At 39.4% G+C, this 125,185-nt stretch overlaps 2 protein-coding genes across 4 annotated transcripts in view; one reads left to right on the top strand and one right to left on the bottom strand.

Moving 5' to 3' along the window:
* The first annotated feature begins 8,909 nt into the window (after positions 1 to 8,909).
* PRIMA1 (proline rich membrane anchor 1) lies at positions 8,910 to 56,027 on the top strand. Its single transcript, XM_042813669.1, has 4 exons — positions 8,910 to 9,171; positions 14,956 to 15,106; positions 34,294 to 34,423; positions 51,624 to 56,027. The coding sequence occupies exons 1-4, from the start codon at positions 9,079 to 9,081 to the stop codon at positions 51,721 to 51,723; spliced, it is 474 nt and encodes a 157-aa protein (XP_042669603.1). The 5' UTR covers positions 8,910 to 9,078; the 3' UTR covers positions 51,724 to 56,027.
* Positions 56,028 to 80,443: 24,416 nt separating this feature from the next.
* The window catches only part of UNC79 (unc-79 homolog, NALCN channel complex subunit), a 96,437-nt gene continuing 51,695 nt past the window's right edge, over positions 80,444 to 125,185 (bottom strand). For all 3 annotated transcript variants that reach the window (XM_042814807.1, XM_042814808.1, XM_042814809.1), the window contains 20 exons: positions 124,536 to 124,643; positions 120,433 to 120,549; positions 118,386 to 118,469; positions 116,007 to 116,109; positions 113,967 to 114,107; positions 111,284 to 111,322; positions 110,279 to 110,391; positions 110,107 to 110,192; positions 108,973 to 109,146; positions 107,409 to 107,477; positions 106,700 to 106,810; positions 101,346 to 101,450; positions 97,597 to 97,674; positions 95,359 to 95,448; positions 92,375 to 92,550; positions 90,558 to 90,744; positions 88,760 to 88,957; positions 86,595 to 86,672; positions 82,714 to 82,755; positions 80,444 to 82,160 (listed from right to left, as the gene is read on the bottom strand). In XM_042814807.1, the coding sequence (XP_042670741.1) occupies positions 81,960 to 82,160; positions 82,714 to 82,755; positions 86,595 to 86,672; positions 88,760 to 88,957; positions 90,558 to 90,744; positions 92,375 to 92,550; positions 95,359 to 95,448; positions 97,597 to 97,674; positions 101,346 to 101,450; positions 106,700 to 106,810; positions 107,409 to 107,477; positions 108,973 to 109,146; positions 110,107 to 110,192; positions 110,279 to 110,391; positions 111,284 to 111,322; positions 113,967 to 114,107; positions 116,007 to 116,109; positions 118,386 to 118,469; positions 120,433 to 120,549; positions 124,536 to 124,643 (2,300 nt within the window). In that variant the 3' untranslated portion in view covers positions 80,444 to 81,959. The remainder of the gene's footprint in view (positions 82,161 to 82,713; positions 82,756 to 86,594; positions 86,673 to 88,759; positions 88,958 to 90,557; positions 90,745 to 92,374; positions 92,551 to 95,358; positions 95,449 to 97,596; positions 97,675 to 101,345; positions 101,451 to 106,699; positions 106,811 to 107,408; positions 107,478 to 108,972; positions 109,147 to 110,106; positions 110,193 to 110,278; positions 110,392 to 111,283; positions 111,323 to 113,966; positions 114,108 to 116,006; positions 116,110 to 118,385; positions 118,470 to 120,432; positions 120,550 to 124,535; positions 124,644 to 125,185) is intronic.

The raw sequence follows: 125,185 nt of genomic DNA, 5'->3' as shown, positions 1-125,185 counted from the left end.
GCACCATATGTCAGTGTGTTTGATTATATCACAGTGCCTACAAGAAAATATCAAGCAAATATGTTGCAAACAGTAAAACACTGCAGAATTTCCTCATTAGGCAAATATCATTAGTGTCAGTGAAAACATCATGGGTCTTGTAATCGTAAGACAAAAGTCTCTCTCCAAAAAGTGCACAGTAATCTTACAGCATTTTAATTTATGCCTTTTGACATAGGCTGCACAAAGATGATGGGAAGCTATGACTCCTGAAGGTAAAAGTGACTAGACCTTTATTGGACATAAGCCATCTCTGGAGTTAGAGCAAGAAAGAGCACATGCAAGCATGCATGGAGTGCTGACACCAGTGTTAGGAGATTTGGCAACAGATGCCTTACCCACCATCTTCCTGAGACATCCTGAGAGCTCTCACAGTTTGGTGAGCCACAACAGTCCACAAGCAGGCTCTAGAGTGGATGCTCTCCAGCTGAAATAGCTACAGACTACCAGACCCCAGAGAGCTTTTATCTTCTACCTAAGACACACATGATTTGACTTAGATTCTATCAGAGCAATAAATTGGAGTTATATTGATACCTGTTATGCAAAAGAACTTACAGGCACTGTAATTTGTGTTCAGCTTTATGAAGACAGCCACAACAGGGGCTAAAGATCAAGTATTTCAAAACATATTTCTTTTTCTTAGAGTTGCTATTTTCTAAAGGCCTTTTTCTTTATGTCAAGATAAGGCCCTTCCTTTATGTCAAGATAAGAAAATTATTTGAAATATTTATGCCACCAGACCTACTGTAATGGTATAATATGGTGAAAAATGTAGCAATGACAGCAGGGTGGCAGAGTCCCAGGTTGCAGCAAGAAAAGATAAGCCCAAGTATAGCAGCCACAGAAGAAGAAACAAGCAAGCAAAAAACTGCTTACCTTCAAAACAGTCCAGGTAGACAGAGAGCTCCAGTGAGATATCCTCACTTCCTCTGCCAACCTTTAAATGAAGTCTGGGAGAGGGTGGATCCTGACTCTACCCCTTCTGGTCACTCAGATGCATTGCGTGCACCTGAGCTCCCCTGTGTTGGCCCTGCCTTCCCACCAAGTGCTCAATTACTGGTTCAAGCCATGACTCAGCATTTCTGCTACACCTGCAGCTGTAGTGGGCCTTGCTCCCAGGAAAATGTCTTCTCATCCTAGAAAATAGTCAGAGTGGGCAATGGTAACCCACTGGCCACTGTCTGCTTTAGCAACATAAACATGGTTGATGCTGAGGAAAGTAAAATGCTTTGTACTACCTTAGTTCCTAAAACTTTTATAACATAAGCTGATGAACTTCCACAGTAATTTTCATCTGTGGTCTTCAAAGGCCAAGCAAGGATTGCTACAGTAGACAGTTCTGAAAGACCTGTATGTTCGGCTCTCTGCTGCACAGGAAAGTGGCAAGGTCTTTCAGGCAGTGTGTATGTCTAGCTTTTTGATAGCCAGTCCAGGTCCCAAAGAGCCATGCCCCCAGGCAATTCAGGCCAGCCCAGTCAAAGCATCTCATCAGGCATGCAGGTAATCTATCCCTGTGGACATCACAGATTTCAGTATATTTTCTGCATTCCGGAATGCACAGGCACCTGCTCAGGTATCTTTTGTCTCACAGCAGTGGCCAAACGTGCAGTCCTCATGGTGACTTCAGATTCAAGATGTGAAAGACGTGCAGTGGCTTACACCCGTAAAAGCTTAGAAACCACTCACAAACTGATGCATCTTCCTCCCCAGATGCAGAAAAAGCAGTTATTTTTCAGGAGAGTACAGATGTACTGGTTTTGAAATAATACCCGTACAAAGACTGGTATTACACACTAAACAGAGACTGGGTGGGAGAAGTGGGAGCTGTTACCACTGCTGCCACTGTGACCTGCCAGTTTTTGTCCAAGGGCAGAGGTTTATTCTCAGCATGCAGATGCTGGAGAGAAACTCTCCTGTTAGCCCTAGTGCTATCCAGCTGCAGCAGGTCTCAGTGGTGAGTTCTGATGCCAGTATTGTCTTTGTGATAGCCCGCTACCAGCTATGACTAATAACCAGATCAATAGCCATTGTTGTGAGACAGATGGGCCCATTACAATCAGAGACATTCAGATTCTGGCTTTTAACTCCTAACCTTGGTCAGTATAAAATATTCACCAAAATTCTGTGTTAGACATTGGCACAACCCTGTTTTTCTTTCCCTGACATTAACAAATGTCAGGCTGCAGGACTGTACACCACATCAATCTCACAACAATAGATGCCACATTTGCTGGATGTATTACTAAAGGAACTGCATAATTGATCTTTACAAAAATCCACTGTGGAGCTGATGGGTAAGTGAAGAAAAACAAAAATAATGGGATGTGTTTCTATCAGTGTTTTGCTCCTGCCCATGTCCATCCACAGGCCATTGCTCTTAGACCCCCCTGCACTACCAGTTAATTTGCAGGTAAGAGAATTTTCTAGCACAACTGGCATTGGATTCTCACAGTCAGTCTCCTCTCTGACAAGATATGAGCCTGGTGTGCAGTGGCAGGAGAACTCTGGGAGGCAAAGCACCAAGAAAAATTTCCATCCTTTCCTTTACACAGCAACCTGTTGCTCAGCTCCCCACTGAATGCATTTGGTCCCTCCCTCCATCTCCTCATATTAACTGCTTCCTGGTGAAGTCATCTGCTTGGCTTCCCGTAGTAGATTTCTGTTCTTTCCACTCCCTTGTGAAAGAAGTAGAAATTGTCTGACAGTGAATGAATCCCTCATATCCATGTCTCCCTATACAAATACAAGGAGAGATGCTAAATCAAAATGGAGGGACCAATCCCACCAACGAAAATAATAAGCAGAAAGAAAACAATGTTGAGAAACTATTTACAAATGCATTTTTCAGTTGAGTGTTGCTGATGACTTTTATGAATTATTGAATAACGTCATGCATTATTCAAGCTTTTTTGTGCAGTTTATATTATCATGCAGACCCCTTAGGGCCTGGAATCAGCCAGCTAGCACGTTGTGCCCTTGCTTTCTGTGCGAGCAGTATGCTTATAAATAGAGAGAACTGCTGGGCTCCAGGGCTTTACTCTGTTGACTGCTACCTCGTGTCTGGAGCAATCCTGCCCAAGAAGCTCTCCTTGGACTATTTCCAGTTGCACTCCAGATCTCACACAGCAGCACAATTAAGGCACAGCTGGTAGGAACCAGCTCTCCTCAACTGTCTTGCACCTCTTCTGCTCTGAGGATTTTGCACTGTGTTCCTCAGCCTCTCACCTGAGTGCTCAGATCAAGGCATCCTCGTAGTTTGGTATCCAGACATGAATCCGGATGGTTTGAGTGGCCACAGCCACGAAGGCTGGAAGAACCACATCTGAGATGTGAAAGCTCTTCAGAATCTGGTTTGCAATTCTTCAGACTGAGTATCATGTTTGTTAGAAATAGAGTTAAGAGGTGAGAGAGTCGGGGCAGAAGAAAAAACAGTGCTCTGGGAAGTGGAACACCTTTCAAGCACTTTTAGATGAAACATCTCCAGTGTACATACAGATAATAATTTTAGTTACCAGAGCAATTCAACCATTCTTCTCTACCAAACAGATGGTAGATAAAAACCCTTGGACTTGTAGTTTTGGGGAAGATTGGGGGTTCACTCAGACTGTCAAAATAAGTCAAAATGACACTTCGGTTTTGTTTTAATTTAGTCAGTCAGAAATAATAATTAGACAACAATAAAATGATTAGAATGAAAGGTGTGCAGATTTCTACTTACAGGGGCAATTAAAAAAAAAAACAGAAAGAATCTGAGTGAATTGGTAGGGATTTTTCCTTAAAAACTGTGATTCGCTGGCTTGATCTTCAGCTGAAACTACTTATATTTTTGTATGCTCTCTCAGTCTCATCCTTGTTCCCCATGCATTTTCACAACAGTCTGTGCCATGATGGTGCTCTTTTTATTTCATTCTTTATCCATAACTACCTCATGGATAGTTGAGAAACACATCTGTTGTACTAGCATGGAGTCAACAAAGAGGTGTTTTGCCACGGGTTAGTAAGGTTTTATGACATTTAGCATCCAGCCAGGCATTTTCTAGAGGAGCAGCTACAGACCACAATGTATTAGGCAGCTACACTGGATTTCTGCAGTATAGTGGATGAGGAATTCCTCCTGGAAATGTCTAACAAATGCTGCCATTTACATTGGATCCACAAAGGAACCAAATGGAGTCCAAAGCTAGATGGGAAGGCAGAGCTTTCATGCTAGCTTTTACACATTCAAATAACGAGTATTTAATCTTCTGAAAAAATAGATGAAACCTAAGCTGCAATGAATATTAAGTGTAAATCCGAAATAGCACTTAAATGATTTCTGCAACCTGCAGTTCACTCAGGATGTAGAGATTTCATTATAATAGCCACAATGGACTAATAATGTAATATCAGTAATAAGAAGTAATGGGACTGATATAGCTGGAAAAAGAACCAGACATGTTTGGGAGCGCACAAGCTCTTCCTCAATCTGAGATTTCCCAGGACACTTCTAATAACTTTTCGCACACATTTTACCTTTACATTTATTAACAAAGAACATCTATTCTGCTAAGCACATCTTTTGCTGAAGAGAATAAATTGTGACCAGCTACCAAAAGCGAGGAAGCAAGAGGCTTGTTTAACACCGAATGCAGCACTTCAGAGCTAGAAAACTGAAAAAAGCAAGCTCTTGTAGTATATATATACTTATATATATAGTCATAGCAGGGGGTTTTTTGGTCATGGACGCAGCTCTGTGGTACCCTATAATTTAAGGTCTTACAGCACAAGTTGAAGACTACTTGATGCTGTTTTCCATATTGGTCTTATTCATCCCTCACTTAAACTGACATGGATCCATTGATTTTGTTGAAGATATTCCTGTACTATACCAACCTGTATTTTTCTAGGAAAAAAAAAGCATGACTTGAAAGTCTGTTACCTTTAACTTTTAAAAACCACTTCTAGTATTTCGTTAACTTTTAATTATATACACCAAAAAAAATCTTAAAAATTGACTCTAGATGTGCTCAAATTTGGAAATTCATTCTCACAAATAGGAATTGTTGAACAACTGAAATATTTTCTGAAAATCAATTCTGTTATTTGTATGTGTAAATGAAACTAGAGGGCTTCTAATGACTTTGTTTTTTTCCTGCATTCTTTAAAATAATTGAGATCATTAGGAACAATCCCCTCTGCTCCCAAAAAGTTGATGGCAGTGCCTGGAGAACTGTGAATCCCTCCACTGTTTTCACTCTTGTGACCTTTCTTAATATGTCAACTCCTAAAAACTTTTCAATTGGTCTGGATTTCTATTTCAAGACTTCAAATCCACAAACAACACATTTGTTTTCCACTGCTAAAAGCACTGCTTTAGATATACCCAGCAATAAAAATTTTCTTAAAAGGAATAGAAACAAAAACATTTTTATTATGATATAGCATTCAAAATCTATTGATGCTGTGCATTTAGTGTCCTGCTCATGGTATTCAAGACTCAAAACTAAGAATTAGTCAGAGAGAGACAGTGCTTTCAGGTAGCAGGAGACCTTGAGATACCAGTGCTGAGATGTTTTCTGGTTATGTTCTTGCTAGTGTTTCCCCAGGTCTGAAACTCTTCTTGAGTACATTGATCTGCATCCAGAAATGTCATTAGCAAACAAAACAAAATTAAAACATAAAAGAATTCTTCTCAGCCTGACTGATCACAAAGCCCTGTCTTGAGAAGTGGTCACCTTCACTTCTTCTGCCTCTGGCTCCAGCAAAAATCCATCCCAGTGTGTCTGAAGGCATAGGAACAAGTCCTACCAGAACTCAGATAGGTAAATGTCTGTTGATTTTGATGAAGTTTTGATGAGTCAAAAGAGCCTTGTCCTGTGCCCTCTGAACACATGAATACATGTTGTAAACTGAATCTGTACTGACAAAATAAACAGCCTCTTAGCGTCAATTATAACCATTACGGCTACTTAGATGAAAGGAGTGCTATAATGTGTTTGTACAGCTAATCAGTGTTGCAGCCCTTACTAATGTTTCCTGAGTAGCTACCATATTGCAGTGCTAATCATGATTGTTCTGATGATCAGGAATTGTTCTTAAAAAAAAATAATAATAATAAAGCAAGCAGGAGAAATACTTTGTTCTAATAATCAAACCAAAGCTGAAAGGACAAAGCATAATGGCAATCATAGTGCCAACTGTTAATGTTTTCCTGAATTTTTTGAGAGATTGCTTGAATCTGTCTGTATGGTCTTTTTTCCTGAAAACAAAATAATATATCTCAAACAGCTGAAATCTGCATTTTGAGCCATGACTCTTATAAGGTACTTTTCATCTCTTAGACCTGTGCTGATCCCACCAGCAAAGACCTGGCCTTGTTCTTGGTTTCTGTGCTCTGCACATCCATCTTCCTTGGAAGATGGCATCCCATTCCTGGCTTAGCCAGCAAACACACCTCTGCCTCCATCCAGCTGGATTTGGACATGCTGCTAAGGTAGGCAGGGAACCTGGTGTAGATAATACTAAAAATATGTTCAAGGTATCAGCAGTCATGGCTAGCAGTAGGATCACAACTCAAGAAATGCAGGTTTTGGCTCTGAGTTTGTACCCACAGCCAATACCCATCTCCACACTAGAGCAGTGTGGCTGCTGCAGGCCAGTCACTATATTTTTCCTTGCACCACACCCAGTGACACAAAACACTTGTTTATTAAGGAAAATATATTTCAAGCCTGTTGTTGATCCAAAGCCTGCAGTCTTACAAGCACTATGTCATTTATATTCCTTCTAAGTGGGAAAAAATCCTGGATGGTATTTTTTCTCCATAGAAACTACAGAAAGGAACTAAATGAAATTAATAAAAAGCCCTAGTACAAGTGAGCAAGAACAAGGCACATACTCAGCTCTTTCTTCAGGCATTCAGTCTAATGGGAAATATGCCATGTGGTGATTGCATGATGGGAGCCAAAGCTTGAACTTCACCTAAAGCAGACCAATAGTTCTGATTAAAGAGCTGTTAACTGCTAGCACAAAGGGGAAAGATGCTGAGTACTTGGGCCAGAATTTTTTTGTGTGGGAACAACCTCTGTGGCAACATCCACTTCTGTGCAAATGAGGACAGAGCACGGCCCCATGTCCTCAGTCCCCAGAGCTGTCTGTGGGCAGAAGGAACACTTAAGGATGGGCACTTGGGCAATTGCTAATGGCAGGAAAATCCACAGTTCTCTGACATTAAGGCATTGTAAACACTGAAAGAAAAGAAATCTGTGTTGTGTTTTTTTTTTTGGCATACAACGCCTAAAGCCTTATCTCTCATTCTGTCAAGAACCAAGGAGTATGTATACAGATGGTGCAATTTATTATGTTCTGTACTGTGACCAAGTGCTGAAATACCTTCAGGAAATCACCAGAAAGCCTGAAAAGCTTTGCTGCCTCTTGTGACTCCAGCTCAGTAAGACTATAATTGAATGAGCACAGTATATTAAGCACTCCATGTTACACAGTAGACTTACAGAAAAAGGATGCCATCTTTTTTCAGAATCATTACAGAAAACATATTTGCCGCACAGTTACTGCATGCACCCAATATCATGATGTCAGTCTGGCCATACTTGGCCCTTACAAACATATGAGAAGGGGATTTTCAAATAACTGGCCAGCCACGATGGACTGAGTTCAAGTCAGGTATCACTCTGTTGAATTTCATTGTGTTTTTGTCATTTGTAGGATGTTGCTGAGCCCTGGCATTGAAACCGGTGTCTTTTGGGATTGAAATGAATGGGGATTTGCTGGCATGGAGAGACTTTTACCCATATATTAGCATATTTTCATTCTTGCTTTACTGAGCAGATTTTAATGAAATAGTTTATGAAACTCTGACCAGTGGGTGCAAGAAATAGAGGGGAAAAAATAAAGTCCAAATCCTAAAGCCCATTCATCTCCAAGTGTGAAACATAAACCTTGAGCTCAACACTTTATTTGAGCCCACTTGTTTTAGCTCATTCCACCGAAAACAGGACTGTGCCACCAACCCAACAGCAGACATTTATGAACATCTTGGTGCACGCCAAGCCCAACCAGCTGCCACAGCCATCAATCACTGAGGTTTTAATTGCTTCAGTGCAAGCAAAACCTTCTTCATCTTTGATTATGTGGCCTGCTTCCTCCCTGCAGAGCCATGATATCGGGGGGCTCCTTACCCACATCCTCACAAGCGCTGTTATTTCCGCGCGCTGCATTATCAGATAGAAACACCGGCACTGGAAAGCGTCCTCCTTGTGACATCCCACGGACACCAGGCTGGGGGCACCAAGCTGAAACAGGACAATCCCTAGCATCGCTCTAGGACAATAAAGAAATAAAATGAGAAATAAAGAAAAAAAGAAAAGAAAAAAAACCATATGATAATTATTTAAATTTTTTTATTAAAAGAAAGAGAGAGGAAAATAAATAGATTAAAAAACCCCACCACACACGGGTGCAGCTGGGTCCGTGGCAGCCCGGGTGCATCCGCTCGCAGACCCGCGGAGCCGCGCGGAGCGGAGCCCGGCCGCCGACGGGAGGAGCGTTGGCGCGGAACAGCGCGGCAGGAGCCGGGCGCACAGGGACCGTTCCGTGGGATTGAAAAATCGCTGCAGCAGCAGCGCCGACGGGCAGGGGGTCGGTGCCATCCCCGCGCCGCCCCGCTCCCCCGCCTCTCTCCGCAGTCTCCGGCCCCTCCGCCCTGCAAACTTTTTCCTCCCAAGCGGCGGCCACGGAGCGCCCCGGTGGGGGGAGCGGAGGGGCGGGCACGGAGCGGCGGGCGGGGCGGGCGGAGGCCGGGGGGAGCCGCGTCGGGCAGGGCGCCGGGCTTTCCCGACCACCCCTTCCTCTCCCCACCCGCCCACCTCCTGCCTCCCTCCCTCCTTTTCTCCCTCCCTCTTTCCCTCCCTCTCCTCCAGAATTAAAGTTGGGACAGTCGCGCTCCGGGGATGGGTGCGAGCCAACGCCTGTGCCGCCGGCTCGCTCTGCTCCGTCCCCAGAACGCCCGGAGCCCGCGCCTCCGCCCGCCCAGGAGGGATGCTGCTCCGGGAGCTGCTGGGACTGCTCCGCTGCTGCTGGCCCTCCCTGCTGCTGCACTGTGCCCTCCACCCGCTCTGGGGCTCCGTCCAGGTAGGGCCTCGCTCAGGGGGCCGGGTGCGATGGGCAGAGTTCCGGGCGGCGCCGCGGAGGCTGCGGGCGACGGTCCCCGGGCTGGGGAATCCGCGGCTCTGCTGGGCACGGCACGGCTCGGGCTGCGGGACCGAGAGGGTGAGGGAGCTGCTGGGCCCGCCTCGAGCCCCGGGAGCGCCCAACTTGCTGCGGCCGGAGCGAGGCGGAGAGGAGTTTCTTGAGCGAGAGCGTTTCGGTGGCGACATGCACGGAAGATGCGGTGCTCCGGCGGGCTTATTTTTGGGGGTGTTCCGCCGTGACATTTTGGTGTTGGTTGCGATCTGAAGGCTGTTTGCTTAAACCTCAAAACGGGGTTTTCCAACTCCTCGCCGGGTGTCGGTGGGTGACCTTGGTGGTGGTGTGGGGTGAGCTGGAAGGTGCCCAATGAACAGGAGTGTGTCGGGAGGGAGAGTGCCCGTCCAGCTTGGGGAGGGGAGCAGCAGCACAGCTTGACTCAAATGCGTCACTTGGGTATTTTAAAGTTTATTTATAATATATGTCTTCAGCCGAGTGACTGATGAGGCAGCTGAGTGCTGTTCAAGAACAGCACAATTGCAGTTTCTTGGAGAAAACACGGTGGAGACTCCGCATCTTTCACTCCTTGTTCTAAACTTAGTGACTCCCAAGAGATTAAACAGAGATGTTTCAGCATCTCGTGTCTGCCTGTGAGTGACAAAGAAGATCAGTGCATCTTACAGATTAAAATGAGCAGAAACAACGGCAAAACCAACATCTTTCAAACTAATTCCTTCGTCATAAAAATCTCAGCCAGCACTACCCTGCTGCTGTCCTGCTCAGGTGTGCAGATGCTGGCTGTAAGGCAAATCTGTAGGGAAATGCAATTGTGTGAGAAGAGATGCCTCCCAAAATCCCTCTCCTGTAATCAGTCTATCAGTCAAGCAGACAAAAATAAATAAATAAATAAAATACCTTGCATAAACATCTTAATGGTAAACTGCTTAAGTGACCTAGGGCAATCTTTCAATAGTAGTTACATTTATAACAATTGAAACAGTCTCTGAGAACTGCAAAAACCGAGGGCTCCAGACTTCCCTTGCAAAGCTTTGTTGTTACATTCTTCATCTATGTTTGTGCTATTGCCTGCTGCTCTGTGTAAGGGCAGTCAATAATACTTTTGCTTTTTGCCCAAATGCACATGCAACCCAGGACACCCTGGCAGGTACCAGAGGGAAGGATGGTGCAGAATGCTCACCAATGCACCAACATGCTGGGATTGGAGCTCACTCCTCTTTGAATCTCTCCCATGGCTCCCTTCTCCATGTCAAGTTGTAACCATTGCTCATATCATCAAAGTCTTCCTCTGAGGATGACTGACCCAGGGGTCCCATTGTATCCCTACTGTATCTACAGCAGCCATTGCAGTTTCTCACTTCTCCCAGTCCTTCTCTACCTATTAGCCATGCTCTGACCTGTGTGTGGCATGGCCTCCTTCGCCACATCTTGGTGCTGCTTCCTTGAGCCTTGCCTTGAGACACTTAATGAAATCAGTCAGATACAAATCAGAGGAGCAGCATTATTCAAATACTTATGTATGCATATATATGTTTTTCTTAGCCTAGTAGCCAACACAACAGGAAGGAAGGCATGATTCTGTCTAAAGTTTTTGACATAATTTAAAAAATGTATCAGTATGTGCAGTGATAAATGGTAGTGTCACGTCTTTTCTGGTTTTATAAACATAGATTTGGATTAACTGTGATGTGAATTATGCAGAGCAGCTCTGGGATTTACATGGCGTTGTTGAGATCTCATTTCTGTAGACTGGTTCCAAGAGGCAAAGCTCTCACCAACTCAGCAGGATCTTAGAGGTCTCAGTGGCACTTCTCTTATCAAGCTTTCCTCCCTTTGCCTGGTTTGCAGTCACCAGAGGGCCATGGTCAGGAGACTGCACCGATCCACTCTTTCCATCCCACTCTAGAGCATGTCCATGGACTGCTGCAGCCCTGCAGGACTCTACTGGAGTACTGAGCTCCACTGGCCACACAGATTGGTTTTCCCATCCTGCACAAAGCGGAACCGGGCCTACTGCTTCTGCAGAAAGTCTTGGATTAAGCAGAAATGTGACAGATATGGACCTCTACTGAGAAACTTCAAAAAGAAACCAATGTTTTCTACTTTTTGCTTGCTTTTCCCTGGGCATTTGTGGATCAGATTTTCATTGCCATGAATATTTAAAAACATTTGCCTTTTTGCAAAGCATATTCATATCAAAGGTACACAAGCTCTCTCCTTATTTTCAGAGCAGGAAAAAAAATTGTACCCCCTTGAAGGCCAGGCAGCACATGCACCCAAGCTGACAAATGGCCAGACAAGCAGCCAGGTGCCAAGGAGACATGTCCATAGTGCTTATAGCACCAGGGCTGGAGAGCGTGGCAAGAGAGCAGGGAGTGTGCCCAGGGTCCAGAACCAACCCCTCTTCAGGGCTCTGAGTGGGCACTTATTAGCAGGGCAGGCCAGAGTGGGATGGGGTTCTCTCAGCAGATCTGTTTTTCTCCTGCCAGCTCCTGTAAAAGCAGCTTACCTTGAATTACAGACAAAAAGAAATGGAGTAATTTATTTCATCGTCCTCCAGGAGGATGGAATTTTTCCCCAAAGCATAATTCCCAGTGATTTGTTCTGCTTATGTTTACAAGATATAAGTAATATTCTTCATTCCTTTCATAAGAAGGCTAATAGACATCAATACCATGGGTTGTTTTTTTTCTTGAAAACAAGCCAAATGTCTTCTTTTTTTTCTCAAATCTATCTTGCTACCATTAGTTAATCTTCTTGCAGCAATCCTTGACCTCTTCTCTGCTCCTCAAGGCTACAGCCTCAATTTATGTCTTTCCTTTTCCTGATGGATTTCAGCTAACTTACAATATCCTTGTTCTTTACCAACCCTTGAAGGCAAAATCTATGTTCCTGTAGATATCTTCCGTCAACTGGACATTGTATCAAGTGAAAAGAGAAGAGAACCAAATAAGCGTCAAAGCCAACGCTCTCAAAATTCAGTTATTTCCCAAGCATTCAGAATCACTGTGAGGAATCTCAGTATATGATTCAGAGTGAGATATGTGGAGATATGTGGATATTTCTTTCTTTCAGAAATGTTATCAGAAAAGTATACAGAGAGCAGTTGGACATGCATAGGGTTAATCTTGTCTGCAAAGTAATTGAGAAAAATACACACTAGTTTCTGAGGACACTCTATTATCAGTCTAAGGTAGAAAAGCCTCCAGGGATTTAAAAGCAATCAATAGTCTAAAAAAAGATCGAGCAAGTCTTTTGGTTCTGGTTGATATTAAGCTAGAGCAATAATTCAGTGTATCATACCACACCAGCACTATGTTCAGGCTCATATACACAAAGCTACTTCTGGTCTGCGTATGAGGTTGGCTCCAAGACTGCTGAATGGTATTCTACCCTGGCTCTGTTTTCTCCCACTTTACTGGCTCCCGCAAGACTGTAGGGAGCCATAGGGTTTATCAATCAGAGAATCAAGAAGGGAGTGATCATTAAAGCTGGGGGTTGATATTGCTGCCTGATCAGCAGTTGATGCTGGCAGAGTAATGCTGCCCCACCTGCTGTGTGAGTGGTGCAGGTGCTGCACCATGGGTCCCACCTCAGAGTGCCCCGTCTGCCATTCCTCTGGGTGAGCTGCTGGCACCCTGGCCCAGTGCACAGACAGCCCCATGGGAACCAAAGTGGTACAGAGGGAATATTCTGCTTCCTGTGATCACTTATGGTGTTAAAAATAAATGCACCTACTTAGCAGACAGATTTATTACCAGCTCTGAGGGATTATGAAGCCAAGTCGCTTTGATTCATTAGAGTGTTCAGAGAGTTTGTGTAAGTTCCTGGAAGCTGTCTGGGATGGTCTCTAACCAGCCTCGTACTGTTACCTGGCTGTGAAGGGAAAGTTGGAAAGCACTCGTGCTGAATTTGTCTCTCCCTATGTTTGGTAATAGATGTTGACGTGCTGTTTAAACAACTGATCCTCCTGACTTGTGCCTCAGCTACGCGTAGCTCTTTCTATTCTTTCCTCCCTCTCAACAGAGACCTACCTCTATTTCCCCGAGGCCAGAGCAATGCATCTTTCTGCATTTAGAAACCTCCTACACATGTGAACATGTCCTTGGTGCAGTGATGTTGTTTTAATTGCCCATCTTTCTTTTTTTTTTTCCAGAAATACATGCAGAGCCTGTGTGCTTCCTGCAGTGGAGAGTAGATGGGCTCTGTCCCAAAGCTGTCTGAGAAAGGGAGGCGAAGCCTGGGTGGGAGGGAGTAGTAGGCAAGCTGGGGAGGGAAGGGGGGTTGGAAGGAGATAATTGCTAAAGGTCTCTTCCAACCCAAATTGTTATGTGGTTCTGTGAGCCCCAAGTGACCGTGGAGACAGGCAACAGGGCAGAAGGGGCTATCTGAAACAGGCCAGAGGGGCTGGAGTGAGACATTCCCTGCATGATGACCATTATGCCATGGAAGAGAGCTGAGTAAGGAGGATGATATTAGAGAAAAACTATTAGGATTATAACCCTCCCAAGACCAAGTTTACAAGGCAACAGCTGAATGTTCCTGTGATTTTCTTTAGCTTCAGTGAGTATCCCATATTTCAGGTTGCCCAAGGAGATTGCGGATTCCTCATCACTAGAGGCATTCAAGACCAGGCTGGATGTAGCTCTGGACAGCCTGGTCTTCTGGTTGGTGACCTTGCACGTAGCAGGGGGGGTTGAAACTTGATGATCAATGTGGTCCTTTTTAACTCAGTCCATTCTATGATTCTATGATTTTCTATTTCAGATCAAAGCCTTTCAAAAAAAGGTTAACTTAGAGACCGCTGATGGCTTTCCCCCTGAGTCTTAGGCTCTTCCAGTATTGCACAGATTCCCTTTTCATTATGAACATACTCCTTTTCATTAACATTACATTAGGAATTTTACAGTTACTGAATATCTTTATTTACATGTTCCTAGACATATAAATATTATTTCTGGTAAGAAAAATATGTATTAACATGTTCTTTGTCATGACTAGATTACAGTGCTGAATGTATGCATTCTGGCTAAATCATTGGCCAGTGCCAAGCCATGCCTACATGCCTTCAGCAGTGGTTACACTTGGGTTCTGCAGCGTCTCCTCTTCAGCTTCATTGATCACCAGCAGGAAGCTGCAAGGCACAAGCTGGGGCATTTCCATTTTGACCAGGTCTTCTATACAGTCTGCAGATGAGTAGGTGGGGCTGCACCTCGCCATGGTGGGAAGTGAAACATGTCTCCAAACATGAAAGGGAAGCTGGCAAAACAGGAAAGATCTCTGGCTCTTGGTTCTGCCATGAGGAAAATGAGAATAATCCTTATCCTAAATGTCTTGCAATTTTTATTAGCTCTCTTTGGCTTGCAGCAACAACCCTGTGAATAATGCATGCTATTAGACGGCTTTCCTAAGGAAAGAAGGCTTACGCAACCACATTGTCTGCCACTACCCGCCTGCACTCTACCCCATAATAATGCAGAAACCAGCCAGACACAGTCAGAAGTATCTTGAAGATACTATGTTAAGTAGAACATAAAGCTGAGACATCATAAGAAAGCGACCTTGTGTCCTCAGTGACGAACAGCAGTGGCAGGAGCTCAGTTCTCTCCAGGGGCTGAGGTGCCCATTGGGAACTCAAGTTCAAGCAGCATGCTCATGAAAAATCAGTTTTCCCTTTTTCTACTGCTCGTGCCATGACTTGTTTCTCCACAGATCACTCAGGGTGAACCCCAGAAGTCATGCTCCAAGCCTGTAGCAGATGAAATCCCGGAGAGCTGTCAGCAGATCTGCCAATGCAGACCTCCACCACCGCCACCACCCCCTCCTCCGCCCCCGCCGCCCCCCAGGCTGCTGGTGGTGCCAGGTAAGTGGGCAGAGGGACAGGGATGCCTGGGCAGATGGGAGAGGGAAGAATGTGGAAGAGGGCACAGCGAGCCCATCCGTCATTTTCCACTTAGCAAATGCATGAAAAAATGTTCTCAGTGGAGATGGAGATCTGGTTGCTGATCAATGAATGATACATGGCTTTTGGAGGAAAGCCAGAGAAATTCCCTCCTTTTATTGTATTATATATGATTCCCTGGCTTTAAATGATTCACTAATGTCCTAGCCCTGACAAATTCTTTCCTACGCAGACTAAGCACTGTACTTCTCCTGGATTTACATCACCTCATGTTTCACCACATATGCAGCCTGGAGGTCCGAGACCCATTAATTTACAAACAGGCAAAAATTCCAACATACTGTCCACCAATTTGGGTGGAAAGGGTGGCATGCACAAGTTGCCAAGCAGTGAGCTGACCCTCTGGCACTGCCTGTGTTGACTCAGTGCCAGGGCATAGTCTGAGCACTGCGCACACACCTTTAGGTGCTTGCTATGTCAGCAGAACTCCTTAGCACTGTGATATTTTTGCATATTTGTCTCTCCCTGAAAGGCTGTCTATTAATTCTTCTCCCTGCTTAGATAAAGTCCCTTGGGAACAGCGTTGCAAAGTATATCTATTATCCTTCTCAGCACTTCCCCTGAGGGAAAAGAAATCATTAGCAGCATCATTTGACTGTTTGTCTCTATCTCCATCCTCAGATGTGTGCAAGACATGAGGAGGGCTCACACATAGTTTTCAGCCTGGCAGAGAACAGGCAGAATTTTGCAGTTTTCTGCCAGCAGCAAGCTTCGTATCTGTGCCAGGCTGCAGAAATGTAAGGCGAAGGCAGAAAAAAAGCAGTAATTTGAAACATTTGGGAAAGGAAAAACAAAGACAGCTTGAAAAGCAGAGATGAATGTTTTTAATAGCAGGAGAAATCTTCAGTTTACAGAAAAAAATGTTGTGGACAGTAATAGTGAAAATTGCCTTTATCTTTGTCTTATAGTCAGAAAATAATGTGTTTTATCACTGTTTTCTTGCACCTGGGCTACTCATTGCCCTGAGGACACCACTCTTACCCATATGCAGATCAGTGTCAGCATTGGTCCTGGACACAGTGCTCAGTGGGAGGAGGTCTCTGCTCTGCTCTGCCTGGGAGGTAGCTGCTTTGCATGTATAGGAACTATCTGCTGTGAGTGGGAAGGAAATCATCCCAGAAAAAAAAATCAGTCTGTCACATGCTGTAAAAAGAGGAAACAGAAATCAAACGGGCCTGCGACTGGGATAGCCTCATGCTTACTCAGGCTGGATTGCCAGGTGCTAGCCCAGCTCTAAAAATGAGCTATATAAATCCAGATGACTAATATTTAAACAAGCTCTTTCATTTCAAATGCAATAAAAAAAAAAAGATAATGCATTCCTTTCACCAGTGAGCTTCAGAATAGCAATCAAGTGCCTCATCTTGAAAGAGGCTTTAATTGTTATCGGCTGTCTAGGCACTGTGATTTAGCTCATGTGTACAGCAAATCCCATTCTTGTGAGGATGAGTGAGCCTTGTGGTTAAATATTGATGTTACGGACACCACTTTTAAGCAGCATTCAGATAAAGCAGTAAAGGGACAAGACAAACCATTACTTGATGCTAGGTTTGCACTCTGCATTCTTTCAGTAATTCAGGTATTGAAAAGGCCTCAGAAAGATGAAGCAGTGGCCCAGGAGCCACAAGTCTGTTACTTTGTAAAAGTACAATGTCTGCACCCTGAGGTAGTTTGAGAAGATGCTGCCATTGCCCTTAGAGCTTTGTCAGCCACAAAAGGCTGCAGTATCCTAGGCACAGCCCTTAGCTGCTATTTTTTTTCAATTTCACTGAAAGTTGTTGGAGGTTTATATCATCTCTACATGTCGTGGTGTGAGTCTAATGGTGAAAGCCAGTAAGTATGTATCTCTCGCCCGTCCCCTTACTACACACATTGACAACCATCTCTGCTTGTTCTGGCTGGTCTCCACCTGTTGCGCTGAAAAGCACAGAGCACTCTTTCTGTATTCTCCATCAATCCCACTTCAGCAAACACTACTGAGATGTACAGGACAACACTGTATGTGAGCAGCTGAATCCATCCCTCAAAGGATTTTGCTGCGCTTGAGAAAAAATCAGGACTTTTGGGAACAATTACATTGCATTTAGTATATCTTTTTAGACATTTCAATATTGACTGGTCCATCCAGTGACAAGTTATCAACTCTACCTCCTCCAGATATATTTATACAAAGTTCATTAAATATTATGAATTCCAGAATTCATGTATAGTTGCTGATAAATTCTGTGTTTATTCTGATGTATAGTAAGCTAATTCCTTCCACAGAAAATAAACAGAATCAGATGTAACTCAGCAGTCAGTCTAAATAAATGAGAAGTGGCAGAAACATCAGCTTACTTGTATGAAATATATGAGTTGTGTTTCATTGCGCTCTGAGGAGACATATCACTCATGTAGCAATATGAGTATGGGAAATTAAATTAGATCATTTGGTCCATATATTTCCCAGCATGGATAACTGAATTACAGACTGCTGAATTCAGATAATGACTCTGCCACCCAGACTGCAGGTCCCAGGAAAGAAAACACAAACTGTTTTTGTCTTCTCTCAACCTCAATCAGGGGCTTCCTTTTCCTATGTTTCTAACTGCTTCATACAAGCCACTGACATCTCTGATGTCCCTTCCAAACCCTGTTCTTGCTTTCACTGTACCTGCACTGCAGCTCCCATGGGACATTCCCCATGCCCTGCAGCAGCTTATCCATGTTAAGCAAAAGAATCCTGGTCTGCTGCAGCGAATACTTCTGCTTTATAGTACTTAACTGAAGGCTGAGATTGGCCACACTTGTCTCTGTGGATGCTGGTTCTTTCAGTACCACTAGGCTGGGGTTTGGTATCTCTTTCCATATACTGGGACACATTGGTCTTCACCACGAGTCTTTAACTTTTGAGTTTCCTATGTTTCATCCCAGGTGCTGTTTATTGTGTCCCACTGAGATACTACTGCTTTGTTCAGTATATACAAGTGTTTCTTCCTGAGAGTTTTCAAGCTGAGGAGCCCTAGCCTGTATTAGAAGTAGCTAGGATGCTGGAGGCTTTGCGAAAAAAGTAAGGACTACTGGAGAGTTGAGCCAATTACAGTTCCTCCAAGCAGTCTGACATCCTTATGTTTCTGCAGTCTTTCTCCTTATGCAAGCAGCAGCCTGCTCTTTAACCCATACCCAAGTGAAGGAAAAGCTCATGTGGCTGTGAGGAGCCTAAGGACAACCAAGATTCTCAGAACCTGGCTTTAAATTAACTGTTTCTTATTTCTCCTCATCTGCTTTCTTCCTGGTTCCTGGCTTTCAGCCAAGGCTAAGGCAAGGTGGATGGAGTACTTGTTTAGGCAGAATTTCTAACCCAGCTTCACAGACCCATGAGATGAAGCTAGTTCAAATGAAGTTGACCCTTCAAAATCTAAAACATTGCAGATGTCAACCTTTAAATACTTTGTGAGCATGCGGGATTCTCCAGGGCCACTGCAAAGAAGAAAGGACTTCATTTGAAAGTAGAAGCCAGACTTTCAAAGGAAGAGAGGATTGACGGTAGACATCCAAGCAGAGACAAATACTGCAGTCAGTATAAGTTTTAGACTGTGTAAGTTTTGAGGAAAGAAACATTTCAGAAGTGATTTGTTAAAAATGAACCAAGGAAGGGAAAAGAAGTCCAGCACAAACACCACACTTGTTGGTTGGCAACATTTGCTGTGTCTGCCCATCTCCTTCTCTGGGTGGAGGCATCCGTGGTACTGCCATCTCCTCCTTGGGTGATAGGAATACCAGACCAAATATTGCTGCAGTTGAAATTTAGTGGAGGAAATGTGAGTAGAACTAGCACAACCAAATCTGGATATGAACCAGCCTTTGACTCACTGGACGTACAAATACATACACAGATCCTGAACTCAGTGAAAGTCCTAAGCTCTCAATTGAGATAAAGCATAATCAAGCTGCACTGCAAAGCCAAAGTGAATTATATCATTGCAGAGGACTCTAATCTCCAGGCTGTAACTGTACAATTTAGTTTTCAAGGTAAGATATTTCATCTTGAAGATAATGCATCTAATTAATTAATTATTTGGACTGTTAAAAATGCCAAAACAAAAATGACCAACTGTAGTCAGAAAGCAACCTTTTGGCAACTATACAAGCAGAAATGTGTAGCTCAATTTCAAAAAATATGCAGTGTCCCTTCAGGGCAAGTAGGAAAGCCAAAGACATTTGGATCATTAAGGGACAGATGATCGCAATGTGTGTAATGGGGAGAAATCTGGAGGACAGGAACACTCTGGAACTTCTCAAACTTTGAGTAGGTTTTAAAGCAACTAGTCTCGAAAGATTTCACTTGCTGACCACTAGCAACATGGCCTTTCACAGCAGGAACTTCTTATAAAAATGAAAATCATATGCTACTGGGACATAATAAATGGAATAAGAAATGGCTTTACCTTAGGCTTTTCTATGATCTAAGATTCTAAATTTTGGTGATGGAATGGGCAGAGTGGCCCACTGTGGGTCAAAAAAATGACTTTAAACCTCAAACTAAGCACTCTCTTCAAATGAGTGTTCAAAAAGGGTAGCATAGTCCTGGTTCTCACTACATTGGTTCTTATACTACATGAGCAGACACAGACAGGGTTGCCTATGCAATGCTGAAAGGACCTCTGGCTTTGTCAGACATCCGTGATTGTCCTCCAGGAGTTGAGGGGAAGTCATGATTGCAAAAGCTTCATTGAAATCCTTCTGGAGGCCATGTCATGGCTTAAAACATGAGGTGCCAAAGAATTTGCTCAGGTATTTGGGTGCAACTCTTGCATCCCAGAGAGCTCTGACTCGAGGTTTCCTTCTGTGTAAGCCTTTTGTCTCACAAGTGCTTTGCACTTTTGCAGAGAGCAGCTGTAAATATAATTGTGGCCAAAGAAATTTGTTTTCCTTACAAGAGAAAGATGCTTTCTTCTATAATTCATACAACATATATATTAGCAAAACTGAGCAATAATGGAAGAAAACTACAGTAACACCAAAAGTAGAGAGGTGCACAGACTCCTACATCAAAAAAATTGAAGCAATGATAGCTACTATGAGAGAACATTCTTCTAGTATAATTGGTCTAGATTGTGATTTTAAAATGCAAGCAGGATGCTGAAACAGGAAAGCCCTTTCAGTTTTGGTAACACAGCTGTTACACTGTGAATTACACTCCTGTGTGAGAGCTTTGCTTATAATTTACAGTGCAAAACCAAATTCAATTCTTGTCTTCTCCCAGATACACTTTCAGTTTTCTGAAGGGTTGTGATTCTAAGAACTTGCGGTAGGATTTTGAGGCTTTCAAATCTAAATTGACATCCAGTCATGCAACCTGAAGACACAGATGATGGCACATGTCAATTCAAGTCCAGGTTCATATCATCTTGACTTCACATTGCAGACTCTGCCTTCCCAAGAAGTGCAAACAAGTGCAAGAAGCGAGAACAAAATGATTAAGCTACTAAGGTGGAATTTAGTAGAATTCACACACCTAAACCAGAAATGTTGAGGTTTGACACTGTAAGCAACTCAGTACCACATAGCTATTTGCTCACTCCCTGCTCCCAATGGGATGTGAGAGAGAACTGAGGGAAAAAGGAAGGAAAAATAAACCATAGTAAAAATAATTATATTTATATACATATTTACAAAATAAGTCATGCACAATGCAGTTGCTTACCACTTGCTGGCCAGTGCCAAGCCAGTTTGTCCCCTCAGTTTTGTAGTTGATGCCATAAGGTATGAAATATTCCTTTGGCCAGTTTAGGTCAGCTGTGCTAGTTTTGTCCTCTCCCAGCTTCATATGTCTTGCCCTCAGCCCCTTGCTGGCAGGACAGTATGAGAAGCCAAAATGTCCTTGGCTCTGTGCAGCACTGCTCAGCAACAACTAAAACATCGGTGTGTCATCAACCTTATTTTTTTCCCAAAGCCAAAACATAATATCATACCACATACTGTGGAGAAAATCAACTCTGTCACAGCTGAAACCAGAACACCTGCTTAGCAGTGCAGGTATTGGTAATTAAAATACCGAAGACACAAAGATTTCAGGATCTTGGTATCTTTTTGCCTGTAGCTCAGTTATTTCTAGTGTAAAAATAAAGATAAAATAAATATAAAATAATAAAATAAAAGTCAGAAGTTGTATCCGAGTCAAAATGAGAAAAACTTTCAGGGTGAGCAAATTTCTTAAGCAGCACTGAAATATGATGTTTGAAATAGCATATATCCCAGATGCCCAGACTAAGTCTGAAGTGACTAGAAAGCAGGTAAGACTGGAAGAGTCGTGATAATAATTGATAGAATTCTGCTGTTAAGTGTGTACATAACATCTCATATTGGGCTGTTGTAAACTCTCTGTATCTCTTTATAAAATACTGGTTGGATCACACTGTTATTTCTAGCTTCTGTTGCCTTCCCAACTCAGAGTTTTTTCACCACAATAAATTCTGAAATGTTTTGTCAAGGCTAATTTTTATTTAGACAAGTGATGAATCTTCCTGCTGCTCTGAGACCTTGCAGATTTGTTTTGAATTTTTCATGCAGTAATAAATCCATGTTATGGAAAAATCCACTCTCTCAAAAACGTATTTGTTCATGCATTTTCCAGTATTTAAAACTAAAAGCTTCAGGCCAGATTTAGCAGTGCAGAAATCAGCGAGAGTTCTGTTATCTATAAGTTAGAAGCATTGTCTAATTTAGAAACAAGAAGGAGCAGATACTAAACTCATTCTGCAGAAGAGCAATCCGTTCTGCTTTGAGATGTGTACTCCAAAACCCTGATTTTATTTTATTTTTTAAGCAAAAGGACTTGGCAAAACTGAAGACGTTAATTCCTTGTGTGGATGGCAGCCCATTTGTACATGACCACCATTTCATTGATTAAGAAGATAACAAATCTTCAGTGAAGTTACTGATGAGTCAGAGGCTGTTGAGATACAAATAATTGTAAGTTCCCATGCCCGTGGCAGTCTGGAGTTGTGCCTCATCTTGACAAGCCAGAAGTAAACTCTTAATTGGCACAAGCTGTGCTGGCAACAAAGGCTAAGCAGCTGACCTTGGTAAAGCAGACCCACAGAAGAGTATGTTCTCATAATGTTTTCGTGCATTATCTTTGTTATCAATTTAGTAAATAAGTGTTGTACTGCTTATTAAGTCACAACTTACGAATAATTTTTAAGTCAGGATAGCAGATCAAGAAAACAGTGTTTGAGTTCTTATCCCGAATTGAGTACATAGTGCCCATTAATGTAATAAAAATGTCAGTTGATAACTGATACCACTACAAAAATTATCATTAATAATTAGGAGATTGTTTAACACTCGCACTCATAAATCATGTAAAATCATATAAATACTAGCAAATTGTGAATACCTAATTGTTATTAAAATGAATCATTTTTTCATTTTGAAGAATGCCTTTTAAACAGGGGTGATATTTCATCAGCTCATTATCCAAAAATATTTTATGCAAAGGTTTGTTCTTTAGTGAATCAAATTGGACTTGTTGAAGGTAGCCAGTGGGACAAATTCTATTGAGTCATCACTGGACATTTTCACTTCCTTCTGGACGCAGGATATAATCTTATTTCACAGCCAGTGTCAGAGGAAGTTACTGTCAGTGTAGAAAAGGAGGGGTTTGGTTTAACCCTCAGTTTGATTTAGCAACCTGCAGGTACTTTGTCTTCATTCTTCAGCACCAGCTGCCAAGTTCTACGTGCTTCATTTTGAAGTGATGGTCGATAACATCTCTGCAAGAGTTTGCCTGCTCATGCAGATCTAGATTTCTGTGTGAAAACAGAGGAAAGTGCAGGCAGTGACCAGTAACCAATTTGCTTACATTTGTTACTGTGAGAAAGGCTGTGCCTTGTCTTTTGGTTCTCAGAGAGTTACAAATGTGCTCCATGTGGTCACAAAGGCCTTCCTGTTGGGCATTTGGCATGGTGAAAGGACCAATCTGTTAACAAGCTGTAAATGCAATTTTTACTACTTTGAATTTTACAGATACTGAGTGAGATGATAAATGGAATTTTATCTTACTAAGATTAAGCTTACTTCTGGTTTGGAAAGCACTTTTAGTTCCATTTTGCTCTGATCAAGTAATCAGTTTTAGCTATATTTCCCTTAAGTGAAACGCAAACACACTTTGGATAAGGAATCCAAGTGCACTAGGTGTGGAAATAACTGGTCTCCTCAAAGAAAAATGCTAGGTGATAATTGTAATTATCAATTACAATTTCAGTAATAACCGAGCCACTGAAGTGATAAAAGGAATTAACTGTTATGTCTAATAGGAGGACTACGCTTGTATAAGTGGCGTACACAACAGAAGTATCTACTACATAGTCAACCAGCTGTTCTCTTAAACTCAGACATATGACTTGCAATGTCTTTCATTTTAAAATGAACTCTTTAAAGCCATCTGTAGTCATAAATCTAAAGTGTACGTCAAGTATAGCCACTCTCCATATAGTGTCTGAACACCCTACACACAACCCATTACTTTTTTTAGAGATAGATACAAACCAGTGCCTTATAAACTGCTGCTACTAATACACAAGGGAAATATCCTGAGCATTTCCAAGTCTTCAACAATCTGTGCTAGGAAATTCAGCCTGCAGATGGCTGAAGGTGGTTTTCTATTTGCCTTCCCTGAAGGCATAAATGTTGAGATCGCATCAGTTCCAAGCTATAAGGTTTGTCCAATCTTTGCTGCTGTCTGGGAATTCCTGAGCTCTTTAAAAAGACAGTATCTGTGAGATAATATCTTCATAACAGTGGTACTGAATTCTATTTGTATTTTATGGCCTTGGTGTCTTTGATGGCACCACTCAAGTGAATACTGCTTGGCTGAAGAATTTGTGCAGATCTTGTCCTTAATTTGATCTGTATGTATAGAAGATTACACAAAGAAAATCTATAATTTTCATGTGGGATTGAACCTGCCTGTCCTGAAGTACCTCCTTAATCATTCTCTGGCAAAAGGCTGGTCATCGATGCAAGGGGCTTAGACTTTTAAAGTCATGTTTCAGCTGTTTGGATTTCAGTGTACAGCATCCCTCCTTTGAAGGTCTGTTCACTGCAAGAACTGAAGGATGAAGACTTCAAGGTGATGTATTGTGATTCCTGCAAAAGAAGTGTCCTGCCTCCCTGCAGGAAACATCAACAAGAGAGTCCTGAGCACTGCTCTCCCTTCACCTCCAACCTGCTGGTTGGATCTCAGGAACCCATCAAACACTCAGAACTATCACTTGTGAAACTTCTGTAAACTTTGGATTTGAGATGGTTATCAAGCACTGAATATTATTATTTTTACATGTCTGTATGGCTGTTGAGCACTGATGTGGAAGTCTGCTAATACAGTTTCAGGTATCAGAGCACTTCAGCAGCAAAGGCAGACTCAGCATGAGGGTTAGGTGTTTTCAGGCCTCTTTCCTGAACGTAAGCGGATCACACAGTTTGCTTGGGCAAGCAGGTGTTCACAAGCATTGATTTTCCCTTCTGAAGCATAGCTCATGCTTTCTGCACATCACTTGCCACTGGAGAGCTGGGCTATGTGTTTGTGCAATGAAGTGGATGGTACAGCACTTGCTTATGTCTGTGCCTTTCAGCAGTGCCTCTGTTCTAAAGAACTGAGAATCACTGTCTTCAGGTCATGGCTGTGCCATTGTTGTTCTGCCCTAAACCACTGCTTCACTGCTGTTCTTGCTTGAATATGTGAAGAGATCGAGGAAACGCAGCTGGTTGAGGGAAGTATAGTACCTCTAAGGGTAAAATTATTTACCCCATTACAGAATTGGAAAAGGAATAACTGTGCAAACATACTATTTATTCCTACAACTTGGAACACTACAGAAAACTTAGACTACTGTGCCTGGAGGAGAATCAGAGGATGGGGTAAAGATCTTGCAAAAAATAAAAATTAAAAAAAAAAAAAAATAATCACTGAACAAGGAAAGAGCTGAGGCTGGGGTCCTTCTTTAGAGGGATTTCTGTTCCCATGGGGTAATACCTCAGAAAAGAGAGGTTGGCTCCTGTATAATAAAATGGAAAAGGTTAAACTGGAGCTTGCATATCTATATTCAGGCATCTAAGTTAAAGCATCTGAGTGCTCAGAACCTGCAGAAATCAGGTCACCTTCTGAAATAAATTTCCGAATACTAATTTAACAAAAAATGTTCAGGCATTTGTGACCTGTTTCTTGGAGGCAGTAGATACCCACTAATCTGATCAACTCCTGCATTTCAAAAAGCAGGCCATACAATACAGGAACATCTGCCTGAATGATGGCTGTTATGCACTAGGACTCTATAAATGTGTCATCCTGCTCTGTGCTACTCAGCCTGGTGCTGGTTCAGGTTACGGACAGCAGGGAAATAAGATGGTACACACAAGGCTTTCCAGAATAACTGTACTGTTGCAAGGAGACTGCCTTGCAAACCATAGGCTTCAATTCTAATTTGCTTAGGACAGAAACTGATAGTGTGATTTATCAGGCTGAAAACAATTCTGTCCATTCACTGGGGGAGAAGGAGAAACAGCATTTCATCAGGAGACTGCTGGTTAGAAAAACATGTGACAGAGGGCAGTAGCTGACGTGAGTGCCCATTGTAAAGATAAATGCCAGAGCAGAGCGTTAACACAGAAAGTAGCTATGATGTAATCGCCTTAAAAGCTTTTTTTCCACAAGGCCTTTAAATGCAACTGCTTCTCCAGATCATGCTTTAGAAAACAGACTCTTCTTCCACACTCACTAACCGTACTCTCCTCCAAAGGACCTTGGCATCTGAAACCATGTTCAGCTCCTATTTGTGGAGTCATGCCTCAGTTCTGGTGGGGCTCATCAGAGGTGGGGCTGAATAGGATAGCTGGCAGATCTGGTTCTCAGCTTGTTGGTTGCTTGGTGCACAGACTTTCACTCCTTAGTCTATTTTTTTTTTTTTTTTTTTAAACATTCTTCTGATTGCTCTGCACTCTGCATCATTGTATTTCCATAAGCATGTAGGACTCTAACCTGAAGAGCCATTCTTCCACTACAGTGATGTTAAAACCAATAGAAGCTTTCTACAGGATTAGCATGAGCCCTTCCTGAATAACCCACTGGATGCCTACAGGTCTCTGCCACACAGAAGTTCTGGGCATGGCATCAGTGTGGGGCAGAGATCTGACTGCTTCCACCATGGAAATGCAGTTATGACTAAATCCAATGTTTCCATGTGACTCCCAGGGAGGAGTCCAGAGTGTAGAACTGGCCAGGAGTCAAAAGACATTCTGTTTTCTGGCTTTTCCACTAAGCTGTAGCGACTCTGGACAAGCTGCTTCATCTCAGTGTGCTTCACTTATGCCTGAGCAACCAGTACATTCATCTCCTATTATTTTTATTCTAGTAAAAATGACAAGTTCATTTTTCAAAAGATTCTTAAATCTGCCAGAAAAAAAAAGCAGGAGAACGTGAGGTCACTGAAGACAGCATAGTACATGAGGCTTTAGTGAAATCTACTAGAAAACTCAAACGAACCCACATTCAATGACCTCTAAAGCTCAGGTATCAAGCACCACACTTGGAAGTCCAGTACAGTTCCTCTCTTTTTCCCTTTTTACACACTCAGCTTTTATCCACCCAAAGTTACAGTCCTACTTGCAATGAGCCATGTACCCCTCTATCACCCATGACCTCCATGAAGCTTCTGCAGAACTGCTCTTTTCTTCCATTTCTTCAAGTCTCATCCTCCAGATCTGAGCACAATACTCACATGATTCTTGTTTCAGATGGAAATTATTTTTAGAAAGGAGGAGAGAACTAAACAAAGAGGTGAACTGAGAGTGCATAGAAACTGCGTCTGCAGTGTGAAAGCTGCAGGGAAGGGAATTTCTCCAGCATTATCCCACACATGTTTTTATTATAGCAGAAGTTCCCACTGCACAGGGATAACAGTACCCCCTTTAAAACTGTAGTAGGGACATATGCACAGAGCAGCTGTGTGATATAAAGCTATCTGCAACATAATGTGATAAACAGAAGAATCATCTGCTCCAGGAATAGCTAATTTCCACCAGTGTTATTTAACCTACTTGAGGGAGGCAGTAAATCAAGACAGGCTTTCTGCTGAGCACACTACTATTGCCTAGTAGCAGTTGTTTACCTGACTGGCTCATAGCCCTCTGGAAATAGCCCTCAGTTTACAAGCAGCAGGAAAAGCACAGGACTACAAAGAACTGAAGAAGTAGGAAAAAAAAGATTTTGTGGCATTTTTGTGTACATCAAAATCTACTGCAAATTTAGGGGGCTCTTATTTTGTTTAAGCCAGTCTACTCATATTGTATATAGTTGCAGCCATAATCCAGGGATGAGGATGCTGGGGCAGGACACTGTTGGTGTAAAGGAGTTCTTCAGTCTTTCCTTACCGGGCAGCATCTCAGAAAACAGATACAACATAGCAGCTTCCTAAGTCAGTGCTCTTTGAGTACTGAAATAATCCAAATCCATTCTGTGATGTTTGGATTTACTGAAGATGAAGTTGTCCCAAGTTAACTTTGTTATTGAAGTTGTCATCCATTCCTGCTTCGTGTTCCTGTTGTGTTGGCCCAGTCTCTCAAATTAATGACGGCTGCTAAAGGATCTGGCTTTCTGCGCTGACGATCTTGCACAAAGTTTACCTCTCCAACCAGACAAAAGCACATCTCTCAACTTGAGGAGAAAAGACCTGAGAACTCATGTCTGGAAATTTTGTATTTTTGTGCATTTGCTGGATTTAATTTGCTGTTTTGGGTACTGATTTAAGTACTTTAGCGTAGTGCTCTTTTGGAGCTTGCTGTTTCTATCGAAGAGAATCAAGGGAGAAGCAGTGGCAGAGCTGGAGCCACATCTTGAATGTTGTGCCCATCAACATTCATGTTGGATGTTTAAGAGTCCATGTACCATCTTGTTCCCTTAAGGCAGTCTGCTTGCAGTATCTTCTCTGTGCCATTTCATTACACCTGTAGGATACCTGCTTTAGCAGAGGATTGGACTAGATGATCTCCAGAGGTCCCATCCAATCCTTATAATGCTGTGATTTCTCCAGGAGATTGTAGTGCCTTGGGGCACTGGGGTAGGAAGACAGTCCATGGCTAAAGCTCTTCAGCTACCAGCTAGACTGATTTGTTTACAAACATGAGGCAAAGGAGCAGCATTATGGCTGATGTGGCCAAATCCAGGTTGTCTTTCTGCTGAGCAGTCTGGAGGTAGAGGAGGCAAAGGTTGTTTTGCAGGCTGTCCCCAAGGCCACATCCAGCAAGCTGTGAAGGGCCTGACCCAGCCTGTAGACCTGCATTGATCCTAGCAGTGCCACTGGCCTGTGGTTTGATGTACTCCCTCACCTGCCCTCTGGCAACTCAGGCATTGCCTGTTAGCATTTGTAGGTAATAACTGTGAAGGGAGGTCAGTGAGATGATATCTGGACCTGCCAAGGAGACAGTGAAGTGCATCCATTCATATCTTACAGCTTCTGAATCTTCAAAATGAATCATTTCAGACACGTGGTTTGCTTTGACATGTTCAGATTGTGCAACAAATCTCAAGTGTAGGGCAGAGGGAATAGGAGTAACAGCAGAAGACCCACTGCAATGCACAAGTGCTTTTTGCTCTGAGGAGGGAGCACCAAGGCCCTCATCTTCTAGTCAGACTCATTTGTCTCATCTTCCTAGGAAGGGTTCTCCCTCAAATCCAGGAATTTCATTGGATAAAGCCCAAACAGGACAGAACTTACTCATGTTCCTGAAATCCATTTTAAGAATAACAGCTGAAGATCTATATTTGTATCAAAGTCTAATAGTACACAAATTTCATTAGATGGCTCTTTGTGAAAGACTTGCTGGCTGCCTTTCCCTCTTAGCAGCCCTGAGTGCACATAGTGTATTCCTATCATACAGGCTATCCAAACACATCTGTAACTGCTCCTACGTGACAAAATGCAGTAACCAAGCCAGAGACACTTGAGCTTACACTGACTCACAGATCTCTCCACATTGCCCTAGGCTAGGTAACAAACCCTTCATCCAGAGAACCCAGAGCTGCCAGAGATGCTCTGCATCCTAGTGCAATAATGGGTGTAGGAACTAGTAGCTTCTCCTTGTCTTATAAACGGAGATGCCAAAGCACAGATTAGTGAGTTTATCAAAATAAGAAGGCAAATAAAAGTGAAGTTGAGGCTAGAACTTAATCCTGACTAAGCTAGCAGATCGACAGGTCCCTAACATACGTGACATAACACATGGGTCAGCAGAAACACACTGCCTGCATCCTCAGTTCTTTTCAATTTCCAACTAAGATCGATAAAACATTTGAGACCCTTGGAACATGAGCCTGCTTTCAAAACACAATCCAGTGTGCTTCCAGGCCAGCAAAGTAGAAGAACACCGACTGATTCAGACAGCCTTGCAAGAATGAGAGAAATGCTGCAGGCATAAAGATGGCTAGGCTTAGCCTTTGATGAATATACAATATTAAAAGTGGGCAGGTGTCTCATAAAGATGATTGCACCAGCACTCTTGACCTTTCTGCAGGAACAGAAATAAAAAGCAGGAAGAAAAACAATAAGCAGTTTTGATTTATCTTGAAAGCACTCTTCCTTTTTTAGACATGAAGTCACTGTTGCTGTAGGGAGGTGAGGAGGTCACCGTCACTCTTCCACATCATGTCAGCATGCACTCACCAGCTGCCTGGGACTGAGCCTGTAGCAGGCTGACACAATCAGATGCCAGCCAGAGACACTTCTCTGGGACTGCACGTGGGAGATGGGTCACTGTTCCCTTGTCTATTTGTTGTCTCATCCCTGTTTTGTTCAGCTAACTGGCAGTGATGGCCAGGGTAGGAGGAATGACTGCTGCCTCCCTCCTCTCACTCACTGGTTCTGTGGAGGGCTGAAGCGCAGCATGGTCCCTGTAGTCAAAAGGACCCCTTATTTTGTTTTAAGCAGATGAGGACAATTTTGAGAGTGACCGACTCTAAGATTTGCCAAGAAAAACCCAGATATTTCTTCATAATTTCATGGAAGTTTTATTTCCATTTTCCTCCCACTATTTTTTGTGCTTGGACATTCAGAGAAGCCCTGTGAAGCTGAGCTAATCCTTCCTAGTGCAATGCTATAACAGGACAGAAAGGACCACAATAAGAGCAGAACGGCAAAGCCTCTGGCTACAGCAAAAGAGAACAAGCCCACACACAGCATACGAAGAAATGAAGGAAAAGAGCTGCTTACCTGTAAAAGACCTCAAGTAGGCAGGGATCTCCAGCAACAGACACCCTCACCTCCACTGCCAACCCTTAAATGACATCTGGGAAGAGGAGGATTCTACTTCATCCATTCCAGTCACTCAGCTGCATTGCATGCACCTGAGCTCCCCTGGGTCGGCCCTGCCTTCCCACCAGGTGCCTAATCACTGTTTCAGGCTGTGACTTAGCATTTCCACTACACCTGGTATGCCTATTGCTAGCTAGACCTCTATGCATACAAATTCTTGCTATCTTAGCATTAGAGTTGAAGCTGCCATAATGCTGAGACTTGGAAACAAATTTAGTCAAAGAAAGTTATCATGTGAGATTTTCTGGTGCTTGAAGGGTTTGCAGGATGCCTTTACTCTCAGTGTACATTTTCATTAGTTTGTTATCTCAGAGTTGGTTCCAGCCACCCATAGTTGGTCTGAAATGGGTCTGTTGATTCATTGCGTTGATGCTGTCTTTATTTAGTCTTTGGTGCTGTTTGGAATAAGGGAAAGCACTGTCCCTCTAAAAGTAAACCTAACTGAAATTTGTACTTCCTGACTTTTAAGGTCAGAAGGAAAAAAGGCATTGTGCTCTTGAGGGCTTCCCAGTTAAATCTCTGATTGTTATTGAACAAATCTCTGCAGCTGGATTTGGACTTCTTTTAGGAGAAATGAACAGTCTACCTTAAACTAAATTTTTCAGTGAAATATTTCACCAGAGTTGATAGAGTTTTGAGCAGATAATTACCCCTAATGATAATAATTATCCTGTTTCTAATCTAAATATGCTTATCTCCATTTGTAGTGGAGTACATTCCTGAATGATTTACAAACTGTACCAGTGTCTATTCCTATATTTTGGGGATAAAAAAAAAAGAGTTGCTAAAAAACAAATTATCTCAGTAGCATAATACAGTTAGATTTTGGGGCATACCAGACCCCTGGCTTTTAGCTTAATTCATATGTTCCAAGCATGCTGTATAGCTTTATAGTTTCATAGCCTCAACATCAAATGTCATTCCAAAGTCTAAGGTTATCATACCAGCTGTAATACATGTATTTACCAAAACAGTACTCTCCTCAGAAAATATCTGGCTAGTTTGACAGTACGTGTTTTCTTAAATCTTTGCTGTTTAGCATCAGTGACTTATTTTAGTACTTCATTAATTGAATGAAATGTTCAATGTTTTAACAAGACTTCTGGCAGGATGACAGCCTGCAATTGCTTTGCTCAGGTTGCTTATCTTCAGAATGTCACAACTTTCCAACTACTTTCTACCCAGTGGTTTGTTCAGGGTGCAGAACAGCACCTTAGGGCCTAGGAGAAAACGAACATTTTCCTCAAGTTGCTTTGAAAATCACTTTCTCTGTTCAGCTGATCTTGAGACCAATGAAGAGCAGACAGGAATTAGTCAAATCAGGAGGTTGTTGTGCTCTGAGCAGCTGAAGCCAATCATGTGAGACCAGCACTGGATGCCAAGGAAGCAGATGTCAGCTCTTGGTAACCCCATAGTGATGATGCAGGAACTACCTTCACCCAGGGATGTCCTCCTTTCCTGAAACAGTACTGTGAATGACAGCAGCACATAGTTCATTGTTTCTTTATCAGATAAGGGAAAAGGTACGATTTAGTTCTGGAACAATATGCCTTTTCTGTTTTATAATAGATTTAGAAGAGGATGCACAAAGATGGAGGCCATGAGGGAGCAGTTCAGAGCTATGCACTCAGTGATGGAGACATCAGTGTCTTCCTAACACTGACAGCTGAGTGTGGGCCTCTCCAAGGGGCACTTCTCTGTGCCTCATACCTGATATATGGGGCATCCAGGTGGGCCAAGCTCTGGTTTCCCATACGTTCAAGAGGGTTAAAGCAGTTCTGCTCTTCCTCAGAGGGTAATTATGGAAAGAAATGCATTAAAGATGAATGTATCACAGTAATGAGGGCAGTATAAATGCACACTGAGGAAGGTAAAAGCAACCACACAACCAGAAGCTTATTGGGAATAGTGGACATTTCTAAGGTTACTTAGCATTGCAATAATAAGCATAGAAATATAACATAATTTTTAAAGCTGTATAAAATCACCAGCAACTAATAAACAGGCTTTGATGACTTCCAGAGTTGTTTCTCATGTTTTTCTGAGTGCCTGGTCTGGACCAGTGAGGAAAGGAATGGAGCTGGGTGAATTAAGGGTCATCTCCACATTTGCAATTCTTATTTCCTGTCTTTAATAGCTACATTTAAGTTGTCAGGAGTTATTTTCACTATTCCATTCCAAATGTATCTGTTTATTCTCCATGTAAAAATACTGTGATAAAGCACCAAGGAGCACGTGCTACTCAAGCAGGTAACAGGTGTTGCTTTAGGCCCTTTCTTTGCCATTTGTTACTCTCATTTATCGTGCAGAAGAACAACCCAACCTGGTTTCACGATCTTGGTTTACTCTATGACTAGGTTGGTTAATCCTGCCTTGGAAGAAGAATAGGAACTAGGTACGAAGGACCCTACCAGTCCTATTCTGTATGATTGTATCATATGCATATACATTTCATTTGATTTCAGTGGAACCATTTCTGTTCCTTGGGTCAATATCAGAGGGGTAGAGTTGGCCCTGAGTATGTATACCCCTGTGTGCCAGCGTATTCTTATCTTTGAAATGCTCTCTGTTCTGGAATGTTAAAAAGATAACAATATTTAAATCGTTCATAAAATATCAGGTTATATCAGAATACAATACATAATTCCATCCCCCCCAGTGGAAACTAACTCTGCAGCATCACAGTAAGAAAGTAAAAATTTATTTGCTGAAATGGTTTGGAAGTAGACTGTCAGAAGTGGAACCAGGAGCCGTTAGTTCTACAACTTACTTGATTTCTCAGCTTCCTTTTGCTATATTTGGTTATTTCCTCTACTTAGCTGAAAATGCAGATTTAGTTATTCCCATTAACTGAATCATTTTTGAACTTCGTTTAGAAGGACTCAACATCTCATGATAGTTATGTGGTTGAGTATACTGAGGAAAGGGTCTCTTCCCCCTTTGCAATAACAAGTGTTGCTCATGGCATTGTCTACTGCTCACCATCCTTCAAGGAAAAGGTGTCCCAGAAAGTATGAGAAAAAGAGTTTGGCCCTGAGGAAAAAGATTTGAGCTAAGTGCCACCAGTAGTACTTCCGATTCAAAGTGTTGCTTGTCTTGAGTAGCATTAAACACGCAATTCTAGCCCTAAATTGAATAAGAAAAATGTAATAACAATTGCTTGCTTTCATGAGTTAGCATTTGTTATTGTAAACATTTCTTAACATTTGGGATGCATAACAGGGAAGAAGTTTGGCAGCCACAGTCCTCTATGAGCAATTAATAAATGCAATGAAATTCCTGTTTTTTTAAAACCTATTCCCCTTCCTTTCTCCAAGGTTACAATGATAGCAGCTGCGATACTGATTGGTACACACTGCTACTGCTCCCTTATAAACCTCCCCTAATGTGATTTGAAAGCCTGTCCTTATCAGCATGACGTCTGCTGCTGATGTACAGAAGATGACAATCTTGGAGGAGGGGAGAGGTTTCCTGCAGGTAGAGGTTTCTCCTCTGTGCTGAACACTGTGGATAGCAACGACACACAAGAACTTGGTCATCTGGAAACCATGACAGAAATATCTTGTACCAAACAGGGGGATTGACTGGGAGAAAAATATAAACTGTCCTAAATGTGAGGCAGCCTCTTTGTATGAATCTGTGGCCCTGGCATTGTGCTACTGTATGAGTAACTAAAATGGATCTGACTATATTCAGCTTATGCGAGAGAATTCATGTATTTTTCCACATTCTTTATTACAGCTCCCAAGTCTACTTTCTGCCCCACTGAAGAGACCTGGTGGCCAGGCCTGGTTATTATCATTGCAGTATGCTGTGCCACACTAGTGTTCCTCTTTGTAGTTGTCATCATTTGCTACAAAGCCATAAAAAGGTAAGGCTACAGATGCTTTTAATGTGCTTAGAGCAGTGTAATCCTACAAAAGCTGACCCAAGACTTGGCTTGGTTTTCTTCAAATGCATCCTAAGGGCAAAATGCAGACTGAGGTACTCTATGGTCAATGTGTGTTTTTATTGGAAAATTAATTTATGTACTGTCTGTGTAAAGGATGAAGTTCAATTCACAGCCATGGGCTTGAGAAGAGGAAAAGTTAGAAATGGGACAAAATCACAATGTTTGGGTTAATGTCAGCTTCCCCAAAGTTAAAATGCTGCAGGATGCTGAATAATGTCAATAAGCTTTCAATTCAAAATGTATATGTGGGATGTGAGATTTTTGGCCCAGACCCATTGCTAAGTGCAACATTTCAAATTGATACAAGCTCCTATAACCTAAACTATAGGGTAATTTGTGTAATTTTTCATTTGGAGACTCAACTTCTGACTTATTCTTGATTATTCTCTTTTTTTTTTTCTTGCTTCAATCTACATAATCAAAATCAAGATTTACTTCTTTTAATTTAAAAGCCCATGTGAAGCCTATGTACAATACTGTGTGTAGTAACCATCTCAGCTCCTCTGCCACTGGCTTTGTGACAGATGTGTGCTTGTTGAGACTCCAGGCAGTTAGATAGCTTTAACATCAGTTACACAGAAAAATGGGATGGGAGATCAACTCTTTAAAAAAAATTTCAACTTTCCAAAGTTGGAAAAAAGTCAAAACTTGAAAGTTTCTATATGAAAGCACTGACTGTGAGTCCAATACGTGGATTTAGAAAAGAAAGTGCCTTCTGGGAAACTGCATTCCCACAGTGGATGGAGTTTCTTTGAGGACGCCTCACGGTTGGGTTTTCATCGTGTCACTATTTCGTAATGTAGGTGTCTCAGGCAGGAACTGTACTGCAGCTGGGTCATTCGGCTCACCACAGAGAATACAATAATCATAACTCTCATGAGATGCTGCAGTGACATCTGAATCACAATTTGGAAAAGTGATGTTTTTTCCAGCTTTGGAATGTTTGAGGGATCTGTCTAAGGTGGGAAGAAAAAAAAAAAAAAAAAACAACAGGAAAAGAAAATAATTTTCATGAAAAAGTTATTTGTGTGCAAGGCAACTGCAAGACTTTTGATGAGCCCCAACAGGGATATCACAATGGTAGAGCATTGTGGGTACCTTCTGGTTGCCTGAAAAATTTATGCAGGATTTGGATGATGGTATATCCAAGAGTACCAAAAAGGGAGAATTCAGACAAGAAAACAGAAATCTGTATCTACTACCTTATTAAATTGATATATTTGCTATTCTAGTATAGCTTAAATGAATGGTTATTAGTTTTGAGGAGCTAGAAAGCTTTCACTCTGTCTACTGCACTTTAAAAAAAATCATCCGTGGAGGACTGAAACCAGAGTCCAGTTGGATGGGTAACCCAGGAAAATTTCTTGCTTGTAGTTCATAATCTATGTTGGTCTGTTCACAGGGGACAAATCCAACTCCCTATGGAAAGTTGTATTTTTTTCAACAGCTATTGCATTTGTCTGCTTAATGTCAAATTATGAATGATTTCTGTCAAGGCTGCAAAATATGCCAATGGAAGCAGTAACTCTCCAGGACAATGTGAGCTTAGCAAAAAAAATGCTCTTCAGATCTGCTCTCTGCTGCTGCTAGATGGAAAATATAGAAAAGAAATTTAATCAGACAAATTTAGAGCTGCCTGGAAAAGGCTATGGGAGTTCACATAAACAACTCTCTTGTGTCTCATGTCAGTGAAGGGTAATGCAGATGCTTGATGAAGACACCAGTTATTTGTCAGTTGTGAGAATATTAACATACAAGTCTGCAGCTTGAACTGGCATTAGGCTCAGAGAAAAGTGAAAATTCTTCTTTTATCTTATTGTTGACATTTACAGTGTTGACAAATGCTTAGCTGAAAACTGCTCAGCTGTGGGATGGATGGCTATAAAGAAAAATCTTATTAATTATATTTTTTACAGAGTAACTAGAGCATTGCTTTTCATCAATGAGTCCTTTCTTAAACAACTGTTAAACAGATGCCTTGAAGTGCCTGGCAGCGTCCCTCAGTAGCTCAAGTTCCTTGATCTATTGTAAAGGCTATCTATCGATAAGTCCTGAGAAATAAGATAAGTCACTACACAAGAGGAGCATCTCTGCCTTCAACACAGAGTATTATCACATATCGTTGAGCTGAATTGGTTTTACCTAGTGTGAGAAATCCTTCACTCTATTTTTTTGCTGGGAGGTAGAGCTGGCTAAGGAAGGAAGGAGGATATTAATCTGAGTGACACTGAAGCTGAATCCCTTCAGTGTGCTCCATCATGCTCTGTACCTGTGCTTTGCCCCATCCTTTCTTACAAGTCCATCACATCAGCTCTCACATTCAATCCCCCCAGACCCTTATTTCTTTGCAGTTCCAGGAAGTGCGATGTTTGTCATTGCAGTGTCTCTGGCAGATATGGCTCCCACTGCTCCCAGGGCAGCATGTTGTCTGGTTGCTTATCATACTCTCATCTCCTTCAAATGTGATCCCTTTCAGACTCTCCTCCTTCAACTGTATCTAGGTTGGGGTATAGGCATGACATGGCATAACCCTTTTTGTCCGAGGAAAGGCCCATATAGTTTCTCTCTATGTAGAAACAAGAAACCAGATGGAAGATCCCACCCTTGCCCATGCTGAATCTTTCTTAGCTCAGGATGAGGATAATACAGTGGGTCACCACTGAACAGCATCCCTTCCTTCTTTGTGCCACATCAGGCATGTCTGCAAGTTACGAAGTTGGCAAAGCTTCATTTCGCTGCCACCATTTAGCTGATGGTTGAGGTGGCAGCAAGGGGGACCAGGAGAATGGCAAAGCTTGCTAGGAAGGAACTATTTACAATGCCCATCATGAGCTGACTCTTGAGACCCTTTCCTGCTTAGTTTCCTCACTCTGAGACAGATATCAAACCATTTGCCTACATCTCACAGACGTCAGCTAGGTTCAACACCTGCTGTCTGACTATCAGTAAATGCAAAAGTGGCAAGGATTATTATCCAAATACATGCTCTGTAAAACATTGTGTATCGCCTTCCACAATTCTTAGACAGGAATTTTCTGCCTCTTCCTGGAAGAGCTGGGAAAGGTCCACATCTTCATGTTTGGAAACTCTCTCCGATGGGAGCCTAAGGTGCAGCAGAAACTGAAAGCACCAGTAAGCATGAAAACTGGCTTGCCAGCAAGCAGCAGATGGTTCAAAATCTTTTTTGGAGCCTACAGGAACTACATTTAAAATTCTCACAAGCTGATCAGCTAAAAAAGAAATAAACTGAAATAATAATACCAAGAAGAAACTGAACACAAGCTGCTTATAAGGTACATTTACCCGTGGGCAAAACTCATACTATCAGCCAATCTGAATTAAACTACAGTAAACATATATGGTGTGTATCTCTCAGTGACAAATCCTTAAGTATTATGTATTATGTACTGCAAGGAGCATAACCGAACTAACTTGATAGCTTGATTCCATATTTCTCTGCTTAATAGTCTTCCAAATGAAGTGGGATTTATTGCTTGGCCATCAACAATATCTGTATCCTACTTAGCCTAAAACATGAGGCTCATCTTAATTAGCAATATAAGCACTAAAGAGATGCTGAAGAGTGAAATAATAACAAGTATCTGATTGTAGGGTATAGCAACTGTTTAATGTCTTAGCAGAAGAGTACAGGCAGAGATTTATTTGCATGGAGCTTGATTCTGTTGTACTAATCCTTCACTTTCAGAAGAATCAAATTTAAAGTGGAAAGAAAAAGTAGAAAAATGCTATTGCACTGAAGTTAAAATCTACAGTTTCAAAGGGCCAGACCCAATCCAATTCTCTTGTATCTGCTTTTCTGCTACAAGAAGACAGGGAGTACCTGTTTGTAAGGTATCATAACTCAGCTCTACTTTTATTTGCTCTGTATAAAATATTTCACCTGAGTTTTCCTTTCAGTAGGCTAGAGTTTGGCTTATCAAAAGTTTTTGGCACTTAGCCATTTTTGTCATGAAATACAACCTAGTGAATTGTTGCTTATTTGTATGAAATAACTAGTGAAACCAAGCCAGCCTGTTGTTATCTCCATCCCCACATCTCTCTGGAAATATTAAATTCTCTCATATGAAATGCTCATAAGAAATGCTGAAATCCACTCGTTTGTTTTCTGGTGCACAAGGGAACTAATACCAAAATATTTAGATCAGCTTTAATACTCAGCACTGCCAGATATATTAAACTCTTGGGAAGATACCTATGGAGCAGTTCTAGATTTCTGCAGCTGCACAGATGACCTTTGTCAATCATTTGAAGAGACTGTATTGTGCTACTGTGTGGTTGTATGCTTGATGATGGCAAACCCAGTTTTGCAGTAGAGGAACAGCTATTCTCTTTGGTTACAATGACAGAAGGATATTTCCTCTTTAAAAAAAAAAAAAATCTGAATTTTCTCTTAAGAAACTTTCACAAAGAATATTAGAAAAGAATCTAAGGATTGGCTGGATCTGTTGCACTTTGTTCAGGCAGCCATCAGTGTCTGTGACACCTTTTGTCTGCAGATTTCTAGAATAGGCATAACCACAAGGCAGAACTCAGACTCATTTAGGTAGTAGGAATTCTCATTTCAGAGGGTAAAGATAGCACTCTCAAAGTCAGGGATTTCTGTAACACTTTGCATGTCTGAATGAGTAACCAAATATGTAGTTCCAAATCTGGACTACCTCCAGGTGTTTCTCCAGCATTTTATCCCTCTAAAAACCTGATGCCCTTTCCCTGGAGCATACTCACCAAGAAGTAAAACCAGGAGGTCCACAGACAATTAGCACAGGCTGGAGGGAGCAAGGCCATCTCAGTATTACATGGTTTCTTGACTGGTCTTGGGCAATGCACCATGAATACAAGCAGCTCTATCAAATCTTAATCTGGCTTAAATCAGTGCAGCTTCAAAAAACAATCAGTGGAGCTCTCTTTTCTCTTAATCAGCTCTGGAGGTGGCTGCCTCCTGAGCTTTTCTCAACATATCCTTACCATGTAAGTACCTGAAGCATGGTAAGACAGTAAGACTGAACTGAAGTGGGAAGTAAACACAGCAAAGAAGATTAATGAGAGAATTTTTGTAAATAAACAGCTGAAATGGAGGAGAAAGGGATCAGCATTTTGTAATCCTGTTTCTGCAGCTCAGTGGTGTGTCAATGCCTTACTATGAGGCATTTATATAAAAGGGGAAAACAAATCTCTGGTTGTCTATATAAAACTATGATACTGAGCCATCTCTCCAGTCTCAAAGCAAAGAGCAAAGCTGAGCACCCAGGTCTCTGTGCTAGCTGATGCATAGGCCTTGTAACCTGGCAGGAGATGTTTAGAATCTTTTTCAATACATGAAAAGCCTGTACTTAGTTTCCCCAGAACATCCATATCATCTGAGATGGCCTGTGAGCTTCTCAGTGTGCCTAGGGATATGACTCATTGGTTCTGCAGAATTCTAGGACAAATACCTCTGTGCTCACAGTACCACAGGTTTTGCTGACAAAGAGCCCTCTTGCTAAGTCAGCAAAGAGAACAGCCTGATGATAGCAAAGTCTAACATAATATACCTTCTACTCAATACTCGAACTTTGTCAAGCCTCAACAGGTTTGTACATGTCTTGTAGCCTGAGAGAATTGTACCATAAATGCCTACACATACAATTCTTTACATAGGTAGTGAGTTCACCTTCAAATAATAATTAAATAGGAGAAAACATTGTACTGAAATAAAATGACAGGTCATATTTACACTGTTTTAAAATTCATTGCTGAGGTGTTTTCTAGAGTACTCAGCATTGCCCTGTGATTTATGGACCCTGTGTACTGCAAGGTCTAGTTTCAGTAGTTGGAACAGGCTTCAGGAGGTTGACTTTTAACAAAATGAGGCAGGTGCTTGCAAAGGGAAAACACCAAGCAGAGGCAGGAGCTATAGTGAGCCACTGTGTGTGTCCTACTGGACAGATCACAGCCCTCTGTTTCTCAATTTGTACTGCTTGCACTCCCAAAAAGAAGGCGCTATATAGCCCCTTCTTCTATAGCCATATAGCTGTCTCTTATGAGAAGTACTGAGATAAACCAGTCTAGTCCAAAATCATTATTAATTGCAACAAAACAGTGTTTTTCAATATGACAAGACAGAAGAATGGTCTAATCTACATGGTTGCTATCAAGTGGATATCTACAGCATGACTGATGACCTGCCATTTTTCTGTTTTCTGCTGCAGATTAGGCTAGCACATCAAATGGGCAGAAATCCTGCACCAGGTGAAAGTATTTTACCATTACTGCCTCAGCACAACTCAGCTACATGTGGATTTCACCTGTGTGATGCTCATGTTAATCTAGTTGTACTAGCTGAAATATTGCCAAAATGTACCCAGCACAAGTCAAAGATACAGTCAGACACTGGAGGTCTAGAATGGAAGATTTGCCAATTTGAATGATTTTTAAATGATTTTTTATTACATGTCATTTTTCTTGAAGCTGCAGCTTCTGAAGTAATACGTATAAATATGAGATTAGGGTTTAAGATGGGATTTTCATCTCTTCACCCATTCTTTTCACCTATAATTCTTAAAATGGACTTTAAATTCAAGACTCCCTTATATTCAAAACTCCACAAGGCAAAGAAATAAATTTCTATTCCTTAGAAATTCATTTGATTTTTAAACTTCTGCAAGCTGACATGAGGGCTCTTGTGGTTGACCCTGCAGATGAAAAATCACAGCTGTGTCTGAGATGTGTCTGGTACAGTGTGCTGGTACACCTATGGAAAGTTTTTGTTTGGGTTATCTAGGGTACTTGTGGTTCTGTGTTTGTTACAGCCTGCAAAAACCCAGCAGTAGCACACTGGGATGCCCAGAACAATCTGTTTTATGAAGCAGAGGAAACTGTACCCCTGGCGCTAGGATAGGAATCAATTACTCCATCACTGTACCACACAGAAATTCCCTCTACACTCAGAGAATCCCCTGGAAACCTGCTGTGTGCATTTATCATTCCCTGTCCTTTTCCACAGAGGATTTGCAGTGCATCTGGAGTCAGAGCAGTGGAGCCTGATTTCTCCAGTGTAGGAACAGCTGCAGTTCCCTGTGGGCTCAGCAGACAGAGAGGATTTGCAGGACTTCTAAAACCCAATAATTTAGAAAGAGAAAGCCAGAGAAGTATGGGCCTGATTCATCACTGTCAGCCTGTGTTTCTTTCCAGCTATTTCTACTGAATTTCAAGTCATATCTAGTTGTCTCTAGCCAAATTCTTGGTTTTTGCCCTCACTGCTGGTACTCACCCTCTTGCCACAGCATGAAAAGAGCCAAAACAGCCAGGATTGAACCCAGTCACATGCATGAGTACCCTGCTTCCAGCAGTTCCTCTGCGAGTCCAGTGCTGTCCCTGGTAGGCTTTGTCTGGACCTGATTTGTTCTGCACTGGAGCTACCACATGCTAGTCCTGCCCATGGAGGAGGAAGGCACCAGTTCTTCCCATCACTTTCATCCAAGCTGTTGACTCCCGTAGGAGCATTAAGGCTTCACAGAAGGATCTTGACAAGTTACAGGCTGGGCAGTCACCAAGTGCATGAAGTCTAATCAACATAGAATTGCTTGGGCAATTGATGTTAAAGATCTTCAAGTCCAACCACAGCCTAACCATACTACCCTAACTCTAACAACTCTTTGCTAAATCATGTCCCTGAGCACCACATCTAAATGCTTTTTAAGCACATTCAGGGTCTCAACTCAATTACCACAACTACCACCCACCAGCCTACTCCAGTGCCTAACAACCCTTTCTGTAAAGAAGTTTTTCCTGATATCCAACCTAAATTTACCCTGCAACTTGAGGCCATACAAGAGGCCATACAACTTGAGGCATAGCAAGAGGCAGTGCCAGATTCTGCACCTAATCTGATTTCTGCTCAACTATCCTTTCTTCTCTGCACCCCAGTACTACATATTTATAAAGCTCCTGGGTTGCTAAGCAGCACTCAGCTCCCACTTTGAGAGAGCCTTGCTGAAAAGGCAAGATGTGCTGTAGGTCAGTGTGAGAGAAGATGACACTTGCTGGGTGGTCATGCTCAGCCACATGTTTGCCTCATTCCTCAATTGTTTCCTCAGTCAGCGGGTGTGTGATTATCCCCTTCAGTACCATCAGGCTGGAGAACATGCTTCCAGATTGTCTGGCTTTGAGAGTTGTTGGCTAAATATCTATGCTAGAAGGCATTTTTGAAGATGGCCTGTTCTAGGAGTATCCCTGCATCTCTTACCCTAACTAAAGCCGGGTAGTGAAGTGCAAACAGAGGAATGAAGGGTCTGGTCTCATCTGTTTACAAGTCAATAATAGGAAAATAAGGTGGTTCCTTTTCTTGCCTTTGCCTTAAAACATTCTTGCAAAGAGGCTCCAGATGGAGAAATTATGCAGTGCCTTCTCGAGTTCTTCTTTCTGAGGCTGTGGCACAAAACATTGTGAAAGACGTTAATACTCCCAAGCAGTGATAAGTGTGTGCTAATCTGGCTCTTCCCTTCAGTTGCTCTTAACTCTGAGAGCCCTGTGGTCTTCTGAACATGGAGACAGGCTGAATTGAATCCTTCCTTAGTTACAATTAGCTGAACCTACTTAGCTCCCAAACTACATAAATCCAAATCTTTGTGCCATACATCAAGGTGCACTGGACTTGCTGCTTGCTCTGCCTCCCTACAGACTTGCCCAGTTGCACACCTGGAGCATGGGAAAGATGGGACCACTGTGTAGAGTCAGCTCATGGCAGGTGTGCATTTTTCTTGCAAAGAGAAGGATCTGGCTTTGCAGAGTTTTCTCTGTGACTGGAGAAATTCAGGAGCAGCTGCTTGGAAATCAGTGGTTTTACTCTAACTGGTAACAGAGACAGATTGCCTCAAATGCAAAGTGATACAGAAAGCTGCAGGTCTGTTTATTTTACAAATTTTAGCTTTCTTCTCATCTCCTTGCATTTATTTGTCCTATAGTCTTCTGTTAGAGACATTTCTGTACTAGAAAATAAGCAGAGAATTTTGTTTCACCTGCACAGAATGCATCTGTTTAAATAATTATGTGAAACTCTACTCAAATTATTAGTTGATATAGCAGTGGCCTTGCTCTTCTGTCTGCTTGCTGCCTATCTTTTCAAGGGATCAAATAGCACGTAACTATATGCAGATAACCATCTGCATTCAGCAAAAAATCTGGGCACAAAGTAGCATGGATCAACTTTGTTTTGGGGGTGGAAAAGTCCAGTGCCTAGAATGGCAATATCTATAATTGCCTGGGTGGTGAGAGACATAATGTCCTTCAGAGATTGTGAGAGAGCAATGGAGAGTAGCGGTTGCTCCCTGTTCCACCTTACTATTCCAACCCCACATTTTTTCCCATATTTATAGTCCAATTGGCCTGGCGTACCAACTACCAGCCAGTTTGCAGACATGGGATGCAGTTCCTGCAGCTTTCCCTCCTCCATTTCCCATATAAATATCCTTTTTAATAAGGACAACTTCTACCTGGGAGCTCAGCTAAGTAATAGTTTAGAACTGATTTTACTGGCCAGCATAGCTGAGTAAATCGATTAAGCCATCCTCATGTTTTGTTCGACATATTTGTTTAGATGTCTATATAAAACAAGCTAGGTTTTAATCAGGATTGATACAGTGGGCATTTAAATAGCACATTTCTTCAGATTTTCTTAATGTTTGTTAAGCACTTCGAGGACTGAAAGTACACAATAGTGATCAATGTTGTTCAATCTGTACCAGAAGGACTGGAAAGCATTGGGGGACTAAAAGAAGATCTCAAGTTTAGGCTAGCACTCATGGTTCTGTATTACCAGCACGTAGCAGATGATCAGAGCAAGGTTTGCTGCTTCACATCCTCACCCTTGGGAATGTGCATGGCTTATTTTTGTGCACAAAGAGCTCTCACACACACAGAGAAATGAAGGACCAAACCTGTAAGGAGACATTGCATTGACAGCAGAGCATCAGTCAGCAGGCAGTTGTATTGTTAGCTGGGCGGTGGGTGGTAAGTTCATACATCATCACATTTTTTTCCATTTTACTTCTCTGTGTTAGTACTTTTTATCTTTAACCAGCAATTTCTGTTTTGTTTCCAATTCTGTTCCTGGGAGGGAGGGAGGGAGTGAATAGCTCTGTGGTGCTTAGCTGCCTGCTGTGTTAAACCATAACAAATTCCTACCATACACATATCAGCCTCCTTCTTGAACCTGTGTCACGTTCACTCATTCCTTGCTTCCTCCTCCAGCAGTCCCAATTCAAACCTCCATTCTTCTGAGGACAGCAAACTTATTCACATATCCATGTTAAATTTACCCCTCTCTCCTTCCTATTTCTCCTTTTAAACAGCTTTTTTCTGGTATTCCCTGAAATGATTCCCATCCCCTCTTTTTTTTTTTCATTAGATTAAATTGTTCAAGCATGTTTATTGTCTTCCGTAAGAGGTTAGGACAGAAATTTGAGCTGGCTTCTCTCTTTAATTATAGACTTGCTAGGGCAGATCCTGCCTAAAACAACAGTTACCTACAATCTCAGTTAGCAGGGCACTACATATGTACTGGCAATGCCAGACAATTTCTGTGTTGCTTGGTTGTGGCCTTGGCCATACTCCAGACGTTTTTTGGCTTTGTTAAAAGTAAGGTGCCTTTATTTCATGCTTTAAATGTCTCTTCCTTTTTTTTATTTTCTTTTTTTCCATTTAGTGGCTTTTTGCCAAGCTGAAAGGTCAGCCACATGAGCTCATTGTTTCACATTAGGCCCATTCATTTTATTTCCTTTTGTCATCAAAACACATCGATTATGTCTTTCACAGTGAGAACACCCAATGGATAACATCAGCTGTCATATCTCACTAGTCAATAAGACCCTTTTAAAGATCATTATAATGAGTGCAAAGAGTGGGGTGTAACATGAGGGGTCACTTTCATCAGTTACCTCAGTTAATAGTCCAGTAATAAAAATGCTTCTTAAGATAGGTTTTGTGTGAGTGATAAGTAAGGAACATTAATTCTGAAGTTGGTTTAACTGAAAGCTGAGTAGAAAAGGCAATTGCATCACCTTAGGCTCCCAAAGCCAGATCCTCCTTTGGTACATCAGAACAAATCCTGCTCAAGTCCACCAAAGCCTGTGGAATTACTCTTGACTTTGTCCTGGTGAAAATAAATGAAGGCTAAACTCCAGTTCTTAAATTTCATGTGTGGCTCGTCAATCTACTGCATTTACTTGTGGTCTGAAGAGGCCAAATTCTCCTACCAGATGCATTCCCTATGTCTCCAGTAGGCTGGGGTAGGTGCACTTCTGCAGCAGGAGCCCTGCCCACTGCATTTTGCTTTTTTGTCCAAGAGCTCAGGGGGCCTCTAAGTGCTGATGAATGGCTGCAGAGAGAGCTCCATATGGAAATATTTTTCGCTGAGAGAAGCAGTCAGCAAAGACTAGACATTCAATCTGTGCACAGCAAGGGGGATTTGACTGTCGCAGGGGAGTGTGAAACACCCCAAAGTGGAAATTGCCCACATGCCTGCAGATCTTGCTTAAATATACTCCAGACATCAGTCAGCTAAATGTGGCTGTGAGGGAGAGCCATAAATTACAGAATTGAAAATTCTCATATGAACACCCAGAAAAGAAGAAATTTTGCTTGGGAGACGGTATCTTAAGGCTAGATCAAAGCCTATTGATGCATCATGATTTGCATTGCTGTGAAAGAGACTTCCATTTTGCAAATGCACTTGCACAGATCTTCTCTCTGTCTCCGTGTAGGAGATTAACTGAGTAACTTGTCCAGATAGAGCTGTTCTTTATTATATTTGTAAATCATTTGCTTTGTGCATGGGAAGTAGTTGAGCCAGTAACCTCTTCCTACAAGTAACAGTGTGCTGTTTGTTTAGTGGACAGACTGATGGTCAATATACGACTAATTGAATTGAGAAAATCTAAAGTTTCAAATATTTTTCTTCTTTAGGAGTTCTTTGGTTTCTACCTTTACAATGTCAAATAAATAATATCCAGACTGAACTTTTCTGACCTCTCCAAGGCATCAGAGGAAGTTGGAATATGACTCCCTTTCTATGGGCTTAAAAACCATCTCAGAGAAGTGACCTTCCTTTTCAATTCAAAGCATGTGTGTCTGGTCCATTGCACCAGGCTGGCCAGCCCAGATTGGTTGTAAGGCAGGGCTCCTGGTGAGCAGCTGCGCACAAGCTTCTAGATTTGACATCTGTCTCTCATAAAGCAACTTCCTTCAGTGCACTGCGCCTCTCTAGCAGGGGTTCTGCTCATAAACCTGTCTTAGAAAGCAAGCTTGCTTCTCCCAGCAGTTGCTATTATGGGAACAAATTCATCTCTGGTGGCTGATGCCCAGCGTGAATCAAGCTGCTGTTTGATGAACACCTACAGTGGTGAGATGTAAACACCCTTCATTCACTTTCTTTGCATTCTTATAAAAATGCTGGCTATTGAGATGGTCCAGTAACTGAATAAAAAATTGTAAAATTTATTCTTCCACGTCCAGATCTGCTAAATGACAATGTTTCTGAAGAATGATGGTAGCCCACATCTTGTCTGGGCTTCCAGCAGCAAAGTCTAGCTGCCACAGGAGCCGCTAACAGTGCAGCATGGGAAGCTTGACTGTGTGAAAATACACATATTGGATATCTACCCTATTTCTTACAAAAGTTTGTAACCCAGAAGGTTGCTGCTGCCAATGGGTCACTGCATATACCTAGACAGCATGGGTATTTCCACTATACACATGAGGATAGACCAATCCTATAAAGCAAAAGAGTGTGTTGTATGATATTTAATTTTACAGAAAAACATTAATTTTTATGTGTTAATATCTAATGAAATATTCATTCTTGTGGATAGCAGCTTTGAATTTATTGCAAATACAAGCACAGGAAGGGCTCTGGAATCATTGTGGGGCTTGTGGTAGACCAGGTCTGCAGCTATTTATCTTTCCTTGTTGTACATTCTAAGTACAATTTACAATTTTGTACCACTGTTCAGGAAAGAACGGACTTGCACTGTGGTCATCTGGGCGTTGAGCATCTCTGCAAACAATGTACAGCTGGGAAGGCATAGTGCCTGACTGCATTTTTAAAGAGAAAATTCATTCTCTATTCCCATTTTGTAGGAAGCAGAATAGGCATTTCCTTCAGTAAATCTCAAATGAAGGCAGGTATCTCCTGGCAGTCCTGAGCTGAATATCAGAGTTCCAGCAGAAGGTGCATTTATCAATTTTTTAAAATCTATTAATCATATATTTTATCTTTTTAATGTTTAAGAATAAGAAAAATAAAGAGAAAACCTCCCATACTACTCTACCAGCAGTAGTGCATTACAAACATGGACTTACATCTATGCTAAATTTACCTCAGTAGTAAAAGCTGGCAGGAGGGTGTTGTTTGAACACACCAGCTGAGTTTTGTGATTAGACATGATCATGTGCCCAGAAGTGTTTTCCTATCCTGGTTTCAGCTGAGATAGATTTAATTTTCTTTATAAAGGCTGGTATGTTCTGGATTTGGTATGCTGTGTTTTGGATTTAGGATGAGAGTAATGTTGATAACACACCACCGTTTCAGTTGTTTCAGTTGTTTCAGTTGTGAGCATTGTTTACTCAAAGTGAAGGATATTTCAATTCCTCACAGAGCCCAGCCAGCAAAGGGGCTGGAAGAACACAAGAACTGGGACAGCTGACCCAAACTGGCCCTACGGATATTCCATGCTATATGGTAAAATGATGAACAATAAAACAGGGAGGAGATGACCATGGAGAGTTGGCTGCTGTTACTCAGGGACTGGCTGGGCATCAGTCAGCAGGTTGTGAGCAGTTGTGTTGTACATCACTTGTTCTGTATTTTGTTATTATTGCTGTTATCCTTTCCGTTTCTTTCCTACCAAACTGCATTTAACTTAGCCCACAATTTTTTACCTTTTTCCAATTCTCTCCCCAATCCACTGAGGGTGATCTTTTCTAAAGTCAGAACATACAAATCCTGTTTGAATGTTACATTGACCTTTACGCAGAACTCTGCTGAGTGCTGGCATAAGCCAATATGATTTTTTTTTTTCTTTTTTTGCAAACAAAGTTTATCATGTTATGTTACCAGAACCTCATCAGAAATTGAAGTCTAGCACGTGAAATGCTCTAGTAAATACCTGTTTGATGATATCTTGATTTTAGGACTCTTTCAAATTAATGCATACGTGGTGGAGAGGTCATTATGGACTCTGATGCATCATTTCAGGCGTGTATTGCAGAGTTGAAGTTATCTTTCATTCACGGTTGTTTTGCATGAAGAGTGCAACAATTTTCTTGCTAAAGCACAATGTGTAGCAAATCACTCTGCAAAGCACAGCAAAGCAAAGCACGTAGCAAACAGCCTGTTTCTCCTGCCACCAAGTGTGTAAGTCAGGTATGAATAGTTCCCTGCTTTTTCCCTTCACTAATTTGACTCATCCGTCCATACCAGTGAAGAGCAACCCTGGAATGGAAATGGAAAACTACGGGGCCACAGCATTTCAAATGAAGGGGAGCTTGAAGTGTTACATGTAGGAAGATCATGTACAGTTTTACTTATCAGGCAGAAAATAGGGTAATAGGGTTCTCCTTGGTGTGTAAAAGAACTTGTGTATTTGGATCAGTAAAACTTTAGGGGAAAAAGAAATAGTGACACAGAGTTAGACACAAAAAGAGCTAGTACCCTAATGTAAAAAGGCAGTTTAAAATTTGCAATATATATTAGAAAGTCTTTGGTTATCTAAATGCATGAGTCAATTTTAATCAATGTGATAAGTGCATAGAGTAGTGTCAAGGCCATGATTTAAATGGTATAACTGAGGCAAGTGGGACACCAAATCTATATCTATCATGCATTTGGAAATAAATTAAGGGAGTTAAGCAGAGCATTCTGCAAGCCTGAGCTTTGGTTCTGCCAAAAATAAGTAAGTGACTCAAATTGCCATTTCATTGAGCCCCAAGGTAGTTGCTGTGTTTCACTCACACCAATCCTGAGCAGCTGATAAGGCAGAGGAGGATGTGGGAGCTACAGAGAGCCAGCAGAACCCTGATAAAATCTCCATTCCACTGTTTTCACGATCTGAACAAATAATTTCCAGTGCATTCCATTGCAGGCAGTACAATATCAAGGGTAGCTTCTCCAGCAGGCTCCTCAGACAGGTCTTGCTGTCAGAGGGGAGTCTCTGAATCACTCAGCTCCATGCTGGGAAGTGAAAGAGCAAACAGCTGCTCCTGGACAAGAAAAACAAAGCTAGAAGAGGGTAGAAGGGGGAAAGGGCAATTTCAGGAGGACTGAAGAATTTGTTCCTGAAAGCACCTCTAGGAAAAAAAGAAAAAAAAAGAAAAAAAAAAAGAAAGAAAAATGGAGATAAACATGAGTGGAAGATAATTCCTGAAGGAAGAAATCTAGACAGGAAAAGCAAACAGAGCTGGAAAGTTGCAGAAACACTTAAGACAACAAAATAAAGAAAGAAGGCAACAGAGCTGATAGTGGCCAAAATGTCTTCATTGTTTGACTGTTCATAAAGCCAATTTTCATGTTTGGAAGGGGAAAATAAAAGAAATTTTGAAAACAAAAGAGAAGTTTAAAAAGAGCCACAACATTTTGCCTGCCCATGAGGAAATGAGGAAAGTGCTGCCATCAGATTCTCCATTTCTCTTCGGTGGGGTGGAATCTGCTTTGTAATGGAATGATAGGTAGAGCCATAGGAGGTGTTTCCAAAAGCAGGCAAGCACAGCATGTTAACAGTTGAAATGGAGTTCAACAAAATTCTTAGGTTCCTCTTCCCTTCCATTTTCACTCTCTAACAACTGGATTGACAGCTAATTTTAACAAGCCCTAACCCTCACCAGCTAAAGAGGGGAGTAAAACATTGCAGTCAAATATATTTTCTGCAAGATTACAAGAGAAACAAACTTCCTGTAATCATTCTCCATATACCTTTCACTAATGCTTTTATCTGCTAAAATTAAATATTGTTAACTTTTTTTTTTTTTATCAATTGTTGTTTGCTTTGTTAAATGATGTTAAGAATAATAGCAGGAAATGTATTTTATGTATTTATGTATCTGTCTTTTTGCCCTTACAAGCACTTTACACTCAAGGCGCAAATGTGTGCTGAGATATCTTTTTGGAAAGCACATGCTTTTGCCTCTTGCTGTGTGTGAGGCTTTGGCTTTGAATAAAGGTCACACCACTTCTAAGGAGAAAAATTGTAGGGGAAATATTTACATGAAGTAACATTGTTACTGGACTTCTGCTCTTCCCCTCCAGAGTCACTTTAAAATCCCAAAGATGCTTTTGCTCAGTGATTCACAGATTCTTGCTAGTTTTCTGCATTTGCTGGGCATTTTCTGAATTACAATCAGTTTTGTTGGACCTGGACTGTGTTACCAAAATGGTGCCAATGGCCAGTAGCTTCAACACCTACATGAAGTTCTCTGAACTAGTAAACTATGTTTCCTTCACAGGCAGTGCAGAGAAACAGGGATGCCTTGGGCACAAAGTATCTGGCTAATTTTAGACATCCACTGCAGCTGATCTTAATCTTGTTTTAAAATTACCTCTTTCTATTCACTGACAGTGAAGTAAGTCTGGGGTGATCACCACAGATGTATGTATCTACATCTACTCACAGGAGTCCTCTCCTGAACATGGAGTTTTTATTATGACTGTTGAGTAGCTGAACTGGCGAGTGATTTGGGTCCTCAGTGGACACGACTGGCCATCAGCATAGTTTGAATGGTGTAGCACTTCAAGGAGAAAGGCCTACGGCTGGCCAAATGCAGAGCCTCAGCCTGTGCCTCCATTCCAGGAATGATGATAGTGAAGAGCTGGGAGGTTGCCAGGGAGAGACAATCTGCCTGCATGCGGCTTAGGAGCAGACCCCTCACCTTCCAGGTGAATCATCAGGCTTGACAAAATTTAACTGCTGATTTGACCTCTGTTCAGAAAGGGAAAATAGAAAGGAAAAAGCCAGTTTTAACACACCTTTTAATGTCCTTGCTTTTTTGTATTGACAAATAAGATGTTTATCTCTGTCCTTTCTTTTTCTCTCACCCTACCTACACATCACCGAATCTGGGATCACATAAGGAAACCCATGAGAAAAGAAGAGAATGGAACCAGTCGGGCTGAGTATGCAATGACCTCTTCCCAAAACAACAAAACAGTTGATAACAATGCCGTCGTATAATCCCTGAGATCCTACTGACTCTCAGGAGGTGGTAAACTTTTAAAGCACAGCATGGAATGTGCAAGGTGGGTGGAAAAAAGCAACGAAAGGAGCTCTGTGGCCAAGGACTTCATTTCAGAAATAGCGCACTTATCAGTGATTCAGAAGAGAAAAGCAGACTGCTCTTCAGGCTTGCTGCTTCTCCAAGGGAGGATAATCCCCTTCTCCAAGGGATGTAGATCCAAGCTGCCCAGAGAAAAGGCATCACAAAGCATTGCATGCTGCATCTCGTGAAAGCAACATCATGATGCCTTCTGTTTCTTCTTCATGCAGTTCTTAGTCTGAGTAGAGTGCTCCCAAAAAGCTCCTTAAATAGGGTCTTCAGAGGAAAAAGTGACCTGCTGGAGTGGCAGCAGCTTACTGTAAATGAGTCTGAGGGTGGAGCTGTTACCTACATACTTCTCCAGACTGAGCAGTGTTTTCACCTAGGACCTCGCAGCTTTGTGTGCTTATACTTCATTCATTCTTATCATTCTTATTATTTCAATTAAAAAAAAAAAAAAAAAAAAAAAAGAAGAAGAAGAAAAAGGTAAAAAAATCTGTTAAGCCATCAAGGAACCAAAAACTGCATGAAATTGTGACTTATCCCAGGAAATTTGTCTGTGGTCTGGGGACTATGCAATTTCCATGGCTGAAGACTTTTCAGGCAAAAGAAAAAAACATTGATTTAGCCATTAGCTTTGCTAATGAAAGATATGATCAATAGGTGCTTTGAACATTATTACATTGTAGTCACCCTACTTTTTTGCATCATGTTTCATTTTTTTTACCTTTAAAAACTAACGTTTTGGTGAAAGTCCGCACATTTCTCTGTGTTTGCCTCATGCTGATTTGCCAGGGAAACCTCTACAGGAAAGTTTTTGTTTCCATCTTGGAGTATTTGTATTGAAAGGATGAGCAGCCTTTTGAAGTTCACTGACAAGTGTTGCTTCCTGAAAGTGTTGAGTATCATGAACTGATCCACTGAGGATCTAGCTTCGAGGACCATTTCTTAGGGGCTGTTAAGCTGGCTATGCTGACATTAATTCAGTCTCTGCCTCTCCTGGCACAGACTGCCAATTGTGCCAAATTCAGTGTAATAGCTTAGTGTTGCACTTTCCATGGCATGGATTGCTGACTATTTAAAGCAAAGCTGAATCCATCTAAACTCATTTCATGTAGGATCTCAGGTTAGATTCAGTAAGCAACACTTAAGATAAAGGCGATCGAGCTGCTGGTCTTTCCCCATCTCCCGAAAACTTTCCTTTGTGTCCCATCACCATACATGTGACTTCATTTACCTCTGTGCTGAAGGTATCAACACAGTGGTTCTACCCTGCTTCTTGTCTGGCCTCAAGCACCGAGTCCACTCGGTTTCCATGTGTGAGTAACTCCCAGGCATCAACTCAGTCTTGCTCTGGGACATGGCTGTTTCCCAGCTGTCGCTTCTGTTGTTAATGCAACACACTGATACTTTCAGTTCAACATAAAGATGTGCCTGAACTGGAGAAACCAGATTTTGATTTTGAACATGTTCCTGACTGCATTTGGTCTACCTCTAGGATGTAGAGTTTGGCCTAGACGAAGACAATGCCCTGTAGACCCTTCCTGAAAAACCTCCAGGATGTTCAAATCAGCATTTTCAGATCAGGCCCATCTCTAATATTCTATTACCTATTAACCAGTAGGGTATATGTAAATATAAGTATCTTTCTAATGATAAAATGAAATGCTGCTGTACACCAGTGAGAAATTTGTGGAGTTATTAGCTTTTTGGCCTGTCATCACAACATAGAAGTTTAGCTACATAAAATTATTTTTTAAAAGCTAGATTTTCTTGAGAAGTGAATGCAATTATAAAAGTTAAAGGGAATAAGTAACCCTTTGCCCAAAAGTACAATCACTACCTTCCATATTTACAGTGTGCTTGCACAAAATACACAGCGATATGTTCTTACAACCAAAGTGAGATTAAAATGACAGAATTTGCATTTTGAGTCTAGTATCCTAAATGCCCAAAGCACCTAGCCCCTAAATACTATAATAAAAATATTACAAGTATATTTCTAGAGTATTTTTAAGCTATAACATTTATTTTGGTGTAGTTACCGATGTTTGCCTTTTTTTACTCCAGTTCTTTCTGCCTAAATGTGACACAGTCTGAGACTGGTTGCAAGTTTAGCTGAGAGTATAAGTGTGAATGCAGATGAGTTTAGCATGATACAGGCTCAGGATTAGCACTTTCTCCTGAAGGTTCTTGATTTTATTTATTTCCTAATAAAGCTTTAAAGTCATGTTCTGTAAAGCCAAAATCACAAAAGGGATTTGTAACTTATTGTGTTCATCAAAATGTGTCTGTTTCTGCAAGAACAAGCCTAAAGAGATGATCAATGGATACTGTCTTATTTTCAGTGATGTCAGTGGTAAAATGGCCTTACTGACAGAAAATCCTGATATATGACATAACCCATGAGCAAACCTCATAGGTCCCAGAGGTTTCTCAGTGGAAGACATGTTCAATCCTAGTGTGGAGCAGGGAGCTAGCACATTTCAAGGAGCCACACATGGGACTGGCATCTATTTTCAACTCTGCCATTCACCTGCTGTTTACTAGCAAGTAATTTTGCCTCTCTGTGCCTCAATTTACCCATCTGTATAATTGAGATAAAATACTTAACAGCTCTGTGGCAGAATTTTGAGAGACATGAACATATCTTATTTGCACAGGCAGAGTTACAATGCTATTATATCCACATGCTGATATTAAATAAATGTATTTGGGAACGTCATTACATAACATTTGTTTTCTTAGTCTATCGGACACAGAAGAGCAGTAGCTGACAAGCTGGGAGCTGCTTCTCCCTGCTTCTCTAGTCATTTGCTCTCAGCATTTACGCAGCTGCGTGGCTGGGAGAAATAGGAAATTCCATATCGGGCAGTTTTGCCTGTAGAATCCTGGGCATCTAAATACAGTTGACTGCAGTGCACCAGAAGCTTAAGGTGATCTTCAGAAAGTCTCTTGGAAAAGTATGCTGGAAGCAGATTTAAGTCTTCAGAAAAGACAGACCAGAAAGTCAGTGTCTTTGGGGAATGATTTTTGAAGTTTTCTTATGAGGTTTAAGGGTTTGTCTAATGTTCTACGAAGTACTTGGAAAGCTTTTCTGAAATGGCTTTCTATTCTTCCCTATTGTACCATTATTAAGTACAAAAGGAAAGGAAAGGATGGATAAGGACTCCACTAAGCAGTGACCCTGGATCTGGGGAACTGGCAATTTAAAGTACAACTTCACAAGGACTACAAGTTTATTTTTAGATGCAGAAAGATCCTGCATAGCTCCATTCACAAAATAGCCAGACCCTCAACAGTTACAAAGGTGGCCTGTTTCTAGACAAAAATATAGTGCTCTACTCTGACCCCTCTGATCACCACCAGACAGCCTTGCAAAATAGAAAACCACTTTGTTCAGTCTGACGGTGAGCATTAACTCAACATTTCTTTGTAAGTACCAACACAAGCGCAGACTGCACTTTAAGGGCCTGAGCTACAAAGCATCAAGTTTCCTCAACACTCAGTAGGAAAGTGCAGCTGAGGTGTTCATGTCTTGCAGGAAGCCTCAGCCCTGAAGCCCTCCATGGCTCAGATCCACCACAGGGCTGTGACCAGGAGTGCGTCTCCACCTTGTATACATGTTTCAAAAACAGACATGGAAGGAAAGAGGAGAGTTCTACCAAGTTTAAGATATAAATATGTTGATATATATCTAGATAGAGACCTAATTGTCCAGTCTTGCATGCCATACGGTCATGCATAGCATGTGAAGCGAGCGTGGCCCTGCTTCTCCAACCAGGTAATGGCCATAGATGCTGCCAAGCAATGGAGAATCAGGCCTGTGGTAGATATGTATTTACAATGCTCCCTGCATCTGTACAAACCAAAATATATTATTTTAAACTGCAAAATAGTGTGTTTGAATCAATGCATGAATGTAAATACTCTAAGATCTGCCTTCTTGACTGTGTACCACATGTACAGATGAAAACAAATATTATTTATAGGAAGTCTGTATTGGTGGTTAAATAACTAAAGAGAAAAAAAAAAAAAATCAGAATTAATGTTGTAATGTTTCTCAAACAAGCCATTAATGTATATTTAGTATTTAAGGATATTGCTCAACAAGTATGTTCTGTACCAAAAACTGTGTTGCAAATACAGATTGTGCAGTACCCTATTTTAAAAAGGCACCGTAATTAATTTTTATTTTAAATAAAAATGTACTTGTAAAAAGTTTCCTGTGTCCTGTGGGTTGTGTAGCTAAGGGGTGGGACACGGTGAAGAGAAAAGCTGCAGGGAAGAATGACTGTGGTGCCTCCTTAGGCACTTCTACTGCTGAATTTACAGTTTGTTTAAACATGCTTTCTGCTCTGTTTTCAGCACAGCTTGTGGCTGTTGACATCTGCTTGGGTTCTGGTGCATCTCGTCCAACCCTCAGTTTAAGTCCCAGTCCTGTGAACTGCTACAAGATTTTAGCCCTGTCCATTTCTTACCCTCACCCCACACCGGGGTTCTTGCTTCTTCAAACAACAATAGTGTCTGAAATAACTCCCCAGGTACTTTCAGACTCCTGAACAAGATCAGTTGTATGCAGGCCTGCAAGGGGTGATTTTTATTCCAAGTGTGGAGTCATCTTGGTTAGCTGTAATCCAGTAGATGGAATTTCCTCATGGTACAAAGATTTGTCTGCATAATTCCTAGAGCTCACTAGATTTCACTGGTCCATTGTGAATAATTTCACATCCCCTTTTAGAGGATCTCTTGAAAAAACCCCAAATCAACAAAAATATAAAATGAGCAATAACTACTATGCCATGTACTGTAATATCCAGGAGACTTAATTATTAGCTGTGTTTTGTGAAAGAAAGCCCCCATATTAGAATTTCCATGTGACCACAGAAAAATCCCTCTAGAAGACATTTGTCTCCACTTCAGACATCAAAGCTGCCAATTCAACATCCACACTTCCAGCCTGTAGCAGAGAAGGAAGCACCTCACTATGAAGAGGAGACTTCCACAACAGGGAGAGACTGGTTGGAGACAGTGGTAGAGCACAGACCCAGTGAAATTCAGGTGAGGACACTCAAGTCCTAACAATAAAAATATCAATCAAGAATTCACTGCCATTTGACTATTTATATACTTCAGTCACAGAATCTCAGAATCACAGAATAGTCAGGGTTGGAAGGGACATCAAGGATCATGAATCTCTAACCCCCCTGCCACATGCAGGGTCACCAACCTCCCCATTTAATGTTAGACCAGGGCCTTGAACACCTCCAGGGACGGGGCATCCATAACCTCTCTGGGCAGCCTGTTCCAGCACCTCACCATTCTCTGTGTAAAGAATTTCCCCCTGACATCCAACCTAAATCTCCCCTCCCTCAACTTAAAACCATTTCCCCTTGTCCTGCAGTTATCAACTCTTTCAAAGAGTTGATGGTCCTGGTGGAATGGTTGTATGAACCAAAGCATGAGCACATTAAAAAACAACCAAAGCCCTGATTCTCTTTGGTGAACAACCACAGTATTTGGTGCAAATCTGATTAGACTGGAACAGTGCAGGAGAGCTCCAAAGTGAAAAAGCTGAAAACATTTTAACCACTGCTGAAAATATGATCTAAATGTGTATGTTTGGTGGCCCTGCTAGACAGGGGGGCTGGAACTACATGATCCTTGAGGTCCCTTCCAACCCGGGTGATTCTGTGATTCTGTGTGTGATTCTGTGAATAGGAGACACAGTGAGTAACTTGGAAGCCTGGTGTTGTCTGGTGTGCTCTTCCTTCACTGCCCCATCACTGGGAACCGGCATTATAATACCAAGAGAGTAATTAAATTACTGGGTTTTAATATTATTTGGAGAGGGAGCAAGAGAAGAATAATGAGGGAGATGTGGTGTGTTATGTGATTTTGGTAATATACAATCATTATCAAGTGTATTTGAATGATTTCATCTGGTCACATGCATTGCCAAGGTCTACATCATTTTAATAGATGTCCAGTACAATTACTTTCAAATAACAACTTACTCCATTTCTGAAAGAGGCCCTGATTTGGGCATGCTTGATTAACACGGGTGTTGTCTTTGCCCACCAGAACTATGAGATGCTTAAAAATACTGATGCGTTGGTCTTAGGTTATTAATGTGTCAAAATTCTTATTAGCTATTTCTTCTCTATCAAAAATACTGCCTCCAAGCTGATCTTTCATTAAACAAAGACGTTATCTAAGCTTCCCTATCCTTTCATAACTATTAGATCCTCAACCAGTTTTATAGCACAGAAACAATTATCTAATTGCAATCTAACAAAGGAGCTGCCCTTGAAAATGACCTGAATCTAATTATTTTTTTAGCATTCAGGAATTAAAACAAAAGCACTCACTGCCACATTTAAACACTTGTCATGTTGCTCCTGCCTTGCATCATAGCACAATTTGGCATAACCATGCAGATTAGCAATTCTTCCAATTACTTTGAGCATCTGAGTAGAGTTGTCATAGCATCCTCCTGCTCCAGTCCATCCTGCCAGGAGTATTCATATTCTCTGTAAGCCCCAGCAAGGGTTCCTTACTTGGACACAGAGAAAGGCAACAATGCCTGGGTAAGGCATCCAACCCCTGAAGTAGGAATCTCTAGGGAGAGCGAGGGATGGTGCAGTTATTGGGCACAGGATACAGCACCAACACTCTTTAGTTCTGCCACTATGGTCACCAAACAAGTTAAGGTACAACAGCACAAGATTGAGGTTAGGGCTGAGTAGTCAAACCTCCCCTCCTCCCTTACTGTATATCATAAAATGACATAAGTGTATTACACCCATGGAAGATGCACTGTTGCACTGACCTGAGCTTGTGATCAGCCTTCCATGCTGCTGGAGAGGTGGTTGGACAGGATGAATGTAGTCTTTGGAGACCCAGCTCTGCTTCCCCCAGTGATTTACAAAAGAAGATCCTACAGGCTTTACTTTCTGCCTCACTGTATAGATGGCAAAGCTACAACAAGCTGATTTTATAATAAGCGTTGACTAGATACATCAAGTCTCTTTCTGGTTTGTTGGTTTCCTTAATCTGTGAGCATCCATAAAAACATTTAAGTGGTATATATATTTGTCTTCCTGAAACTACTATCTATTATATATCACAGTGGCAGAAGGAGAAAGGAAGTTTCTTTGTAAATCGCAGCTGGCTGGTTTTTTTTCCTATGCATTGATATAAATTTCTTGAACCGGGTTTTGTGCAACACAAAAAGAACTTTGAGCCAGAACATGAATAAATTTCCCTAAGTTCAGCATCACTTCTCCCTGCACACGCACACAGAAATGCTTTCAGTATTTAAGGTTTCATATAACACAGCCGTAGTCGGAAGCAGAAAAGAAAGTATAAAGAAAAGCAGCAGTATGGCAGACACGTACAAGTGAGCGAGCCTGTGAGCCAGAGACAGCCTTTACTATTTTGATTTGTAATTTGAGGATAATTCAATTAGACATTTCAAGCAATTTAAACATTCATGCATTGTCCAGCACCAAAGCATGAACTGTTCAGCAGCAAACTAGACCTGACAGCCTTAGCAAGCCAAGTACAAATCTCAGCATTTCAAATGAAAAGACCTCACTTAATTGATGCCTACCGGAAAATTTAAAAAAAAAAAAAAAAAAAAAAAAAAAAAAAAAAAAAAAAAAGAAGGGAGTGCCAGGAGGGTGTGGGGGGTGAGAAAACTACAAATGGCAGAATGAGGCATATATCCCGATCAGGGGCTTCACACCTCATTAACAGTCATTTGCTTAACAGAATATTTCGAGGGCTTGTGTGTTCCTCATAGAGAGAGATTAAAATCTGAATGCACCTGATCACCCATCTGCTGCTCCTCTCCAGCGGTGTCTTAACAGCAAGCAGTTAGCAGAACGGAATGGACAGCAGCTGCTTATAGCAGCCCGAGCCATCCTGCCAGTGTTTTGCCACACTATCAACCAATGCCAACCTCCCAACACTGTACCCACACAGCGGGAGAAGCCCTACCTGGACCAGCTTGTGGACATGGCAGGGAGAAGTCAGACAGCAGGAGTCACTGTCCCTACATCTATTTCTGCCCAGCAGGTATTGCACAGCAACTTCCCCAGCACCACAAATAAGCCTACCCAGGGGCAAAGAACGAGCCCATTACCTGTCACACTTCCCTTATTTGACCACTGAGCATCAGCAGCTGAGTCCCTGCTGGGGAAAATCATGGCTGAGTCCAGGGCACTGTTTAGTGATGTTAAAACAGCATGCATTTGAATTTTAGAGGGAGCTTAAAACAAGGATGTTTCAGAGTCTTGTTTGCTTTAAACTTCTTGTTCCTTATGACCTCTCATATCAGGGGAAAGAAATTTACTTTCTCCACAACAAGCTGCCCTTCAATCAGCAGGTCACATTCACCTATAGACAAGCTGCCTGGCAGGCTGACTGCTTTGATGGACACAGATCTGGGCTGTCCAGAATCACTCTTTTCATTAACAACATTTAGAGGCAGGCTAAGATAATAATATGACTCATCAAGAAAAGCTTCTCTGGCAGCTACATGCCTTTGGTGTACTTTCAGCGGCTCCTCAGACCATTTCCAAAGAAGAAACAAGACCTGCAAAACTTTTTGCAAAGGTATCAAGCCTCTTCCCTCTTCATTTTAATCACTGTATATACAAAGTTTACTAAGTAGACAACATTTATGCCTTACAAAGTAGAGAAGCCTTGCAGAGATCTCGACGAGATGCAGGGCAGGACAGCATGAAGAGCAGTATGAGGTTCTACACATGGAAGTGGAAAGCTGTGGATATACTTGCAGACTGGTGGACAAGAGACTGGAGAGCAGTGCTGCAGGAAGGAATCAGAATGTTCCAGCTGATGGTAAGTTGAACACGAGCCAGCAGCGTGCCTTTGCAGCCATGGGGCCAACAAGTTACAAGCCTTTGGAAACTCATGATTTCCATTCTCTACAGGGCATTTGAGCTGATTAGGTAAACCATCTGACAAATCTGCCTTTAGTGAAGTTGTCCCATCTGCAATACTCCTGCTAAAATGAAGGCTCTGGGCTTCAGTCAATTATTGTCCAAGAATAAATTCAGTTAATATCTTAGAATAAAATCAAGGATAGAATTGAACAAAACCAATTCAAATCACTTGTTTTAAAAAACTTAAGTTTCGAGGGATCAAACCCATATGCAAATTCAGTTCAAAATGATCAGTAATTTTTACTCTTAAAATTTCTGTGGTTATTAGAATGGGAATGGGAAAGAGGATACTCTGAAACTGCAAAACATTTATTTTGGACATTGAATACGTCACACACTCAGACCCAGCAGATAGATTGACAATTCCAATTCAAGTTTCCTGTCCCTACCAAGGAACACTGAAAATTACATATTTATCTCATTTCCAAAGCAGAGGCTGAATTTGTTCTTCTCACCTCTCTTCTCTGTCTACTCTGTCTAAAGAAATCGGTGAATGCCGCTTCTACCTAATGTCCTATTAATATATATATATATATATATACAAAGAACCAGCCACCAATATTAAAAAACAAAAACAAAAACAAACAAACAAAAAAAACCACCGAAGTATTATTGCTGTGCTCTTCCTTGGATATATTCTTCCTGCATATTCAGACAAGAGCCAAGATGACGAACGTACCTTTTAAAGCACCCTTGGTGCCAGCATAATAAAATGCCAGGAGTGTTAAAAACCAGCTTGCAAAGCAAAACAGAGGTGTGCCAGGTGTTCAGCTGCATCTGAACAACTCACCACTTTCAGATTATGATATTCCTGACTTCTAGCTATGCTGAGGGTGTTTATCCAGGCAAAAAAAAAAAAAAAAATTGGCAAGCAGCTCCTTAGCAAATGCATGAGCCTGGATGGTGTCCATAAGGTCACTTGCCAGCTACACAGTCTCTACTAAAAGCAGTAGAACTTTTCTGTAAGTACAGGTATTGGGGAAAGTACAAGCAGTTTGTTTTATTGATTTCAGTTCCATGTTGGAATTGTGTTGTTAAGATACTACAGCAGATAGATCCAGGCACTTTCTAGAATTAGAATTTGCCAGTTCTGAGGGGAAAAAAATGAAATGCTCTTTAACTGTTTTTTAACTTATGAAAATGAATTTTGTGATGTAATCCCATTGTGTATTTGTACTGTGCAAACTGCTGTACAAACACAGTGAGAGACAGCCTTTGTCCAGCACCACATAATCCAAACAAGCTCAACTTTTGCTGTCAGAACTATGAGGGATGTCAATAATGCTGGACTTTCATTTGTCACCTGGGAGAAGTGGTTTATTCTCAACAGCTGTGATCTATGAAGCCCCACTCAGAAGTCACTGAATATCTGCTGGGGCAGGATTTCTTTCATCTAATTTTAACCAAACTACAAATTAGGTGTTTAAAATATCTAACTTGTCTAGAATCTTGTCATCACTGGAAAAAGATGGCTCTTCCAGATGGCAACCCAGAAATGAGTACCCAAGCTGGGAGGGCTGAACAGCCCCAGGCTGCTTGGGGATGCTGGGATGACTGCTGCAATGCAGGACATGGCTCCCAGGGTCGAAATTTAACCAAGAGAACAGTACATCAGCAGGGGGTTATCAACCAATTGAAAGCTGTCAGGCAATCCCATCCTAGTGGGAAATAGTGCAAAATTAAGTAATAATAATAATCCATAATCAGAGCGGGGATATTACATTTAAAATGGAATATATTTGCACAAACTTGAAAATCCCACTTCATTCTTGAAAATACAGTGGATTAATTAACACTGACGACTTCAGAAAATGTGAAGAAAATTATCCTGTGTATGTGCACACATGCGTGCAATGTAATTCATTCTGTGTAGACAAACAAGGGTTAATCTGAAATAATAGTTACTGGGTAGACAGTGCCTTTGAGGTCACTTGAGCAATTTGGCCAGGCATCCCCTGAATGGGAGAACAGGAAAACCAGTGGCATATCCTCCTCCTTCCCAGCTAGCACCAGCACACACAGGGCATGCCTTGATGATGGCTACAGGACTGCTAGCAACTAAGCTTCACCCAAAAAGGGATTTCACAGGGGCCTGAAGAGTACATGGGAAAGGAGCCCAGGGCTTTCTGTCAAGGTCTTCTCTCTAGTGCTGAAGACAACATGGAAATACAAGTCACAAACATATTAAAACAAGAACTCCAACAGATTTTCTTTTGGTGAGTGCTAAGGAAAGCTGCTGTGGCCATAGGACACTTCTTTCAAATCCACTTTTCCATCAGTTTTTGAGCAGTTTCTCATACCAGGGAAAACTACTCAAAAGCATCAGTGAGGAAGTGAATGCCCTTTGAATTGTCTCTCCCCTAAGGCTCAGCTTTGCATCATCTGTCTGGGCTGACAGGTCACACACCACCAACAAAAAGGACCAACTCATCCTTTTTGATGGCTGCAGTCTGTCACTGTCCCTTGTTTTCAGCACACATGGCAAAGACGTGCCCTTCTCTGAGGGAACCAAGCAGCTGAAAGGAACATGACACTTCATCAGCTTTGGAAAGCTTGAAAACAACCAGCATTGCATGTATATCTGCGGGGTTTTAAGGATTTTCTGTCTGGATTTGCATTTAGTTAGCAGAAGACAAAAAACAAAAATCTTTTTTAAAAAGAATCTAAAATACATGATCTACCAACCCACCTTTGCCAATCTTTTCAAGCTCACAAGCCCCATTTACTCAGGAAAATATGCCTTTGTTCCAGGAGTATTCCTGGTGATGTTGTTTGTAGCATAAGCAGAATTTTTTTTAAATAGCTATTTCTAAGTTCTTTTACAAAACTAGTCACTGCCCTTCTCACTACATGAACTGGTCAAGGCCTGCTCCAGACCAACTTTTCTCAATCAAATTAAGTGTCAATATATTGATAAAGATATCTCCTGAAAAACTATTGCAATTTAAAACCTTGCTTTGGTCTGTATTAATTTCCAACTGTAGCTGAATTAAAACAATCATCTGCAAATAATGTTTATGCACAATAAATATCTTCACCTGAGGCTGCAAATCCTTGATGCTAGATTGGAGAGGGGGATTGCAATTCCCTAAAACATCGCGGAAAGTACTAAACCCAGGGGGGTGATGCTGACTGCTAGCAATTAATGATCTGCTGTTGCTGACAGATCTAAAGAACTGAAGAGGGAAAGTGGTCTTACGTGGCTAATGCGTTTTATAGAGAGATGCACTACTTGTGCTGATTTCAGTGTCTGGACTCCCATGGACTTACACAGTGTAGGATCTGGCTGCTGGGGGTGGCATTTTCAAGTTTTCAAGAACAAAGAGAGTGTGGCTACATTTCACACTGAGTTCTGGGTTTTGAAGTAGCTAAGAGGATGTTTGTTGAGTAAGAACATTTGTCTGCAAATTTATTTTGCAGAAAAGGAGCACATTTTGAAATTACACCAGAGATTAAAACAGCTATTCCATATTATGATTTGCACTCTTTATCCCATACTTAATAGGCCAGGAGACAAACCAAGGAGTTGCACAACTGATGAGATACTTATTTGCAGAAAGGGAGAGAAGAAAACAATTTTTCTACATACATATGATAGTGATGACCAAGTACAATTTAGGCAAGGTATTTTAATGTTCAGGGATAACCCACATTCTGCATTTGTTGTGATGATTCACAACAATGAACTTGACCCAAAAAATGCTGCAGAAGCTCTCAGTGTTATTAATAATAATCATTATTCAGAAATTTCCCAGATGGATTACTTCACCTTCATTTCTACAACCCCTCCTGTCTCTGTTATTTAGCATGTGCATTTTATTCCCTTCTAATTAAGTGTGATTTTGCAGAAGATGCCATTTTTCATACACCTATTTGACTCAGCAGAGCTGAACAGCGGGCATCCCTCTCTCAGAGCCAGTACTCCAGCTCTATTGTGCAGCTCCATATGCCAAGCGTGGCCAGCCTTAACAGAAGTCACAGTCTTGAAATGCAGTGAAGGGAAAAAATGTCATGCTTCTATAGGACCCACAATGCCGATTATTTCTTCTTGTCTGCATTTGTGGTAAAGGATGAACACAAGGCCAACATAAGCATTCTTAATACAGCTTTTAGGAAATCCGTCTTACAAGCTTGATCTTTGTCCTCTTGATTCAGAATATTTCAACAAAAATCTAATTAGCTAACTGACTCTTTTTCCAGGCCAAATTCAAAATTCCTCTATTTGCTTTTATAAATAACCATAACCTGATGAAAGCCCCTGCTCTGCACCCACAAATCACGTGTTGACATTGCCCCAAGGCTCAGGGGAATATTGCCAGCTGCATGGAAAGGGAATTTACAAAATTAAAGACTATGCCAGGGGCTGTCCCCCATAACACCCAGAGTAGCAAAATGACTCGAGTCCATGGGCAATGTCAGACTCTGATGTAACCATCTGGAGCAGCTCTAGTATCCCTCTCTCGTATCCCTAGCATAAGAAGGCTGTGAACCTCCAGAGCTGATCCAGAGAAGGGTCACAAAGATTATCAGAAGGCTGGAGCACTTCTCCTATGAAGAAATGCTGAGAGCTGGGATTGATCAGACTGAAGAGAAGGCCCAGAGGAGACCTTGGGACCTTTGAATATGCATAAGCATGGCCTACATGAAAGAAAGAGAATGACTTTTTTTTTTTTTTTTTTTTCCCCCCCCACCAGGGCAAGGGGTAACAGTTTTAAACAAAAAGAGGGAAGATTTACATTGGATATAAGGAAGTCTTTATTTTGAGGGTGGTGAGGCACTGGAACAGGTTGCCCAGAGAAGCTGTGGATGCCCCATCCCTGGAAGTATCCAAGACCAAGTTGAATGGGGCAACCTGGATCAGTGAGAGATGAGCCTTCTCATGGCAAGGAGTTGGATTGGATCATCTTTAAAACTCCTTTTCTGTCCAAACCATTCCATGGTTCTATATTACCATGATGTATAGCACTTTTTTTTTTTTTTTTTTTTTTAATCAAAAACAAGATAACGGGAAGAAGGACTGACTTACTGGTAAATATAAAGTTCTGATTAAAAAGTCATTCAACAACAGAAATACTGTAGTTTTCCCTGCTTATTGATTGTGTGTTGCAAATCGTCCCTCTTGTAGAATTACACTACTTCACACAATATACAGAGGCTACCAGAAACCATAGAATCATAGAATCACAAGGTTGGAAACAACCTATAAGATCATCCAGTCCAACCGTCTCCTCATCACCATTGCCACCACTAGCACTAAACCATATCATGCAGCATGTCATCCAAACCTGCTCTGTACTTAGCAGTGAGCTGAGATCTTCACCTGGTAAATAGTTCCACTGTAGTCCCACTAGATTTTAATCACTTCAGTTTTATCAAAAGAAAAGAAATATCCCTTTTCCTCCCTTTGCCAAGCAACCAGACAAAGAGTGGCTGCCCTGTGCAACCAACATTGTGCCTGGCTGCCTTCCCCACATATGCTGACTGTGGCTGCTTCTGCACACCACTGTCCAATCTGCCTGAAGCTTGAGGACAGTTTCCAGCCTCCCTGAGCATTTCATTATCTTATCTCCATTATTTAGACAAATACAGAACACTTCTCCAGACAGGTTGAAGGGCGCCAGTTTATCTGCATTAATATAATAACAAAGTACCCAATCTCTCCTTGAAACTCAGCCACTATTCAGTGAATGCTGTAAATAGCAGTATTTGCATGCAACAGTACTAGATGCACTGCACTCCTCATTTGATCCTGTTCAGCTGTTTCCATTCTTTGCTGTTTGTTTTGCTTCTCTGGAATCACATTGCCATTTTCCATCTTAGAGTTTATTGTTAAACAACCAGTTTGAACAACACTCATGATCTAGTTAATGAGTTTTGTTTTACACATTCAGAGGGGTTGAACTTTAAAGCATTTACCTGGCTGAGCAGGGGCAAATGGTAGATGCGATGTTTTGTGGCCATGTAATGTTAATGGCTACTATTACCTTTGTGCTGCCTGTGAAATATTGCCATGGTCTGGATATCTTAGGGCTAAGCATGATGCCCTGTAATTACAGAGAAGGAAAGAAAAACCTGTAACAGATATTCTATGCTGCAATTCATATGGGACTATGCTACAGAAAATCAGTAAAGCAATAGAGAGCTGGGGACAAAGGCTTATTTTACTTTTTTTTTTTTTTTTTTTTTTAAAGGATTTAAATGCCAGGTTCTTAAAAATATTTAGAGAAAAATGAAGCTTATTCTCAGGCCTCATATAATTCTAAAAAGATAAGAGGGCTTCTCAGAAACACGATCCTATGAATGTAGCAAATATAATTGGGACAAAAATGCAAGCAAGAATAGCAAAAGGCAGGAAATCTACCTATAATAATGAGTCCTCATTTTCTTACTGAACTGCTGGAATAAAGATCCATTCAGGGTTTCCTTGTCCAAAATTGTTAGGACTGGAAGAATTTTAGTATTTTTTTTTCTAGCTGAGGGGAAATTTCTTAAAACAGAAGGAACATGCCTCAGAGCAGTATTTCAAACAGAAAATTATCTTCCCTGAAGATCTGAAATATGATTTTCTATATTTATCAGTTTTATAACAGAGAAAGGTCAAAATGTGAACTTATCCAGCAAATTCAGCAAAGCCTCTTATGCTTCATCTATCCCAAAGGGAATAAAAGTAAACTTGCATCTACTGTTTTAATATTGGTGGGTCTTGGTTTTCTCCTTTGTATGAAAATATTCTGTGAAAGATTTGGAGTACCAAGACAAAACAGGGTCTGAAAAAATCAGGTTAAAATGAGTAGGTGATAAATACAAAGCTCAAAAATTAAATTTAAAAAGAAATGGAAAGAGAAAAAATTATGCAGAGGCACTTTTCTAGAGAAAGCCAAATCCATTAAGCTAATCTATTAAGCAGCTGACATTCTGACCCATTATTTCTTCTTCATTTAGGATCTTTCATCCTTCATGCAAGTGGATCTCTCATTACTTTTATCTAAACAAATCTAAGTGCATTGGCATTCTTCTGCAAACAATTTGTGGAGAAAAATCCTCTAAACAGTCACAGCCTCTAGTCTGAACAGTGTGACCCACGTTTTCTCTTTTCTTCTGAGCCATTGACCTAGGCTTTATAAACAACTTCCTTTACCCTCATTCCACAATTAATTTCCATCCAAAAGAATTTTCCTTTCTAGAATTTGATTTTGAAATGAAACAAGGAGGTGGATGGCAGGACACTTTGATGCACCCTTTTCTTTTGATGACCCTGTTCTGTCACATACTTCTTGTAAGACATGGATGAGGCAAAGACAGATCCACAGAAAACCTCTGACACTGCTGTCCAAAAGGCGTGGATTTGAGCTCTTGTTAAGCTGCAGCCTGTAGAAGAGAGGCTGGGATTCACAGGCTGCTCCCCAAGTAGGGCAGCTCTGCTCTGAGCATACCTTAATCCACATGTTTAAGTGCTGAAACTATTCAGGAAGCACAGAATGGTCATTTCTTCTGCCCCAGCCCAAAGGGCCTGTTCCAACAGGATGGACTTGTACTCAACACAGCATCTCCCTGGCCATCAGGCTTTCCTGCATATCAGAGACCTGACCTGCAGCCTTCCCCTCATCTCTGCTTGGGAACGAGGCCTTGAAGCCACTCTCCCCTCCCTAGTCAAGGCAGCTATAGCAGCCTAGTAGGGCCCTCTAAGAAAGTCACTTGCACAGACAGCAGCCCTTATAAAGCAAGCTTTCACAGCTTCCATGTAGTAGTCCGTAGGCTCATCATGTTGTAAAGCATTGAGTTACAGACTGAAGATACCTGAAGTCCATGTGCAGCAGTACAGAGGTATTACCTTGGCTAGCACTGTGCAAATCATCAGTGAAAGAAAACACTTAAGGGAAATGAAGCTGGGAAGCATGGAATGTCACTAGATTGCAGAGCGGTGGCACCAGGTCCACTGAAGGTCTTGGCTAGCCTGGTCCACAAAAAAATGTGCTGCCTCTTCAGGAGCTATAAGCCCCTTGCCTTCCTCACAGAAGTTTCTGAGATTAAAAGCCTAAAAGTCTTCAAGTTGTGACAGAAAAAGTGAATGTGCTTCACAGGGTCCCAGTAATCTCCCTGTGCCAGGACCAGACAAGTGGAGACTGCTCACACATGGAGATTCCCTACAATCTCTGGCAAAGTTTCTTGGCCAGGTATACAGAGGCTCGCAGCCCTCCAGTGGCTTTTGCAGGCTAGGAAGAAGCCTGGTTCTTCCTGTCCAGAGGGGCTGTATTCTCATGCATTTCCTACTCCATTGAGCTCTTCAGAGAGCAAATGACCAAGCTCAGCTTTTAACAATTTAGTTTTCTGACTGTTTTTTTTGTTTTGTTTTTTTTTGTTTTGTTTGTTTTTGTTTTGTTTTTTGGCATTGATGAAGTTGCCTATTTTGGACCGAGTGACTGTCTTTGAACTGTTGCCCAATATATACACTTGCAAGAATGGCTCACTCTGACATTTTTTCCTAAGCTAATCAGTTCCAGCTGGTAAAGCTTAATAAAAGTTACTCCTTTGCTGTGCAGGGCCTGAAGTCTTTCTGCTAAGGAAAAGAAGGATGCAAATTGAATTTTGGAAGAAGTTTTTTGGAGGATCATAACTTAATTCAACTTTTAACCCTTCATATTTCATACTAAAATGACTAATCAAAAACAAGAAAATGAACACCTCTACTTTTATTAACAATAATTCTATTTTTTTCCAAAAAATCATTAACTTACATGTTTGGGGAAAACACACACACTTGGACTGCCACTACAGGCAAGATTCTGCCATTCCTCATACCTTCAACCCATTCTGCTGCATACCCAATATTTAGCATTCCTTACTGGTAAGTGTAACAGTATAGCATTGGATTTTGGCTGTTCTTTGGGCATTCCCTCTTTCCATTGTTTTGTGGTGACTGATAACCAGATTTCAAACTAGAAGAAGGGGGAAGATGGTTCACAGATTCCTGGTGCAGAAGTGAGAGCTTGACAGACTCTTCTTGCATCACAGGTAAGTATTCAGGATATAAAATATAATAATAATGGTAATAGTGGTTTTATTACCACTTTTCTCCAACAATTGTTTTGGAAGGGCAAAAATCCCTTGTTCAGAATAGCAATTCTGGATCCTTAGGGAGGGGTCAGTGATGAATTTCCAAAGCAAGGAAACGGTTATGAGTTCAACTGAGGTACCAAAACTTAAGGACTACAGTACTCAGTTTCTCACTTTGCACAGCCCCTTGGGCTTTGAATGACCTGTTTCAAAGTTTTCTGATCTCTGAACATATTTTCTAGGTGTACAAGGAGATAGTTCAATCATATGAGTTCCCTAAGGAAATCAGATGCACACTACATTAGTGTACATGAGATGTACACTAAAAACAATTGACCATTTAAATGGTACACTATACTGACAGGATTCAAGTTTCAGACAGTTGAAAGGCATTTCTCTAGAGAAAATATGAAGTATTCTCACATCCTGTCACGATACTGACCATCTCTTTCTCATGCCTTTTTATTGCCAAGCCCTTTCATTCCCAGTGTTTGCTTAAATTTAAAAGTGTCTCCTTGTTTCTTAACAAGAAGAAGCATTTAATCCCAAAAATGTTTATTGGTCATCAACAACAATGCACAATTTCAGTTTTGCTCATTAAGGACTTCACAGCCAAACTTCAGCTTTTTCCTGTATGTTGCTGCAATTCTTCCATTCAGCATTTTTGCAGCCTATTAACACTAGTAAAGTATTGTTACGAAAACATATCAAGTTGCTCTTCTTAGACTACAGTCAGTCTGATATGAAGTCCAATGTGGACTTCAAGTTTACTTCTAAATATCAAAACAAAACACAATCGGTGAAAGTTCAATAAATTAAACTCTTTTCATTCCATCTGCTATGTGAGCTAATCTACTTCATTATTTAGTTCTAGTACATCCTCAAAAACAGATATTTACAAAATCTAACTTCTGAAGCATTTCCCAAGCAGCTAATTTTCCCTTCACAAATACTGGAACCCAGTGTGAATTGTCGAAGGAACTTCTGTTTTGGCTTTATTTCTTTTGCTCATTGGTCCATGTGAAATTCCCTCCAATTGCCTGCCCCCAAAGCTACCTTCTCAGCTCTCCATCTTTTAAGACATTCATCCCCTTTTGAACAACACACATCATCTTTTGTGCACATAAGACCTTTACACACTGACACCGGGGGTGAACAAGTTCCTTTTATATTTCTCAGAAGGCTTTACAAATATAAATGTGAGGGAGGTTCCTCACAGTATGAGGAAGGAACCGAGACACAGATCCTTTGTCCAAGAGTGGACCTGCTTTGGGACAGAGGAAATGGAAGCCAAACCTCCTTCCTCTATGTACAGATCCAAGCATTCCTACACAGACTAAAGTGGTTGCTGACAAATATTCAAATTAACGTAATCACTGTATCTCATATAATTAATAGGAAAACAAAACTTAGTTTAGTCCATACTGTCTGTACACTGCATAGTGGGTCTATACCAGTACCACGTTTAGCTTGCCTCATAAAAGCATAAAACTTCTGTTTCAGTGCATTAGGGACAATTTAAGTCTGTGTATGTTAGAAGTGGATACAGTATCCAAGTACGAACATTTGAAAATATGATTCTCCATGATGGCAAGGAAGATCAGAGAATTTAAAAGACAAATTAAATTAATTATGTAAGTATTATTTATTTCATTCCAAATATTTTGTTCCTAAGCATTAGTTTAGAGGGGATTTTAACTTGGCTAATCCAATAAAGAGCAGCAAGTTGGAATAAAAACAGCAACAATTACTGCAGTTCATCTTGTTTCCCTTGCAGAAAGCACCTGATCCCACCATTAGTTTTTGCACTTTCAAAAACTAATCCTTTTCTTCTTACCCACTGCTGACATTTCCCAAATGAACCACCTCCATCAACAGCAATGTTTTAGCAAACAGTTATTCTTCCCTGCCACAGCTGTCTTATCCAGTGAACCTAATCAACCTGCCGGGGAGAGTTGAATAATAAGAGATATAAGACTGATTGAAATTAGTGATTCCCAACACTTAATCCCAGTGTGAGAAAACAGGCCTTTGCATATTTAAGTACTAAGTTATCTCAAGCAAGTATGGAACAAAAATGACCTGAAATAGGTGTCGTTCTGTTAGTAACTCATGAACTACTGGATGTTTTGGTAACTTAGTTGAATGTTGATCCCTAGCTTGTTTAATTTGTTATCCCAGGTATATCTCTGTGTATGAAACGTGTCATAATAATTACCACTTCTTAGATTTTTTGAGAAAGATTTCAAGGCTCTGCCCCCAACCACCTGCATTCCATAGGAAGAAGTCTTAAATAAGCCTTTGCAAATTTGGCTAAGACACATTTTGTAGGTCTTTGTTACCACAGCAGATGTCCAGAGAAAAGCTCTAAAGACAAAAGCATCTCAGTCACCCTGTATCAGGAGTTTGTCACGGCAAAAGGAAAATAATCATGGAAGTTGAGAAAGACAGATGGACTTCAGAACAAGCTCAGCACCACTACATCAGGCAGGGATGGAAGGAGCTCAACTTGTCCCAAAGAATGATGAGATCCATCAGACAAAGCTCCAACAAAAGTACTGCCGAGTGTAAAGTTGTTCTGCTGGAGCAGCACTAGAGCTGCTCATTACACATACTTTGATATATGTGTGCCCATTATCAAAAAGCAGGCATGTGTATTTGTGAGCGTATGCACATTCTTGTTTAAAAACAAAAATAATTAAAAATAAAATAAAATCATGGATACCTTGTTATTTCACCATGGCTTCACTTTCTGGGAATACTCCTCCTTATATTTCCTCACTCCCACAGTGCAGATGGTGAAAGTCTACTTCTGAGCCATGAAACCAGTGGAGAACCATCTCCAACCACACTTTTTTCTCCAAGCATTGCCTTAGTTCACTGGAGACTGTAATGAAGCCATTAGACATACCGAAGGAGGAAAGAGATATATAAAGTAGATTTAGCATCAGAACTTGACTGAAGTGGAATTTTCCACATTGTATGTAAGAGAGATCAGGTTGAAACTGAGCCACACTTCTGCAGAATTACCAAGGACCCAATTATGACTCTTCTCCCTTCAGTCCTGTAGAACTCCATTTCTGATTATGCAGTCAGTAATAAAGAAGTGGATGTTTATCTAAAACTCTTACAGTTCTTCCTATTCCCTTGTGCTCCTAGTCAGTTTGCCCTTAGACTATAAGGCAATATATTGTGTAACCACAACCCTGGAAGCATATCCCGGATGTCAAAGGAAGACCTTCACACAACACAGAGTCTGCCTTTATCTTTCAGAGCTAAGATGCCACTAATAGCAGTAAAGCATTGGTAAAATAACAACAACAAGAAGCAGCAAGGCTGTCAGCTCAGCACACTGCTTCTCCCTTTCCTGGGCTATCAGGGAGCATAAGAACTCTGAAGGTTACATCTCCGCCAGTTTCATATATTGACCTTGATGTCCTGTCCCTTACAATATTCTTTAAAATCCATCATCTCAAACTAAGTTAGGAAACCTAATTAGTAACAGAGACAATGAATAACAAGCTTAAGGGGAGGGAAGAGAGAAATTCTTGCAGGTGGCCAGCTCTTAGCTGAATAATTCTCTGTGCAATGGTCATGCTTCAAAAATTTAATTCTGTGTAATTTCATTTAGGATGGAGAAAACAAAACAAGATGAGCAAAGTGATATAGGATTTCATTTATATTCTGACAGGTACGTTCATCTAAAGTTTGCCTATAAGAGCTGCAGTTACTGTACCTTTCTTCCAAACATTTAATGGTGTGAAACAAGTGGCAATAAAGAAAAACACAGGACCTACTTGGCATTGTTATTTGCTATTTTTATACTGAAAAAAAGAAGCCTCTCTGCATCAGGCTGATTGTATTAATCTGAGATTTCTACAGTCCTTCAGACTAGATTGCTTTTTGATTCTTGCTTAGTGTAAGTGGTGATAAAAAGCTGAAATTACAATTCCTATTTAGAAGACAAAGAGGTTCCATGGTGAGTAGCACATTCTGGTGCTTTAATTAAAAAGTTGTGATGAAAAGCTTTGCTGCTCCTGCAGAACTCTGCTTGGAGCACAAAAAAAGGGCATTGTTTGCAGGCAGATATTGGGAACCACCCTTACAATTGTTCTGAGCTACATTCATATTGTTGCTTCAGCATACTAAGGAGGAAAAGCAGCCATTGAATCTGAAATATTCTTTTTATCTAGAAAACAAAGGTAAAGATCATTCCAATCAATGATGGAAATATATTTTCCTTTATGGAATTCTTTAAGTATTATCACCTCTACTGAAGATCCTTAAGGGAGATTTTCAACAACAGAACACCCCTCAAAAATAAATGAACAAACAAAAAAACAACACCAACTTAAGTATCAAGCAATAATTGAAAGCCTTTAGCCCAGTACTGTAATGATTTTCAAGTGCTAACTCCTTTTGAAATAATTGCCAGAAACCTCTAGGCTCAAGATTTTTATTCCCTGAGAGCGAGCATCACTCTACGAACGCAAGCCACCATTCTTTTATAGAGACAGCAATGGCTGATGGATTAATACCTTATGCAATGCTCTGAGCTATCCGTACTCCCTTGGGATTCAATTTGGACATAAAAAGAAATCAATAGTCATCACTGCATCTTTCAATTTTTCATATAACCACAGCACTGAGAATTAATATTTTACTGAGATAAATAACTATAAACTAAGGCTATGGAGGGCGCACGAGATTTGGGTTCACTTAAGTATCATGCAAGAGCTCAGGTAAGGTGCTGTCAGCTTAGAGACGTTAAGTTAAATCACATCTAGATTTTTATTTTATAATACCAGAACCCAGCATTCAATGTTCAAATGCTCCCTTTGTTCTGGAATCCTTCTAACCTTATGTTTAAGCTCAAGCCAAGCTTTGTCAATGTATTTGAAGTTTCTTTTCTGCTCTAAATACCTGCCAAAAGTCTGGCCAGCAAGAAAAACTTGAGAAGCTTATCACAGTGAAATTAACTGCAAAGGCTAACAAAGGTTGTAATTGTCCCAGCATCCAAGGTTCAGTTCCTAAACTCTGAAACTATCCATTACTAGAGAACAGAATTACAGGTTAACCTTGATCTTATCAAATATTTTGGCACAGGTCAGAGCTGTACAGACACACGTTTTTTACCTGATGAGAACCTGAACAGGGAAGCAAGAAGCTCAGTCTCTATCAACTTCTCCCTTAAGACTCACATCAACAGCAACAGCAAAAAAAAAAAAGGGGGAGGGGGTAAAGTCAGAATTAGTTCTCCTGTTCACAGATGGCACCTGAGACAAGAGCACAGCTGAAGTGACTTCATTTACTCAAAGATAATTAACTAATGAGGGATGTAATTGTGTTTCTAAAAGTTATGCCCTTAGGGCTAGGAAAACTCAACATGCAGCATATGCAGGCCTTTCTTGATCAAAGTAACTAATGCTTTCCAAAGGAGGGCTTCAGACTTGAAAGCCTGCTGCAACCTTGTTCCTAAACAAGCGCATAGCATGTGATCAACCCTGCCAGCACCTTTCAGAGGGAACCAACCACCCCCCATCTTCTACTCGAGCACATATGCTCCTGATGCCCAGCAATGCTTCTGGACGTTCCCTCTGCATTTGCAGGGCTACCAGTGATAGCTAACAGCAGTTTGAAGCAAAGCATCGTTCCCTGCCTGTGGCAGGGAGGTTGGAAATTCATGATCCTTGAGGTCCCTTCCAACCCTATCCATTCTGTGATTCTGTGATCTTCAGCAGCCCTAACGCCTGGTTTCAGCTTCACAGCTGGGAAAACGAGCAGGTGTTTTGTGATTGAAAAAGAACAGAATAGTAACCCACTGAGGTTACTTCTGCATGTAGGTAGGTGAATCAGATGAATAATGGGACGATGTAGATCAATTAAGACTAACTCAGTTAATGGAGTTGATTTGCTAATAAGATCTCATTTGGTGAATCAGTTGCAATTCACATGTGACAGAAATATTAACAAATATTAAATGCTTACAATGAAACATAGATAAATATTGCTGCTGACATGGTTCTGAAGAAGGTGGTCAGTACACAGAGGTGTTTTTCTTTAAGGAGTGGAGATGCATATGTTTGAGTTTCACAAAATCCTTGGGGTGGGGAAGCATATTTTCTTCCTGGCTTGTACAGCTTTCATCACCCTGACAGCTCCCAGTGGAGCATAAATACTCACTGGAAATGAGCAGAGAGAGAACTTTCTGATTAGAATCCACATGTAGATGTCGATTAGGCTGAGACATTGTGGGTCTGCGGCAATTAAGTCATAGAAATATAAAATTACCAAACATCCTGATTTGGAAGGGACCAATAGGAATCACTGGGTTCAATTCCTGACTCCATGCAGGATCACCCAAGAATGAGACCATAGAAATGAAGGAAATGTTTTTAAATTTGAAAGGTGATTTAAGAAAAAAAGTGAAAATAAAAAAAGATGAAATAATAGGATTGACTCTCTCACACTCTTCCTCTCAGGGCCTGGAAACATATCTGGGCTATTTTTATCAAATGACATACACTTAGGGCAGATAAGCATCTGATATTTGAGCCAGCTCATTATCATCACAATGGAGATCACTGGGAGGGAAACCTTAGTGCTATTATATTAAATGCTTTTGGAAGGCTTAAAATGCTTCGGTCAGGTATAATTAATATGGTCTCCTGAACAAAAGTAGAGCTGCAGCTTCTGGAATACCAGCTATCCCATGATGAGTTAGGAAAAAGCTGAGCTCTAAGGTCTGTGTGATCAGAGCAAACTGAACATGCAAAGTGAACATGGGGGAACAAATATGGCACTCCATACACATAAAATAAAATAAAATCTTTGTTCACTTGGTTGTGCAATACTTGCAAAAAGTGGGGTTCAATAAATATTTATGGAGTTCAGATCACGGCTGCGTTACTCTAGCACTTTCATATGGCATCTCTCTGGAACCAGCTAGCAATAGAAGCTGGTACCTTGTTTCTTCAAAGTATCAGTCTCAGTTCCTTGTGAGCTGTAAATGCTGAGTTTGATCCTAAACAGGTACATTACCTGTCTCTGCAGATTCCAATGAACCTCTGGCAGTTTATACTTGCTTTGAATCTCGCAAATTAACATAATTTACACAGGATCTTCTCAGTAGTGCAAAATGGGTAAAGTTTTAAATGATTTATCTATTTATTTTAATAGTGTTCATTTATATTCTCTTTTACTGATGTTCTGCATGGCAAGGATTTACAGATTTAGAAAAGCTTTTGTAAAGAACTTCATTGTAATCAATTTGATTTCATACAAAAGCAAAGGAGCTATCAGAAAAGCAAATCTGACCTGAAGAAAGGATTTCCTATAAACTTCGTATTGCGTGCGTATAAATTCATAGATGTGTTATTGTAGCCTTTTGAAAGCATCTAAAACAGTAAAACAGTCCTAGTAGTTTTGTTGACCAGCTGCTGAATTATATATAGTGAAAACTGACCCAGCGTTGTGATATGTCTATCAAATGTGGAACCACCCAGCTCACGGTCACGGCTTGTCAGGTTTGATGGGAACTGGTTAAAGACTGTCAGAGTGGGTTATCTGGGGCTGCTCACAGGAAGGATACTCGTCAGTCAGCTGGCAGTCTTGCAGTACCTATCAAGCCCTGCACAATGCTGGAAAGTGATTGAGTATGTAGACGTCCAGATACTGAGTCTTAGCTCCTCTTTTCCCATGTTAATGCTTTGTTAGCATGAACAAGAAACCAGCACCCATCCCAAACTTTATCCACAGTGTCCTGCTAAAGAGCTGTAATGCACTGGCCATACACAGTGAGAGCTAACAACTGCCCTGCTCCCGCTGCAGGACTTCAGCACCAGCACAGCTCACTGGGCATTGCAGACCTGCACAAGGCCTTCTGTTGCCTGACCAAAGGCAATGGAGTATTTGGGAATTACAAATCAGTACACTTCCTTGATGATCATAGTGGCCTTTTCCAACCTAAACGATTCTGATTCTAGAGTTGCACCAAAGCAAACAAATGGCATGTCAACTTTAAGTCGACTGCATTGCTGCTGCCTTCACCTGCTATTACACCTGAGATGGAGTCCATACCACTGACTGAACATTCTTTGTGCACTTGAGATTCAGATTCCACAGAAAGAAGACACACTCTGGCCCTGCCAAAGAGTCACATTAAGAAGCAACAACAAAAGGTGTAGACAAAGCTCTCCTTGGCATGCATGTACCTGGGGAGCAGCAGAGGAATATTTGCTTCATAGTCTTTTCCCAGGACTCACAAGCAAGGACAAAACAGCGCTGGGCTCTGGCTTGAAAAAAGACTGTGCAGACCAGAGGTCAGAGACATCTCTGGGCCCAGAACATTCATCAGTCCTAGAGTACATTGAGTTCTATTGCATCAAAAGAAAACAAACCAGGAAAGTGACTGCGTGTTTGTAGGGCCCCTGACCCTACTGCAGCTCTAATAAGAAGTCACAGAAATGTCACACACAAGATAAGGCATGTGTATGGAATGTCTAACTGATATCTAACTCATCTAACTGATGAAGCTTTCTGTTTGCACAATCCTGCCTGTACAGCAGTGACTTCCTTAATGAGCTGCAGAGAGGCCTGCACAGCAGTGTGAGGCATTCAGTGCAGAAGTTAACCTCACTTTCAGGACAGAGAGTTATGTAATTTACCCGTACATTGCACTGCAGACGATGTGGGTTTTATTGCCATTTCATCCCAAGTGCTCTGTGTTGAAACTTTCACAGTTCAATGAACAGTAAATTGATTCCTTTACTAGGTCAGCCCTGCTAACAGGCAGTGATTTAAGCTGCTTATCACAACATATGACTAAGTAGTGCTTCTAAACTACAGCTCTTCATGACAGTGGGAGGTTAGACTCTGTTCCAATGGTCTGGCTCCTAGCCTCTGGTACTTGGTAGCATCTGTATGGAGTGCCAAATATTATTTACTTCCTAATCTGCCTACAAAATACAAAGAATTGCTGCTCTGGGCTATTTCAGAGAGAGAATATGAATGACTCACTTGAATTTTATCTTGGCCTCAGGCACCATCAACGTATGTTTTACTGTTCTTTAAAAAACTATTAATGCAGATTTCCGTCTATCTTAAGAAGTCTACAGCTCATTGAGTGATTTTCATGAGGTGTTGAACCACACACATCCAGCAAAGCCAAGTTATTTGTTGTTATTAGTCAGCATAATCCTTCATCGGGAACTCCTCCAGGCTATATTCTCTATGCTAGAGCAGCTGCTCAATTCATATTTACAGTACATGACAACAGCTCTGCAAGAACGATATCAAACCCCTAAATCCTATGCTCATCTATGGAAGTACATTCTGTGCCTAGATCTTTTCTCAAAACCCTGGATTAAAAACAGATTTGAATTCCTATAAAGTCTGAAAGAACTCTTACAGACCTGGATTCAGCATGTCTGGCTTGGCTTGTGTTTAATTTTAGTGTCTATTCACCATTATATTTCTGTTATTTCCATGTTTTGCTATTCTGCATATTAGATGCCTAGAGACAGAGATTTTGCTAGGCAGGGAGAACATTCATACCATGTTGCCTACTTTGAGATGCCTGTTTGTGGCATCTACTATCCTGAAGCGACTTTTGAAGAGAAATCTCTTTGCCACAAATAAAATGCTTTCATTCTTTAAGCCTCCACAAAACTACTGTGCCCACCCAAGATAACATCCTTTCTCACACCCAAGGTCCTCATGTTCTCTCCCACACTTTGTCTTTCAGCTGTCTTTCAGATTCACTGGGCTACACAAACAGTGCAGAAATCTCTCTCCTGCACAACCTTTCAGGGAAACAATCACATTTCCATTTCACTGAGATCACATCAGACTCCACCATAGAAGAACTCAGGCCCTATTTTTGTGCTAGCCCAGCAAAGTTATCTTCAGTACTGCAGACAAGCAGGAACAAGATACAGTCCAGGAAAGGAAGAAGCCAAACCCACTGAAATCAAAATCTGCAGTTCCTTTTTGCCCGAAGGCCAAAGTTAATAACAGTAACTATAGGTGTACCCCAGCAGTCAATACTCTCACAGGTCCTGTTTAACATCTTCATTAATGATCCAGCTTATGGGCAAAGTTTACCCTCAGCAAATTTGTGGTTGGCAGAAAGCTGGAAGGAGCAGCTGACATGCCAGAGGGTTGTGCTGCATCCAGAGGGACCTCAATCAGGCAGGGGAAGTGGGCTGACAGGAACCTCAAAGTTCTGCCAGGGGAAGTGCAAAGTCCTGCACCTGGAGAGAAACAACTTTCTCCTCATAGCCAGTCAAAAGCTGGAGAAAAAAAGTGGTGTTTCCCTTGCTGTTACCACCGTGAACATTTGGGAAGAAGCCTGTCCGTATCAATGTACAATCTGTGCAATCTCAATTCAGCATGACAATAATCTATGCCTAAAACAGAAGAATTTATTTTCTGGTGGATCTCTTAATAATCTTCAAATCAAGATAGAAATGCTTTGCAAATGCTCAAAAACTCTGCTTAATCAGATGCAAGTCAAATACAAGCAAAATTAGCTACAACAAAATGGCTTATAATGAATCTACTACACTTTATTCGGATCAGTGCCACTCCACTGAAAACACTGGAAGGGATCTTTTAAACAATCTAGCATATCCTTACAATCGAAGTCTTGGTGGGTTTTTCTTGTTTTGGTTTTGTTGATTTTTTTTAAGTGTAGTGATCATTTAAAGACATATCTCCAACGTTTCCTCTTCTGTCTTTTCTCAGTATCATTACTTGATACTGATACTTGATACTGATTACTTGATTTTTGATAGGCAGAAAACTTGACCCTCCACAGCTAAAACAGTTTCTTACAGGTGTGCATCCCTACTTCCACACAATCTAAGAGGAAAAAAATCTTAGTTCTTAGAGTGTTAATAAAGTCTAGGAATTCTAAAACACAATGTAAATGCATGTTTGCTATCTTCTAGTCAGTGCATTATAGTAATAAATACAGAAAATACAACTCTGCACAGATTTAAATTAGAAGTGGTAAACCATGATGCTCTTAAGATCTGAGGCAAAATTCACTGAATTTATTCTTTTTCTGTGAAAAATCTTCCTAAATTTCAATAGGCTTTGGCTGAGTCTCTTAAAACTCATTTGTTATTAAACATCATGTTCAACACAATATGCAAATGGTGCAATTTGTTAATATTATTATGCAAATGTTCAGGTCCAACCATGTTCTCTTGAAGTCTCAAAATACAATTTCTGTAGACATCAATCAGAATAAGTCTGAGTTATCCATTTTTAATTGCACTGTATACAAGTACTGCAGAATACAATACAGTATTCACAAAAAATCAGAGGCTTATATGAAACCTACAAAGAGCAGCACAGCATCAATGAAGTAAAAGCAATATTTCAAAAAATAATAAATGAGGCTTGGCAGATTTGGAAAACAGTGTTAAAGAAAAAAAGACAAATGAATTGGCGCAGTTTAACAATCTAATTTCTAAGTGCACTTTATAATAACTCTCCTTAAAAGCTGCTGTTTTCCCAGAAGATGATGACAAAAAGCCTCATTAGAACACCACTGTTTTGTGGTGACAGGTTTTATTGCATTGCCAGCTGTGAATCTGGAAAAAAAAAAAAAAAAAAAAAAAAAAAAGTCTCTCCCCAAATAACTATAAAGGTTCCTAAAAAGCCAGTTTTCTTTATTATCATCAAAAAATAGCAACGTAGCACTTCCATATTTGAGAATACCCACAATTCTAGTTTTAAAAAAAATAGAAGTTAAAGAAAGGTGATTTTTGTATTAGCTTCAAAAATAACGTAAAGAAACATTTATTAACGAGATATTTCAGTGATCAGAGAGATATGTACAATGAGATAGATTTAAGTCCAATCCTGCAAAATACATGTTTGTGAATGCAGACTTGAATACCTGTTGATCCTGCTCCTTTGAGTATAAATGATTAATGTAATTAAGGACTGACAGGATCAGACTCTTAGCTTCACATAAACTTTTCCACAATCTGTTCTAGGCTAAAAAGTATAGATACAGTATATACTCTGTATACTGATTATTACAAAAGGTGTTCTACAGCTCTAACTCCATTATTGCTAGACTAAAAATTAATATTTGGAGCAATTTATGTGAATCATAAAGGATAAAATTGAGATGCAGCTTCTGATGATTGAATTTCCACTTGAGCCATTTTAAACTGGGTACACTGCAGCCATTTGCGCAGCACTGACAAGCTGTTGTTCATTTGTCCTGACCCCTGTAACATCCTTAGGCTGTGATGGTTGACATTGCTCTGGATGGCTTGGAGGCGCAGCTGAAGTCCAGCAGACAAATGCTGTTAAAATAATGTAAAACATTTAGTTTATCTCCTTTAATATATGCATTAATACTGTATTATTGTCATCCAGTGTTGTTGTCGGTCAGGGAAAGCTCCTCTACTACCTCAGAGTCATGTTTCTTTCTTCCAAATCCTCCACTCTAGTGTTGCCATGAATTACAAGTGTGCCTACAAATCACTAAGACTCCCAGTCCTGATCTGTTACAGAATTTTCAACCCCAGAACAGGAAAACCACAGCTCAGAGAACAATCACTTCATTAAAAAATAAAAGGCTAGCTGCAAAACCCAGTAAGAAGTATTTCAAAAGGGAAAGGAAGAGCAGGACTGAGCTCAGAGCACATATCTTAGCTGATGACGCTAAGATACCCAAGACCTTCTGAAGTGCTGAGCTATCCAGTGTGAAGTCCTTCTGAAGTGCTGAGCACCTGGATGTGACTCAATGACCTACTTTCAGAGAGTTTGGAGACCGAGTGTAGTAACCCTTCTTCCAGAATATACAGAAATACACGAGACAAAGAATAAAAGAACAAGTTATGAGAAACAACTTACCTTAAGATTTGACTGTATCATTGGCAACCACATTGGTATTAGCTGCAAGAAGAGATGCATTTTGTTATTATACAAGTGACTGTAGACATGCTGTAGTAACCATGAGACCAAGAAAGGTACATCTAACCCATTTAGTTGTCAAAATGCACAGGGACTGAACCATATATCTACAAATGTGGTTATTTTTCAATGTTGCATACGTTTTGTGGCAAATGACTCTGAGGTTAAGAAGCCAGCTTCCTTTGTTTGCAGGTTGATGAAGCACCAGTAGTATCTACCGATATTCTGTCTAGGGATTGCCTTAGACAGTGACAAGTGTGCAAAATTAAAATAAAAAAATAAAGGAAATCACTTCTTATTTTCCTGTCAAGGGCATACCTGTATGTGTAGATGAGCAATAACAGAATGAATACAGCACATATTCCACATTGCAAAGCATCCATCAAGAACTGAAAAAACAGAGAAGTTCCTAATAAAAGGCAGATATTTAAATAGTAACCAGCACTTCATAAGCCACTAGGTCAGTGTCACTGCTTCATTGCAGAATGTGACCTGTGCACTTGCAAGCACAGATATACTTTCCTAACTGTAGAAATGCTGGTATTTATTTCAGTCTTCTGCTCCTCAGAGAACTTTTATTTCTAAGTATAACATGACAAGCTTCTAGAAGACAGAAAGGCCCTTCTAACAGAAGTATTCATGTTCTCCAATATTAATTTAACCACTGAGATTGTTGTTCTAAAATGTTCCTTCTTAATGGCATCCAAATTTGTAATGTACCAATTATGCTACCAGGAGCTGCAAGTTAAACCTAATCACTATTGACAACATTAGATAAAGTGCTGTTTGCCTCGTGCAAGGAATGATAATTGTTTCAATTTCAGTGCTATTTTGCTGGAGAATCATATGCAGATCTGTCAGGACCAATTATTTAGCCTATCAAATAAAGGACCTCAGCATTTACAGATAGATGAATACCAAAACAGCCAGAAAGTAGCCAGATGTAGTAAGCGTGGGAATTCTCTATGTCATTCTGTGGACACTAAATTAAGTGCCTAGTAACGCCTAGTGCCCCTAAGTCCAGATGTGATTGTTGGTGGGAACAGGAAACATATAGTGAAAATCCATGTTCTGTGTCCTACTGCCATTAACAAATATCACTGAAATTTCACCCAGAATTAATGACTTCACTATGAAATTATCCAGTAGAGACAGAACTAGTATCGGAGGTAAAGCAAGCAAGGAAAGAAGGTAGGCAGAAAACACAGGGAAGGGAATTTTCCTCAGGTCCAAGGGACTTCCCTTTGCATCCAAACCAACCAACTGGACATCTTTTAGAGTCAGCTGAAAACAATAAGCACTTCTCATCACTGCTTTGGTACAAGATGAACTGGATATGTAAAATAGATAAAGATGAGTCATGGCCTAAAAATATGTGTTTATATCCATTGACTAAGAAGGGTAGCCAAGGAAACTAGCTCATATTGATATTTATGCCACAGAAGTCTAAGGTTAGATAAGATTAATGTCATCCAACACCACTTCCATCTTCCAGAATCTGGACACATGGAGGACAACTAATATTCTCCTTTAGGCACAAGAAAGTAAACCCTCCACTCCTACAGCTGCCACTTAGATAAATGAGACAAGAAGAAATTTTTATTGAAGCACTTAAGCTTTATGACCTAGTTCCCAGCCAGCCTTTCCTACACAAAGGAATAATACATAAAGCTGGCTAGAAAAAAACAGCTGGAAGAACAGACTGCTGTCACTGTCAATTTTTGGAATTGATATTTTCAACAGGATCATGTGGATTCCAGTGTAAGTTCTGACAGAAGCCAGGCTGGATAGTAGATCAGTTACTGTGCTTTTCTGACTCCTCTACTCTACCCACTTAAAAAGAAAAATAAACATATAATTGTTGAAATATTTTCACAGGAAATAAACTTTGTTTTCCTCAACAGATCAGTCAAAATATTCTAAGGTCAGATCCAAAAATCATCCTCTGAGAGAACAGGAAATCATTTAAAGACCATAGAAAGCAACCAAAGATATGTCTCTGCCAAAATCAGAATGAGTCTAATAGCAGAGGTCAGTACAGTATTTGGAGGGCAGATCCTCATAGAATCAACACAAAGGAGGAGATAAAAGAATGCTTTTATCAGACAGCTCTTCTTTCAGTGAGAGAGAGCTGAATTTTTCATGTCTTCCATTTCTCTCTTGTTTTAAGACAGATTTTCAGAAAATGTCCACTTGGTATAAATGGCGTGTCATCATCGAAAACCTTCTCATTGCGGTGCATTGGACATATGTATTAAATCACACATAATTACATAATGACTTCATTAACAATAAGTTTTTGCAGCACCTGGATTCTTCAGGTGGAATAAAAGACACTGCAGTAGACAAAGTGTGAATGACAAATGATCAGGACTGTGCTCAGTTCCAAGAGGAATTACTGTACTTGGTGACAGAATGTTGGAAAAAAAAAACCTAGGATAAATACTTACACAATTAAATAGTTCTGAAAAAGTTAGTAACCTGGGACTACAATCCATGACTGCATCTTAAGTAAATGGGCTAAGTAAATGGGATTTGGCCATCCAGACTCTTCTCTTTCACCTCCCATCCACACAGCAGGAAAGCAAGCACGTTAACTAAATTTCATAAGCTTCTGGGCTTGATTTTGTAGTAACAAAAACCTGATTTAACCTGATTTAGCATATTATTGATATGTACTCTGAAATGTAACCTCTGTAAGTGTATATGCGAATTGTGATGGGAATTAAGCCTCAAAAGCCTCTCTTTTGACAGCTTTAAAGCCATTTTTCCATTTTCTTTGAAGACATACCCTTGTCAAATCCTGGACATCCTAGTCTGCCCCCAGCTCCTCTAGAGACAGTGACAATTACTTTGATGTCCCTACAGTGACAGAATTTTTGTGATGAATTGAGACATTACTGACAGTAAATCTGTATTTTCACGATGAATGTGAATATTTTCAGGTCAGTTAACATCAAATCCTTTCATTTTAGCTACTGTATTTTCAATTCTTCCTTCACCATAAAAGATGGGAGTAAAACATTAGCACAAAGTTTCCTTTATGGAATTGAAGAACTACCAACACATATCAGCTAGGTTCAGAGTGCATCTAACTACTTAGTTTGTTATAATTTTCTGTAGGGGAGGGGGAACACCTTCAGAATAATATGATAGCAAAACAGGTAAAAAAAAGGCTAATAAAATTGATCCATGCTTGTGCAACCATTTCACGTTTCTGATCTGAATAGTTCAGAAAATGCTCAGGAGCTTGACTGCTGATTTCAAAAGCAGTTTTACATTAACGAAGCATGCCTTATTTGATTTTTTAATTAAAAATAGCCTGTAGCACATCCACTGGAAAGATTTATTATCAAATAATATTTGACTAAGAAAGACACCCTGGCATTTAATACACTACTGTGGAATAAGGCTTTGTAATCAACTTAGAAGAATTTTGAGAACCGATCAATGAGGTGATCTCCAAAGGATCTATGATGATTTAAGATTACAGAATGGCTGAAAATTCAGACAATACCTAGAGGTTCTCATAAGTCAGAGATACTAGTTGAGATCATTAGGTGAATAAGACCATCACAACAACCAAAGGAGAAAGTAGATCAGAAGTCCATTTCAAAATATCAGGTGAATATGGATTTTAAATTAGAGTCTGACCTTACTAGAAATTATAATTTTTGTTATGCTCTACTAGATTTTATTTCTTCACTAACATTCAAATTCTACTTCTGTTGTTGTTTTTAAGACTTGCAGGGACTACCCTCTAGTAATCGCAATTGATAAACAACATCCTTGATTAAATGTTCATAATGTGATACACCTACCTTTACAAAGATAGTAGAGTTGCATTCCTGTAAAGCCTCCATTAAACTAATCACATGCAGACATACCATTTCCACCATCTTGTAAAAAAAAAAATAAATAAATAAAAAAAATAAAGAATTAAAACAAATCAATATCCAGTATTGTACACTAAGCTAACACTAAGAAGAACCTTCCTCTGTTTGCTTGGCAGTTATACTGGATCACTAGATGCATATTTACTAAATACACATAAGATAATACGTACATAAAAAACACACTTTATTTAGTTTTCTCCTGATGTAGCAACATCTGTCAAATATTTCAAAGTGTTTGATGAATTTTAATTCCTATCACGCATCAAAACAAATTGTCTTCAGCTTTCTTCCTTTCAGACATCATAAATCCTTTTACTTGCCTTTACTGTATAGTTCTCATCAATCAAGGTGTCAGAAAATGATGTTTTTATTTACTGAATCCTTTAAAAATTAACATAGTCACACAAAACATCTTTTTTTCTACTATCAGAAGACAATTTACTGTTCTGAACTGGCAGCTAATCTATAATTCTTTCATTTTGTATGATTAATTATGACAGGTGAAGACATTATTTATTTGGTGGTAGACAACACTTTATGTTTTATATTATGTAAATTCATAGGTTCAAGAAAAACACCTTGAGTCAACAGTGAGTATTTACAGTGCCTGGATATGCTACGTGTAAATTCCCCTGACAATAATTAACTTTTATGTGGTCTTTTTTTTTTTAACCTTCAAAGCGCTTTAGGCAAACACTAATTAACCTCCCAACACCCACATGAAATGAGCAAGTATTATTATCACATTTCACAGAGCAAGAGCCAAAGCAAATAGTTTAATAATTTGCACTAAAGTCACACACTGAGATGCTTTGAGAATAAAAAGTGGAACTTGAGGCTTCCAGGTCGTATCTTTGTCCTAAAGTTTGACATTTTCCTTTGTGTCTGACTAAACAGCTGGCTAGCAAGTTACACTATGTACAGCTCTCACAGAGTGGCTGAAATATCATTTAAAGACAGTTTCACATGTTCCTTGCCTCTTGATATGGACAAGACACAAGGAAAGAGTGCCATAGACATTCCAAATACCGCCTACGCACCTATGCAATTACAAAGCTCTGAAGGTGGTACAAAGGTCCAAAGGTGGTGTGAAAGATTCCTTATAAGGGTAAAGGGGAATTCCATTAAATAACTCCCATTGTAAAAAAAGGGAGGAAAAAAAGCAGCAAAAGAAACAAAAAAGAATGAAAACTCCAGATTTCAGAGCATCTTGCTTAGAGGATGAGGCTATCTATAATCTTCCTCACTTGTTTACTAGTTACCAACTCAGTTAAAGTCAATCCATCATTAACATACAGTAATGTTACCACACTCTTCATGTCCTGAGAAGTGGCTAACAATACATCTTGCTCATCATAAACAAGATTTCAATCCTAATGCATAGAGAATCATTAATCAATAGGGAGCAGAGGTAGCACCTGTGTGAAAGCCAATCTCACATTTTTGGTTTCTTACTGTATGAAGTTTCTCCAAAAACAATGAGCATTTGAGATAAGTGAATAATTAGAATTATTATTTTTTTTTTAATGGCCTGGATAATTTCTGGGCACCATGAATAATTCCCTTTCAAACTTTATCTCTGGAGATTCAAGTTATTAGCTACTCAAAAGTGTTTTTAGAGATAACTACGTGCCTTATTATTGATAAGCAACCAATTGGCTATGAATAGTGAAGCGTCAACTCTGTGTGTTTTTCACCATTGTATGGTAAAAAAAGCAATTGAAAAGGATATTCACATAATTATCCTAAAACACTCAGTTGCTTGTGTGAGGCAGAGTAAGATGAAGCAATAGGAGCAGTGGGAAGAGCAGGGATACATAAAATGAGACTTGAAGCAGAGAGCCCTCAGTCCAACAAGCAGTGACTAGCTCCGGAACACCACACCTCTGTTTCAGGCAAATCCTGGCTATATCCTATCTGAGGCCCACTATAAAGTTAAACCAATACTATCTTTCTCTTTAATTTCTCAAAGTATCAGTGTTGCTTTAAAAAGTTATTCAGAGACTGATGTATTCCACTGGAACGTGGAAACAAAGCCAAGCCCCATCCAAGTTTAATCTATACAAATCTATGCACAACATCTGACTCACCACTTTGTTATGGGCCATAAGCTGTAGGATGCTAGGTGTCACTCGGCTCCAGAACTCCAGGGCTGTAAGGATCGCTGTAAAACTAAATTCATTCTGATTCTGGACGGTTGGAGCTACTGCTGTTTGTTCACAATACACTGTCCACAGCTGAGCAAATATAAATGCATGGAAGAGGGAACACATGTGCAGAACAGATGTCTGTAGAAATAGAAAAGAGAGGACAATGTTTATTGAAAAAAGTTATTGGAGTATAATGCAGAGGCTTTCCCAAAAGTACTCCCCTCTCATGCATTGCACTGTGAATCTTGTGCTCCACTTTCCTGAATGTTTCTCTTCAATTAGGAACTAATCATGTTTGATAACATCTCCATGTTTATAAATGATTTCATATCCATGGCCTAAAAAATGCATTTGCACAATCCCATTCAATCTTAGTGTACAACATTAAGGTCAGTCCCTCTAAAGAAAAGGTTAGTTTTGCAGAACAGGTACTAAAGACTAATCCTGAGACTCTTGCTGGAAAACTCCTACCACCATCTAAGGGAAGCCTGGAGGCATCAATCACATCTATTAGTCTGATCACCTACAAGGAAGTGTATCACAAAATACATCATTGTGCAACTGTGATCTATTTCTGTTTTGCTGGGACACAGCTGTTTACAGTCCAGGAAAGTAAGTTCTATGAAGATAACAGAGAATTAATCCTGTGGACTCAAGCATGACTTTGCTAATAAGTATTATGTATTGCAATGTCTGAGGCTCCAGGAGTCCTGAACATTTGCTACTCCCCTAAAAGAATGATGTTACTGGTCAGAAATGTTTTCTCAGTTTTATAGTGCAGCAGTGATCCATGCTTTGTGGCAGTATGACCACATCAAATATTGCCATGGTTGCTTGGTAACAGGAAAGAGGTAATTGACTGAAGAAAAAAAGAAAAAAAAAAAAGTCAGGAGACTTGAATGGGAAGCACCAGTGCATTGGCTGAGTGAGGGGAAAGAAAGGGGGATTTTAAGTACTATAAATATGCATAATCCTCCTGCTTTTGCAGTTAATAAAATTCTGGTTGGTGCAACTGTACTGTTATATCTGCGTTTAGCTACTGTCACAAATTGCTTATGATTTGCAGTAACTCTCTTGTCAGTAGCTTCTTTAGAAACAAAAAGTTGCACTTGAACCATCACTGTTTGTAATTAATTTTTGATCACAGCATCATTAATAGGTTTTACAGTACCACTGTACTTTAGAATTCTTATTCAAATCTCCTGAGATTTGCTACAGAGATGGTAATTGCTAAAGATTCAATTTGGAATTGAGTTTTTCCTTCCCCATTCTTGTAGTGAGATATTTTGAAAAAGTTTAAGAGATTTAACTTATTTGTAATGATTTCATCACCAGTTTTCTATACATGAAGAGCTAACTTTGCAAGAAAAACTGTAGAGATTTCTTTCCCTAGATCTCGGATTTTAATGTTATAGACCTCCTTTTCACATCAGAAGAAATATATATCCCTCTGTTGGTTGCTTCAATCCAGTGGAAGCTTTTCTTGAATATAAAAAAGGCAGAGGGTTCTTAAACTCTCAAAATAGCATTATTGGATTACTTCAGAAAGGGTCTGCGGGATTCTGTGCTGGAAGTGTAAGCCATTTTAAACAGGATATTAGTTTATATGATGCAGTTTTGATAAGACTTGTGAAATTTAAAATTTTTTATCACCATCAAAAGACAACTTAGTGATAAATATTTTCAAGAGTAAGGCCAGTATACACCACATCTCCTCTTAAAATGCAGAATCCCTTACCTTCGATTGCTCTGGAAACCCAATCAGAATAACAATAAGGTGGTCAGCAATTTGTGAACCTGCATCCAGTGGAATAGGCATGCAAGATGATGGAGAATTTGGACAGACAACATTGTGTGTCAGTGACCCCAGGAGTAGCCAGGACAGCAAACGAATATGTGAAACACATTCTATGAATTCTTTGGGCCTGTCAAGAAAGAGTGGATTTTATAATGCTGCAAAGTTTTCTACTTCTTCCCCAAAACAAAGAATCTCTTTAAACACTATGCAGATGCAGTCTTAAGTTCTGGAGGCACAAATCATTGGTACAGCTTATAGGAAGTCTAGAACCACACAGAATTTAGTGGAGTTGACATAATCTTTAGCAAACCCAACAGAACATAACTGGAGGAGCCTAACGAGTGCTTTCTACATAAGGATAAAACATACATGAATTCACCTGATCCACACACAGTGATTTTTTTACACAGAAATCATCAAATGAGGATTGCCCAAACAGAAGTGCTCCTCTTTGTTTCACAGGACAGCACACAGCTGACAAGGCTATGACAAGGTATTCTTCATTCCACAGCTAGCTCTGAAACTCAGATGCTCTGTCCTGCCTTACTTTCACTGTGTTACACTTCTCCATACATAAACTCCAAGTGGAGTTCATTCCTTTTTTTCCTTTGTCTCCCCCTGGACATTAGAACTGCATTCCTCTGGAGGCAGAGAATGTGCTTCTTTGCAACTGTTATTAATTAATCATTCGCCATCTAGTGCAAAGCTTAATTGTGAAGCTCTGTGCTTAATCTAAGAAAGAATGGTATTTTCTGGAGTCATCTTGTCTGTTCCCTTCCTGTGAAACAGTTCAGACTACACACTCATTTGAACACAAAGGCATGGGAAAAAAATATTTTAGATCAACAAATTACTACCTAGTAGGCCATTCACTACTCTCACTCATTTATAATTTAATGTTATTGTCCAGGTCTCCTAGAAACAAAGGTACATTCCATTAATGTAGTTTTTTGTGCAGACTGATAAAATGTTCACCCTCAAATAGATACAGGGTCTTGTGGGAAGTCTGCATCTTCACCTCAGAATATAAAATGTGACTTTTACAAATAAGAAACTGCAGCCCAAAAAGTTTCTTATTCTCCTTAATTCAAACCTATGTATGTTCTATCTGCAGGACTGGAAACCAAATAGCTTATCCTCAGAAGCTCAGGCAGAAAGCCTGAGACAAAACTGGGACTAGAATACAGATTCATTAAAATACAGTCCAGTGAGCTACACTCTGCACTTGCTAGCACTGTAAGACGAAGGACAGTGCTTTGCTCTTCTTTTTAAAGATAAGAAGTTGTACATTAGGATTTCTCACACTGAAAAAAAAATAACAAATAGGTCTTGAAGAGCAGGATTTCTCCCTAGGTATCTTTTACCACCATCTATGCAGACTTACACTTAAAGATCTTGCTTATTTGTGATGAATAATATCAAGGGGCATAATTTCCATTTTTCTATGACTACATTTTATATAATTATAGGACTAATAAATTACTTGCATGCTTTTCACTGTCTGTTTCAAGATGGAGAATCAAGTTCATTTTCGAATGCAACTCCATCCAAGTCAAAGAAGATACTTCCACTGGTCTCTGCTTTAAATGTTGCACTGGCAAGCTTCTCAGATAAGGATCAGGGAGATGCTGATGAGCATTTTTAATACTCATGGCCACCAATCCTAACAATGGATCCTAACTCAATCTGGCAACATAGAATTCTATGGAGACTTCTAATTCATGTTTGTGTTCCTTTTTGTGGAAAAGCATTCTCACCCTTGTTGCATTGCTGAAGGAGGATGGTAAAGCCAAGGCAAATATCGGATCACAGCTTTGTTGTCTCTGTGGTTTCCTCGTGTGATTTCCATAGCAGTAATCTGAGCTAAACCAACTTTCAGATGCCCTCCAAACGTGTCTTCATGCAGTGGCTGAGAACAAGTCTTCATATGACTCTGCAAGGCAAAGATCTTATTTCCTATCTGAAAAGAGTATTCTGTTTCACTTCCCTTCTTGAGATCTCTAGCTTGAGACTAAAACTACATAATCTAACATAGAAACAGGTTTTAAAACATTCTCCAGTTTCTATATTAATAAGAGTATTATGATGCAGCTTTTTTCAAGGAGGCCATGTTCTCAAGAGCCCATGCAAAAGGTTAATTTTACAAAATGTCTAAGTACCTGTTGTACCAAAAACTCAAAGCTGGTAAGTGCAAACTAACAGTTGCGCATCCAGACAATTTAACTAAAGAGCAAATAATCCAGCCATTCAAAAGGGGAGCACCCTGGGCAGGAAATGTCTTCCTTGTACAATTGAACTGTGCAATATTCTGTTTACACATACAGAAATAAGATGTCTCTCATTCACCAATGATATGACTGTGCTGCTCAAGTTATTTGGAACAAATGCCTTTAAGCCCCAGAAATACAAGGGCTAAACCTTTTACCAAGACACTGGCATACATTTCTTCCTGGAAAAATAACTTATGCTGTTTTGACAGTGGCAAGGAATGTTTCACTGGTGCTCCTCAAGATAACTCCATATTTCTGAGCTAACTTTGCATTACCTTCTGTCTCTGAACTAACAGAACATATGCTGAGTACAGATAAATATGTGCTTTGCATAAGAAAAAAAGGCTATCAATAATTGAATTATTATGAAAGAATCAAAATCAATAATATTCTATAACAGGATCTGACCCTCAGCAATTTATACTCTCAAAATTACTTGAAGTCTTTTTGAGAGAAAAAAAAAACAACAAAACAAAACAAAAAAAAACCTATCACCATGTATATCTAGTGACTTTGCTACAGACAGGTAAGAAGGACAGAAAGATATGCAGGCAATTTTATTCTTCAAAAATAGTGGCATTTTTTAAACAAAGCCTGAGCATTAGCAATGAAAGTGTGATCCCAAAGGAAAAGAAAGATAATAACCTGAACAGAAAAAATAAAATGGAATGTGGTTATCTTGAGAATTAACATTTATATCTTGCTTATAATGCAATAGTTAAGAATATATAGGACTGAAAATAATTAACTTAATTAACTTCTTTCACAGAAAAGGGAACTATCCTCAGGCACCCAAAATAAGACACTGGAAATTAATCGATAATGGAACTATTTGTTCACTGGAATTTATAGGATAGTATTTAATAATCTTTTCTCAATTTTTATCTTCTGAAGAACGTCATTCAACATCTAGAACTTCAAAAGCTTTGAAAATTTGAAAAGGTGAGACGATTCAACTTTTGCTGTTGAAATGCTACTAGTCATAAAAATCCTACGATATTCACTATGGGAATTTGTTTGTCCAGATGCTCTTGGTAGTCTTTCAATACACATCCATAGTAAGAAATTGTAAACTGGGTAGGAACACCAAGGTCAATAAATCCCAGGCAACATAAACAATTATATTTAATCAGCTTAAAAGAAAGTAAATCAAGATGTTGTGAATTTGTTTAAAACTCTGACTATTTCTAAACTTAGAAACATATGCAATATTTTCCCAACAATGCTGGAAGCACATAATAAGTTTATCTTATGATCCTACTAGAATTTGGAAGTGAAAAATCTGGGTTCTGATTTCTCAAATTCATCATATTTAATAAGAACCGTCTTCCAATTTTGCAAAGATGATAGCCAAAGTTTAATAACTAAAATAAATAAAATTACTAGCATTTTTTGTCTCTCTTATGTTTTTAGTAGAGTCCTGTACTACATGGTACTCTATAGTCAGTCCTGTAGTACTATAGGTACTACATCAGACAACACGGACTCAAACAAATACAGCATGCAATTTTGAAAAAGTTGGTTCCAATTTCATTTTATAATGCTACATTTGGAGATCTTGACTAATTCAAAAATATAAAAGTGACAAACTGGGTAAAGTTTTAGTTCATGTCTTAGCTATATCTAGGTATACAAGTATACTAAATAAATAGCCCTACCACGCATAAGAAATTATCAACTCAGACTCAAGCTTTGCAAAAGCATTTCTAAAAAGCAGACTGCAATTCCAGGGAAAAGGGGCACCAAAAAAATAAGCACCAGTGGAAAAAGTCTTCACACAGAAACTTTTACACAGAAGAGAGGATAATCTGCAAGTATTTTCACATGATTTTTTCCCATTCTCTGTTTCTATGAAAGTGGCAAATCAGATGTATCTCTTTCTCATTTATGATTTATTTGCTAATCTCTTTTGAAAGTAGCTCTGAACTGGAAGAGAAATGGGTGAATAATTTTAAAGGATACAGCGGGAAGGCAATTCATCCAGATTAAAATGATTAATTATTTTGTACTTTGAAGTAAATTTCTACTCCAGCTACTGTACAAAAGGCTGCCTCTCCTACTGAAGATTTTCTTTTAAATTACAATGGGATTCAAGGCATAAGGCCAATGGGATAAGAACATACAAAAAAAAGGTACTTTGTCCAGTAAAACAAGGTTACTGTGGGTTTCAAGAGATGAGATTTTCAATTTCACAGGAATTCTTCCTCTTCTGTAGTATTATTATTCTGCAAAAAATTGTCCCCTTCAGGGCACAGAGTATAGTGGAGAGGACAAGGGAAAGTGAGCAAGCGAATACATGAGATAAACAAACAAAAACAGAGAGAAAGAGAGAGAGAAAGAGAGAGAGAAAGAGAGAGAAAAACAGTCTTCCTCAAAGACTTACAGTTGTTCCTTCCAGGCGGGATAATTATGGAAAGCATATTTAAAACAACAAAAATTCCATATACACTTTATGTATGCCCATAACCAACCTTCAGTTTGGTTAAGGTATGCATATCTGCAATGAAATCCAGCACTTCCCCAACATACTGCCTCATGCACTCCATTGCTGCTGTTCCACACTAGAACATAAAAGAAACAAGTTTAAGCACCAGCTTTCAAATAAATTAGTGTTTTTGGTTTTGCTTCTTGTGCATCACAACACAGGTTTGTTTTTGTCTGTTTCAAATTCTTTACTTTTTAATTGAATTACTTTAATTAGAAATAGGCATTCTTTTATGCCTTTCTTTTCTCTGTAACATTATCTTATCTGATGATAGTATCAAAAGATAGATCAGTCAGTGTAACTTATTCATGCACCATAAAATGATCTTTATCTGTGACAGCAATGAAAGATTAACTAATGAAACTTTCAATAATATCTTTGTCATGCAGCTCCTGAAATTTACAGTCCCAAAATCAAAGTCTTAAAAGTTTGATGAGAGCTTAGCAACTCAGTTCTTCAAGCAGCTGAGCATCTTTGCAAGTAAAACCAATCAGATGTGATTGCAGAAATTGTGAATGAATTTTGTAAGGATAATTTTAAGTATTTTAATAAGACTGCTCTTATGTTCACATGAATCATGGTAGAAAAACAGGGTAAATGATTGGCCTAGTGTATTTTCTGTGTAAGCATCACTGAAATGAACACTAAAATTTGTTAGGTTTTTTTTGTTGTTTGGGTTGGGTTTTTTGTTTGTTGGTAGGTTGGCTGGTTGGTTGGTTTTTTAACTAACAAATTTTTCTGGGCTATTCCTGTAGTAAACTCATACAGCATTCAAGTTAGTCATAATTTTGAAAGGAGGATGCAAGGGAGAGAAGGAATAAATCCGAACTATATGAATTTGAGCATAACCGCATAAGCACAGAGAAGTAATGCATTCCAGAGCAAGAAAACCCCAAAGGGAAAACAAAAGGATTCAACGTGGCACTTGCATTCCCACAGCACAAATTTTCATAGTCCCTTTCCCAGAACAATGAAAAATGCCAGTTTGGCCTTTGGCTAGTATAAGACGTGCCCAAGATGTGCACAATACTCAATGTAACAAAGCTGCCAGATTAAATAAAGGTTTCCAAACCAGAGAAATCTGGAGAAAAGCTTTCAGAAGATGATATGGCTGACCACAAGGTATCATATCATGTTTATATTTTAATAATCAGAGGTGAAAATGATTCTGGCTGAATTCAAAGGGAACTAGAAATGTCCAACATTCCTCAAAATCAAGTCTTTATATTTGCCTCAATTTTAGGGTCTGAGTAACTTTAGAGGATATAGGATGAAATTATTAAATTTGGTATCTTTCTTCTTACAGTAGAAAAACAAAACAAAACAAAAACCCAGTCAAACCCCAAGACATAGGCTCAGCACAAAATATTGCAAAATGTTTATAGAGGGGGGAGATATTCTTCTTTGACCTTTATTTAATCACCTGTGCTTTGAAATACAGAAGCTGAGTGCACAAATGAATCAGATTTATTTTTGACCACAAATTTATTAAGCCATAATTGAGTTTTTGTGTCTGAAATTCAAAAAACAGTTAGCATTCTATTTTTAAGCAATTCATCCAGATGATTCCCATTTTCCTAAGTTAATATCAATCTACTTGCTGATGAATTATACCACTTTCTGTTTTTTCAAATGCTATGCCTGCCAGTTCCCTTGACAGAGTAACAAACAGTAAAAAAGGTCACTGACAGCCCTGTCAGCATATCCTCCATCCACTTTATGTGGAGTATTGAATAACAGAATTATAAAAGATATCATACTCAGACCTCTGAATAATAACGTTCCATCACAAAAATGTTCCCTCTGAGTTCCTGTTTCATTCAAGCAGTGAGCTACTTGGTTCCTTAATTTTTTTTCTGAAATGATCATTTTCCTATCAAACCTTTTCACAGCAGTGTCATCTACTTACTTAAACCACATGTAAATTAAAACACTCTGTTGGGAGGAAAGGAAAGGCATTATTAAAGAGCTACTTGAATACAGGCTCCAGCTAAAGTCAGACATGGGACTAAAGATCATTAGCAAAAGTAAGAGAAGTAGCATCAAGTCCAAAACCTTTCAACATTCATAAAAAGGAAGAAGCCTATCAGCTACTGGATGCAACACACCTTGGCAACCACAGAAGAAATGAAAAAGAAAGAACATTCAAATGAACCATTATGAGCTGATAAGACATAATTTTAAAAACCAAAACTCAAAGATGAATTTTTGATTCAGTACTTACTCCAGGCAGTGAGGCAATCATCTGTTTATGCAAGATTGTTGACTCAGCTAGTTTGGTTCCAGCGTCTGCACAAACAAACTAAGAAGAAATTAAAGATGAATTATTTTTTAATAATTTACAGAGGAACCTGAAGACACTAATAAGTTGTCCGTGGCTTTATTAAGATCATTTCAGATCTCTACTAGCTTATATTTGCTGTAATTTGCCTGTGGAGTTCTCTTCCTTTATTACCAATTTCATTTGTTCGCCATTATAAATGAGTAATTTTAAAGAAAAATTCTGACTTAAGTGTGTTTCATTAACACATATGTGCTGGACAGAATAAATTTAAAGAACATTATATAAAATCAAATCCCTCTTTATAATCAATAATAGGTATATTTGCCATTCCCTGCATATATCAAATACTCTTCTTCCATCCCAGATTAAAACAAGATAGAGAAAAATAAGGCAGATTGCCATGTTCTTTACTATGACACTACAGTGCTTTTACTGAAGTTCTACAATGATGAATTATACGAACAGTTTTCAAATTGAGAACATATGTACACACTGGTACAATATAAGATAACCTGTGCATAATAAAGGCCAAAAAAATAAAAATGCAAGATCAGCATCATTCTGTTATGCAAGACTATCTCTATTTGGCTGAATTATGCTTTTATTTCCCTTGCTTTCTTTGTCTTTTTTTTTTTCTTTAAATTTCAAATCTCTGCTGTCCACATCATTCATACATTAGATCCACTAATATCATTATTTAATCTTTATGCTTCAATAATGCATTTGGCAATGTACAGATGACTTGCTCTTGCCTAAAACTTGTACTAAACTCCATTTGCACTTGAGTAATTTCTGTCTATCATGATGCAAGGAAGCTTTCTAACAAAGAGCAGACTGAAAAGAAGAACCAGCATGCTAAATTATAAGTCTTAATTTTCTTTCTTGACAATGAATACAGTAGTACCTTTACAAAGTGAGAAAGATATTGACTACACAACATTCTTCACTATCTAATGCCTATGTGTTAGCAGTGCTTTCAGTGGCTGAAGCTATCCATGAAAATATTTCCAAAACATTTATTCTTGCAGTTCCACAGGCTGTACCCTTCAGAGATTTAATCTCAATTCAGACTGCCTACCAAAGACCTGGAAACACGTCAGACCTATGACTTGACCAACAATCTCTACTTTGGGATAAATAATAGAAAGATATATCTGAGTTTAGATTAATAATTAGATATCATCAGACATAGGCCAGGATCCACTTAACTCTTCTTTTACTTAGAAATTATTTCACACGAGAATAAATTACACAGAAAAAATAAAAACGCAACTCATATTTCAGTTAAGTGGCCTAATGCTCTTCTTGTCTGAGCTCTGATCATTATACAAAAGTAAAAGAAAGCCTTATGTTTATGGGCTGTGTTGATCCAGACTTTCTCTTAGCTTAAGCAGCAACCAGGACACTCAGTTTCTGTTTTAACAGAAGACCCGTCAGTGAGCTTAAGTGAACAGGTGACAGATTTTCTCCTAATGTTTCCTGTATCCAAAAGAGAAAACTGTTGCAGCAGCAGCAAACAAAGCTATTGCTACTGGACTCTTTTAAGCTTCCTGCATCTATTGCACAGGGGAGTTTGGATTAAACAAAATATTAATTTATTTGTGAAAAACAGCTGAACATTACATTTTTAATGAGCAATTGGGCCTTATTTAGCTTATATTTCTCAGCATCTGACTGCCATGTACAAGGATCTTTCCTAAATTCACAATGCAGTCACAAGATGGAGAAAACAGATGCAACGAGAAAATTTCTTTCATTTCCAGTACAATTCACTGTGATTTATGTTGTCTCTGCTGCAAAAAGATGAGGAATGGGCAAATCATTACCACATCTCTTCTTAACATTGTCTGATAAGATACAGATGGAGCATAATGTTTAAGATGCAATGTCTTCTGAATTAAGTGAATTAACTATATAACATCATTATCTACATTATACTACGTTTATAATCAGAGCTGTAAAAATATATATTCCTAATAATGTATTATGCATGTGACCTTAAATTGTTGCAGTCAGTAATTAGCAGATCAGATCTTCACAAAGACAAATTGGAACCACTAGATTTACAGCAGCTGAAGATCTGTGCAGAAACGTGAGTAACCTAAACAAAACAGGTCAAGTGTACTGATCTTTATAGGATGACTGAACATGCAAATCCTAATGAGGTTAATATAATTTAAAATCATTGGAAATCCTGAAGATATATGCTGATGAAATGTGAGTAGGAGAAAGGTACTGGGAAACAAAACACTGGGTGAAGAAGCAGTTCCTATGGAAACCCATGGAACTGCAGCATGTAGACGACGGCTTTAATTTGCTAGGACAAATTGAAGAGACAGACTTTTTTGACCCTTAACATCCAGGATATCTATCTGGAATTGGGATGAGCTGGTTAAAATTCTCATTGTTTGTAAAGTGGGATACAGTTGTGCTCATTTTTGCACAGATGTCAACAGTTACACTGAAGGCACCATACAATCTGGAATAAATGTGGGTGTCAAACATACATTCCTAGAAACTCCTTTGTCAGCCCACAGCTGATCTATCATTAAAATAAAACACTTCTAGCTCCTTTATTCTGAACATTTTAATTGACTCTCAGTTTTCTGTATGCACTGTCTGTATAGAACCTTGTATGGAAGCTAACAAGTTAATGCAGAAGAGACTACCTTGAAAATGGAAATCATTTTCATTTGGTATTACCTTCGGTACAGTTTTAAGTCCATAATGCCATTCAATTCAAATGAATATTGTGTGGGATTTCTGTGGTAAAGTTGTACACTGAGCCTTCCATTCCATTAATAACATTAAAGAAAATTCACATAGATACATGTTTGTTTTTACTATCACCTTTTTTTAAGTTACTACAACGCCTAGGATATACTAAGTGGCTACTATGGTATTTAAATTCAATTTGACACTAGACCACATATTACTGAGGGTTGCCAATTTGCACTTAGTGGGCCTGAATACAGACCATGTTCTTTATGACTGACAGGACAAAAGAAGCTTTGGATATCAGTAATTATAACTTACTTCATTAGCCTCTGAAAGGCTATACAAGACCCTTATAATCACACTGGCTGCTCTTGGGAAGGTATGAATGCATCCTAAAGCACGTATCGCATATAGGAACAATTCTAGAAGGAGAGTACTGGCAATTATCAGTTTCTCTTTCTGCATATAGGAGAGAGTTTTCTTTGATGACTTCATCTGGTGATTGGCTCAATGTGAAGCACAAGTGTTTATCAGCTAAATTCTACTGCCAAGACTGAAGGGTTATGCTTGCAATCCTAAATGGCAAATTCTGGATTGATTAGATTACAGAAATTAAGGTGCTTTGTCATCCTTCAGGATAGATAGCCACAGGACAAAGCTATATAATAGAACAGTGCAAAAAAGATTGACCTCTTCTTTAATCTAGGAGAAGTCAGTCAAGTCGACAAACACTAATGCACATGCTATCAAACTGAATCTCTGCACCACTAAGACAGAAAGCAGTTAGTGGTTAAGTTATTGGAATTGGGACTCCAAATAGAAGTCTGAGGTTAAAAATTATAAAAGCAAACTGTCAGAGCCTGACATTGCTGGCATTTTCAGTAACCATGCTGAACTTGTAAATTCTTTTTTGTTGAATTTGGGCTGAGATACAATCCAGATGAGAATAACATGAGGTAGATCTTCTGTACCTGGACCAACAGCAATAGATTCATGTCTGGTAATGGTGATTTTAACTTCAGTGCCTGCAATAACTCCAGTATGACGCTGCGTGTCAAGTAGAATTTGTCCCTTTCCTGCAAAAGAAGAACATAGTATTATAAATGTTCTGAAATTCACTGGCACCCACTAGTAAACTACAGCAATAACTTTTCATCTACATTCAAAAATATAAGTTACAGAAGTGTACTTTTTGTTACTATCTTACAAAATTCCACATTTTTGAAATTCTTAAGATCAGATAGAACAGACATCAATGAGAATGTTTTTTGCTATACCAGATTTTAATATTTCATACATGACAGATTTTATAAAACAGTCATATAGCAAAGGCAAGCTGGGTAGATATCACTGCTTACTTCCGTATAGACAGGAAAAGGAAAGCAGTAAGGATTGACAGAGGAAAACCAACCTGGAAATAGTCTTTAGCACTGTTCTCTCACTACAGTGGTTTAGATTTTACCATATATTTTTTTGTTATCATTTCCTCTTAAAATAAGGCTGTGCGCAGTAAGACAGTTTTAACACTGATTTTCATTCATTAGACTAGCAGTACTTTTCCATTTTCACAATAAAAACCATTTTGGCTACAGCTACTACAACAGAAACATTTAAAACACGTGGTAAAAAAAACAGCCAATGGAAATTAGAACACAGAAGCCTAAGAATAGAGCTGTAGAGCTGAAACAGCAAGGCGGTTCAAGAGATAAGAGCAGCTTGTTACATATCTTACTTTGACATTCTCTTACTTCATAAGATAAGATAAAAAATGTGAAACAAATCCATAGCCTGTTAGTGACCTCCACAACTCAAGAACTTTGATCAGCAGAGAGACTTACATTGAGCTCTCTTTCAAGTGAACATTAGAGAAGAAAAAATGTTTTCTAATAAGAAAAACATGTTCCAAAATGTGTTTATGATTTAAAGTTTATTATCTCGTCTTGTAAATCTCAAGCACTTGCCTGCTCACTTGAGTAAGTTAAACTTCTAACTTTTCATTTAGTAAGGGTCTCAGTTCCTCTGTGACATCTGCAAAATGGAATAATGCTCTTTTCTTCCCCAAAGAAAGACTGTAAGGCTTAATATGTGAAGTCATTTTGCAGCTTATTTCCAGCTGCACGCAGTAGCAAATGCAACTAAAATGAAAGGAGATGGAGGATATGAGTAGCTGGAAAACTGAGCTTTGATTAGCACAGACTGAGAAGCCAGTCACCATTGTTCCTCAGAAAGATGATATCACCACACTGTATTTGGGTAACACAAAGCCAAGCAAGTGCCTCCCACAGCATCGACATGTCTTTTAATGAAAACAGATTTTAAATATCAACCTTTGAGTTGGAAAAAGGCACTAGAACAGCAGAATGGTATGTCTGACATGGAGTCTGTGAATGAAAGACCTGACTTAAATTTCTGTTTTGGCCTATACAAGCAGAATTTTGATTTTTCAATTACATGGAGCACATGATCTGATGACACATTTTCAGATAGTACATATAGCTGATGGAATGAGTCCCATACTGCAGCAGTCTATGCAGCTAAACTTAAAAAAAAAAAAAAAAAAAAAAAAAAAAAAAAAAAAAGCAGCAAACACTGGATCAGCTCAGCTGTATTATGAAACAATGTCTTGAGGATACAAATACTCAGTCACACATCCTCACATCCTACATGCATGAATGGTGCTCTGATCATATAATGTCCTCAGTAACTTATCTCCAACAGTGCCATAAGCAGATGCCAAGAGAAGAATAAAAGCAGGGCAAGCATGTATAATTCCCACTATTGCTCTCATAGCCACCGACTATTTTCTGCTCAGGGGACATCTGAGGTCAACATGGCTTCTGTATGATTTGTAACTCTCAGATTTCTCTTCCATGTGCACATCAGCCAACCACTTGTGCCATGTCAATTTTCAGAACCAGCATTATTTGGCAAGAAGTCGTTTGAAGAACCACTTCTTTTTACTTGCTTTGACACTAGTTCCTACTTAATACGTCCTTGTTCAGGGATAGCATGAGATTATCCACTTCTGTCTGGTTCACTTGTGACTTTACAAGCCTCTGTCGCTGATGGGAATGATCAGTTGTTGCTTTGTCAGATTGAAGAGACTGACTTAGCTGCTCTTCATATGGAGCTCACTCCACAACTTCTTCATTCTTGTTACTTCTATCTGAACTTTCTCCAGTTCTGTTATATCCTTACTGAGCATGGGGAACAAGAATGGTACATAACACTCAAGGCAAAAGAGGACACTGATGACCTGCTGGAATGTCTATTCCTCAAACAGTGACTCTTCCTACTGTCATCTGCTTTCATAGTCCTGAGAAACATACACAATGCAGTTAATAATTACATGCCCCAACACACTGGACAGAATTTTCTATCAGCAATCCAACATAGTAGCCTGCACATGCTGGGAGAGAGGTAGAATTCTTGTCAAAAGCATTCAACCACATTAGAAACTAACACCTAAGCTACACAGAATGTAATCGGTAAATTGCTTTGTCAGAACACTGGAAAAGAAAGAGAAGCCTCATGAATCCCAGCTTTCCTTGGCCTTAAGGATGATAAAATAGAGAGACAACTCTTTCTCAAACTACTCCTACCTGTCAAAATTCTTAATGTTTTTTAAGCACAGACAGATGAAGGAAAATCGAGCACAGTGTTTGTAGACATCTGACCTCTTACTTCCTGCTGTTAATCAGGAGTGATGACACTGAAGTCAATGGCCCAGAGCTCACTTCCTACTGAAGTCTCCTCAATCCTATCATTCTGCCATTCTGCTGCTGATAAATATGTATAAGAACTTCATGTTCTGCACAGCAGTGCGAAGTCACATTAGCTCCATGAGAATAAAGCCCAGAGCAGACATGTAAACATGGTACCAAAGGATCAAGGATGGAACCCCTCCAGTTTCTGTTCAGCCAAAGCTACCCTCTCAAATGCCTTGCAAACGTTGAACTATGACTTTGCAAATGCAGATGTGTAGAATGTAAAACTATCAAAACTTGTTTCAAACAGTACCTTAGGGTCCAAACTTAGTAAACAGAACAGGTTTTTTATTTGGTTTAACAGAGTAACATGCTATCTCTCCAAATAATCCATGAGAAAGCAGAAAGTCTTTATATTTGCCTCCGTTGCTACTGCAGTAATTAAAAACACTGAGGATGTACCCTCAGTTCTTTCAAAATTTCAATAGGAAAACCTTACTGTGTACAGTTCAGTGGAATACTCCATTTACTAAACAGTATATTAGTAACAACAGTATGATAGTAAAACACTAAGTTTAGAATGAAGAGTCAGTAGCTATAGGAGTTAAGAAAGCCAAAAAGTATTCCTAAGAGACTTGAGAGGAAAACTGAAGGTAAGATGATGACAATCTAAAAAAGAGACGCTATTCTCAACTGAGAGTTCCAAAAGCATTGAAAAAAAACAAATTGCTGAGCTCGAACAGAATCTCAGACAAGGACATATATCAGACTGATGTGAATCTTCAGACTCAAAGATACAGAGATATTTCTGTCACAAGATATTAGGAAACTGTTGATGATTAAAAAACAAAAAAGATTTCGAGTGGTCAGGCAGCATTCCTCTCCTTGAAGTATACATTAAAGTGGTCTGCTGCTGGAAGAGACAAAATTCCTTCATACTACAGCTGAAAGTTGTTCTGTAAGTTTTGTTTAAGCCAGTAAAAACTAACAATTAATTCTGAATAGTTGTAATGCTCTCAAATTATTTTCCTCCTGCAATTTGCTTCTACGTGGTATTCTATCACAAACAGCACTATTCGGTTACAGAACTGTCCACTGCAGAGAAGCACAGAAAGTGCAACTAGCTGTTTTTTTTCTAAAAGCATTCATTAACTTGTTTTTTCCAATGTAAAACCAGGCACGCTTTCTTCAAGCACACTTATTTTCAAGTAATAACTTGGATAATGTATTATGAAGTTCCACTAAATTAAGCGTTTTGTGGCTAAAAATTGCAGGAGAGCATTCACTAATGATTCCATTTATGGGTCACAAGGTTGCATTAAACTAAATCAAGGAGCTTTTACCAAGTGCTATAATCCTAGCTTCCTGCATGCAATTAAATACAGTTATAGAATATTGAACCAGGAAGCATGCAAGAAAAACACTAGGTTGTTTAATATCATGTTTTAATAAAATTTTAATTAAATAACTGAAACTATGGAGGCAGTATGAGGGGAGTGAAATACTTCCTGTATTTCACCATTTGCTTTAGAAGGCATACACAAAATTGCCTTATCAGATCTCAAATGCAGCAGTTGTTTCAAGTTTAAATGTGTGGGGTTTTTTTTACTGTTTCAGTGAAATCTCAGCCAATTCTCAGTTAACATTTTTCTCATTTTACTTTGCTTTGCCCAAAGCCTGAACTATAGATCCAACTCAAATTACTTCCAGTAATTGGAGAATCTCTTCTGTACTCAGGGCTTTTTTTTTCTTTCACAAATTCTTCTCTTTCAAATGAGACAAAAAAGTAACATTTGCTTTCTGCAATTAAACATACTAATAGTTTCTCTTAATGCTTCAAACCATTGCATTTGTTGAAAGGACTTTGTATTTTCTTGTGGTGCATCTTTTCTGTGAGAGTATCATTGCTTTTTTTGTTTCATTTTTAATGCATATTCAGTGATTTTAAGTGTTGCATGCATTAAGTGATGTTAACTTTTCACCAATTGCAATAAAAATGAAGCTGACAAGTAACTGAGTGTTATTTTTATACTGTATCTTTCAACCAGAATCTTAAAAACTTTTTCCAGATGTTTTGTTTTCTTTTCTACTCAGCTGAGAGCTATGCACACCAAAGTGAGATACTTAATACAGAATTAAACAGGATCCTAACTTGTGGAGCATTCTGCTGCGATCAGCAATCTGCTAACTCCCCTCACAGCTTGGCTTTCAAGTGGTACTATTAGGAATATTTAGGTTTTTATTGTGTAAAATATGTGGCTAAATCCGTGCACTAGGAAATATACGATTATACAGACAGTCACGCATGAATACCAAATGTCATCTCTAAGAGGGAAAAATTTTCAAAAGTTGTGAAATCGTATCAAAGCTTTTTTTCTGAGCAATGCTTTCAGTAGGTTCCCTTTAACTATCTATACTGGGAATGTGAAATTCAGTGTTATTGATAGGTGCTGCATCATCATCGCTACTTGATTAGCCAAACTACATTACAACCGTTAACATGTTTGAAACTTGACATTGATTTCATCTTCACTCACAAATATCCTACTTGATGGTAGTAGGACTTTGTCTGTCCTATTTTCAGTGGTCTCCAATGGAAGATATAATCTCATTGTTACCTTAGTGAAGGCTCGGTAGCACAAACCACACAGTTCCACCAGGTAGGCCAGAGTGAAGACAGCATTCTGAATGACAAAACTTAGTAATTTTGAAAAAGGCTCCAGAAGACTCTGCAATGACATGATTTAGGGAAATCAGAACTGGTTGCTCAGCAAAACAAAAGGCATTCCATCTCAGATATATCTGAATGGAACACCAGCATTATTGTTAGTTCAGAAATGATTTTGCTGTGATCTACACTGCTTCAGTCAAATGGCTATTCTATCTACCAAATAACTTCATGCTTGTACAACAAATTAGAAAAAAAAAGAATTTTTTAAAGCTTATTCTCTAGTGTTTATGAGACATCAGAGATTCTACAGTGTTTATGCAGGAAAACCTTACTGATCTCAGTGGAACTGTAGTAGTGAGAACTGCTGAATTGGCCTCTGAGGAAGTTTGTTACTTTTTTTTTTTTTTTTTTTTTTTTTTTTTGTTAGTGGAGAATATCAAATCTTTAAGATACACACTCACACCCACAAAGAAATGCAATCCTACCCACACTTCACAGTAACCGAGGTTCCAAAGCTCTTACCATTCTCCACCATGCATCAGATTACACAATTTTATGCTTAAGTATTATGTTTTCCTAGCTAGTGCATAAAAACACATTTGCAGAATAATGCAGGTTGGTTGAACAGCAGGCAACAGAATGTTCTTGAAACTTACCCTAGTGGCACTAGTGGTAGGTATCTTCAGCAAGCAAATCATTATTCTTAAACTAGAATCTAAAGAACACTGTGGAAATTTTGAAGGGAAAAAAAGTTAGTACCTTTCTGTGTACATCTCTTACTTTTAGTGGTGGCAGCTATTAATAAGCTACAGGTGAATTCTGAAAAATGATCTCAACTGATTTTTAGTTACTTTGCCTCAATTACTACTTATTTCTGAACATGTAATCATATCCCCTCAATGGTAGCATAACTACCTGAAGTCTCAAGAAAATTTGACAAAAGTGCTGGTTTTAGAATACTTACCTTTTGTATTACAAAAATCTCCTTGAAATACATTCCCACTGTAGTGAAAATGGATTTAAAAACTGAGTGAATTAGCACCATCTATCTCACTTCTGTGATTGTCCTGGACTATGATATTTCCCTGTATATCAAGATAGGGCTGGGCCCCGTGGCATTAGAATAAGCTCTGGCAATAGCTGCTCCAGAGGCCCCATTAGATATGTTCCCTAAGGTGTAACTGATTTTTCTTCTGTGTAAATCACACAGGTTGCAACAGTGAGCGGAATTTCAAGGATCTGTCCTTTGTCTCACCTTGTCCCAGGTGCAAACATCTAGAAGAGCAGAGAGTCATATATGACCCTGGAGGACAGGTGATTGTTTTATTTCTACCACTAATGATATTTCCCATGAATAAAGGGAAATCACAGTAAACACTCCATCTAAATGGACAGAACCAAGGAATTTAATGTTTCATATAGCTTGAGAGTGACACCATTTAAAAAGTAATTCACAAAGTTAGATGCTGGATCCTTCAGCTCACACTGATCAACATGCCTTTGCACAGAAGAAATTATTGCTTGGCCCATTCATGCTGTGAGAAAAGAAGTCAGAATAAGAGTATCAGAATTCCATGTTTACTGGAAAGAATCAGAAACTTTTTTCCGTGTTAACTGAAAAAAAACATCACAAAATGCATACAGTAGGAAATAAGGCCTCTCTGCTTTGAGCACTCAAGAATAAGAGCCCAAAACTTCTAGTTTCAGTTTCCATATACATTCAGTTTCCATCCATATATAGCCATGGTCAAACAAGCAGGCTGGGCCCAGCTATGGGAATAGTTCCAGTAGTCTCACATTTTACTCTGCCTGTCTGAGCATTGTGTACTTTTAGCAAATTAATTAGGTTGTGCTGGCCTTCTTGTGAGATTTAGTTAGTTTTAACAGTTAAAACCAAACAGATGCCAAAACACTGATTCTCTCAAATGCAGTAATCTACTCTGACAAAGTCGGGGTATGGAAAGTGTAGAAGGGAAAAAATATCTAATAAAGAGTGAAGGAGTACTCTCCTGGTCAGAGCTGTTATTGCTTCCTATTATTAAATATTATTAAAGGAGATAGATTGGGAGTACAATAAATGTAGTCCTCTGTAAACATTAGTTGCATCATTAGAAAACATTCAAAACCACCTGTACTCTGGCTCTCATCCACAACTTTCCCACTGTTTCTGGACATCCTGACCAATGCTAGTAAAGCTCATTTCAAACGTCTATATCATACCTTAAGTGGCAAAACACAAGGGAGTTTGGTAAGGAAGGTCTGAAACTGATTACTAATTGTAGTCCAAAGGTTGCTGGGAGAATCCATTGGCAAGGCTTCCATAAAGGTAGCAATATTTTCCAAACAGCGTAGCATCGCACCCCCTGCTGGTAAATTCTTTTTGTTATTTAAACCCTGGGAAACAAAATGACAACTATAAACAAATGGCCGCTTAAACAATATTTGGAACTTCAGAGGTTAATTTTTCATATTAAATACTATTTACATCTTGTATAGTACTAATGATAAAATGTCTGAGGAATTTGACCTGAGTTTGTGATAGTTAAGTCTAGTTCATTTCCTACAGTATGACCAAGAGATTTCAATATCAAAAGCTTAAGATACTGAACTCTGAGAGAAAATTTTATACACAAGGTCCTAACTCATATGCTGCCTATATTGTCAAGGCACTAAAAAAAAGAAAGCACAACTCATATTAACCAGTAGCTTGTCCATATTTTCCTTTGGCTAATTTTGAAGAAGCCATTAATGTTCAGTAAGTGATGCACAATTTTTTGGCTTGTGTATGAAGGACAGGACTGGAAAGATGTACATAGTTTTAAAGCTCTGTCAGAATCTTTGGATTCTGTTTGTGTTTGAAGGAACACCTATGTTCTTGGAAGAGCAGGAGTATGGAAGTGACTAGTACTCGTGGGATGCTAAAAGTTACAATAGAAACAAGCCAAGAGCACAGAAGGAAGTTGGCAGAAAGCAGGCAATAGATCTCTGGATTATTTAAAGAAAGTGCCATCTGACACAGATGAGAAAGCCAATATAGGAGGATAAATATTTCCAAACACCAGAAATAGTGCAAGGAAAGAGATGGCCTAAGCTGCTAAGGAATAAGACAGCTCCAGGAGCTGGTCTGTGGGAAAAAAAAAAGAAAAGAAAAAAAAGCTATCAGTGAGAATAAAACCCAGAAGAAAAATGGTGAAGATCTTGCTTCCAGTGACAAAAAATTAAAAAAAAATTAAAAATTCACATTGCTTTTAGTGATATAAGTTTGAACTCCTAATGCACGAGGAGAGGTGGCTTCAGTAAGTCTGGTAATGCTTAATAAAGCCAGTAACATTAATAGTGGGATAGCCAACATACCTCTAACAGCTGGCTTAGAGCAGCAATAGAACTCAGCTCACTGAAGTCCATAAGGGATGTGGCTAAGGTCCGTAAGAAACTTCCATCTGAAATTGGAATGACATTTTTTCACTAGGTGTTCATACAGGGGTAACTGTAGGGGTCAGAAATGTACTCAGGTACTGTAAATCACCTTTAATATTGCTCTGGAAGAGCTGGGGGAAGATGCCATTGGGAGCCAGCTGATGGAACACACAGCGGAGGAACTGCTTGGCCACACCTGCAGCATTTCCAGGGATCATCATGCTGGAATGAAAGGAAGGAAAAGAATGTATAGAAATTGCCTTGCAGATGAAACACCTCTCTAACCTGAAAACGTAGTGATAATAAATAAGATTCTATTTTTTCTTAATTACAAAAGTGTTCAGTTATGAGAAAGACATAAACAGAACTTTCCTGATTCAAAAAAGTTATTAATTTTACTTTATTAATTCAGGTCAAATATTCAGAGATGGAATTCTACTTTTGCTTGTGAGCTGTCAGGTTTTGAAATACAATCCTGCTCTCACCTTGTGGATTTCAGTGGTACAGATTCTTGGTTTTACCATAAAACACAAGAGAAATAGGTAAATATGCACATTACAATTATTAATTTGCTTCAAGAGTTTAAATATTTCCCGATTTCTCACAAATTGAATGGTTTTGTTTAAAAAAAAAAAGAAAAACTAAGTGTTATCTATTTACTCCTAAACTGCACTTCTTAGCATTTTTTTGCAGCTTTTCAAAACAAATTTATCCTATTCAGCATCTTTTTTAAGTGATGAGACATCACTGTAAGGGGATCCATGGCTGAGGATGACTCACTTCACCTCAGTTCACTGAATGAAGTTTATCAAGATGAAGACAGTTTATCAAGGCAAACACTGAGCAAACACTGAACAAGCTAAAATGATCTGCAATGAAATTCTGGAAATCACGAGGCATTTTAAATGAATCTGATTTTTTTTTATTCACTACATATGAATACGAGTTCCTGTTCATGTTGATGAGGCAAAAAATATATGAAATGAAACTCTCACTTAGAAACTTTAAAAAAAAAAAAAAAAAGAAAAGAAAAAGATTACATTTAATTGTTTCATGACCAAGGAGGACATTGCTTTAAATTCATTGCTGGATAAGGTATCTTTTGCTACTATACCTTTCTGCTTGATTAGAGAAACTGGTACTTGATGCCAACCTGCAACAAAAATAACAACAATTGAAGCTCATATACTTTTAAGCTTTTTTGTGTTCCATTTTAAATAAAGTCAGTAGACTCTCTAGCTAAAAAATAATATTAATGATAAACAAAAGTTCTACAGAATGTTTAAAATGCTACCAGAAATTTCTCCTGAAGTGCTCTTAAATTCACACAAATCATAATGGAACAACATATAAACTCTAACCAGTTCTGTAACAAATACTTCCCAGATTTGAAGACAATTCTACTTCCCTTCCTGTTCCAGAATGATGAAAATGAAGTGAAAACTACTGTCACATGCATATCTAAAACAATTACTAATCTAAAAGGATGTGGCGAAGAATAAACTTTGCCAGAAGCTGCATACTAAGTGAATTGTTCCTGATTAACACAGCAGCATAGACTGAGCCAAAATTCTCCACTTGGCAATCTGAAGTGAGGCTTCACATTTCAGATTTTGGCACTTAAATAAGTGGCTTAATTTCAGAAACAGTAAGTACATCAGTGCTCTTACAAAGTCAGATGCGAAAGTCAGGGGGTTCTCAAAAATCACATCATCCATTTTTAGTACCTAAATGTAGACTAGGAAGCCCAAAATGGGAATCCATTTGAGAAAATACTTAATAAAAGCATAAAGCAAATCACACACTTAAGTATGCAGAACATGTAAACAGAGTCAGAGCTTATACTATCAAAGCAATGCACATTTATTCCTAAAAGTCACTAAAAGTTGGAAGCATCACCTACATACAAAATATCATGCAATTTTTACTTTCATCTGGTACACATCAGTATTTCAGCTGGTATAAGATACAACTGAATTGCAAGTTCATAGAAAAAGACCAGTTTGCATCAGCTGATGAACTGGCTTTTAACATTTATCTTTGATTCAAGATCCTTTCAGAGTAGATTTAGCATTTGCTTAATCCTCTGTCAGCCTCAGTTCAGAAGGCAGTTTCTTCTCCAGTCTCCACTACAAACCAAAAGAAGGATTCTAAAGCAGCTCAGTCAAGTGACTGAGCCAGAATGGATGGTGATTTCCATTAATGATGCATGACAAGCTGGACACACAGCATACATTCAGCTGTGAAATAATCTCAGGTTGGATAATGCAGTGGATTGAAGATAAAGTTGTCCCAGCATAAATCAGAAAAAAATCAAGAGAGTCCATGACTGCACTCTTGTTAAGAGGAGCCCAGGCTAAAATAAAATGTATTTTCTGATTTGAAAATTAATTCTGAGTGAAAATAGGTCTGAGGCCACCTTCAAGCAATACAAGCCTAGACCCTGGAATAACTAAAGCATCAGCTTACCTTAAAGTGCTTGCAGATTTCTGCAGAATTTGGTGGAACTAATTACATGCCAATAGACATCACAGCTATTTTCCAAAAATCTACTGAATTTTCAGAAACAAAAGCGTAACAATTTTCTTCTGAAAGAAATCAAAGTCATATTCAAAGTTTCTCCCCTCCATCTGAATGCTATAATGCAAGCATGTTGTTGAAGGACTGTTGTTCTTATTTGTTTGTTTTATAATAAACAAAACATTTAAGTTCTGATTTTCAAATGGAAAGATGTCATGAGACATGAACTATATTAAATACTTGGGAACATCTAAAGCTTTTTGAAATTAACAGCTTGCATGTGTTTTGTCACTGGCACTCTAAATATTATTTGAACAAACTCTCATCACCATCTCCACTTATTACCTCATTACTTACGTTCAATGTAATTCTGTTCTAGATAGCCACTTACTGCTCTTAGAATTTGCCAGAAAAGGCAGCTAGTAGGAACAACATGGGACATTTACCAAAAATACTTCATGCTGCATGCCATCTGCTGCTTTAAAAAAATCAGTTTCCTCCAAAAATGCAGCATTCCTTCTTCAGAGCACAGAAAAAGTTAAACCACTCAGCCCTCATCCCTGATAATTTATCTTCCAATTGATTCACTCTCCATGACTTCTTAATGACTGCTAGTTCTGTACTGACAAGAATAACACAGAATGGAAAGTATCTGTCTAATTAGAAATTTTGCCTCCACTAGAGTTCATCAGCAGTGAACTGCAACACTGGAATTAATGAAAATAGAGGACTTGAATAGTAGCTGTGTTTAAATGGAAGTGGGAGATGGGGAGGCAGGACTGTAAAGAGCCATGTCCCTGCACAAGTCAGTCAAGCAACTTCAGACACTGAAAGTAATATGGAGAGAAGAGCTGTGCCATTCTGCACAGCATGTTGCTCAGAAGTTTGTTTTGAAACACACAGAATGCATCTCTCCCACATCTTAAGCAACGAGTTGTGAAAGCAGCTGAAGCAGCAGTGACAAGTACTACAATACAATGGTGCATTTCAGTTATCCAATGCATGCTAGGTGAAAGTCACAACAGATAAACAGTAGAGATGCCAAACATTTAAGACATTATCAAAGACAACTTGATAGAGCAGCTGGTTAGGAAGCCAAGACACGCAAATCTTTAGTTTTAATAAGCAAATAAAATATGGTTGAGGAACCTGAAAAATTCTTCAAGTAAGCAGAACCAGATATTATATATAGCTTCATATAATGAAGTTTATGTAAACTCAATTACAGGCACAAAATTCTTTCAATCACATGGAAATGAGGACAGGCCTGAATTTACCTTCCAACAGACTGCATGATGTCTAACAGTAGAGGAGCAGCCAAGTCTGGACTAAGGTGAATGAAGGTTGAGAGCACAACTATTGCCAGGCCTAGTGTTTCTTCATCATATTCTTCAAGAATTGCTCCACAATCATGGCATCTGCAAGGAACAGTAAAACAGACATTGAGAAATTCAAAACAATGCATCCAGGCATATTTATGTCTTTTTAAAGTACTATAATTTAGTACTTTCTATTCAGAATTAATTTAGTAAAAAATGTAATTGTGATCTTTCTATAATTAACTGAAGTCCATGGCTTTCAAATATTAACAAATGTTTCCGCTAGCTGCACTGGCTGTTTTTGCACTGACGAAGGAAGAGCACAGTGTATGTCTAAGTTCTGAGTCCTACACTGGTAATGCTTAGCTACTTCCCTCACTCTGTATTGGACTGTTTCAATTTGCACTACCCAAGAGGAGTCTATCACAATGAAGACTAGCCCTAGCAATGTTAACATCAGCCAGTTCATGCCACTTGATTTCAGGCAAGGGCTCACGTCCCTGGCACTTTTCTATATAGCAGCATAGACACAATGACATACATAGATGATCTCAAAAAGAGAGAACAATTTCACATTGTCCTTTCTGTCATGAATTATGAGTAACAGATTATGCAACTAAAAGCAATAACATGATTGGCCTCCACAGCATTTATCACTCTTAAGGAAATGAAAGAAGGAAATGAAAAACCAATCAGAAGCCTTAGACTTTGGAGAAACCTCCTTTTCCAGGACAAATTTGTTTCTGAGTCACTTACTCCTCTTGAAATACTAAAAGACAACCAAAGAAGTTCTGAAAGAACTCTCTGATGTCTAATTATAAAGACGATGTCAGACTCAGGAGAGATGAGACAGGCTTTCAAAACTGAACATGAAAAACAAACCAATGTGGGAAACTAGCCCAGTTTGCTCAATTTAATCAAACCAGTTGCTAATGACTCCAACAGATCGTGATATTTCAACCTAATGGAATTGTACAGGCAATTTTCTTGACTTTGTCACTAAACAGAACGAAAATATGCCAATAAAGTCATGAAAATCAAGCTCAGCTGGTCTACATGTTAACAGGTAAAATAAAACATTAACATGTAGACCAGCAGAGCTTGATTTTTGCTAGAGCTAGAGCTTTGGAGAATTGACCAAAGGATGTGACAAAGATAATCCTCAACTTGAGGATCATTCACTTTGTCACACTGTAAGGTCTGCTTCCAGTCACAGTCTGCTCAGTGGCCTTAACCAGTGATCATCCTAGTAGATCTGTTTACTGGACTGAGCACAGTAGCACAATCAGGAACTTACAGTTTCTAGTCATAGTTTTCCAGTAATTCAACACATAGCTCCCTTCTGAAAGCTTTCCTTCTCCATTAAATGAGTGCACTTAATACTTATTTCAGAGGCATTTTAATCAACAAGTAGATGTTTGCAAAATCCTTTGAGATTAGTGCTATGTTGGTAACAGAAGTGTTGATTGGTAATCACAACTTTCTACTTCAACTGAAAACCAGAAATATTTGAAAAATAACCTTTTTTCTTCCTAAGGTGAGAGTGGTTTCAGTGATCACAAGAAACCATTGATTTAAAATAGGGAACAGTACAATTTCACCCATTTAAGCAATCAGTTTTAATTAAAGAAAAATCCAAAATTTATGTTTCCCAGTGTCCTCAGTAGGTTACATATATTGTATAATTCTAATCATCCAATTAACCAGTTTTAAATGAAGGGTAGAAACTGTGTCCCTTCCCCTTCACGTACATACAGTAGCTTGAGTTGTGTTCTCACCACTGCAAACTCACAGATATCCCACTGAGTTAGAAACACATCTTGTGGGCAGTGTTTTGAACATTTTTAACTTAGAATAAAATATATTAATTAATTCAAAAAAGATAGCATACGGTTAAAAGATAAAAAGAAAACTTTATTTCTGTTGAGTATATTTATATTTACTTTGATCTATATTAAGTTTAACTAGTTTTTTGAAAGAAACAGAAAATGAACTTACTTGTCAGTCATCACAGTGGGCTGATCATCAGCAAATTCTTCTGGTGCAGGTACAAACATACTGACTATACTGGGTGCTGATAACAAGCTAGATTTTGTGGCACCTTTAGGCAGCAAGGAACAATAAAAACAGAAAAGCAAAAGGAAATCACTAAGCAGAATCCCAAACTGCATTGGCCTGAAGATCAGGCTTGTAAGGATGAGCCATAATGATTTGACTGTGCACAGATTAAGAAATATGTATGTCAGTAAAAAGATATAGCATGTTCCTCGAATTAACTATGACTATCAGTTAAATACCCTTGAAAAAAAGATAACAAAGAAAAATTCTGGGAAGGGCAGGTGTCTGTGAATCTACTCATATTTAGGAAGAGAGGATAATTCTACAGGTTGTATTCGACTGGAGGAAGATTTGCATCCTTCCTCATATGTTCAGGGAATCACCTTGTTACCATTCTTAATGACATAAAGTAAAAAAGTTTGTATGCCTGACCACCATGTCATCAGCTTATTCACAGCATCCCTAACAGAAGCATGAGACAAAAATCAAAAAAGGGACAGTTAGAAGAAAGAATTTATAAGAACTTGAGAAACACTGAAAGCATTGGAGCTGGTAATTATAAGTGCTTTCCATTTAAAGTCTTCACAAGCATCTTGATTCTATAAAACCGAGTTTTTCAGCTGGGAACCCAAAGACAGCACAACTTTGCCCAATACATGAGATTTCTTTAGCGCTAGGCAAATTGTGCATCGCTGTTTTCAGACAGATGTTTATTTAAAATGAAAAGTTGTGTAAAATGGAAAATCCAAACTCTTTGCTTATTTACATTCCGTTTTCCAGAATTAGTCCAGAATAAGGTAGTCTGAGATTCTAACCAGTATGATAGTCTTCTCCCTTAATCCCTTTTTTTTCATTAAGTATTCACGTTAAACAATTGCAGGAGGAAAAAAAAAAAAAATGCAGAAGAGGTAAGACTCCAACTACTCTAGTTGCAAAGAAAACCTCAGGATGATGAATCCAATGCTAATGGGCTCGTGGATAAGCCATCAGGAACTTCTATTAAAGTTATGGTGATATATAGGTCATGTCATTCATCTTAGGTACATTTCAGTGGTCATTTAAATATTGTTGGCAGTTTCATCCTCCAGGTTAGCAAGATAGATTTAATTCCTTTGGAAAAATATGTTTGCGCATTGTATAGCTGGCATGATAGAGACTGATTTACAACTGTTGCCAGAAAGATCAGCTCCATTAATGAATCCAGAGAACTCAGTTGATAGACACCATCACATTGTGTATAAGCTGCCCCAAAGGCATCTCATTCCAAAGATCTGTCTATGACAAGCACATTTTTTAATCAACTTTTAGAAAAGTATCTATGCCTATCTAATCTGAATTCAATTACATGTTAATGCTACCAACATTCTTTCTGGTTCTTTCCATCTGCAGATTCAAACTTAACATTAACATTAGCATGTTCTGACAATATTTAACTATGGAGGTAGCTTCCCATGGATGCTTAGTTCAGAAAGAATTTCTGATAAGATAATCCCAGCTATTACAGGAAAATCAAATTTAATAGCACCTCTCAGGCAAAATAAGAATCTCAGAAGATTCCATAATATTTGAACTGAAAATAAAAGTGCTGAGGTTTGATTTCACAAGATGACGATATCTTACTCAGAAAAAAAAATATTTCTTTACATACAGAGTTCACTACTTCATAATTGTTCCCTGAGAATTATCTGGATGTAAACAGACACTCCAGGAAGTCCAGAATACTCTCCAGAAATGCAGGACATCATCCAGAACATAAGGAATAGAAGTAGATTTTCCATATATTTCCAGCCAATTACTTTTCCCTTAACAAAAAATCAAGATCTATCATGAATTTAGAAGTTCACTGTCATCTTCTCCACATAGATGGCCTATTGCAGCATGCAAGTACTAATAGCTGTCATAATGCAGGACACAATGTTGGGATAGAATTCAACTACTCAAAAATGTCCTTCACTCTTTTACTGAGCAGAAGAAAAAAACCACAATTTAGTTGGAAGAAGATAGGTCACTGCCACACTACAAGATTGTAAGAAAATCTGTACATCTTTGGCTATGAGGATATTGAACTGGCAACTTCCAGCTTGACAGCACAAGCCCAGCCAGAGAAAACACTAGCAGAAAGCCAGTGCCTCTCATCAGCTGACCCTGTCTTGAATGAAGAGATTTATCTAATACTTTCTCAGTAATTTGTTCTGCAGGACAGTTGAGGGCTTTAAGGTAGCTGAATGGAACACAAAATTCACTGGTATTTGGTACTAATGAGAAAACATTCCTAGTAGTCTTTGCAGAGAGATCAGGTCAACTGGACACTGAACTAACCTCTGATTCTTAGTGGTGGTCCCTCCAAGTCAGGGTTTAGGCAAACAGGTACATTGCATAGCCGCTTTCCATGCTGTATCTGCTCTGTGAATAAATACAGAACTTCAGTCTCCATCACTATGAATCCAGTATGTCACCAGCACAAGAAGATATAAACAGTTAAACCAAGAAAAAGATAAATAAAACAGCTTGGGGGGGGGGGGGCGCGGGAAAAAAAAAAAAAAAAAAAAAAGGTAATTTTTAACAATAGAAAGAGCAAAAGAAAAAGGGAGGAATGGAAAAATAGAAGTCCACAAAGGAAAAGTAACAGATTACAAAACACCAAAGAAGGCATTTTGAGAAATCCGACTAAACAAGAAATGAAGAGCTAACTGTAAAGATTCAACAAGGTATGGAATATAAGAGCCACAATAATAAAAAATAGATGTTTAGAAATACCATAGACTAGAAGTTAATGTATAGCTTGTTCTGACAGATGCTAAACATGCAATGATTTTAATGTACAGATAACAAGCTTGAGAAAGAAAGGTTTGAAATAAGAAATGAGAAGCATGGTACCTACCCGTGTTTAAAAAAATAGAAAGCATGCATGGACCAAGCTTGCATCATATAATTCTGCATTATAACAGTTGTTACACTTGAGTGTGAGTCTCAAAACTGTAGTGTGACATTGAAATGACTAGCAGTCAAACTGACCATTTGTCCTGAAAAAAAATTAATCTGCCCAAATAGTGTTTTTACTTTAAAGCTAGTGGTTGAAAAGGAGACCGAGAGATGCAAAGGTTTCTGGAAGAAAACACTTAGTATCTCCACCATTGGAGGCCTTTAGTTGTTATGAATGTTAGGCAGAAAAGTAGCAGATGTTATGAAGAAATCTAGTGGGTTTGGAACAAGGTTAACAAGATCGAACTCCTACATGGTTTTGAGTATTGACCTGTTATTCTGAAATGTAGGATAAATACTTCTCACAGAAGGACATTAGTAACTTCTTAATCTCTAAAAACCCATCTGAAATTTGAAGTGATACCAACTAAGTCTCTTTAACAAACAAACTTACTTGCCGATAAGACAAAAACCTTTGCTACTAATGACAAATTCTCCCCTTTATGATTTAAGGATCTCATGCTGAGCATGCCACTTGGCAGACTGAACCATCAGAAAGGAAAGACCTGAGGTATACGCTATGCCTTTAGCCATGTTTCAGATACAACATTTTGTTTGATGGAACTGGAGGCTGAAGACTGTATTAAGCAAAACCTTGAGCACAGCTGTCCAGAACTGGTAGACATTCATTCAACACACTAAATTACACAAGGGGTTTTAAGCATTCTTTTCTCTGGACACATGTAGACCTTCTCATATGTTCATAAGCACAATTCCATAATGTCACTAACATCAAGATGGGCAATGAATGATCAAGTCTCTAATACAAATTATAATTAATTCATTGTTTAGTGGTATCTGCTGTCAATTTGAGCACAAGAGAACAATTTTTAAAGAAGATTTTTTTAAAAAAAGTAAAACTCTTCACATGAAGAATGAGGAAATTATGTGCTTATTTCCATTTTCATTGTCTGCTTTATTTTCATCTTGAGTGGTGAAAAAGGGTCAGTGAATGGAAAACAAACTTCAGGTGTTCAGCATGAGCTGACAGAAACTTCATTAAACAGGGAAATGAAACTGGATAGTACAGCGTGCAAATCCTTAGTGTACCAACACCATTGTAAACATATATGCAAATTAATGATTCCATGCATCAAGATGAAATTCTATACTTAATGAAATCAACAGAAATACTTCCATTTCAATTGGCTAGGTCCCCAGTATAAAAAATTATGGGGACACCATTGTACCAGAGGGGCTACATCCCAAATATCCCAACTCATACCAGGTGAGAATCTGCTATTTACTATGCAGATTTCTCTTTAGACTTGAGACTGATTATTTACCTGCAGAGGTAGAATAAAAACACCTACTTTTCTAATGGATTGATACAGAAAGTAATTGGTTTAAGAAATAAAAATAAGGAACAATAAACGCAGCTCACCAGTATCCCAAGTGCTGATATTGTGGGGAGCACTAGACTGGTGTTCCAGCTGCCTCTTCATTAGCTGGTTCATTGTCAGAGCTCCCAAAGAGCCTCTTTTCATTTGTCTGAACTGAGCTGCAAGTTAGAAATGCAAAAGGATTTCAAGGGCTCAAACAACACGTAAAACTACTCTTATTTCCTGAACTTACAAGCCAGTATGAGGTAAATAGAGATAGGATATGAATTGCTTGCTCAAGGATCCTGCTCGAGTCAATACACACTTTTCACACAGCTACACAGGGTAAAATTATGGCCAAATGACATATCATAAATGACTTGGATCTAGGATCTTATCTACTGTGCCAATTGTCAGTGCCTTTTTGTCACCAAATATCACAAGTTCTTCAAAATACTAGGTATCTGTGCAGTGTAAGATACCCCAAAGTTCCCACGCCGATAGGTGATAAGCTCACGCACTATGTACTGAGAAAGGAAACGCGGTCTCCTCCCAGCAAAGTATGGAGGATTACTGTATCTATGCTCACTAGTAGGGAAAAAAATCTGTTTTGCTTACTGTGTTCCATCAGCAATCTTCATGCAGAGGCTTCCTAAATACTTGCCTCAGGCATAGTATCTGCACGTTCTTCTAAAACGTAAAGCCAGCATGCTTTTGAAAATGGGTCCACTTCATGACTGCCCTTCCATTCTTCTTCCAAGGAGAAACAAGCCCTTGTCATTTCCTTATCTGACCATTTATAATACCCACTTACATGAGCATTACTACATCATTTTATGGGTTTGTCTCACTAGACAATGCTTCCAGATAAAAAAAAGAAAGAAAAACACTTGTGGACTTCTTATTTAAGACTTTTCGGTCATGTGTCTTTTGAGTGCTTAAATGGAGAAAGAAATAAACCATATAGTATTCCTGACTTTCTTACTTCCCTCCATTCATAAGGAAAAAATCACATGGAATAACTGAAACACTTTCATTTTGCTAGCTGAACATGAGCAATATAATATATTTTCACCACAGAAATCAAACTCATTTTTCAGAGTATGAAGACAGAGACTATGACTGAACAAACTATGCATCTCCATTCAGGAAAGCTTTACAAATATTGCCATAAGCCTACGTTTAAATGCCTTCCTTAGTAAGGCTCAACAGCAAGGACAACAAATCAAAATTTTCTAATGATTATTTTCATTTGTTAATATGGTTTTAAAACCATATTAATGTTATATCAAGTAGTATCAATCACTTTTAAAAATCCAGAAGTACCTAGCTAAGTTTTGAAAACAAACCCAGACCTTCATGTTATTAACTGTGATGAAGAAGCTCAGACATGAGATAAACTACAAATAAAACTGAGAGGTTGAGTGCCTTTATCCTAAACTCGGTCTATTCAGTGGAAGTTCACACGCAAGCTATTTTACTAAGTGAAGTATTTTAAGTTTTACTTTATTATATCCTTTCAACGTATCAGAGTGCACTTCATTTGGTATTTTTGGTACAAGTACAGCACTGCTGCAAAGTAGTCCCTGTATAACTAAATTTCTGGAATGGAACCAGGCCAGGACTTTATTACGTGTTTTACTTTTTAAGTTATATTGCAGCTGTTTTTCACAGAAAAAAAAAGTATAATTTTCATCAATTTCAGAGCAAGAATTTTAAATAGACATTTTATCACTTTATCAAGTACAGCATTTCCTAATGAAAGAATGGCAATTAATGTTAGAACTGACAAGACTGCTTGGAGTGCAGATGACTGCCAAATTTTAGAAAATTATCTCTTTGAATTTTCTTAACAGCTTTTGTGGTTAGAATTTTTAAAAATTTCATGCACATTTCCCATCCTCAGGTTACTGTTAAGTAGGCTTGTATTTCTACTGTTATTTACCTGATTTCTCATGTACAATGATCTCAATTACCAGGAATTAAAAAAGAAAATCCAAAAATGTAAAATCCAGAGAGTTGTTAGCCTTTGAACCATGTTGGAACCAGGCTGACTGCTGTGGACCAGCATGTGACTTTTCCAGTCTATGACTGACTGGTGACAAAGGGCAGGAAGCGGTTTATGATCAGGCGGTCCACAGAAAACCTGTGAATCATGAAGGGATAAATAACTTCCAGATATTATTTGGTAAGTCTTTCATATATTAGTTGTTGATCTGATCAATCACTTTGCTGAGGAATTCTCTCCCCAGGAAGTCCAAAGGCAGTATCTTCCTATCGCAATTTAATGACATGCTTTCTGTGGTCTAGCACTGATTGAACAAGCAACGTTATCTGTTTGTGTTACAAAGTGCCTTGTGTGCACAATCCTGACCAGGACTTCTTATGCAAAGCACTGTAAAGGCATGTAGTAAAAGGCCAAAAATACTTCAGTCAAAATATACAAGGGACACAACGGAAGTATCCAAGCTCCATTTTACAGCTGGAAACTGAGGCACATGGAAAGAAGTATATTGTTGAGAGAAGTTGAGCTGTAAATATCCACTAACTCCTTCAATAAACAAAGGTGAATTCCACCTGGCCCCATGAACTTAGTAAGTTAAGCTTAAATGTTGATCTGACACAGCTGGTCCCTTACAATTCTGGTGACCAGAGATGGGAAGTCAGTGCACCCCTAATCATGGTTCTCCAATTCTGCGGTCTGGGCAGCCCAAGTTAAATACTGAGGTAATAAAAGGTATTAAGCCTCCACTGTTCCCTTCCCTTTACTTTTTTAGGTGACCTCCTCCTGCTCTTCCAACCTGACAAAACTGAAAAAGCCTCTTTTGTTGTCTGACACCACAGTAGACTCAAGTTGTGTTTGGCATTTCACATTTTCTTCCTGCAGATGCAAACTGCAGCTCTGTACTCTACTGTGAACCCAGGCTTTAGTTGCAGAGGTCAGATATTTTCCAGTTTATTTCCAGGCAGAGTTCCCTGTTCAGACAGGCCAGGCTTCTGCTCCACTTACTTGACTTTGCTGTACAGTGGGATTGCACACTCAAACTGTTGTGGTTCAGAAACACCCTCACGTACCCCGTGGGACCTCTCTAGCTGCTTAATCTATTCTGCACCTGCTGCTGCTGCTTCCATTTCTGCTGCAACTACCAGGGCTTCCTGCAGCTTCCTGCCATTTTGAACTGCTCAGTATGATATAGATACTACTCCAGATTTCACTGGAATTTACAGAAACACAGAGCACTCACTGATACCAGACAGTGATAGGTCTTAACTGGTGGTTATTTAGCTGCTTTTCAGGCTATCATTAAGTGGACGATGAATGTTCAATTCTATGAAATGCACATCTCTCAAGATGCTTTTGGTAAAACCAGAGAGGAAACCACTGTTCCAAGAGCTAATCTAGCATGCCACAATAACATCATCTTTTAATAAGACTGATACTCCAATCTAGCAGCTCACTGCTATCAAAGCAGATCATCATTTCCCCTTCCTTTTCTTCTACCTACAGATGCTGTCCCATCAACATTCAGGTGTCTTACTTAACATTGCCTAGATGGACATGCAATTCTGGGTTTTGTTAAACTATTCCAAGATGCCTCCACCTTCCAATCTTAACTACATCTGTTCTATTAAGCCATGTGACAATAACTTTTACAATCAACCTTGCTCACTTTCCCCTAAGATGAGTATAGGACTGCCAGATAAGAAGTTAATGCATTTCAGCTGAGTGGCACTTAAAACCACTTTACAAATTTGCAAGAGATTTGTAGTGTGTTTTTTTTTTCCTATGGTAAAACAAAAAATATGATGAAGACCACAGAAATAGTTCTGTGAAGCTCTCATCCTCTTCTCTGTGCATATACAATTGACAGTGTTTTCTCTCGCTGTAAAATAAGCATTAGCTTCAGTGAAATTCTGCTTTCATCTGCTACCTAGCCTAAATCAGGCAAACCATATTTCACAAATTTGCCAAGTCTCAACAGAAAATCTTGTGGTTAGCGATTGCTAACATCCTCGACATAGATTAAACAAATCTAATGATGTCCAGCACAGCCATGTTTCCAAGAATCAATAAAACTCAGAGGGAGGCATTTGCCATATATGATATGTATCTGATGTATAAATACAACAAGAAATTAAATTCTTGAATCAGGGATGCACTTACTTGATATGGAAGAGTGACTACTTGTCTCTGGGACACCTGCTTCAAGGGTTGGTGCAGAAGATGATTCTCTTGGCATTTCCAGAGTTGAAAGCCCCTTCGCAGCAGGATCTACATAGAGATTTTACTTAAACTGTCAGTGTTCAGAATCAATAAATATTTTCCATTTGCTTTCACGCTAGATATCTTTTTCACATTTCTTCAATCATCCATTCACCATCTGGTATTCGCAGCTAAAAGTTCTAAAAGGACTCAGTGGTAATGTTTACAGATGCACAGGGATCTATTACTTAAAATCACTTTTTGAAGGAGATTTGTACATATGTCCATTTAGAGCTCAGAAATAACTAATGCACATGGAGTTTGTTTTCGATCCTGCTCACAAATTAATTAACAGGACCACCAACACGCAAATGTGTATCCGCGCTGTAAAGAGGCTCAGGCATGAAATTCTGAATCCTACAGTCGTGTGGTTGAAGAAACAATCACCATTTGTGTATTTAATTCAGAAATCACTTGTGTCAGAAGCCCTTCTAACACATATGGATGTACAACAGGATGACAAAGCTCAAATAAGGCTTTCAACTTACAATCACTGTATTATGATTGTGGATGGTGATATTAAGCCTACTTAAATTAATTACAACAAATGT

The sequence above is a fragment of the Centrocercus urophasianus genome, unplaced genomic scaffold (assembly GCF_019232065.1).
Source record: "Centrocercus urophasianus isolate 14NV4802_14NV808 unplaced genomic scaffold, USGS_Curo_1.0 seq_14, whole genome shotgun sequence".
NCBI classification, from domain to species: domain Eukaryota; kingdom Metazoa; phylum Chordata; class Aves; order Galliformes; family Phasianidae; genus Centrocercus; species Centrocercus urophasianus.
Note: the sequence above shows the minus strand (reverse complement) of the source record. Positions and strands in the feature narration are given on the sequence as shown.

What these genes read in the sequence shown, in the direction of transcription:
- PRIMA1 (XM_042813669.1), top strand. Translation starts at nt 9,079, where the DNA reads ATGCTGCTCCGGGAGCTGCTGGGACTGCTCCGCTGCTGCTGGCCCTCC. An exon ending in CAGGCTGCTGGTGGTGCCAG is followed by an intron (nt 15,107 to 34,293) that starts GTAAGTGGGCAG and finishes TCTTTATTACAG; the next exon opens with CTCCCAAGTCTACTTTCTGC. An exon ending in TGCTACAAAGCCATAAAAAG is followed by an intron (nt 34,424 to 51,623) that starts GTAAGGCTACAG and finishes GGATCACATAAG; the next exon opens with GAAACCCATGAGAAAAGAAG.